The 130,661-nt window shown below is 51.7% G+C and overlaps 5 protein-coding genes and 1 long non-coding RNA gene across 9 annotated transcripts; 4 read left to right on the top strand and 2 right to left on the bottom strand.

Annotated features, from left to right (window-relative positions):
- Positions 1-9,068: 9,068 nt before the first annotated feature.
- LOC114807907 lies at positions 9,069-29,511 on the bottom strand. The gene is made up of 2 exons (XR_003755923.2): positions 29,427-29,511; positions 9,069-10,665 (listed from the first exon to the last, which is right to left on the bottom strand). It is a non-coding gene; the product is annotated as an uncharacterized LOC114807907 (long non-coding RNA).
- Positions 29,512-29,570: 59 nt separating this feature from the next.
- On the top strand, positions 29,571-55,308 carry MED6 (mediator complex subunit 6). 3 transcript variants are annotated; one of them, XM_029070861.2, is made up of 8 exons: positions 29,571-29,650; positions 33,032-33,191; positions 34,967-35,058; positions 45,518-45,600; positions 48,117-48,225; positions 52,735-52,850; positions 53,600-53,627; positions 54,837-55,308. In XM_029070861.2, exons 1-8 carry the CDS (start codon positions 29,629-29,631, stop codon positions 54,965-54,967), a joined length of 741 nt encoding a protein of 246 aa, XP_028926694.1. In that variant the 5' UTR covers positions 29,571-29,628; the 3' UTR covers positions 54,968-55,308. The 3 variants fall into 3 exon arrangements, with proteins under 3 accessions (XP_028926694.1, XP_028926705.1, XP_028926702.1); XM_029070869.2 differs by lacking the exon at positions 29,571-29,650 and adding an exon at positions 31,091-31,126; XM_029070872.2 differs by lacking the exons at positions 52,735-52,850; positions 53,600-53,627.
- Positions 55,309-65,085: 9,777 nt separating this feature from the next.
- LOC114807995 (disintegrin and metalloproteinase domain-containing protein 21-like) lies at positions 65,086-68,008 on the top strand. Its single transcript, XM_029055172.2, has one exon. The coding sequence runs from the start codon at positions 65,278-65,280 to the stop codon at positions 67,495-67,497; it is 2,220 nt and encodes a 739-aa protein (XP_028911005.1). The 5' UTR covers positions 65,086-65,277; the 3' UTR covers positions 67,498-68,008.
- A 4,965-nt stretch (positions 68,009-72,973) lies between these two features.
- Positions 72,974-79,241, bottom strand: LOC114809196 (disintegrin and metalloproteinase domain-containing protein 20-like). Its single transcript, XM_029058515.1, has 4 exons — positions 79,217-79,241; positions 76,619-77,040; positions 74,969-76,507; positions 72,974-73,003 (listed from the first exon to the last, which is right to left on the bottom strand). Exons 1-4 carry the CDS (start codon positions 79,239-79,241, stop codon positions 72,974-72,976), a joined length of 2,016 nt encoding a protein of 671 aa, XP_028914348.1.
- Positions 79,242-79,395: 154 nt separating this feature from the next.
- On the top strand, positions 79,396-81,985 carry LOC100085871 (disintegrin and metalloproteinase domain-containing protein 20-like). The gene has a single exon (XM_029052146.2). It carries the CDS (start codon positions 79,489-79,491, stop codon positions 81,664-81,666), a length of 2,178 nt encoding a protein of 725 aa, XP_028907979.1. The 5' UTR covers positions 79,396-79,488; the 3' UTR covers positions 81,667-81,985.
- An 8,157-nt stretch (positions 81,986-90,142) lies between these two features.
- LOC100083057 (synaptojanin 2 binding protein) lies at positions 90,143-122,472 on the top strand. 2 transcript variants are annotated; one of them, XM_029076449.2, is made up of 4 exons: positions 90,143-90,282; positions 113,989-114,125; positions 116,891-116,986; positions 119,535-122,472. In XM_029076449.2, exons 1-4 carry the CDS (start codon positions 90,219-90,221, stop codon positions 119,667-119,669), a joined length of 432 nt encoding a protein of 143 aa, XP_028932282.1. In that variant the 5' UTR covers positions 90,143-90,218; the 3' UTR covers positions 119,670-122,472. The 2 variants fall into 2 exon arrangements, with proteins under 2 accessions (XP_028932282.1, XP_028932273.1); XM_029076440.2 differs by having other exon boundaries at positions 90,149-90,282; positions 119,529-122,472.
- The last annotated feature ends 8,189 nt before the right edge of the window (positions 122,473-130,661 follow it).

The raw sequence follows: 130,661 nt of genomic DNA, 5'->3' as shown, positions 1-130,661 counted from the left end.
TAAGACACTGCCTGACACAGAGTAAGCACTTAACACAGACCAGAAGTATTTTTACCATTACTGGTTTGTACTCTCCCAGTGGCTTATGGACATATCTGTCATTTTATTGCCATTTATTAAAGTTGGTCTCCCCCTCTAGACTGTCAATTTATTGCAGGCAGGAAATTGGTTATATTGCCATAGTGTACTCTTCCAAGCGCTTAGGGAAGCACTTAGTGTTCAGGATGTCCACCTGACGGACTACTTTGCACAGAATGAAACACTAAATGAAGACAATCGACCGCACGAGTGATGTTGTAACGGGAGCGGAAGGAGGCTGAAAGAGCTCGGGCCTGAGAGTCAGAGGCCATGGAGACTAATCCCTGCTCGGCCACACGTCTGCTGCGTGCCCTTGGGCAAGTCACTGCCCTTCTCTACGCCTGACTTTTCTTACCTCTACCATGAGAATTAGGACGGTAAGTCCCATGTGGACCAGGGACTGTGTCCATCTGATTACCTTGGGTCTACTCCGGCGATTAGAATAGTGCCTAGCATATAGTAAGTGTGTGACAAAAACCACAGTGCTTCTAATTATTCTCTCTTGCCTTGGGCAGCCCCTCCAGAACAGGTGTATCCAGCCATTCGGAGCCAGGAACAGGGTTTGAGTGCGGTCACGCAGACATCCCAGGATCCACAGATGGAAAGGGGGGGGGAGGGGAGGAGGTATTGGCTTCCTTCTCGCACCCCAGTGCCACTTTTGCACCATCCCTCCTCCCCCTTCCCTTTCCTTCCCCTCCTTTGAAGCCCATATCATCCTCCTCTACCACTGCCTCCAGATTCTTGTAGCTGTCATCTACCGTCCCCCTAGTTCCATCTCCAACTTCTTTAACCATTTTGAACCCTTTCTCACCCTCCTTCTCTCTTTTGGCATGCCCACTTGGATCCTAGCAGACTTCAACATCCACCCGGATGTAGCCGGTGACTCCTCTGCCTCCCGCCCTCTATCACTCCTTGACTCCGCCAACCTCCTGCTCCACTCCACCTCGCCCACTCCCCAGCTCAGTCAGACCCTCGATCTCATCATCTCTCACCGCTGCACCATCTCCACCCTCATTGACTCAGAAATCCCTCTCTCTCACTATAACCTTCTCACCTGCCTCCTCTGTCACACTCCCGCTCCCCATAGATCTGTATCACTCCCCCACAGAGACCTCCGCTCTCTCGACCCCATCCATCTCTCTCAGCGCATCACACCCCACCTCGCCTCCCTATCCACTCTACCCACCCTGTATGACCCAATAGATGCTTTCAACTCCATCCTCTCTACTCACCTCAACTCACTTGCTCCCCTAACCCTTCGTCGCTTTTGCCCCACTAACCCACGGCTCTGGATCACCGCTACCGTCCCCCTCCTTCACTCTGGGTATCATCCACATAGAGATGATGGTTGAAGCTGTGGGAGAGAATTAGTTTACCGAGGGAATGAATGTAATTGGAGAATAAAGACCGAGAACTGACCCTTGAGAAACGCCTACAGTTAGGGGATGGGAAGGGGAGGAGGATCCCGTGAAGGAGACCAAGAATGAATGGCCAGAGAGGTAAGAGGAGAACCGGGAGAGGATGGAGTCCGTGAAGCCAGGGTTGGATAACCCTGGATAGAGCCCCCTTTCCCTCTGCTCCTCCTCCCCTCCGCATTCCCCCTTCCCCCACCCTCTGCTCTTCACCCTTCCCTGTGCACTGTGCCTATTTGTATATATTATTTATTACTCTATTTATTTTGTGTATGATGTGTATATACCTTTGATTCTATTTATCTTGATGATATTTATGCCAGGCTACTTGTTTTGTTTTGTTCTGTTTTGTTTTGCTGTCTCCCCTGTTTAGACCGTGAACCCGTTATTGAGCAGGGATTGTCTCTATCTGTTGCATAATTGTACATTTCAAGCGCTCAGTACAGTGCTGTGCACATAGTAAGCGCTCAATAAATACGGTTGAATGAATGAATAACGGGTTGCAGAGAAGATGGTCGACAGCGTACACGGCTGCAGAGAGGTGGAGGAGGATTAGGATAAAGTAGGAGCCATTGGATTTGGCCAGAAGGAGGTCATCTGTGACCTTCGAGAGGACAGTTTTGGTGGAGCGGAAGGGATGGAAGCCCGAATGGAAGGGTTCCGGGAGAGAATCAAAGGAGAGAAATTCAAGGCAGCGCATGTAAATGACTCGTTCTAGGAGTTTGGAAAGGAAGGGTTGGAGAGAGATGGGACAATAGCTGGAGGGGGCCGTGGGGTGAAGGGAGGGCTTTTTTAGCCTGGGAGAGACGTGGGCTGTTTGAAGGCAGAGAGGAAGAAGTCATTGGAGAGTGAGTGGTTGAAGATGAAAGTTAAAGCAGGGATGAGGGAAGGGGTGAGAGTTTCTGTAAGGTGAGAGGGAATGGGGTCTGAAGCACAGGTGAAGGGGGTGGCACTGGAGACGAGGGAGGAGATCTCCTCTGAAGACACTGCTGGGAAGGATGGGAAAGTAGAGGAGTGGGTGGAGAGCGGGGCGGGGGGGGGGGGGGGATGGAGAAGGTGGAGGGGTGACTTTGAAGAGCTCAGACCTTTGAGATGTGGATGCAGTCCAGCCCATTCCTGGACTTGCCCCACCACTGAGCACTGAGAGTTTGAACTGTGGACCACGTTGTCATTAGTAAGTCTTTTTGGTGGATGTGTGTGTGACAGAGAATCTTGGGGTTAGCTTTGGGGGAGGAATAGTGAAGAGGAGACTGCCACTCTTGGTCCAGAGGCTGGTTCTGCAAACTGGATTTGGGGTCTGTTCAGGGCACTGATTTTCTCTGATTTGACGGTGAGAGTGGAAATCTGGGACCTTTACTTCTGTAGGTGGGTCAAACCTCCTTGGGCTCACTATCCTGGCTATAGGGCAGTACACATCCTCAGTCCCTGAAAAAGGGACCCTTCTGGGGCTGCTAGCGGTGGCTCCTGGGGATAGTCCACTGTCAGGAGCAGGGTAGGGTGGTAGCCCTATGTCCACCCCAATCCTCTCTGAGAAGGAGAGTTGTGAGGCCTCCAAAGGGAGATCAAATTCACTAGGATTCGGGTGGGGAAAAACAGAGCGAGAAGGCTTTATACATAGACATTGAAGTGGGCCATATGCCAGGTATGCCAAGTGTGCCAGGCCCTGGAGAATGAGCCCCTCCGAGACTAAGACCTGGGGTTCTGAGTAAGAGGACAGATAAATGATAATAGGGTGGTGTGTGGTAGTCGTTAAGCTGTCGTAGTGTGTCAAACACCTCGCTTCTCCTGATATTAGGGTCAGTGTTTGGGTGTCAGGATCGGAAGAGCTGGGCCAAAAAAAAAACTAGTTGTCGGAAATCTCCTACTGTTCTTTCTCCAGGCGTGACTCGACATTCTCCCAGAGATGGAAGTATCTGGTGACAGATGAGGACCTCGGAGAGCACGATAGGAAAACACGTCTCCTTGGGCTCGCTGTCTTAAAGGGGCAGGTACCTCAACCCCAGATGGGTTTCAGACAGGAGCTATGGAGAAGCTTCAGTACCACCAAGGATGCTCCAGGCTCCCTGAGCCCTGCATCCAGAAGAGGCTTCATTATTATTATTACTGTTATGGTATTTGTTAAGCACTTACTCTATGCCAGGGACTGGTCTAAGTGCTGGGATAGATACAAGGTAATCAGGTTGTCCCATGTGGGGCTCACAGTCTTAATCCCCATTTTACAGATGAGGTCACTGAAGCCCTGGGAAGTGAAGTGATTTTCTCCAGGTCACACAGCAGACCACTGGTGGAGGTGGGATTAGAAGTCATGACCTTCTCACTCCCAGGCCCATGCTTTCTCTACTAGGTCATGCTGCTTCTCTGTTGCACTGAGGGAAGATTTCGGTGTTTAGGAAAGCACTCTGGAAAAATCACCCAAATGTAAATGACCCACGAGACAAGCCCGAGGATGTCCGTGAGGAAATCTGTTTCCGGAATCAATTCCAACCTTTGCTGACGTGCTACCTTGCCTTTTAACTGGTACATTAGCTGCCCTCACAACCATCGGTGGAGCGGCCTGACCACTCTGGATCACCTCCCCAAAGGTAATCTTCAGGAAAGTGGCCAGAGAGTCTGCTGCTTGCCCTGCACTGGTCTGGGCTGAAATACCAAGGAATAGGTCAGAGGTCGCAGGCAGGGCAGGGAGAACGCAGGTCTGAAAATAAAATTCCTGGATTCCATTACCAGGCCTGCCACTGTACCCTGCATCCAGAGGGCCAAAAATACCACTCACCTAGCATACGATGGTTTTCATTATTATTACTAGAATTTGTGAAATAAACTCTGTTTTGAGTTCAACGGGAAGGGGTACATAAAAATAGGTCGCAATATTATCGGCCCGCTGAATGAGGTGTTTGGGACAACCATGCTGTATTTGAACTGAGCAGAACTGTCTTTTTTAACCCACTCCATGCTCCTCCAGGAACTACAGACAATCAAACAGACTAATTAGCCATCTCAGTTATTGATCCAAGGCAAGTATCTCCATGCAAACTTTACAATTCTTACCTTTTTAGGGTATTGGGCAATTTCTTACTAGGTACCAGGCACTACACTATGCACTGGAGATAATCAGGATCATACAAGATAATCAGGCTAGACACAGACCATGTCCGCTATAGGGACATCTTAATCCCCATTTTTTCCAGTGAGGTCACTGAGGCAGATATCAGTCAGATAAGGTCACACAGCAGATAGATGATGGAGTCAGAATTAGAACTCAAGTCATTCATTCATTCATTCAATAGTATTTATTGAGTGCTTACTATGTGCAGAGCACTGTACTAAGCGCTTGGAATGAACAAGTCGGCAACAGATAGAGACAGTCCCTGCCCTTTGACGGGCTTACAGTCTAATCAGGGGAGACAGACAGACAAGAACAATGGCAATAAATAGAGTCAAGGGGAAGAACATCTCATAAAAACAATGGCAACTAAATAGAATCAAGGCGATGTACAATTCATTAACAAAATAAATAGGGTAACGAAAATATATACAGTTGAGCGGACAAGTACAGTGCCGTGGGGATGGGAAGGGAGAGGTGGAGGAGCAGAGGGAAATGGGGGGAAAAGAGGGTTAAGCTGCGGAGAGGTGAAGGGGGGGCGGTAGAGGGAGTAGAGGGAGAAGGGGAGCTCAGTCTGGGAAGGCCTCTTGGAGGAGGTGAGTTTTAAATAGGGTTTTGAAGAGGGGAAGAGAATTAGTTTGGCGGAGGTGAGGAGGGAGGGCATTCCAGGACCGCGGGAGAACGTGGCCCGGGGGTCGACAGCGGGATAGGCGAGACCAAGAGACGGTGAGGAGGTGGACGGCAGAGGAGCGGAGCGTGCGGGGTGGGAGGTAGAAAGAGAGAAGGGAGGAGAGGAAGGGGCAAGGTGATGGAGAGCCTTGAAGCCTAGAGTGAGGAGTTTTTGTTTGGAGCGGAGGTTGATAGGCAACCACTGGAGTTGTTTAAGAAGGGGAGTGACATGCCCAGATCGTTTCTGCAGGAAGATGAGCCGGGCAGCGGAGTGAAGAATAGACTGGAGCGGGGCGAGAGAGGAGGAAGGGAGGTCAGAGAAAAGGCCGACACAGTAGCCTAGCCAGGATATAACAAGGGCCTATAGCAGTAAGGTAGCCGTCTGGGTGGAGAGGAAAGGGCGGATCTTGGCGATATTGTAAAGGTGAAACCGGCAGGTCTTGGTAATGGATAGGATGTGTGGGGTCCTTCTAACTCCCAGGCCCAGGTTCTATCCACAGGCCAGGCTGCTTTTCATTTACCTTTGATCTCTCCCAGCCCAACGCAGGTCCAACAGGCTCCCACAGGGAACATCACCTCCGTGTCTTCCCATGCCTTAGCCAGAACCTTGCCAAGTGAATGGTTTGAGGTGATAGTGTTTTAAAAGACATTTAACTTACTCCCTTTCCCCACCCTAGTCTCAGCAAAGTTATCTTATTCTAGAAGTGTCATTGGTTTTATCCATAAAACCATATTGAAAAAACAAAAATAAATATAACTTCTGAGGATGAACAGTCTGCCAATATACGAAGCTCCTTCTCCCGTTTCAGAGCCCTACTGAAAGCTCACCTCCCCCAGGAGGCTTCCCAAATAGAGCCCCCCCTTTTCCTCTGCTCCTCCTCCCCTCCCCATCGCTACTACTTCCTCCCTCTGCTCTATGGCCCCACCCTGCCCCACAGTGCTTGTGTATATAGGTACATGTTTCTTATTCTATTAATTTTATTAAGGATGTGTATAGATCTATAATTCTATTTACATTGATGCCATTGATGTCTACCCACTTGCTTGGTTTTGTTTTGTTGTCTATCTCCCCCCTTCTAGATGATGATCCCATTGGGTAGGGCTTGTTTCTTCATGTTGCCAAACTGTATTTTCCAAATTCTTAGTACAGTGTTCTGTACACAGTAAGTGCTCAGTAAAGACGATTGAATGAATGAATGAATGAATGAATGAATGAATGAATGAATGAATGAATGAGCTCCTTCCCATCCCCCTGTTTCATTCTGCAAGCTCCTCGTGATTAGGGAACATGTCGGCCAACTCTTACACTGAACTCTCCCAAGCACTCAGTACAGTGCTCTCTGCACAAAGTAAGCACTCGATAAACAGTCGTTTCCTTGATTCTGCTGTGCTCTTAGGAAAAGGGCTCATTCGATGAGCATGTCGTTGCCCAAAATAAAACTAAGGCTTTATTTATATTGCATCTAGCCTCATGTTACATGAGAAACACTTGTGAACATTTTCTTGATCTCCCGTAGGGTTTATCAGCCAAACGAATGGGTCTGGTCACAACAGATTCCAACCTGACAAGAAGAGGTCTGGTCTACTGGATAGAAGAAGGGCTTGGGGATCATGAGGGCCGGGATTCTAATCCTGCCTCTGCCACTTGTCTGTTGTGTAACCTTGGGCAAGGGGCTTGTCTTCTCTGTGCCTCATCTGTAAAATGAGAGCTCACCTCCTCCAGGAGGCCTTCCCAGACTGAGTCCCCCTTTCCCTCTGCTCCCCCTCTCCTCCCCGCCACCCTCTGCTCTTCCTCCTTCCCCTCCCCTCAGCACTGTGTTCATTTGTATATGTCATTTATTACCCTATTTATTTTGTTAATAAGGTATATATCGCCTTGATTCTATTCATCTTAATGATGTTGTCTTGTTTTTGTTTTGTTCTGTTTTGCTTTGCTGTTTGTCTCCCCTGTTTAAACTGTGGCCCATCATTGGGCAGGGATTGTCTCTATCTGTTGCCGAATGGTACATTCCAAGTGTTTAGTACAGTGCTCAGCACATAGTAAGCACGCAATAAATACTATTGAATGAATTGAATGAATGACTGAATCGGTCAGTCATTACACCCGGGGGAACAGGGATTGAGCCCAATCCGATAAACTGGTACCTACCCCGGCGCTGAGGACAGCTCCTGGCACCCGGTAAGCACTTTACAAAAAAATTTAAAAAAACCCAGTTAAAAGTGGGTTTCTCCTTCAAACCATAATCAGTGGCAGTTATTGAGCCAATACTTTATGCAGAGTCCTGCACTAGGCACCTGGGAGAGTACAATAGGGCTGGTAGGCATTCCCAATACGAAAGTGGCCTTTTTACCTTCAACTTGAGGTGCCTGGCTTGTCAGGCCACCAGCTTCTATCGATCACTTAGAAAACAAGTGCAGACAGAGTCCGTTTCCCGGTAGGGATGGCCACCTCCACCATGAAATGGGGCTCCGCAATTCCTCCAGTCTAAAAGCACTCTTTCCCCCCTTACTGAGCTACATCCAGTCCAACGCGCCAGTCATTCTCAAATGGACTAGTTGCAGCCCGCTCCTCCCTCTACTCCATAAGCAGTAACACTCGATGCTATTGGAAAGGAGAGGTGGAAAGGGGCAATTCAACCATTTCCAAGGACTCTGGACTTCCCCAAAGATAAAGGTGTCACATTCTGAGACACACCCACCCTCCTTCCCCTTCTCCATTCAAGTACTGGCCTCATCCTGGAGTTTGTCAGGATAGATGACCCGAGGTCGTGACAAGGGACGTCTCCGGCAGCCATGGCAGCAGTGGGGAATCTTTGGTCTCTCTCATCTTTTTCCTTCCTTTTCTTTTCCCTCTTCTTTCTCCCTCTCCCCCCCCCACGCTCTTTTCCACTACCCCCTGTCCCAACACCCCCCACACACCATCCAGGTCTATTTGGCTGGGTCAGACCTGGAAAGAAGCCCCACAAATTACAGATTGGGATAAGATGACCAAGGGAGAAATCTGACTGGCTATTTCTTTCCAAAGAGACATCTCTTTGGCCTTGATGACCATCGCCTTGCAATAGGGGCACTGTTAATTCCATTCCTGGACCTGCTCCACCTTCTAGAGATTTAAAAGTGGTCCATTTGCCACCACAAAGGGAAGACTTTGGGGAGTGAAAATAATGTTGTTAGCTTTGAGGGGAACGATCTGGTGGCAGAAGCTGTCACAGTTGGTAGAGAGGCTGGTTCTGGAACCTGGAACTAGGGCACTGGTTTTGTCTCATTTGGTGTAGGGGCTGAGAAGACCCAGGGCCCTTAATTCTATAGACGGGTCAAACCTCCCTGGGCCCACAGTCCTTGCTGCAGACAGACCCTGCTCATCTTTAGCCTCTGCAGAAGGGACCCTTCAGGGCTTGCCAGTGCTAGTTCCTGAAGGGAATCACAAAGCAGGAGCAGGAAAGGGCATTAATTCACCCACCCCATTTCTCTGAAAAGTAGAGTTACGTGCACTCCCATCTGAGACCAAGTCAGCAGGCGTTTGGGTAGGGAGCAGATCCGTAGTGCTAGAAATTGAACTGTGCAGTTGTGCTGGACCTCCAGGTCCTGGAGTTGAGCCCTTCCTGGATTAAGAGCTGGAGTTTCTAGGAGGGGGATAGACCAATATTAATAGGGTAGAGTGTTGTAGTCAGTTTAGTGTGGTCGTGTGTACGTACACCTCACCTCTCCTGATACTAGTTAGGGCTTGGGTGTTGAGGAGGGAAAGGGTGTTTGAAGAAAATAGAAACTAGGTTGCCTGAAATCTTCTGTTCTCTCTGCAGATAAGACACAATTTATTATCCTGGAGACCAAAGAATTTGGCAATGGACGAAGACATAGGAAAGCAGGATCGGGGGAATTGGGCCCCTCAGGCTCACTTATCCTCGTGTGCCTTCCAAGGACAGGTTCCTCAAACCCCAGTGGGTTTCAGGCAGGATGTGTGGAAGAGCTCCAATTACTCCTCACTTCCATCAGAGCTTCTCTGCCCTGTACCCAGAAGCGGCTTCATGGGTGTGAATCTCCAGGCTCTTTTTTCTCCTCTCCTGCCCTGCCCCCCCACCCCAAAACACACACACAATTCCCATTTCCACACTTTTGCTGGCTCATACACGAAAGGCGCCCTACAAAACCCAGTTTAGGGTAGATTGACCAAGGAAGGAATCTGACTGCCTATTTCTCTCCTAACTGATGCTGCTCAACATATTGCTGTGACCTTGAGGACTATCTCCTGACAGGGTAGGCACAATCAACCCCATTCATGGTCTTGCCCGACTACTGACTGATTGAACTGTAGTCCAACTGTCCACAGTTGTGGTCCAAGAACAACTGTGGTTCTTTCTGTTGCCAACAGAAAGAAAAGGCTTTTTATTTATTTGGAATGGGGGTGGGAGGGTGGCGGGGGGGGGGGGGGTGTGTGCATGCGCGTGTGCATTTGATAAAGAGAGAGAGTAATGGGATGACCTTTGGGGCAGAAATAGTGAAGTGGAGGATACCATTCTTGGCACCAAGCCTGGTTCTGGAATCAGGGGCTAGGGCTCTGTTCAGGGAACTGTCTCTGCCTGACTCAACTGGGGGACCTGGGGACCTTAATTCTACAGATGGGTCAAACCTCCCTGTGCCCACGGTCTTGTCTGGAGGGTCATCCTGCGTATCTTCAGCCCCTGGAGAAGGGACCTGTCTGGGCCTGCCAGTAATAGCTTCTGAGTGTCTAGTGTGAGAGTCAGGCGAGAAGACTGTCAGTGTCGACTGTCTCCCTCTCTTTTCTCTCTCTCTCTCTCTGAAAAGCAGAGTTCTGAGATTGAGTTGTCATAGATGCAGTTAGGGAGCTTGGAAGGCAGACGTACTCGGAACTGAATTCTGTCCAGTCCACACTCAAGTTGGATCTCCAGGCCCAGCCTACAAGACCTTCATGGACTAACAGATTTTGAGATTGTCGCAGGGAGTGTTTACGTGTTAGCAGGCGAGAGGGATGCCTTCATATTAAGTGTGAAGGTCTGTCTGTATACCTCACCTCTCCTGGTGTGGGGGTTATCGTATGGGAGGAGGGGGAAAAGCGTCCATAAAATAAACCACCCCCCTAAAAAAAAGGAAGGTGGTCTGCAACTGTTCAAGCCTTCTCTTTCTTCACCTTTGAGACTCATGATTCTCCTGGAGATATTAGAGTTTAGATGTGGTCCTCTGCTGTCGATAGAGGGCACGGTGAGAAACCCAGAAGTCTGGGAACGCTAATCCAGGGATGCCTTCCGAGGTTTCCGACTTGGATCCGGCAGGACCAGCAGAGGAGCTCCAGCGATTACCCCCACTTCCGTGGGACTAATGCTCTGAACTGTGTTCCCCAAGGAGGTCTTGAAGGTGAGTCTCCCGATCCCGTCCCGGCGTCTTTGTGACCTGGAAGGAAGCACGGCAGCTTCAAGTCCTAGTGATGGATAGGTGGGGGTGGGATAATAATCATAATCATCATGGTGGTATTCGTTAAGTGCTAACTAGGTGCAAGCCACTGTACTAAGCACTGGGGTGAATAGGTGAATATGAGCACATTCGTTGGGCACGGTCCCTGTCGGGCTGTCTTCAGCCCCATTTTGCAGAGATGGGAACTGAGGCACAGAAAAGTAAAGTAATAATAATAGTACTGTTGGCATTTGTTAAGCACTTACTATGTGCCCAGCAGCGTGGCTCAGTGGAAAGAGCACGGGCTTTGGAGTCAGGGTTCATGAGTTCGAATCCCAGCTCTGCCACTTGTTGGCTGTGTGACTGTGGGCAAGTCACTTAACTTCTCTGTGCCTCAGTTCCCTCATCTGTAAAATGGGGATTAAGACTGTGAGCCCCACGTGGGACAACCTGATTCCCCTATGTCTACCCCAGCGCTTAGAACAGTGCTCGGCACATAGTAAGCACTTAACAAATACCAACATCACTGTTCTAAGCGCTGGGATAGATACATGGTAAACAGGTTGTTCCCCCATGGGGCTCACGGTCTTCATCCCCATTTTACAGATGAGGTCACAGAGACATCGAGAAGTTAAGTGACTTGTCCAAAGTCACACAGCTGACAAGTGGTGGAGCCGGGATTAGAACCCACGACCTCTGACTCCTACACCCGTGCTCTTTCCACTAAGCCACTCTGCTTCACAGCAGACAATTGGCCGAGCTGGGATTCAAACCCAGGACTTCTGAGTCCCAAACTCGTGCTTTTTCCACTAGGCCACGCTGCTTCTCCAACTCAAGTGAGAGCTACTCTCTTGACCCAGTCTTTTTTCTTAAAAAGAAAAGTGAAACCAAACAGGTGTCAAAATGTTGCTCTAAAAAATAAATATTAGGTTTTAAATTTCTGGACCCTGATCCGAGATTTTTATCCTGAAGGCTTTTCTTAGTAAAATCTTGCCCGTTTTAATGGAGAACATGAATGAAGACTATAAACTTTGCACGATATCCATTCCTTGCTACCTCCTTATCTTTTATTGAAATTCGCAGGAAGAGCTACTAGATAACAAAGCATTTTAAACCCTCATTAAGTAGGAGTCCTAGTTATAGGACTATTTTCTCTTTGCTGCTGTGAATCTTTAGGAGCTGGGAGAGGTCCTATTACAACATCACCTCCCAAACCTAAACAAAAGAAAAAGGGATGACCAAGGGGAGGCTCTGACTAGCTATGACTTACTCTACAGAGGCTGCCCAATCCATTTAGAGAAGCAGCATGGCTTGGTTGCTGGGGAATTAGATCTTCCTCAAATAATTGGATCAGACCATGCCCCTCATCTTCACTGGCCTCGAACAGGGTGGTCGGATCAAAGGAGCGGTCCGTCGCGGCCCCCCTGAAAATGTCTTGGGAGCATCACGCAGGGGACGGTGGCCAGAGGGGAGAGCATATCGGTAGCCACGGGTCTGCCGCCGGCAGGCTCCCTGGAGATACGGGGCAAGAGTTTGGGTCTTTTCAGGCGCGGGACCCACTGTGGTCCATCCTCAAACCATGGTCTGTAGTCTGAGAGTGGGAGGACATGGCCGAATCGATCAATCAATCAGAGGTCTAGAACTACTGTCTGCCATGAGTGGCGCTGCGTACTGAGTGCTTGGGAACATATAATGATAATAATCATGATAATGATAATAATTATGGTATTTGTTACGCACTTATTATGTGCCAGGCACTGTATTTAGCACTGGGGTGGACACAAGCAAATTGGGTTGGGCACAGTCCCTATCCCCCATGAGGCTCACAGTCTTGATCCCCATTTTACAGATGAGGGAACTGAGACATAGAGAAGTTAAGTGACTCACTCGAGGTCACACAACAGACAAGTGGCGGAGCCAGGATTGGAGCCAATGACCTTCTGTACATCTCCGCCCCAATGTCGACCCCACAGAAGTTTTGCACGTATCTATAAATCACATCATATAAATGATTCATTCATTCATATTCATGCCTATCTCCCAGATGACTGAGTAGAAGATGGGGGAAGGGAAGACCCCACAGCTTTGTGTTTGTTTGTTTCTTAAGCACTTATTACATGCCAGGCACCGTACTTAGTGCTGAGGAAGATACAAGCTAATTGGGTTGGATACAGGCCCTGGCCCAACTGGGACTCACAGACTTAATTCTCATTTTACAGAAGACGAAACGGAGGCACAGAAGAGTGAAGGGACTGGCCTAAGGTCATACAGCAGATAAGTGGTGGAACTGGGAATAGAACCCAGGTCCTCTGACTCCCAGAACCGAGCTCCTTCCACTAGACCATGCTGCTTCTCTGCATCTTTCATCCAACCCAGAGCTTTGGAGGGTGCTTGGAACATAGTAAGTGCTTAAATATTCTAAATAGTTAGTACAGTGTTCTGCACAGAGTAAGGACTCAGTAAATAGCATTGATCGATCGATCGATTGATTGAATGATCTGGAATTCTGGCCTGGATCCATTTTTGCTAATGACCCCATGCTTAAAGGCAGTGAGAAGATAAACAGCGCAGCCAAACAGAAAGAGCCATGGCCTAACAAATATCATTAAAATGATAATTTAAATTAAAAATAAAAAAGGGTCAGGTGGCAAGAAAAATGAGAACAGCACCGTCGCTGATCAATCCCCAATGGAATGGCCAAATCCGACTTCCCGGATAATAATTACAACCACTGTGGTATTTAAGAGCTTATTATGCACCAGACACTGTACTAACCAATGGGGTAGACACAAGATAATTTGGGGGGACATAGTTCCTGTCCCACACTGGAATCACAGTCTTAATCCCCATTTTACAAATGAGGAAACTGAGGCACAGAGATTATCGGAGAAGGGAAAGTCAGGGGTGTTGGATGGTCCCTGCCGGCTCACTGGGGGAGAGTCGGGGATAGGGAGGGGAAAGGCAGGAGTGTTAGATGCTCCATGCTGAGTCACGGGGGGAGACTCAAGGACGGGGAGGGGAAAGTCAGAGTGTTGGTTGGTCCATGCTGGGTCACTGGGGGAGAGTCAGGGACGAGGAGGGCAGAGATACGGAGAAGCAGCGTGGCTCAGTGGAAAGAGCTCGGGCTTTGGAGTCAGGGCTCATGAGTTCGAATCCCAGCTCTGCCACTTGTCGGCTGTGTGACTGTGGGCAAGTCACTTCACTTCTCTGTGCCTCAGTTCCCTCATCTGGAAAATGGGGATTAAGACTGTGAGCCCCACGTGGGACAACCTGATTCCCCAATGTCTACCCCAGCGCTTAGAACAGTGCTCGGCACATAGTAAGTGCTTAACAAATACCAACATTATTATACGGGGGTTGGATGGTCACACTGTCGGGCAAGGGGCGGTGTGACCATCTGGTTTGGGGTTACTGTTCAAGGTTTTGCCGGGAAAGAAGACCAACTACCAGTGGCCTGAAAGGGCTTCTGCTCCTCAGCCCCACCAACAGGGCCAAGACCCGGGCTGAGCAGAATTAGTCAGTTAGCCAGTCAAACCTATCTACTGGGTGCTTACTGTGTGCAGAGCACGGTACTATGCACTTGGGAGAATACGATATCACAGTATAACAGACACATTACCCGATCACAGTGAGCTTACAGTCTAGTGGGGGAGATAGCCCTGATATGAAGAAATACGTTACAGACATGGGAGTAAGTGCTGGTGGGCTGTAGGGAGGAATGCACGAAGGGAGCTAGTCAGGGTGACACAGAAGGGAGTGGGAGAAGAGGAAATGAGGGTTTAGTCAGGGAAGGCCTCTTGGAGATGTGCCTTCAATAAGGCTTTGAAGGGGGGTAGAATCATTGTCTGTCAGATATGAGGAGGGAGGCGTTCCAGGCCAGGGACGGGAGGTGGGTGAGAGGTCTGCAGGAGATGGACATGATCGAGGTAAAGTGAGAAGGCATTAATTAGATGAAGCGTGTGGGCTGGGTTGTCGTAGATGAGTAGCGAAGTGAGGTATGAAGGCGGAAAGGAATTGAGTGCTTTAATGCCCATGATGAGGAGTTACTGTTTGATGCGGAGGGATCACCTCCTCCAAGAGGCGTTCCCAGACTGAGCTCCTCTTCCCCCTCTACTCCCTCTGCCATCCCCCCTTTACGTCTCCGCAGCTAAAACCTCATTTTCCCCTTTTCCCTCTGCTCCTCCACCTCTCCCTTCCCATCCCCACAGCACTGTACTTGTCCGCTCAACTGTATATATTTTCGTTACCCTATTTATTTTGTTAATGAATTGTACATCGCCTTGATTCTATTTAGTTGCCATTGTTTTTACGAGATGTTCTTCCCCTTGACGCTGTTTAGTGCCATTGTTCTTGTCTGTCCGTCTCCCCCGATTAGACTGTAAGCCCGTCAAATGGCAGGGACTGTCTCTATCTGTTGCCGACTTGTTCATCCCAAGTGCTTAGTACAGTGCTCTGCACATAGTAAGTGCTCAATAAATACTATTGAATGAATGAATGAATGCGGAGGTGGATGGGCACCCACTGGAGTTTCTTGAGGAGTGGGGAAACACATCCTGGATGTTTCTGTAGAAAAATGATGTGGGCAGCAAAGTGAAGTATGGACTGAGTGGGGAGAGACACTGCAGACAGGGGTGTAAGTAGGGTTGATCCATCTGTAGAATTAGGGGCCCCGGGGGCTTCTCTGTCCCACAGTTATGTCAGACAGAACCAGTTCCCTGCACAGAGTCCCTGTCCCCATTTCTGGTACCAGTCCCTGAACTTGGTATGGCAGCCCCTCCTTATTCTCTCCTCCAGAGATGAACTTTTAAACATGCAAATTCATAAACAAACATATTCTCCAGCCATAAACAACACCTTCCCTTAGAGGTGGTCGCCCAGGTCTTGGCTCCATCCCTCCACGAGGACTAGAGTTGGGAAATCTACTGCTCTGTATCCACGCTGTAGAAATGGAAGAAGGACACACTCCCATAGAAGGTACCATTATTAGACATGGAGGGCATCCCCGCTCGCAGACAGGGATGTGCAGGGCCCCAGGTCTGCTCGGTAGGTCAACCAAAGTCAGCTCACTGCACAGACCCTCAGTTCCTGAGTCCAGAACCAGCCCCTTCTTCATTACTCTCCCCAAAGCTAACCCCCTCTTTTACGCAGGCACACGTGCACACGTGTACACACACACAAACACACACACATACCTCCACCACCACCGCTATCACCTTTCCTTTGAGTAGGGTTTTTAGTGGTGGGGTGCATTTGAGAATTGACCCCTCTGCCCAAGTGCAGGGAAACAGTCCTCAGGGCTGGGGAGTTGGGATGAGCTGCATCTGCAGGAGGAGCAACAGTCAGTCTGGTTCTGCCCTTGGTCATCCGGCCCCAACCTGCACATTGCTGGAGGATGAGGCCTGTGGGGGTTTTCCTCTCTGACCTTAGAGCCAACTGAACTCAGAACTAGGGGATCTTGGGAGTCACCGGGAAAGCCTCCTCTGGAAATGGGGAAGAGAATCCTTGGCCTCATGGGAGTGAGGCGGCACTGGAGCTTCTCCACTGGCCCCAATCGACGGAAAGTAGAACTGGGTAACTTGGATTAGAGATACTGAGGGTCCAGGTTCCCCCATCCTGCCCTCTGTCAACAGATGAGGACCACATCTGCTGCCAGGAAATAACAGTGCTCACAGCTGGAGAGGGAGTGGTACGGGGTGGTAGAAAACTGACTCGCGTTAAATTATGGATTGTAAAGAATTAATTCATATTCACAGCTGTCTCCATCCCTCTATACAAAGAGAGATAGACATTTATGGCATAGCGGATAGAACGGGGACTGGGATTCAGCGGGTCATGGGTTCTAATTGTCTGGCTCAACCACTTGTCTGCTGGGTGACCTTGGGCAAGTCACTTCACTTCTCGGGGCCCCAGTTACCTCTTCCATAAAATGGGGATTGAGACTGCGAGCCCATGTGAGAAAGGGACTGTGTCCAACCCGATTACCCTGTATCCACCCCAGCACTTACTTAGTTACAGTACCTGGCACATAGTAAGCGCTTAACAAATACCACAGTTATCATCACCCAGAAAAGTGGAGCTAAGCAGACTGCTATACTCTGCCCTACGAATACTTGCTCACCCCACGCTCCTCGGATCCCCAAGGGAGGCTCATTTCACAGGGACTGGAAGTCCAGAACTGCAGACCCAATAGACCTGTTTCTAGTACAAAACCTACCTTCTGCTCTCCCACCTGCACCCCTGGTGACTTGATCACAGGAGCCCACACAACTCTGCCTCTCAAAGACAATATGGACTGGAAACACTAGTCTACACTTGTTGCCCTCACACAGACCACCAGAAGCCACCACGATCTGTCATAAAGCTTCTTTGGCTGGTAAGGGTTCATTCCTTTGTGGCCCGGCAGACAGGGGCAGGGACAGGGATGTTGGACCTTTCAACAGAATTAAGAGCCCTGGGTCTTCTCGATGCTGCAGTCAAGTCGAACAGAACCTGTGCCCTGCATAGAGTCCCAGCCCCTGACCTGGGTGTGGCAGGCCCTTCCTGACTATTCTCCCCTTTAAGGTAAGTCTCTTATGCATCTATGCACAGATATAGTGGGGTTTATTGGAAAGAGCACAGGCTTGGGAGTCAGAGATGTGGGTTCTAATCCCACCTCTGCCACTTGCCTGTTGTGTGACCTTGGGCAAGCCACTTAACTTCTCAGTGCCACAGTTCCTTCACCTGTAAAATGGGATTAAAACTGTGAGCCCCACATGGGACAACCTGATTACCTGGTATCTACCGCAGCACTTAGAACAGTGCTTGGCACATAGTACATGCTTAAAAAATACCATAATTATTATTAGACACATGCACAGGTGCATGCGCACACACACACACAAACACACACACATACACCCTCTCTTTTGGAGGACTGTGCCACCCATGGCTCCATCTTGACAGCAGGGCATGTCTGGGCATTGACCTCTGTCCACATTAGAAGGATGAGCCTCAAGGATGGACAGATGCATTGAGCAGTTTTTCTCAAATGACTAGTGCTTAGATTCTCCCCTCAGCCATCCACCCCTGAGCTGTGTGCTACCAAGGGCTTGTGGCTTTAGGGCTTCGAGCAGACTGGACTTGCAATTGTGGGGGAGGGGGTCCTCAGGACTTACTCAGGCCTACTTTGAGGATGGGCTGAAGAACCTTGGTCTCATAGGAGTGAAACTGCTTCAGAACATTCTCACCTGTTCTGCCGTCGACCCCTGGCCCACATCCTTCCTCCAGCATGGAATGCCCTCCCTCCCCTCATCCGCCAAACTAGCTCACTTTCCCCCTGAAAGCCCTACTGAAAGCTCACCTCCTCCGGGAGACCTCCCCAGACTGAGCCCCCTTTTTCCTCTGCACTTGCTCCCCTCCCTATCACCCCGACTCCCTCCCTCTGCTCTACCCCCCTCACCGAAGCACCTGTGTCTATATGTACATATTTATTATTCTGTTTATTTTATTAGTGATGTGTATAAATCTAGAATTCTATTTATTTCTATTGATGCCATTGATGCCTCTTTGTTTTGTTTTGTTGTCTCCCCGCTTCTAGGCTGTGAGCCCATTGTTCATTCATTCATTCAATAGTATTTATTGAGCGCTTACTATCTTCAGAGCACTGTACTAAGCGCTTGGAATGAACAAGTCGGCAACAGATACAGTCCATGCCGTTTGACGGGCTTACAGTCTAATCAGGGGAGACAGACAGACGAGAACAATGGCAATAAATAGAGTCGAGGGGAAGACCATCTCGTAAAAACAATGGCAACTAAATAGAATCGAGGCGATGTACATTTCATTAACAAAATAAATACGGTAATGAAAATATATACAGTTGAGCAGACGAGTACAGTGCTGAGGGGATGGGAAGGGAGAGGGGGAGGAGCAGAGGGAAATGGGGGGAAAAGAGGGTTAAGCTGCGGAGAGGTGAAGGGGGGGTGGTAGAGGGAGAAGAGGAGCTCAGTCTGGGAAGGCCTCTTGGAGGAGGTGAGTTTTAAGTAGGGTTTTGAAGAGGGGAAGAGAATCAGTTTGGCGGAGGTGAGGAGGGAGGGCGTTCCAGGACCGCGGGAGGACGTGGCCCAGGGGTCGACGGCGGAATAGGCGAGACCAAGAGACGGTGAGGAGGTGGACGGCAGAGGAGCGGAGCGTGCGGGGTGGGAGGTAGAAAGAGAGAAGGGAGGAGAGGAAGGGGCAAGGTGATGGAGAGCCTTGAAGCCTAGAGTGAGGAGTTTTTGTTTGGAGCGGAGGTTGATAGGCAACCACTGGAGTTGTTTAAGAAGGGGAGTGACATGCCCAGATCGTTTCTGCAGGAAGATGAGCCGGGCAGCGGAGTGAAGAATAGACTGGAGTGGGGCAAGAGAGGAGGAAGGGAGATCGGAGAGAAGGCTGACACAGTAGTCTAGCCGGGATATAACGAGAGCCCGTAGCAGTAAGGTAGCCGTCTGGGTGGAGAGGAAAGGGCGGATCTCGGCGATATTGTAAAGGTGAAACCGCCAGGTCTCGGTAACGGATAGGATGTGTGGGGTGAATGAGAGAGATGAGTCAAGGATGACACCGAGATTGCGGGCCCGAGAGATGGGAAGGATGGTCGTGCCATCCACGGTGATAGTGAGGTCTGGGAGAGGACCGGGTTTGGGAGGGAAGATGAGGAGCTCAGTCTTGCTCATGTTGAGTTTTAGGTGGCGGGCCGACATCCAGGTGGAGATGTCCTGGAGGCAGGAGGAGATGCAAGCCCGAAGGGAGGGGGAGAGGACGGGGCGGAGATGTAGATCTGCGTGTCATCTGCGTAGAGATGGTAGTCAAAGCCGTGAGAGCGGATGAGTTCACCGAGGGAGTGAGTGTAAATGGAGAACAGAAGAGGGCCAAGAACTGACCCTTGAGGAACTCCAACGGTTAAAGGATGGGAGGGGGAGGAGGCGCCGGCGAAGGAGACCGAGAATGACCGGCCAGAGAGGTAAGAGGAGAACCTGGAGAGGACGGAATCCGTGAAGCCAAGGTGAGATAAGGTATGGAGGAGGAGGGGATGGTCGACAGTGTCAAAGGCAGCAGAGAGGTCAAGGAGGATTAGAATGGAGTAGGAGCCATTGGATTTGACTAGAAGGAGGTCACGGGTGACCTTAGAGAGAGCAGTCTCGGTAGAGTGGAGGGGACGGAAGCCAGACTGGAGGGGGTCCAGGAGAGAATGGGAGTTAAGGAATTCTAAGCAGCGACTGTAAATGACTTGTTCTAGGATTTTGGAAAGGAAGGGTAGTAGGGAGATAGGGCGACAACTGGAGGGTGAAGTGGGGTCAAGAGCGGGTTTTTTTAGGATGGGGGAGACGTGGGCATGGTTGAAGGCAGAGGGGAAGGAGCCATTGGAGATTGAGTGGTTAAAAATAGAAGTTGGGTAGGGATTGTCTCTGTTGCCAAATTGTACTTTCCAAGCACTTAGTACAGTGCTCTGCATACAGTAAACTCTCAATAAATATGACTGAATGAATGACTGAATGAAAAGTGGCACTGGAGCTTTTCCTCTGATTCCTAGCCCATGGACATGTCAAGCTCTGGACCCTGGTCTTCAGGCACCTGAAATAGCGATCTTGAGTGTCTGATGGGGACCGGATCTGTTGCAAGGAAAACCAGTGCTCAAAACTGGGTGGGGAGCGGGGAGGCAGGAAGGCAGAGAAAGGGGGAGAAGCACAGACTATCTGATTTTACCAACACTTTTGACCACTCTCCCCACCCCCTCCCCAACATGGTTAAGCGGACACCCAGACACCTGCAGCTGACTGCCACACTCTGCCCTACAGACACTGGCCCATCCTCTCCTCAGATGCCCAGAAGGGGCTTGCTCTCCAGAGACTGGAGGTCCAGAACTACTCCTTGTATAAAATACAATTTCTAGTAAAGAAAACCTGTGGCTTCCACCTCCCACCTGTGCCCCTAATTCTGTTACTCCAGGAACTCCAGTACCCCCTAGTCCGTAAACTTGTTGTGGACAGGGAATGTTTCTGTCACACTGTAGTCCCCCAAGTGCTTCGTATCAAACTCCACAGACGTTAAGCGATGCATCAACCCAACTGATGGATTAAAGGCGCAGAACTGCACAGTGGATAGAGTGCAGTTTCTAATACCATGCCTGTCTTCTGTCTTCCCACCCCACACTCCTGTTAATTTGGGGAGATGTGGGATGGCCTAATAATAATAATGTTGGTATTTGTTAAGTGCTTACTATGTGCAGGGCACTGTTCTAAGCGCTGGGGTAGATGCAGGGTCTTCAGATTGTCCCACATGAGGCTCACAGTCTTAATCCCCATTTTCCAGATGAGGGAACTGAGGCACAGAGAAGTGAAGTGACTTGCCCACAGTCACACAGCTGGCAAGTGGCAAAGCTGCGATGGGAAGAGCACAAATCTGGAAGTCAGAGGGCATGGATTCTAATCTTGCCTCCGCCACATATCTGCTGTGTGAACTTGGGCAGGTCACTTCACTTCTCTGAGCCGCAATTCCTTCATCTGTAAAATGGTGATTATGACTGTGAATCCCTGTGGGTCGGGGCCTGCGTCCGACCCGATGACCTTGTATCTACCCCAGCGCAAAAAACGGTGTTTGGCAGATAGCGAGTGCTTAACAAATACCACCATTACTATTATTATTCTTATTTCAGAGAAGACGGAAGTGAGGCTCAGAGAAGTGAAATGACTTGGTCACGGAACAGAGAAGTGTCAGGGCCTGGCTAAGAAGGCAGGCCCTTCTAACCCACAGGAGCGAGTTCTACCCACTAGGCGGCGCTGCTTCTCGCCCAGAGCTTGCTTCTGGGAGGCCGCGCCTCTCTATCGCCCCCTGGTGGCGCTTTGCTCTTCCAACGCCGGCTTTACTCCCTGGGCCTCCATCTCCTCCTTCTGACCTCTGACTCCTTTCCCAAGTTCTTCCCCTGATCTGGAACTACCTCTCCCTCCCTCCACACATGCCAGACCTCCATTACTCCCCTCTCCCACACATTAAGGTCGCAATTCCGCCAAGAAGCCTTCTCCGATTAAACACTCTTTCACCCCCCGGGGCTCCTTCTCCCTTCTGCATCATCTACACCCTGGGGACTATGAACTCTGAATGTTCGCTGTTGGCCCTCTGGCATATATGTACATATCTGTAAATGATGCACTCTGTGTACAGAACTGTGGTGGGTGGGTGTAAGCACCTAAGGAGAAGTTGGGACAAGAGAATGAGGTGAAAGTCAACTGGTAATTATTCATCTTTTACCGTGTGCAGAGCACCGCAGGATGTGCTGGGAGAGTCGGATACCGAGTTGATTGAGCTGACAAGAACCTGACCGTCAAACTCTCCAACCCCTTAAGAAGACAGACAACTTGAGCAAAAGGTTTCCGAAAGCCCATCGGATCGTTAACGAAGACCGGGTTTTCAATGTGGCCGAGGGTTTGAGAACCTCAGCCGTGGAGCGGGGGATCGATTGACAGTGGGGGACAATGCCATGATAAGGGGGGAGGCTGAGGCAGGGAGCGACACGGCATCACGTGAACCATCGCACAACCTTAGCCTCTACAAATGTTGCAGAAATCTCAGGTGGAGTCCAAAGCAACGTGTGGATTGAACCAAAAACTCACTGAGAACAGAAGATTCCTTCTGGTCACTTTAGGAATATTTTTCAAAGTAAAGAGGTCTTTGCAGAGACAGTCATGAATTCAAGCGTTCACTGTATGAAGGTCCTTCCAGTGAAGATAGAATATGGTCTTTCTTAAGACATTAATGGTGTGAATAGGAAAAAGCACTTACTATGTGGAGAGCACTGTTCTGAGTACGAGGAAGGACTACACAGGTGGAAATGACCTCATTCCAATCGAAACATTGGTTAATAATTGGCAAGTCCACCAATGATAATAACGTTGGTATTTGTTAAGCGCTTACTATGTGCAGAGCACTGTTCTAAGCGCTGGGGTAGACATAGGGGAATCAGGTTGTCCCACGTGGGGCTCACAGTTAATCCCCATTTTACAGATGAGGTAACTGAGGCACAGAGAAGTTAAGTGACTTGCCCACAGACACCCAGCTGACAAGTGGCAGAGCTGGGAGTCGAACTCATGACCTCTGACTCCGAAGCCCAGGCTCTTTTCCACTGAGCCACGCAATGATGTCACTTTGGTTGCATTTGCTAGTCATGAGCCAGTGTTTTGATGGGAAATAAGAGAACGACTTGCCATTGTTTTTACAAGATGTTCTTCCCCTCGGCTCTATTTATTGCCATTGTTCTTGTCTGTCCGTCTCCCCCGATTAGACTGTAAGCCCATCAAACGGCATGGACTGTCTCTATCTGTTGCCGACTTGTTCATTCCAAGTGCTTAGTACAGTGCTCTGCACATAGTAAGCGCTCAATAAATACTATTGAATAAATGAATAACCCTTCTCTGGAAAATGGGGGTTAGGACTGGGAGACCTATGTGGGACAGAGACTGTGGCTAACCTGATTACCCTGTCTCTACCCTACCACTTAGTGTACTGCACGCACTGGTCTGCTGTGTTACCTTGGGCAAGCCATTTCACTTCTCTGCACCTCAGCCCCCTCATCTGTAAAACGGCAATTAAGACCAAGACAGCCGTGTGGGACAGGGACGGTGTCCAACCTGTTCAGCTTATAGCTACCCCAGGGTTTCATACAGTGCCTTGCACACAGTAACCACTTAACAAATACCATTAAAAAAAAAAAAACCCTTTGCTGCTGCTGCTGCCTCTCCTCCACCTCCTCCTCCTAACACTCATTTCCGGTGCTCACGACTCTTGTTGAGACAACAGAAGCACAAACCCTGGTGAGCTTTTGGTGTTGGCAGCAATTGGGAATTTGTGGCACTTGCTCTTAGAGTTAGTGAGCCAGGGAGTGTCTGCAGGAGAAAATCCATTAGTCGTTTCTACTGAGAACTCAGTGTGTGCAGAGCACGATCCAAAGAGTTGGGGAGAGGTCAATATAAGCAGAGTTGGTAGACATATTTCCTGCCCATAATGACTTTACGGTCTCTAGTGGGGTAGACATAAATATGGATAAATTGCAGATACGGACGCAAGTGCTGTGGGGCCAAGGGGTCAATAAAGGGTGTGCAGAGCCACACACAGAAGGGAGTGGAAGAAGAGGATATGGGGGTGGAGGAATGGGGGTGTAGTGGGATGAATCTTTGGTCCAGGCCTTATTACCAAGCAATCCATCCATGAGGCCAACAGGAGGATGGAAACAAACCCAGTGGTAACTTGCGGACATATTGTCTGCGGGTTGCTATATTGACCGCAGGTGACCTCCTGCCCTCAAGGAGCTTACGATCCAGCGGGAGAGGCCAACCCTCCAGTAATGTACAAATGGGAGCTGGAGAGCTAGGAACCCAGGAGCAGCTGTCTGGGTCATATCTGCATATCGGATCTCCTGGGAACAGGCAGGGAAGAAGTGGCAGCCACGGAGGAAGTCGGGCCTGTCAAAGGCCAGAGAACACATTTTGGATTTTACTCCGCCGGTTTGAGCCCAGTACCACGTAGACGGGAGCTGCCTGAGCTCTCCAACTTTCTCTGGATAAGGCTTTCTATTTTAAAAAATAGCATTTGTTAAGCATTTACTATGTGCCAGGCCGTCCCGCGCCCTGGGTTAGATACATCTGGTCCATTGGGTAGGAGACACTTCAAGTCCCACATGAGGATCACAGTCTTTAATCCCCATTTCACAGGTGAGGTAACCGAGGCACATAAAAGTGACTTGCCCAAGGTCACACAGCAGACAAGTGACATGCCAGCGTCAGAACCAAAGTCATCTGACTCCCAGATCCATGCTCTCTACATGAGATTAGAGGTGCAGGCCCAACTGTTCTGCAGAGCCCCAAGCCAGTGCTTTTCAGAAAGTCCCCGCTTCACTCCCCCCACCCACCCCACCACTAGCCCTTCCCCTTTATGCTGACGTGATCTCAGCTAGGATCCCATTCAACTCGGTCATGAGCCCATCACGGGGAGATTATCTCCCCCATTAGTTTCAACTGCTCAACATATGAGCCACTCAGATAGCAAGAGAAATGAGAACAGAACCTCTGCTGATCAGTCCCCTACAGAATGGTCAAATCCGACTTCCGGATAATAATAAAAATAATTGTGGTGACTGTTTAGTGCTTACTATGTGCCAGAAACTGCCCTAACTGCTGGGGTAGGTACAAGATAATTGTGTTGGACACAGTCCCTGTTCCATGCTGGGCTCACAGTCAATCTCCATTGTACAAATTTGGAAACTGAGGCAAAGAGATTAATGGAGAAGGGAAAGTCAGGGGTGTTGGTCGGTCCCTGCCGGGTCACTGGGGGAGAGTCAGGGATGGAGAGGGGAGAGGCAGGGTGTGGGATGCTCCATTCTGAATCACAGGGGGAGAGTCTCCAATCTGGCTTCCGCCAACTTCACACCACTAAAAACGCCCTCTCAGAGATTCATTCATTCATTCAATAGTATTTATTGAGCACTTACTATGTGCAGAGCACTATACTAAGCGCTTGGAATGTACAATTAGGCAGCAGATAGAGACAATCCCTGCCCAATAACGGGCCCAAAGATCACCAATGACCTTCTTCATGCCAAATCCAATGGCTCCTATGCCATCCTAGTCATCTTTGAACCCTCAGCTGCCTTTGACACTGTCAACCATCCCCTTTGCCTCCCTTTCCATGTCCCCTCTGCCTCCCTGCCCTAGTAACCCTCTGCCTCCCTGTCCTGGTCCCCATGCCTCCCAGCCCTGGTCCCCCTCTAACTCCCGGGCCCTGGTGCCCCTCTGACTCGCAGGTATGGTCACCCTCTGCCTCCTGGCTCTGGCCCCCATCTGCCTCCTGGCCCTGGACCCCCTCTCCTCCAGGCCCTGGTCCCCCTCTGCCTCCCGGCCCAGGTACCCCTCTGCCTCCCGTGCCTGATTCCCCTCTACCTCCAAGCCCTCATCCCCCTCTCCCTCCCGGCACTGGGTCTCCTCTATCTTCTGGCTCTGGTCCCCCTCTTCCTCCAGGACCTGGTGCCCCTCTACCTCTGGGCCCTAGTACCCCTCTACCTCCCGGACCTGGTACCCCTATGCCTCCCAGTCCTGGTCCCCCTATACCTCCTGGACCTGGTCCCCCACCAAACTTTCAGCCCCGGTCCCCCTCTCACTCCAGCCCTGGGACCCTTCTAACTCCCTGCCCTGCTCCCCCTCTGCCCCACCCCGGCCCTGGTCCCTCTGTCTCCCGGTCCTGGTCCCCCTCTGCCTCACGTGTCTGGTTGGCCTCTGCCTCCTGGCCCTGGTCCCCTTCTTCTGCCCGGCCCTGGTCCCCTCTGCCTCCCTGACCTGGTCACCCTCTCCATCCTGGCCAAGGTACCCCTCTTCCCCCCAGGCCCTGGTCCCCCTCTGCCTTCCTGCCTTGGGATCCCCCTCTTCCTCCCTGCTCTGGTCACTCTCTGCCCCCTGGCCTTGGTCCCCCTCTGCCTCCCAGCCCCGCTCCTCCTCCTCCTCTTGGCCCTGGTCCTCTTCTAACTCCCGACCCTGGTCTCCCTCTACCACCCTGCCCTGGTTCCCCTTTACGTCCTGGCCATTGCCCCCCCCCCAACCTTCTGGCCCTGGTCCCCCTCTCCCTCCAGCTCCGGGTCCCCTCTACCTCCCTGCTTTGGTCCCTCTCTTCCGTCTGGCCCTGGTCGCTCTCTGCCTCCCGGCTCTTGTGCCCCGGTTCTTCCCAGCCCTTGTCCCCCTGGACCTCCCAGCCCTGGTCCCCCTCTGCCTCCCGTCCTTGGTCTCCCTCTACCTCCCAGTCATGGGTCCCTCTACATGTCCAAGCTAGTCCCCCTCTGCCTCCCGGCCATGGTCCCCCTCTTTCTTCTGGCCCTGATCCCCCTCTGCTTTCTGGCCCTGGTCCCCTCTGCCTGCCCATTTTAGTCCCCCTCTGCCTCCCAGCCCAGATCCCCCTCTTCCTCCCAGCCCTGGTCCCCCTATGCCACACGGCCCCGTCTCCCTCTATCTCATGGCCCAGATATCCCTCTGCCTCCTGGCCCTGGTCCCACTTGCATCCCGGCCCTGGTGCCCCTCTGCCTCACGTGTCTGGTCGGTCTCTGCTTCCCGGCCCTGGTCCCCCTCTACATCCTGGCCCTGGTGCCCCTCTGCCTCCCTGCCCTTGTCCCCCCCAACCTCCTTGCCATGGTTCCCGTCTCCCTCCTGGTCCTGGGTCCCCTATATCTGCCATCCCTGGTCCCCCTCTACTTCCCTGCCCGGATCTCCCTCTTCCACCCAGCCCTGGTGCCCCTCTGCCTCCCGGCCCTGTTCTCCCTCTGCCTCTTGGCCCTGGTCACCCTCTGCCTCCAGTCCTTGGTCCCCCTATACTTCCTGGTCCTGGATCCCCTCTACCTCCCAGCGCAGGTCCCCTCTCCCTCCCGGCCTTGGGTCTCCTCTATCTCAGGCCTTGGTCCCCCTCTAATTCCCGGCCCTGGTACCCCTCTGCCTCCCGGCCCTGGTCCCCCTCTGCCTCCCTGCCCTGGTCCCCCTCTACCCCCCGGCCCTGGTCCCCCTCTTCCTCCCGGCCCAGGTACACCTCTGCCCCCCTGCACTGGTCCCCCCACCACATGGTCCTGGTGCTCCTTCTGCCTCCCGACGCTGATCCCCCTCTGTCTCCCTGTCCCTCGTCCCCCTGTGCTTCCCAGGCCAGGGTCCCCTCTGTATCCCAGCCCTGGTCCCCCTCTACCTCCAGGCCCTCGTCCCCCTCTACTTCCCAGCCCCCCATTCCTGGTCCCCCTACACCACCTGGACCTGGTCCCTCCTGACTTTCTGGCCCTAGTCCCCCTCTCCCTCCAGCCCTGGGACTCTTCTAACTCCCTGCCCCGGTCCCCCTCTGCCTCCTGGCCCTTATCCCCCTCTGCCCCCTAGCCCTGATACACCTCTGCCTCCCAGCCCAGGTCTGTCTCCTGGCCCAGGTACCCCTCTGCCTCCCAGCCCTGATCACCCACTGCCTGGACCCTCTTACCCTCCTGGCCCTGATCCCTCTCTTCCGCCCAGCCCTGGTCCCCCTCTGCCTTCCTGCCCTGGTCACTCTCTGCTTCCCTGCTCTGGTATCCCTTTGCCTCCCGGTCCTGGTCCTCCTTTACCTCATGGCCCTGGTCTCCCTCTCCCTCTGGCCCTGGGTCCCCTCTAATAATAATAATAATGTTGGTATTTGTTAAGCGCTTACTATGTGCCGAGCACTGTTCTAAGCGCTGGGGTAGACATAGGGGAATCAGGTTGTCCCACGTGGGGCTCACAGTCTTCATCCCCATTTTACAGATGAGGGAACTGAGGCGCAGAGAAGTGAAGTGACTTGCCCACAGTCACACAGCCGACAAGTGGCAGAGCTGGGATTCGAACTCATGAGCCCTGACTCCAAAGCCCGTGCTCTTTCCACTGAGCCACGCTGCTTCTCCGTGCCCTGGTCCCTCTCTTCCGCCCGGCCCTGATCCCCCTCTTCTGCCCGGCCTTGATCCTCCTCTACCTCCCAGCCCTGGTCCCTCTCTCCACCCGACCTAGGGTGCCCTCTACCTTCCGGCCCCAGTCCCCCTATTCCTCTATGACCCCCATGGGGGGACAGGGGCTGTGTCCAACCTGATTACATTCTACCCCAGTGTTCAGTTCAGTGCCTGGCACACAGTAAATGCTTAACAAGTGGTTAGCACAGTGCCTGGCAATATGGTAAGAGCTTAATAGACGGTTAGCACAATGCCTGGCATATGGTAAGCGCTTAGTAGGCAGTTAGCACAACGCCTGGTACATGGTAAGTGCTTAACAGGCGGTTAGCACAGTGCCTGGTACATGGTAAGCGCTCAACAATTAATTAAGCAATCAGCACAATGCCTGGCACATGGTAAGCGCTTAATAGGTGGTTAGCACAGTGCCTGGCACATGGTATGCGCTTAACAAGTGGTCAGTACAATGCCTGGCACATGGTAAGGCATAACAGGTGGTTAGTACAGTGCCTGGTCCATGATAAGCACTTAACCTGGTCCATGGTAAGCACTTAAGCAGTCAGCACAATGCCTGGTACATGGTAAGCGCTTAACAGGCGGTTAGCACAGTGCCTGGCACATGGTAAGTGCTTAACAAGCGGTCAGTACAATGCCTGGCACATGGTAAGCACTTAACAAGCCATCAGCACAATGCCTGGCATATGGTAGGTGCTTAACAGGCGGTTAGTTAGCACAATGCCTGGTACATGGTAAGCACTTAACAAGCCGTCAACACGTCTGGCATATGATAGGCGCTTAGGCGGTTAGCACAGTGCCTGGCCCATGGTAAGCGCTTAACAAGTGGTCAGCACAATGCCTGGCACATAGTAGGTGCTTAACAGGGGGTTAGTTAGCATAATGCCTGGCATATGGGAAGCGCTTAAGAGGTGGTGAGCAGAACGCCTGGTACATGGTAAGCGCTTAACAAGCGGTCAGCACAACGCCTGGTACATGGTAAGCGCTTAACAGGCGGTCAGCACAGTGCCTGGCACATGGTAGGCGCTTAACAGGGGGTTAGTTAGCACAATGCCTGGCATATGGGAAGCACTTAAGAGGTGGTGAGCATAACGCCTGGTACATGGTAAGCGCTTAACAAGCGGTCAGCACAGTGCCTGGCACATGGTAAGTGCTTAACAGGCGGTCAGTACAACGCCTGGTACAAGGTAAGCGCTTAACAGGCGGTCAGCACAGTGCCTGGCACATGGTAAGCGCTTAACGGGGAACGTTTCCTCTAATTCTGATGCGCTGTACTCACCCAAGCGCTCAGTACAGTGCTGTGCCCGTAGTAAGGGCTCCACAAGTAGGCCAGACTGTTTGGCAAACCTGGGGGAAATGCTCCATGGCGGTTTTTTTTTTTAAAAAAAGATGGTTCTGATCGTCACTTCCGGTCCGCGGCTTCGCGCTGGTGCCGGAAGTGACGTAGGAGGTCCGCGGGCGGAGGCGGAGGCGGAGGTGCCATGGCGGCCGTTGACATCCGAGGTAGCGGGGGGTCGGGGGCACTCGGGGCCCGGCGGGGGGTCGGTGGGGAGGCCGCTCTGAGGGTCCCGAGGGGCGGAGGAGGGGTCGCCCGCGCGCAGCCTGTAGCAGAGGGTTCTGCGTTCGGCCACCGCTCACCGAGGCCCGTCGATTGGGCAGCCGGTCCTTGGCGGAGTCAGGCCTCGGGGCGGCCCCACTGGGGCCAACCGGCCCATCCACCAGGGCTGTTTAACCAGCTCCTGCTGGGGGCAGGGCGCTTTTGTTAATGAGATGTACATCACCTTGAATCTATTCATTACTATTGTTTTAATGAGATGTTCGTCCCCTTGATTCTATTTATTGCCATTGTTCTTGTCTGTGTCTCCCCCGAGTAGAGTGTGAGCCCGTCCAAGGGCAGGGACTGTCTCTATCTGTTGCCGATTTGTCCATTCCAAGCGCTTAGTCCAGGGCTCTGCACATAGTAAGCGCTCAATAAATACTATTCAGTGAATGAATGACTGTCTCTATCTGTTACCGATTTGTACATTCCAAGCGTGTAGTCCAGGGCTCTGCACATAGTAAGCGCTCAGTAAATACTATTGAATGAATGAATGAATGGACTAAGCACTTGGGAGAGGACAGTTTAACAGAGTCGGTAGGCATCACCCCTGCCCACAACGAGCTTGCGGTCTAGAGGGGGAGATCGACGTTAATAATAATAATGGTGTTTGTTAAGCGCTTACTGTGTGCGAAGCACTCTTTCGAGCGCTGGGGGAAGACAAGGATAATAATGATGATGGTATTTGTTAAGCGCTTACTATGTGCGAAGCACTCTTCCGAGCGCTGGAGGGACACAAGGATAATAATATTAGTATCTGTTAAGCGCTTACTATGTGCAGAGCACTGTTCTAAGCACTGGGGTAGATACAGGATCATCAGGTTGTCCCACATGAGGCTCACAATCCTCATTCCCATTTTACAGATAAGGAAACTGAGGAATAGAGAAGTAAAGTGACTTGCCCACAGTCACACAGCTGACAGGTGGCAGATCAGGATTCGAACCCATGACCTCTGTCTCCCAAGCCCGTGCTCTTTCCACCGAGCCATGGATGATAATGATGATGGTATTTGTTAAGCGCTTGCTATGTGCGAAGTACTCTTCTGAGCGCTCGGGAGAGACAAGGTGAGATCAGGTTGTCCCACGTGGGGCTCACATCTCAATCCCCACTTTAATCATCATAATGTTAATATTTGCTAAGCGCTATGTGCCAAGCACTCTTCTGAGCGCTGGGGTAGATACAGGGTCAGCAGGTTGGCCCAAGGGAGGCTCACAGTCATCATCCCCATTGTACAGATGAGGTAACTGAGGCACCGAGAAGTGAAGTGACTTGCCCAAAGTCACACAGCTGACAGGTGGCGGAGCCTGCATTAGAGCCCATGACCTCTGACTCCTAAGCCCAGGCTTTTTCCACTGAGCTGCGCTCCTTCTCGACAGATGAGGTAACTGAGTCACAGAGAAGTAACTTGACTACAGCTGACAAGTGGCAGAGCTGGGATTCGAACCCATGACCTCTGACTCCTAAGCCCGGGCTTTTTCCACTGAGCTGCGCTCCTTCTCGACAGATGAGGTAACTGAGTCACAGAGAAGTAACTTGACTACAGCTGACAAGTGGCAGAGCTGGGATTTGAACCTATGACCTCTGACTCCCAAGCCCAGGCACTTTCCACTGAGCCACGCTCCTTCTCATAAATGAAGGATACGTATGTGAGGTCTGTGGGGCTGATGGAGGGGTGAAGAAAAGGGTGGAAATCCAAGTGCAAGGGCAAAGCAGAAGGAGAAGAGGAAAGGAGGGCTTAGTTGGGGAAGCCCTCTTGGAGGAGGTGTGCTTTCAAAAAGACTTTGAAGATGGGGGAGAGTGACTGACAGATATGAAGAGGGAGGGCATTCCAGGTCAGAGGCAAGACATGGACCAGAGGTCACTGGCCAGGTAGGCGAGATCGAGGTACAGTGAGTAAATTGACCATAGAAGAGCGAAGTGTGCAGGCTGGATTGTAGTAGGAGAGTAACGAGGTGAGGTAGGAGGAGGCAAGGTGTAGATGTAGATTTGTGTGTCATCTGCATAGAGATGATAGTTGAAGCCGTGGGAGCGAATGAGTTCACCAAGGGAGTAAGTGTAGATGGAGAACAGAAGAGGGCCAAGAACTGACCCTTGAGGAACCCCTACAGTTAGAGGACGGGAGGGGGAGGAGGAACCCGCGAAGGAGATCGAGAATGAACCGCCAGAAAGATAAGAGGAGAACCAGGAGGGGACGGAAGCCATGAAGCCAAAGTGAGATAAGATGTAGAGGAGAAGGGGATGGTCTACAGTGTCAAAGGCAGCTGAGAGGTCGAGGAGGATTAGGATAGAGTAGGAGCCATTGGATTTGGCAAGATAAGTTAAAAGAGGCCTTAGTCGGGGAAGGCCTCTAGGAGATGTGCCTTCAATAAGGCTTTGAAGCTGGGGCAAGAGTGATGGTCAGCTATGACCAAGGCAGGACATGGGCAAGAAGTTGGTGGTGAGATAGATGAGATTGAGGTACAGTGAGAAGGTTGGCATTAGAGGAACAAAGTGTACCTTCTGGCTTGAAGTAGGAGAGCAGCGAAGTGAAGTAAGAGGGGGCAAGGGGATCGAGTGCCTTAAAGCCGATGGTGAGGAGTTTCTCTTTGATGCGGAGGTGGATGGGCAACCACTGGAGGTTCTTGAGGGATGGGGAGACATGTCCCAAATGTTTTTGTAGGGAAATGATCCAGGAGGCCTAGTGAAGTATGGACTGGAGTGGGGAGAGACAGGAGGCAGGGAGGTCAGCAAGGAGGTTGATACAGTAATCCAGGCGGGATAGAATAAGTGCTTGGATTAACAATGTAGCAGTTTGGATGGAGAGGAAAAGGCGGATTTTAGCCTTGTCATGGAGGTCAAATTAAGCACTTGGGAGAGGACAATTCAACAGGGTTAGCAGAAATGGCCCTTGCCTACCACCAGTGTACAGTCTAGAAACGAGTTTACAGTCTAGAGATCTGGCAGGATCCTATGTTGTCTATCAATCAGTGCTATTTACTGAGCGCTTACTATATGCAGAGCACTGTAGAAAGTGCTGGGGAATGTACAAGAGAGTAAGCAGACACGTTCCCTGTGGGAATGACTGAGTGCCTCTGTGCTCACCCTTGTCCGATGCCCAGCCCAGACACCAGGGCCATCGCTTCCTAGACTCCGATGTGCCAGCTCTGGCTACGTCCCGGCATTCCGGCCAGCGTCCGGGTAATAGGAGAGCTTGCTCTACCAGCCTACCGGGGTTTTCGTTCCGCATGTCGTCGTAGCTAATTTGGCTTCGATTTCAGTCCCCTCTCACATTCCCGTCTTCCCCCAGATAACCTGCTGGGAATTTCCTGGGTGGACAGCTCCTGGATCCCCATCCTGAACAGCGGGAGCGTACTGGACTACTTTTCGGAACGAAGCAACCCTTTCTACGACCGGATGTGTAACAATGAAGTGGTCAAAATGCAGAGGCTCACTTTAGAGCATCTGAAGTAAGGAACTGGAAGATCCCGGGGGCACTGCCAACGGGAGGGGTCACTTAGGGGTGGAGGCTCTTGAAATTGGACCGCTCAGGATGTCAGCATCTTCATTATAATAATGATTACAGTCTTCGGGAAGCACTTGATATGGGCCAAGCCCTGTATGAGACGCTGGGGTGGATCAGGTCCTACATGGAGTTCACAGTGGGAGAACAAGTAACCATAATAATGCCAATGGTATCTGTTAAGTGTTTACTATGTGTCAAGCACTGTGGATACAAGCTAATCAGGTTGGAGCTAATCAGCTCACAGTATTGAATCCCCATTTGGCAGAGGAGGGAACTGAGGCCAAGAGAATAATAATAATAATTATGGTATTTGTTAAGCACTTTCTGTGTGCCAAGCACTGTTCTAAGCGCTGGGGTACATGCAAGGTAATCAGTTTGTCCCATGGGGGGGGGGTCATGGTTTTAATCCCCATTTTACAGATGAGGGAACTGAGGCACAGAGAAGTTAATAGGCTTGCCCAAGGTCTCACAGCAGATAAGTGGTGGAGCTGGGATTAGAACGCATGTCCTCTGAGTCCCAGGCCTGGGCTCTGTCTACTAGACCAAGCTTCTTCTCTTACTAGACAGGCAGATTTTAAATCCGAGCCCTGCCAGGCTGAGACTGAGGTGCTCTTCCAGTTTACGAGGTTTCAGGCTGCCACTTGAACAAAGCCAAGAGAAGGAAAGAATGTGGCCTAGCGGAAAGAACTTGGGGCTGGAAGTCGGAAGGACCTGGGTTCTAATCCTAGCTCTGCCCCTTGTCCGCTGCGTGACCTTGGGCAAGCCACGTCACTTCTCTGGGCCTCAGTGCCTTCATCAGTATAAAACGGATTCTCCTTCCTATTTAGACTGTGAGCTCCATGTGAGACAGTACTTAATGTCCAGCCCTGTGTACCTCAGTGCTCAGACTGGTGCTTGACACAGTGTTTAATAAGCAACGTGGCCTAGTGGGGAGAGCCCGGCCTTGGAAGTCAGAAGGACCTGGGTTCTAATTTTGGCTCTGCCACTTGTCTGCTGTGGGACCTCGAGCAAGTCACTTCACCTCTGTAAAATGAAGATTAAGACTGTGAGCCCCACGTTTGACAGGGACTGTGTCCAGCCTGGCTAGCGTTTATCCACCCTAGTGTTTAGTACAGTGTCTGGCACATAGTAAGCCCTTAGCAAATACCACTAAAAAAAAAAGGCTGATTAGCTTGAATGTACTCATCTGTAAAATGAGGATGAAGACTGTGGGCCCCATGTGAAACATGGATTGTGTCCAACCTGATTACCTCATATCTACCCCAGTGCTTAGAACAGTGCCTGGCAAATAGTAAATGCTTGACAAATACCATAAAAGCAGTGCTTAACAAATACCATAAAAAAATTTTTAAAGTCCGTTCCGAATCAAGAAGCAGGACAGAAAGGACGGTCTCTGTTATGAGGTAGAACACATTCCAGTGCTTTGGGGTTAGTGGGCCACGTGGAGGTTAGACCTTTATTATTCTCAGAGGGAGGAAAGGTCTTCACCTCTCAAGGTCCAAGACAAAAGACTTATGTCCTAAGAATAAACAGTTCCTACTGTTCATATAGGGTGCTTTATCTGACTCCTAATGCTTCCTGGTTTATCGGATGGGACGTGGGGAGGCAAAGAGAACCGAAAATGCGCCCTCGTTAGGAAGGAGGCTATTTAGTGATTATTCGCCCAACCAGAGAGCTTCATCTCAACGCTCTAATTTTTTTTCTTTTTTTATTTTCCAGCCAGATGGTTGGAGTTGAGTACATCCTTTTGCATGCTCAGGAACCCATTCTTTTCATCATCCGGAAGCAGCAACGACAGTCCTCCTCTCAAGGTAAAGTGGACCAGCCACTTCTCCCTTCCAATCAATCAGTCAGTGGTATTTATCGAGCGCTTACTATGTGCAGAGAAGTGGTTTAAACGTTTGGAAGAGTACAACAGAATTAGCAGATAGGTTCCCTGCTCAAGAAAGCACCGTGGCCTTGTGGAAAGAGCCTGGGCCTGGGACGCAGAAGGATCTGGGTTCTAATCCCGGCTCTGCTGATTGCTTGCTGTGTGATCTTGGGTAAGTCACTTCACTTTCCTGGGCCTCACTTCTCTTGTTCTCCCTGATACTTAGACTGAGAGCCCCATGCGGGGCGGGGACGGGGTTCCACCTAATTGACTTGTATCTCCCCCGGCACTTAGAACAGTGACACAGAGTAAGCACATAACAAATATGGAAAGAGCCCGGGCTTGGGAGTTAGAGGTCGTGGGTTCTAATCCCTCCTGTGCCACTTATCAGCTGTGTGACTTTGGGCAATCACTTAATTTCTCTGGACCTCAGTTACCTCATCTGTAAAATGGGGATTAAGATTGTTAGCTCCACGTGGGACAACCTGATAAACTTGTATCTAGCCCAGCGCTTAGAACAGTGCTTGGCACATAGTCGGCGCTTAACAAATACCATCATTATCATTATAATTATTAAATACCACGAAATTGAAAAAAGGGACGGGGGCAGGGGGCATTCATTCCAGGTCATAGAATTACCTGCGTGGTGTCATCATCCGTGACCAGCCAGCCAGCAGAGTGTTTAATCTTCCTCGTGGTTGAAAAAGAAGAGGACAGGTAGCCTTCTTGTCATATTTTTAATATTTTACTCTCCCAAGCACTTAGAGTGGTACGCACTCAATACATACCATCGATTCATTGATCTTTTTCTATAAGCTTGTGCTGGTAAATGCCTGGGTAGGTTCTAATGATCTCCCACTCCTGGAAGCTCCTTGTTGGCAGGGAACATGGCTACCAACTCCGTTATATTGGACTTTCCTAGCCGCTTAGCACGGGGCTGTGCACATGGTAAGCATTCAGTGACTACCATCAGTTGAATGGAATTTGGGCCCAAGGAGGTGCTCCCTTTGAAAAATAGCAGAGGTTGCCCTTCTGTGGCCACAAGTTAACAGTACAGGGCAAGTAGTTCATTCAGTAATATTTATTGAGCACTTACTATGTGCAGAGCACGGTAATAAAAATAATAATGTTGGTATTTGTTAAGCGCTTACTATGTGCCGAGCACTGTTCTAAGCGCTGGGGTAGACACAGGGGAATCAGGTTGTCCCACGTGGGGCTCACAGTCTTAATCCCCATTTTACAGATGAGGAAACTGAGGCACCGAGAAGTTAAGTGACTTGCCCAAAGTCACACAGCTGACAAGTGGCCGAGCCGGGATTCGAACCCATGACCTCTGACTCCAAAGCCCGTGCTCTTTCCACTGAGCCACACTGCTTCACGAACTAAACCCTTGGGAAAGTACAATACAACAGTAAACAGTGACACAAGCTTAGAGTCTGGGGGGCGGGAACAGACATCAATACAAATAAATAAATGACAGATCTAGACATAAGTGCTGTAGGGCTGGGCGGGGGGAAGAGCAAAGGGAGCAAGTCAGGGTGATGCAGAAGGCAGTGGGCAATGAGGATATAATCCCTGTCCCCCTTGGGACTCACAGTCTAAGTAAGAGGAGGAGCAGGTGTAAATAGCTTCAGCATTATGACAAACCCTCAGAGAATCCTGTAAACACGGCAATCCTCAAAGTGTTTACATTTAGGCTGGTCATTCATTCAGTCGTATTTATTGAGCGCTTACCTTGTGCAGAGTACTGTAGTAAGTGCTCAGGAGAGTACGATACAACAATAAACTAACACATTCCCTGCCCACAGTGAGCTAACAGTCTAGAGGTGGGGAAACAAACATTAATAGAGAAAAAAATGACAGATATGTACACAAGTGACATGGGGCTGGGGGTGGGGAGAACAAAGGGAGCCAATCAGGGCAATGCAGAAGGGAGTGGGTGAAGAGGAAATAGGGGGCTTAGTCAGGGAAGGCCTCCTGGAGAAGATATAGCTTCAAAAAGTCTTGGTGGGGGAAGTAACTGTCGGAATTGAGGAGAGAGGGTGTTACAGGCCAGTGGCAGGTTGTAGGCCAGGGTCAGCAGCAAGACAGGCGAGATGGAGGTACAGTGAGAAGGTTAGCACCAGAGGAGCAAAGGCTGGCCTGTAGTCGGAGAGCAGCTAGGTAAGGAAGGAGGGGGCAAGGTGGTGGACTGCGTAAAGCCAATGATGAGTTCTTGTTGGATGTGGAGGTGGATGGGCAACCACTGGAGTGTTTTGACAAGTGTGGTGACATGTCCTGAACGTTTTTAGAGAAAAATGATCCGCAGCTGAGTGAAGTATGGACTGGAGTGGGAAGAGGCAAGGAGGTTGGGAGCTCAGCAAGGAGTTTGATGCAGTAATCCTGGAGGGATAGGATGAGTGATTGTATTAACGTGGTAGCGGTTTGGATGAGAGGAAAGGGCGGATTTTAGCGATGTTGTGAAGCTGGGACCGACGGGATTTTGTGACGGATTGAATGAGAGAGAGGAGTCAAGGATAATGCCAAGGTTATGGGCTTGTGAGATGGGAAGGGTGGTGGTGCCTTCTACAGTGACGGGAAAGTCAGGGGAAGGCAGGGCTTGATTGGGAAGGTAAGGAGCTCTATTTTGGACATATTAAGTATGAGGTGACGGGAGCACATCCAAGTACAGATATCTTGAAGGCAGGGGAAGATGCGAGACTGGAGAGAGGGAGAGAGATCAGGGCTGGAGATGTAGATTCAGGTATCATCGGCATAGAGGTGGTAGTTGAAGCCGTGGAAGCGAATGAGTTCTCCAAGGGAGTGGGTAAAGATGGAGTATAGAAGGGGACCAAGAACTGAACCTTGAGGAACCCCCACAGTTAGGGGATGGGAGGCAGAGGAGGAGCTCACAAATGAGACTGAGAATGAACGGCCCGAGAGATGAGGAGAACCAGGAGAGGACAGAGTCAGTGAAGGCAAGATTGGATAACGTTTCCAGGAGACGGGGGTGGTTCACAGCGTCAGAGGCAGCTGAGAGGTTAAGGAGGATTAGGATGGAGTAAAGACCGTTGGATTTGGCAAGAAGGAGATCCCCCGTGACCTTTGAGAGGGCGGTTTCTGTGGAGTGAAGAGGACAGAAGCCAGATTGGAGGGGGTCAAGGAGAGAACTGGAGGAGAGGAATTTGAGACAGCGAGTTTAGACAACTCTCAAGGAGTTTGGAGAGGAATGGTAGGAGGGAGATGGAGCCATAACTGGAGGGAGCCATGGGGTCAAGGGAGGGTTTTTTTAGACTAGGGGAGACACGGGCATGTTTGAAAGTTGTGAGGAAGAAGCCATTGGAGACCCAACGGTTGACGAGTTAGGGAGGGAAGAAGGGAGGAGGGTGAGAGTTTTATAAGGTGCCCAGATATGGAGTCCTATGTGGAGGGGGTGGCTTTTGAGAGGAGGCAGGTGATCTCCTCTAGAGATACCGCTGGGAAGGATGGGAGAGTTGAAGAGCGGGTAGGAGGTGGGGAGGAACTGAAGAGGGTAGGGGGAGATTTTAGGGCGCTAACACCTGATGGTGTCAATTTTCTTAATAAAGTAGGTGGCCAGCTCACTGAGGGCAAGGGAGAGGGAAGACGGGATAGGGGGCCCGAGAAGGGAGTTAAACAGTAGTAGCAGTCAGTCAGTTGTATTTATTGAGTGCTTTCTGTGTGCTGAGCACTGTCCTGAGCCCTTGGGAGAGTATAACAGACCCATTCCCTGCCCACAGTGAGCTTACAGTCTAGAAGGGAAGACAGACAATATAAATGAATAAAATTTCTGAGTAGCATTAGCAATAGAAGTGAACAAGATTGACTAAGTGCTTGCAGTGGGCCAGAAACTATACTAGGCCCCAGGGCAAGGTACGAGGCTGTGGACTCGGACACGCCTGCTAGCCCAAAGCGGAGCACAATGTAAACCCCGGGGAATGCGGAGTCAGACACCGAGGGTAAAGAAGGGACGGGAAAATTCGGCGAGAATAACCGGGGAACAAGAAGGAAAGTAGCAGCATAGTCTATCTGGGTAATTGGATTCTCAGCTGCTCAGGCTCTGGCCCCAGCCCATGCTTCAGAAGGGCGGGGGGGCTAGGGGGCTGTCCTGGTAGTCAGGTGGCACCCCACCCTTTTTTTTTCATGGTATTTGTTAAGCGCTTACTGTGTCCTAGCCACTGTTGTAAGCAGTGGGGTAGATATGAGCTAATCAGTTTGTCCCTCTTAGGGCTCACAGTTGTCATCCCCATTTTACAGATAAGGTAACTGAGGCACAGAGAAAGTGAAGTGACCTACCCCAGGTCACACAACAGGCAAATGGCGGGGCTGGGATTAGCACCCAGGTCCTTCAGACTCCCAGGCCATGCTCTGTCCAGGCCACACTGCTTCTCTGATGTATTTATTGAGCCCTTACTCTGTGCAGAGTTCTGAATAATAATAATGGTATCTGTTATTCATTCATTCATTCAATAGTATTTATTGAGCGCTTACTATGTGCAGAGCACTGTACTAAGCGCTTGGAATGAACAAGTCGGCAACAGATAGAGACAGTCCCTGCCGTTTGACGGGCTTACGGTCTAATCGGGGGAGACGGATTAGACGGACGGACAAGAACAATGGCAATAAATAGAGTCAAGGGGAAGAACATCTCGTAAAACAATGGCAACTAAATAGAATCAAGGCAATGTACAATTCATTAACAAAATAAATAGGGTAATGGAAATATATGCAGTTGAGCAGGTGAGTACAGTGCTGAGGGGATGGGAAGGGAGAGGGGGAGGAGCAGAGGGAAAGGGGGAAAAGAGGGTTTAGCTGCGGAGAGGTGAAGGGGGGGTGGTAGAGGGAGAAGGGAGCTCAGTCTGGGAAGGCCTCTTGGAGGAGGTGAGTTTTAAGTAGGGTTTTGAAGAGGGGAAGAGAATCAGTTTGGCGGAGGTGAGGAGGGAGGGCGTTCCGGGACCGCGGGAGGACGTGGCCCAGGGGTCGATGGCGGGATAGGCGAGACCGAGGGACGGTGAGGAGGTGGGCGGCAGAGGAGCGGAGCATGCGGGGTGGGCGGTAGAAAGAGAGAAGGGAGGAGAGGTAGGAAGGGGCAAGGTGATGTAGAGCCTCAAAGCCTAGAGTGAGGAGTTTTTGTTTGGAGCGGAGGTTGATAGGCAACCACTGAAGTTGTTTAAGAAGGGGAGTGACATGCCCAGATCGTTTCTGCAGGAAGATGAGCCGGGCAGCGGAGTGAAGAATAGACCGGGGCGAGAGAGGAGGAAGGGAGGTCAGAGAGAAGGCTGACACAGTAGTCTAGAGCCTGTAGCAGTAAGGTAGCCGTTTGGGTGGAGAGGAAAGGGCGGATCTTGGCGATATTGTAAAGGTGAAACCGACAGGTCTTGGTAACGGATAGGATGTGTGGGGTGAACGAGAGAGACGAGTCAAGGATGACACCGAGATTGCGGGCCTGAGAGACGGGAAGGATGGTCGTGCCATCCACGGTGATAGGGAGGTCTGGGAGAGGACCGGGTTTGGGAGGGAAGATGAGGAGCTCAGTCTTGCTCATGTTGAGTTTTAGGTGGCGGGCCGACATCCAGGTGGAGACGTCCCGGAGGCAGGAGGAGATGCGAGCCTGAAGGGAGGGGGAGAGGACAGGGGCGGAGATGTAGATCTGCGTGTCATCTGCGTAGAGATGGTAGTCAAAGCCGTGAGAGCGAATCAGTTCACCGAGGGAGTGAGTGTAAATGGAGAACAGAAGAGGGCCAAGAACTGATCCTTGAGGAACTCCAACAGGTAAAGGATGGGAGGGGGAGGAGGCGCCAGCGAAGGAGACCGAGAATGACCGGCCAGAGAGGTAAGAGGAGAACCAGGAGAGGACGGAATCCGTGAAGCCAAGGTGAGATAAGGTATGGAGGAGGAGGGGATGGTCGACAGTGTCAAAGGAAGTGCTTACTATGTGCCAAGCACTGTTCTAAGCACTGTGGGGGGATACAAGGTAATCAGGTTGTCCCATGTGGGGCTCACAGTCTTAATCCCCATTTTCCAGATGAGGTAACAGAGTCACAGAGAGGTGAAGTGGCTTGCCCAAAGTCACAGAGCTGACAAGCAATGGAGCTGAGATTAGAGCCCATGACCTCTGACTCCCAGGCCTGGGCTCTTTCCACTGAGCCATGCTGCTAAGAGCTTGGGAGAGTACAGTGCAACAAATTGACAGACATGTTCCCTACCCCAACAGCGAGTTTGCCATCTAGAGGAGGAGGGAGACGGATATTGATATAAATGCAAATATAAATTGGTCCCTAAATTTTTTTATATGGTATTTGTTAAGCTCCTACTCTGTGGCAGGTACTATTCTAGGCACGGGTAGATTCAAGCTAATCAGGTAGGACACAGTCCCACAAGGGGCTCCCAGTTTTAATCTCTCTTTTACAAGTGAGCGCACTGAAGCCCAGAGAAGTTAAGTGACTTGCCCAAAGTCACACAGCAGGCATGTGGCAGAGCCCAGATTAGAACCCAGGTCCTTCTGACTCCCAGGCCTGGGCTCCAGGCCATAAGACATCATTTTTGCTCTTTCTAACTCATGGCAGCAGCTGGGTCAAGGAGAACTGGGCCGTTCTGGGCAAAACTCCAACCTCAGTCAGTGAGAATCATCAGAATAATTGTATTTAAGCACTTACTCTGTGCCAAGCATCGTGCACAGCACTGGGCATATAAAATACAATCAGATCAGACCCAGTCCCTGTCCCACACAGGATTTAGAGTCTAAGGGGGATGCAGAACAGGAATTTACAAATGAGAAAACAGCCTAGAGAAGTAGAAGCAGCATGGCCCAGTGGAGAGAGCCGGGCCTGGGAGACGGAAGGACCTGGGTTCTAATACCGGATCCGCCACTTGTCTGCTGTCCGACCTTGGGCCAATCATATGACTTTCCTGACTTCCCTGGGCCTCAGTTACCTCATCTGTAAAATGGGGACTATGGCTGTGAGCCCCATGAGGGGTAGGGACTGTGAACAACCTGATTGGCTTGTATCTACCCCAGTGCTTAGAACAGTGGTTGATACAGAGTAAGCACTTAACAAATGCCATTATTATTGTTATTATTATTATTATTATTTAGTGACTTGCCCAAGGTCACACAACAGACAGGTGACATCTGGAACCCGGAAGGCACATCCCTCCCCATTCCGCTCGGACTTTCTGAATACTCCTATTGGCTTTTCCATTTGCTTTTTAAACAGCAGGGTGGGGAGTGAAATGAAAGGCAAAAAGTGGGTTCTGTGAACAACTCAGCCACCTTAGCAGGTGGGCCGGCTTTATTCCCCACTCCAGTCGGTTTTCCCGGAACAAGACTAGAGGAGTTCTCACGTTCACCTCTGGCTACCCCTACAGCGGAGCTCACTGTTCGAGCCGAAAAGGGAGGCAGAGCGGAAGCCATTTTATGTTCTAGTGAAGTCCAAAGGTGAACGGGCCCGGCGAAGTCCTCTCCGAGGAAGAGGGAGAAAACCGGTCTCCAAGACTCCTTTACTTTGTCGTCCAGAAAGACGTAAAAGAAAAGGAAAACTTCTAAGTTTTATTAAGACACTGTTCTTTGCTCACTGTAGGGAATCCAAGGAAACTTCCCGCCTCTAGAGCAAACTGTGTTTTGAGTACTTTGAAGCAACCCATCGTAAGCTAATGAATAAAGAGTGCTAATCACAGAATCTGACGGTCTTTCTGTCAAACAATCAGTGGTATTAATCGAACACTTACTACGCGCAGAGCATTGTGTTTGGGAAAGCCGAATACAGCAGAATCAGCAGGCCTGTTTCTGCCCATAGTGACATTACAGTTGAGAGAGGGAGGCAGACTTTAATATGAATAAGTAATTTAGAGTACATAACTTAAAGATATGAACGTAAGTGCTGTGGGGTTGGGGGAGATATCAAATATCCAAGACGATGCAGAAGGGAAAGGGAGTTGAGGAGAAGAGGGCTGAATCGGGGAAGGCCTCTTGGAAGAGATGTGAACTTAATAAGGCTTTGAAGGCTGAGAGGGTGGTGGGCTGGCATATGTGGAGTGGGGGAGTCCTGAGCCAGAGGGAGGACGTGGGAAAGCGGTCTGTGGTGAGATAGACGGGAACTGGACACAGTGAGGAGCTGAATGTGTAGGCTGCGCTGTAGGAGGATTTTCTGATTTTTGAACATTCTTTTCACTTTGTCCTCTAAAAAGCGTTTTCTTTCTTACTTAGACTGCGAGCCCTCTGAGGGACAGGGACTGAGTCCGACTTGATTATCTCTTATCTACCCCAGTGCTTAGAGCAGTGCATGACACATAGTAAGCGCTTAACAAATGCCTTCATCATCGTTATTCCTTTCCTAATGTCACTTGCATCCCCCAAGCCTCTTTTCCCCAGTTTCCATTCCGTCTGGCTAGAGAAGCTGTTACCTCTTTCCGCGTGGAAGTCAGAAAGGTACAAGTGGACTTTTACTTTTTTGCTGAAAAGGTCCCAGAATCCAAAATTTCTCAATCTGAGCTTGGCTGCACCTCAAGACCTGGGAGAACTCAATCAGAACTCATCAGTGGTATTTGTTGAGCGTTTACTGTGTGCACTGCACTGTGCTAAACGCTTGGGAGAGTACAAGATAACGGAGCAGAGTGGTCTAGTGGATAGATCAAGGGCCAAGAAGTGAAAAGGACCCAGGTTCTAATGCCGGGTCCACCTCTTGTCTGCTCTGTGACCTTGGCCAAGTCCCCTCACTTCTCTGGGGCTCAGTTCCATCAACTGGCAAATGGGGATGAAGACTATGAGTCCTCTGTGGGACAGGGACTGTGTCCAACCTGATTAACTTCTATCTAACTCTGCCTAGCACGTAGTAAACACTTAAAAAATAAACCACACACACAAAGTTGGTAGACGTGTTCCCTGCCCACAGTGAGCTGACCGTCTAAAGGAATCAATAAAATCTGGGTTCTGTGTGGTGGCCTCGAGACAGTTTCTTAGATACTTTCTCGGTTCATTTTCTGAGTTCCTGTTGTACACCTTTCACTCCCCCCAGCCACCTTCGATTCTTGCATTTTGAAAAGAGTCCTGGATCATTCATTCACTCATTTATTGAACGCTTACTATGTGCAGAGCACTGTACTAAGCGCTTGGGAGAGCACAGTATAACAGTACAACAGTCACATTCCCTGCCCATGGCGAGCTTACAGTCTAAAGGGGGGGAAGACAGACATCAATACAAAAGAATAAATGACAGATAAGGTCATAAGTTCAGTGGGGCTGGGAGAGAGGAAGAACAAAGGATCAAAAAATGCGTCCCGTGACTTTGCATTTTTATGTTTACCATTTGAGCTCGAAAGGTGAAAGTTCATTTTTTTTTAGATCTAGCAGAGGAATTCCTGACCTTGTGACACAAAAACTGAATATCTAATACCCCGCCCTCCACAGCCTTGCGTATTTTAAAATCCAAAGCCCAAAACAAACCCTGTCCTTATTTTCAACTCTCAGCCTTGTTTGCTCTGGTCTGGCACAGCTTAGTTTTTATTCTTGTTATTGATCAGTCAATCAGTGGTACTTCTTGAGTGCTTACTCTGTGGGACCTGGCTTCACCTTGCACAACCTAGTTTTTAATTATTGTTATCTGTCGATCAATCGGTGGTAGTTATTGAGCACTTACAGCAAGCGGAGCACTACTGAGTACTTGGGAGCGTTGAGTACAACAGAGTTGTTAGACATGTTCCCTGCCTGAGAGTCAGAAGTTCTAATCCCAGCTCCACTATTTCAATGAATCAGTGGTATTTTTTAAGCATTTACCATGTTCAGACCACCGAACTAAGCGCTTGGGAGAATACAGTATAGCAGAATTAGCAAAAATGTTCTCTACCCATAATGAGCTTACTTGTCTGCTGCGCGATCTTGGGCAAGTGGCTTTACTTCTCCGTGCCTCAGTTCCCTCATCTGTCAAATGGAGATGAAGACTGTGAGCCCCATGTGGGACATGGACTGTGTCCAACCTGATGAGCTTGTCAACCCCAGTGCTTAGCGCAGTGCCTGGCACATAGTAAGCGCTTAACAAATACCAGTCAAAAACAAAAACCAAGCTTACAGTGTAGAGCACTGATGCCATTCTTCTGCGGGGAAACAAGTATTCTGAGTAGCTGGGGTGGAGGGGTGGTTCTGGAGTCAGAAGGTCACGGGTTCCAAACCCGGCTCTGCCACTTGTCTGCTGTGTGACCTTGGACAAGTCACTTCACTTCTCTGAGCCTCCGTTCCTTCATCTGTAAAGTGGGGTTGGAGACTGTGACCCCTTGGGGGACAGGGACTGCATCCAACCCGATTTGCTTGTATCCACCCCAGCGCTTAGTGCAGGGCTTGTCACGTAGAGAACATTGAACAAATACCATCCATTATTATTATTATTGACTGACCTGTTTTTTCCTTTCAGTCATCCCTCTGGCCGATTACTACATCATAGCAGGGGTGATCTATCAGGCACCGGACCTGGGTTCCGTCATCAATTCAAGAGTGGTAAGTGTTTGCCGTGCCAGACCAGAATGAGTATTGCGAGCTGCCATTGCTCTCGTCTTCCTCAGGCTGTCTTGGGGGTGGTGACGCTGGTGGTGGTCGGGGGCGGGGGGAGGAGGATTAAGCTCTTACCATGTGCACAATGCTGTACCGAGTGCTGCTGGTGCTGGTGACGCTGGTGGTGGTCGGGGGGAGGGGGGAGGAGGATTAAGCTCTGACCGTGTGCACAACGCTGTACCGAGTGCTGCTGGGAAAGAATGCACAGGTGGAGATTAGACACTGTCCCTGTCTCTCAAGCCGGGGTTCACGATCCCGAAAGGGGGAAAGGGAGCCGGTGATGGGCACAAAAAGGGAAGTGAAACAAGACACGAGGACAACGTTAAGACAGCAGAGAAGCAGTGTGGCCTAGTGGAATAATAATAATTTTAGTATATGTTAAGTGCTTACTGTGTGTCAGACACTGTTCTAAGTGCTGAAGTAGATACAGGGTAATCAGGTTGTCCCCCATGGGACTCATAGTCTTCATCCCCGTTTGACAGATGAGGTAAGAGAGGCACAGAGAAGTTAAGTGATTTACCCCAGGTCACACAGCAGATAAGTGGCGAAACCAGGATTAGAACCCAGGTCCTCTGATTTCCGAGCCCATGCTCTTGCCACTAGGCCATGCTGCCTGTGGAAAGAGCACGAGCCTGGGAGTCCGAGGACCTGGGTTCTCATCCCAGATCTAGTTCCTGCCCGCTGAGTGACTTTAGGCAAGGCAGTCAGGCGTATTTATGGAGCACTTACTGTGTGCAGAGCCCTGTACTAAACGCTTGGGAGAGAACAGTATAGCAGTACAACAGACACGTTCCCTGACACACTGTTCAAAGTCATTGAACTTTACTGTGTCTCAGGTTCCTCCTCTGTAAAATGGGGTTTCAGTGCCCGCTCCCCGGGAATCTGTCCACTTATTGTTATACCGTTCTCTTCCAAGCGCTTACTACAGTGCTCTGCGCACAGTAAGCGCTCAATAAATACGACTGAATGAATACTCAAACTGTGAGCCCAGGGCGGGACAGGGAGCGTGTCCAAACCTGATTATTCTGGATCTACCGTGGAGCTCGGTACGGTGCTCGGCTCCCACAAGCGCCCAGCAAACAACAAGATTACCATTAAAGACAAAAAGGAAGTTGGGCGGGGGGCGGTGGCCCCGTACGTCTGCAGCCTCTCTCTGCCCGCCAGGGAGGGGCAGGGCAGGATGGGGGGCCTTTGGGGATGGGGTGGAGACCCCAGGGCAGCAGTGGGGCGGGATTCCTGTTTGGTCAAGACCTGCACCAGGGTGTTCCACTGGGAGAGCTACTGCATCGTCCTCCTCGCTAACCCTTTGGCCTAGTGGGTAGATCCCGGCCCTGGGAGTCAGAGGGACCTGGGTTCTATTCCCAGTTCTGCCACTTGCCTGCTGGTTGACCTCGGGCAAGTCCCCTCACTTCTCCGCGGCTCAGTTCCCTCATCTGGAAAAAGGGCTTAAAGACTGTGAGCCCTATGTGGGACAGGGACTGTGGCCAACCTGATTATCTTGCATCTGCCCCGGTGCTTAGAACAGTGCCTGGCACGTAGTAAACGCTTAGCAAATACCCCATTTATTATTATCGGCCTCCTCGCTGACCTCCCTGCCTGCTGTCTCTCCCCCTCCGCCGCCTGCATGATTTTTTAAAGAAAACCTCGGCCTGTAGTTTCCTACTCAAGAACCTCCAGTTGTTGCCCATCCACCTCCGCATCAAACGGAAACTCCTCACCGTCAGCTTTAAAGCAGTCGATCCCCTCGCCCCCTCCCACCTCACCTCGCTCCTCTCCTACTCCAACCCAGCCCGCGTGCTTCGCTCCTCTAATGCCAACCTTCTCAATGTACCTCCATCTCGTCTGTATCGCCACTGACCCCTTGCCCGGGCGGCCTGGTACGCCCACCCTCTTCCTACCTGACAACCCACCATTCTCCCCACCTTCAAAGACTTGATAAAATTCCATCTCCTCCAAGAGGCCTTCCCGGACTAAGGCCTCATTTCCCCTCTCCCTTCTCCTTTTGTGTTACATGAGCGGTTGGATCTGTACCCTCTGAGCACTAGATATCCACCCTACCTTTAGCCCCACAACCCTTGTGTCCAAATCCAAAATTCATTTCAGCATCAGTCTCCCCATCTAGACTAGAATGCTCCTTGTTGGCAGGGAACATGTCTACCGACTCTGTTATACTCTGCCGAGTACAGTACTGGGCACACAGTAAGCGCTCATGTATCATCGACCTGTGGATCGATTGAGAGTCGCATCGTTGGTGGATGCATAAGCCCTGCTCTGTTGTATCGTCCTCTCCCGAGCGCTTAGCCCGGTGCTCTGCTCCCAGTAAGCGCCCAATAAATACCATTGATTGCTGCATTGAACGGTAACTGAGCGGGTTCCCGTGACTTTAGAGGATGGGCTGTTTTTGTCCTTTGAGCCCGTCTCCGGAAAACCCAAAGCCCCATTCTCCCCAACTGTCTTTCCAGCTCACAGCGGTGCACGGGATCCAGTCGGCTTTCGACGAGGCGATGTCGTACTGCCGTTACCACCCTTCCAAAGGGTACTGGTGGCACTTCAGAGATCAGGAAGAACAAGGTAGGACGGCCGGGGCCTAAGCGAGGGTGCTGGGCTCCCGCCAACTGGGAAATCACGGCTTCTGGACACGGGGAGCTGACTGCTTGTCCACGCTCTAATTCGAGCGAGAGGGAAGGTCCGTGGCCTAGGTTCAGAGGCGGCGTGGGGGGCACAGGTGGAGGTGTGTGTGAGTGTGTGAGAGAGAGAAAAAGAAAAGAAAGCAGCATGGCCTGGTGAGTAGAACGTAATAATAATGATATTTGTTAAGGCTTACTATGTGCAAAGCACTGTTCTAAGCACTGGGGGGATACAAGGTGGTCAGGTTGTCCCACGTAGGGCTCACAATCTTCATCCTCATTTTACAGATGAGGTAACTGAGGCACAAAGAAGTCAAGTGACTTGCCCAAAGTCATACAGCTGACAAGTGGCGGATCCGGGATTAGAACCCATGACCTCTGACTCCCAAGCCCGGGCTCTTTCCACTGAGCCACGCTGCTTCCCTAAAATATGGGCCTGGGAGTCAGAAAGTCGTGGGTTCCAATCCCAGCTCTGCCACTTGTCTGCTCCGTGACCTTGGGCGAGTCATTTCATTTCTCCGGGCCTCAGTTACCTCATCTAAAATGGGAATGAAGAGTGGGAGCCCCACGTGGGACAAGGAACGTGTCCAGCCTGATTAGCTTGAATCCACTCCAGCGCCTCCGTCCAGTGCCTGGCATTTAGTAAGCACCTAACAAACGCCATGAAGAAAAGAAGCAATGGGTGGAATCACTTTACTTCTGCCCGCCATGGCCCCAAAGAACCTCTAGGTCTGCGAGAGAGACACACACACAAACACACATATACAATGTCTGTCTCTCCCTCTAGACTGTAGGCTCATAGTGGGTAGGGAATGTGCCTATTTTATATTGTACTCTCCCAAGTGCTTAGTGCTTAGTGCAGTCCTGTGCACACAGTAAGCACTCAGTAAATGCGACTGAATGAATGAATGAACGCAGACACACAGACAACTCCCCCAACCCCAGCATTGGCAGGCTCAGGGGATGTTCAGGCCAACACAGACCATAGTTCAGTGTCTTTCTCCTCTTTGCACCCCCCAGCCCTGGTCTGAGAAGTGGTCAGAGCCTTCAACAGCCAAGTCATGTTGGTCAGTGGCCCTTAGGTCTAAATAATTGGCCATCCCCTTCCCTCCACCCCACCCCCGTCAGCTGGACTTCTTCAGTCTGGTGAGCTGGAGCCTTTTGATCCGCATCGCTACACTATGGAGTCTCTTGGGCTATAGATGTTTTTGCCCAGAAGTGTGGCGTTAATGCCAAAGAGAAAATTGGGAGCACCGGGGTCCCGTCCCAGCACTGGCCCAGGCCTGCTGGGTCACCCTGAACCTCAGTTTCCTCACCTGTCAAATGGAGGCAAGATACCTGCCCCATCCACTGCATGAGCCCAGGGCAGGGCGGAGGCTACCCAATCTGATCATCTTATCTTCACACCAGCATTTAGCACAACACTGAGGCCCATGGGAAGCACTCGATAAATGTCGTTGTTATTCCCTGGGATTATCCCAACCTGGAAAACCACTTTTGGGGGGCAGACCCCAACTCATGAGACAAAGGGAAAGAGGACAGAGGAAAGATAGGTTCAACCTGAGAACAACCTGAGACTTCCCAAGTCATCCTTAGAGAAGCAGCGTTGCCTAGTGGGTAAGCGTGGACCTGAGCGTCAGAGACCTGGGTTCTGATCCCAGCCCTGCCCCTTGTCTGCGGTGGGACCTTGGGCAAGTCATCTCACTTCTCTGGGCTTCAGTTTCCTCAGCTGCAAAATGAGGATACGTCTGTGCCCCACATGGGATAGGAACTGTGTCCAAACCAATGGGCTAATTTCCAGCCCCGTACAATGCCTGGCACAGAGTAAGCACTTAATAAATAGCACAATTATTATTATTACTCTTCTCCCATCTTCCGTGGAATGAGAGAGCCTCCCATTTAGGGCCAAGTGTCCCTCATGATATGCCATTTCCTGTCCCTCCAGCCTCCTGAACCACTTTCTCTCCTCCAGAACCAGCTCTAGTGGGGGGCAGTCAGTCTTTTTCCCCTCTCAGGTGCACCTCACCTGGGGTCCCTGCTTCTAAGGAGCCTCACCCCGGAAGCTTCTCTCCCTTTCTCTCCAGGCAACCCACACCCTTTCCCGGACTAGCTCTCTCCACTCCCATGAGTACCGCCTCGAAGGGGCCGTCCCGAAGGAGCACCTGCCCCTATAACAGTAATTACAGTACTTGTTAAGTGCTTACTATGTTTTAAGCACTGGGGTAGATACAAGTTAATCTGGTTAAACACAGCTCCTGTCCCACATAGGGCTCACACTCATCATCCTCATTTTACAAATGAGGTAACTGAGGCCAAGAGAAGGGAAATGACTTGCCCAAGGTCACACAGCAGATGAGTGGTGGAGCCAGGGTTAGGAGCCAGGGTTAGAACCCAGGTCCTTCTGACTCTCAGGCCCCGGGCTCTAACCACTAGGCCACACTGCTTCCCCAGTTAGGACATTATAGGATGTACAGGACATATATATACGTATGGGGCATAGGACGGCCGCCTTGGCGGGCTGTCCATGAAGGACCACCGCCCACTGAGAGATGGACCCCACCCATTCTTGTGGCTCCTGCCTGATGACCCTGCTCCTCGTCCAAACCCATCTGCCATGGAAAACTTACTGATTTCTTTTAATGGCTGTCTCCCCCTTCTGGACTGCAAGCAGGGAACTTGTCTGCTAATTCTGTTGGATTCTCCTCTGCCAAGCACTTAGTGTTTGGCACACAGTAAACCCTCAATAAAGTATGTATTTGTTAAGCACTCACACTGTGCCAAGTACTGTTCTAAGCACTGGGGTAACTAAAAGAAGTCAGGTTGTCCCACAGGGGCTCAGAGTCTTAATCCCCATTTTACAGATGAGGTAAGTGGGGCACAGAGAGGTTAAGTGGCTTGCCCAAAGTCACGCAGCTGACAAGTGGCGGAGCCTGGATTGGAACCCACAACCCCTGATTCCCAAGCCCGGGCTCTTGCCACTAAGCCACACTGCTTCTCAATAATGCCACTGATTGATTGGTTGAAAACTGCCCTCAAACCACCCGATCAGCTGTAGCTGCCTCAGAGCCCTCCTTCAATTTGTAACAGTTGACTTTTCATCAGTCGGTGATATTTATTGAACGCTGGCTCTGTACAGAGCACTGGAGTAAGTGCTGGGGAGAGTACAAGAGAGAAGAGCGGGCCTCAGGGTCGGAGGAACTGGGCTCTCATCCCAGTTCTGCCACTTGTCCGCTGTTTGGTTTTGGGCAAGCCCTCTTCTTTGCACCTCAGTTCCCTCATCTACACAATGGGGATTCAATACCTGTCCTTCCTCCTACTCAGACCGTGAGCCTCATCATAGGACTTGATTATCTGCTATCCGCCCCAGAGCTTAACATAGCGGATGGCACCTAGTAAGCGTGTGACAGATGCGGTTACCGTTATAATTAGTATCGTTACTACTACAGTAGAGTTGGTAGACTTGATCGCTGCCCACGAGGAGCGAACCCCGAATAATTGCTCTGCCTGGGAAATGGGCAGCCTCCATTGAAAAATGCTTGGCACATAGTAAGCACTTAACAGATACCATCATCACCATTATCATTTGGCTGCCGTAAAAGAAGGTGGGATTTAGGAGCTTGTCAAGGGGAGAAGGACCAGAGAAGAGATGGGGTGACTCGATCCGACAGCCTCTCTCGATTTACATTCTAGTTTTGTTTTTTTAATGACGTTTGTTGCCCTTCCTATACATTAAGCACTGTGCTAAGCGTTGGGGTAGATAGCAGACAATTAGGTGGGAGACTGCCCTTGCCCCTCATTGGGGTAAGAACAGCTAGTACTGTCCTAGACCACTGGGACCTGGTGACTTCCATTAGCAGATTTTGATGGCACGAAACCCTAACGAACATGTCTGCCTATGAGCCCCATTGACCATCCCTGACTACAACCTCTCTGTCCTATCGCGAATCATTACATTCATTTCTGCATCCCCGTCGGAACCAATTTCTAACCAGGATCAAATTGACAGAGTCACCTGCTTTCCGAAAGGTTTGTCGAGATCGTTTAGGCAGTCCTGCCTCTCCCGGAGTGTTAGTTTTGTAGTTCTTTGCAGGAGGGAAGGGAAGGAGGCCGGGGATAAGAACTCTGTCTCCCAAGTAATTGCTCTGCTTGGGAAATGGGCAGCCTCCACTGAACAGTGCTTGGCACATAGTAAGCGCTTAACAAATACCATCGTTATTATTTGGCTGTCGTAAAAGATGAGGTACAGGAGCCTGTCGAGCAGAGAAGGGCCAGAGAAGATGGGGTGATTCAATCCGAAACCCTCTCTCGATTTGCAAGTTCAGTCAATCAGTGGTATTTATTGAGCACTCACCTTGGGCGTTTGTGGGGGAGGGCAACAGAACCCAGTCGTGAGACACGTTCCGTGCCCACAACAAGCTTCCATTGTTTCTCGGATGCTGTCCGTGCCTCCCAGATAAAGCCAAGCCCAAAGCCAAGAGGAAGGAAGAACCCAGCTCCATCTTTCAGAGGCAACGTGTGGATGCTTTGCTTCTAGACCTGAGGCAGAAATTTCCACCCCGATATGTACAGGTACAGGGGTCCGTCCCCTCATTGGGGGAGGTAGGGATGGGGGGGTCATGGATTCTGAAAGCTGAGGGTCTCGAGGCTGGAGGATTTGGCCCTGTCTGACATGGAAACGATTGCAGAGATAAGGAAAGGTTCTTGGATCAAAGGGGATCGGGATAGGTTTGGAGAAGAAGCAGGATTTCTAAAGCCCCTCGGATTGTAGAGAATAATAATAATGATAATAATTGTGGTGTTAAAGTGGTGACCATGTGTCAGACACTCTTCTAAGCTGGGGTGGATACAAGAAGCAATGGGGAATAACAGTAGAAGTAATCATAATGTGGATTAAGTGCTTATTCTGTGCAGAGCACTGTACTGAGCTATGGCTCTGGGTGTTGGGGAATGAATCGGGGCGGGATTTGAGCGTGGGCCATGGTACAGACTGTCTGATGGGGTGAGGGAGGGAAAAGGAGGATAGTGGGAGAGGTGGAAGGCAGGTACAGCTAGAGTGTTGGCTTGAGCTGGAGACAGCAAGTTGAGGGGAATACCAGGGACTTGGTTTTACATTCATCTTTTGAAATCTTGAAATTTGATGTTTAGTGGAATAAAAAGAAAAATTCACTCCTGCTCTCCAAATTCTACTTTCTTAGTCCCCCGAATCAGTACCCGAATGATGGTTTTCAGCCAAGAAGGTGGCAATGGTTCCCGTTTGTAGCAACTTAAAAAATGGGTGGAGCATTTTACTCACCTGCCTCTTCCCGTTTGTATTACAGCAAAAGTTGGGAGAAAAGCCCATCCCAGGTATGGTTCATCGCCCGTGTTGAACGCGATCGAATGTGAAGCTCTTTATCGGGATCGTAAAGTAGATCTGTGGGATTGAATATAGTGTCGGCGCACACTGTGAGAATCCCTCTAGCCAGCTTGAACACAAAGGGCTAGGAAGGGGGCAGGGATTTGGGACGCAGGGGAGAGGGATCTGAGAGGGCGCAGGCTTCAGACAGCTAACAGGCCAGACGGCCCCTCTGCTTCAATTTCCCCTGGAGATAGCCAGGACCTACTAAACTGTGGGCGGGGACAGAATCTGGAATGTTCAACTGAGCGGTGATACAGCGTCTGTCGAAAAACTACCCCTACTCGACATTGGTGCTTGTTAAGCGCTTACTGTATGCCAAGCGCCAGCCTGATCTCTGGGGTAGGTAGAAGTTAATCGGGTTGGACACAGTCCCTGTCCCCCGTGGGGCTCACAGTCTTAATCTCCATTTTATAGAGGAAGGAATCGAGGACAAGGGAAGTGAAGTGACTTGCCTATAAGGTCACACAGCAGACACGGCAGAGCCGGGATTAGAACCCAGGCCCGTCTGCCTCCCGGATTCGGGCTCTAACCACGAAGCAAACGAAGCTCGTGTCAAATGGGATTCCTTGCCATCAGTCAAAGGGAGCAGGGTGTAGAGTCGTCCCTGCCGTAAATCAGGCAGTGATATTTATTAAGCACTTCCTGTGTGCAGAGCACTGTACTAAGGACTTGGGAAAGGACAATAGAAGATCAGAGAAGGAGTATGTAGGATCATCCCTGATGTAAATCAGGATTATGTCAGATCTTAGTGTTTTGGGGGGGTGCTCGGCAGGGGGAGGGAAGGGGGTGTTTGTTTTATTTTTTTCTGAATCATCTAAAACGGAGCCTTGGTGAGTCCCCAGCTCACGATGAATCTCACTCCCAGAAATGGCTTAGTGGATAGAGCCTGGGCCCTGGAGTCAGAAGGACCTGGGTTCTAATCCCGGCCCTACCACCTGTCTGCTGTGTGATCTTGGGCAAGTCGCTTCATCTTGCTGGGCCCCGGTTCTCTCATCTGTAAAATGGGGATGAAGACCGTGAGCCCCACGCAGGACAGAGATTGTGTCTCACCTGATGACCTTGTATCTACCCCAGCGTGTAGAATGGTGCTTAGCTCATAGTAAGCACTTAGCAAGTACCCTAATAGTAATTGTCACTATTACGATTATTCTGGTCAGTGGAGCAGACCAAGAAGGAACCGGAACCCGCGCCCGAAACGCTGAAACCCGAGGAGAAGGAGACCCCCAAAAGTGCCCAGCAGACGGCAGGCCCCAAAGGACCTCCGGAGAAAAGGCTGCGGCTGCAGTGAGGCTGAGCGAGCGGTGGGCAGTGGACCGCCTCTCTCAGAGGTCCCGCCAGAGCCCCAGCACCCCTCCGCCCCTCCTCGTCATCTCCGTGAGGAATCGGAGCGGGAAACCCTCAGAACTGAGACCACCGCAGGGAGGAAAAGGACCCTTTTCCGTTCGGCTTTTCTATACTACAGTTTCTCGTTGGTCCCCCGGGCCCGCTTCTTCCCCCTCCCATTCTCCCCCGCGCCCCCCAGACTCTCCCAGGAAACTGCTGGGCCGGGTGGGGGATTTGTAAGTGTCTGAGTGTGTGCGTGCGTGGGCGGGTGAGTGAGTGAAAATAAATGCAGGAATTTTTATATCATGCTGTGGTTTGGTCCAGTTTTTTATTCCATTTCCTTTAATCAGTGGTATTTCTTGAGCGCTTACCGGGTGCAGAGCATTCTTTCAGTCATGTTTATTGAGCGCTTACTGGGTGCAGAGCATTCATTCGTGCAGCCGTATTTATTGAGTGTTTACTGGATGCAGAGCATTCATTCAGTCATTTATTGAGCATTTACTCCATGCAGAGCATTCATTCATTGTTTCAGTCGTATTTATTGAACACATTCATTCAAGCGTATTTATTGAGCGCTTACTGGGTGCAGAGCATTCATTCAGTCATTTATTGAGCACTTACTGGGTGCAGAGCATTCATTCAATCGTCTTTCTTGAGCACTTCCAGGGTGCGGAGCACTGTATTAAGCGCTTGAGAGAGGCCAATACAGTATAGCAATAGAACATTCCCTGCCCACAGGCTCCTCCCAGGCGTTTCTTGGAAACCCCTTTATGTTCTCCCCTCTCCCCAGCCCCACAACACTTATCCCCATATCTGTCATTTACTTATTTGTATTGATGTGTCCCACCCCCCAGACTTGTAAGCTTGTTGTGGGCAGAGAACGTGTCTGTTTATTGTTGTATCGCACTCTCCCAAGCACTTAGTATAGTGCTCTGCACACTGTAAGCGCTCAATAAATTCGATGGAATGAATGACTAGGAGAATGTGGCACAGTAGAAGGGCAAGGAGAGATGGAAGAAAAGCAAAAGAGGAAGAAAAAATGGGGAGGGCAAGGCACAGCCATTCCCCAACTGCCCACCTCCCTGGGCCTGGCACCGGGACACGGGCACACGGCTTCCCTGTCCTGACTCCGGACGGCTTGGGAAGGGGAAGAGTTATCCCGAAGCAGATTTCGGCAGGCCCTCCTCCTTCTGACAAGCAGTTTGACTGATGGCAGAGCTCTCCTTTGCCTTCAGTGCAGAGCTCTCTTGGATCGTCCCCTCGCAGCTCTGGAATCTGAATCAGTCAGTGGTGTTTATTGAACGCTTACTGAGAGAGAACGATATTAACAGACATTCCCTGCCCGCAAAGAGCTCACAGCCTACCGCTAATAATAATTATAATAATTATGGTATTTGCTAAGTGCTTATTATGTACCAGAGAAGCAGTGTGGCTTAGCGGAAATAGCATGGGCTTGGGAGTCAGAGGTCGTCGGTTCGAATTCTGACTCCACCACTTGTCAGCTATATGACTTGGTTAACTTCTCTGTGCCTCAGTTACCTTATCTGGAAAACGGGAGTTAAGACTGTGAGCCCCACCTGGGACAAACTAGTAGCCTTGTATCTCACTGAGCACTTAGAACAGTGCTTGGCACATCGTAAGCGCTTAACAAATACCATCGTTATCCTCTCTCCATAATCACTCTTACCAGGCACTGTACTAAGCACGGGGATGGATCGGGATGGACCCAATCCCTTTCCCAAGTGGGGCTCACGGTCTCAATCCTCATTTTACAGGTGAAGGAACTGAGGCCCAGAGAAATGAAGTGACTTGCCCAAGATCACATAGGGGAGCCGGGATTAGAACCCGGGTCCTTCTGACTCCCAGACCTGTGTTCTGTCCACTATGCCATGCTGTGGGCCGGGGGTGTGTCTGCTTATTGTTTTATTGGACTCACCCAAGCGCTTAGTTCAGTGCTCTGCACACAGTAAGTGCTCAGTAAATACCACTGATTGGTTGAACAGTCTTGGGAGGCATGAGCTGTAGGTGGAGAAGACTTTCCCAAGCCAGTCTGGTAGATGGCACTAGAGCATGGCATAAGGAAGCAATTCTAGAGCACGAAGAATGCCCAAGAGGCAGGTGGGCACCTGTGCCCCTCTGTGGTGGGCAAGGTCCTGGGATCCGATGACCCACGTCTCCTGAAACTTTCTAAGCTAAACTCAATTTGCTCCTATCCACCCCAGCGCTCAGTACAGTGCCTGGCACATAGTAAACACCAAATACCATAATTATTATTAGTAGGAGTTTAAATTAGCCCAATCAGGAGAAGCAGCGAGGCCTAGCAGAGCCCACGCTTAGGAATCTGAAGGACCTGGTTTCTGATCCTGGTTCTGCCACTTCTCTGCTGTGTGACCTTGGGTAAGTCACATCACTTCTCTGGGCCTCAGGTCCCTCATCTGTAAATTGGGGATTCGACACCCGATCTCCCTCTCCCTTTGACTGAGTCTCAGGTGAAACAGGGCCTGGATCCTATCTGATCATATTGTATCGCCCCTTCTACAGTCTAGAAGGGGAGACAGACATTAATATGACTAAATAAGTCACTTATAATCCATAAAAGTACGAGAAATGGGCATTGCAAGAGCCTGAACCTTTGCAAAACTAAGTCCAAGTAATCTATAAATATGAACTTCATCCTTAAAGGCCAAATGGAATGTAGAGGGAGTGATGGAAATTACCGATAATTACCGATTATCCATCTTTACTGGATGGCTAAGCTCTAGCAGAGGGTATTCGGTAACAGGAGTGCTGTTGGAAACTTTGCATTCCTTACACATTCAGATGGTAAAGGGGAGTCAGGAGGTTGTGGGTTCTAATCCCAGCTCTGCCACTTGACTGCTGTGTGACCCTGGACAAGTCACTTGACTACTCTGGGCCTCATTCCCCTCATTTGCAAAATGGGAATTCACTGCCTGTTCTCCCTTCTACTTGAACTGCAAGCCCCTTGGGGGACCTGATGATTCATTCATTCATTCAGTTGTATTTACTGAGTGCCTGCTGTGTGCAGGGCATTGTACTAAGCGCTTAGATACAAATCATGATCCTGTATCTACCCCAGCGGTTACAGGGCTTGACACAGTGAACACTTAACAAATCCCACTTGTCCCCTAGACTGTAAGCTCATCCTCCTGTAAAATCGTTGTGGGCAGAGAATGTGACTATTTATTGTTGTATTGTACTCTCCCAAGCGTTTAGTACAGTGCCCTGCATGTAGTAAGCCTTCAGTAAATACATTTAAATGAAAATACCACAATTATGATTGGAAATGATGGCAGATTTTATTGCTCCTGCGCCCTCATTCAGCCTCAGGCTGGAATGTGAGCAAGGACAGTAAAGCACAGAATGCCTCTCACCCCTCTGTCCTTACCGGTTCATTATATGTCATGGACCATTTCGCCTTTTCAAGATGCTCCCAAGATTGCATAAAAATGACAGTTTATCCTCAAGATGGCTAAACTGTAACTAGTTGGTCAAGTTTCTTTTGGAGATTTTACCCCATTTCTGGGTTCAATAGAGCTGAAAACCCCTGATGGTATTGCCGTTTTTCTCCTAAGAGAGCCTGAGTGTGTTGGAATTCCTCTAGACTGTCCGTTCCTTGTGGGCAGGGAATGTGTCTCCCAACTCAGTTCTATTGGACTCTCCAAAATGCTTAGTACAGTGCTCTTGCACGGTGAGGTCTCAAACAAAATAAATAGAGAAGCAGTGTGGCCTAATGGATAGGACATTGTCCTGGGCGTCCATCCGTCAGTGGTATTTATTAAGCGCTTACTATGTGCAGACCACTGAACTAAGGGCTCGGGAGAGTACAACAGAACAATTATTTTTTATGGTACTTGTTAAGCACTTACTATGTGCCGAGCACTGTTCTAGAAAAGCGCTGGGGTAGATACGAGCTAATCGGGGCAGATGGAGTCAGGAGGACCTGGTTCTAATTCCGGTTCCTTCACTCGTCTGAAGTGTGACCTCGGGCAAGTCACCTCACTTCTCCGTGCCTCAATTACCTCATCTATAAAAGGGAGATTAGGATGTTGAGCCCCACGTGGAACATGCCCTATGGCCAACTTGATTGATTTGTATCTACCCAGGGCTTGGCACAGAGTAAACGCATAACAAGTACCATTTAAAAAATAAATACCACTGATGGAATGAATTCCTGATTACTTCTTTATGGCATCTGTTAAGCACTTCCTGAGTCCCAGGCACTGTTCTAAGTGCTGCGGTAGATACAAGGTCATCAGGTTGAACACAGTCCCTGTCCCCCATGGGGCTCACAGTCTTCATCCCCATTTTACAGACGAGGGAACTGAGGCTCCGAGAAGTGAAGTGACTTGCCCACGTTCACCCAGCGGACAAGTTGCAGAGCTGGGATTAGAACCCAGGTCCTTTTGACTCCCAGGCCCGGGCTCTGTCCACTAGGCCATGCTGCTTCTCTGGAAAAAAGGAGGTCAGAGATAAGAGTTGCAAACCTTCCAAGCAATTTGCTTTTCATTTCAAAAGCAATTTCTCAGGCTTCTAACAAACACATGCTTTGAAAATCTATCATCGTCATACATTCTTGCATTTAGATTTCAGGAACATATAATTTGTTTGAAATACTGGTCATTTATATATGTATGCCATACCCAGTGACTCTCTTACTAATATGGTCGTTGTTTGAAGATTACTCATGAGACAAGACACCAAATAAACACAGGTGGAGTACTTTCATTTTTCTTAACAGATTAAACATCTGCAATTATACTCGCCTACATAACCCAGAGGCTCTGGATTTTTTGGAAAAACAGTGGAATAATAATGGCATAAAATAAAATAATGGAATAAAAATAAATGGATGCTTTCATCATTACTGAAATTGCAACTTCCAGATCAGGGAGTATTGATTCTCTACTAGCAACTTGGTTCAATTTCTGGAAAAAAAGCGCAAAAAATAAAATTCAATCCAATTTGAAATTATGGTGGCCATTTACATGGAAAATTTCATTTCAAACTTGGTATTATCAGTCCTGACCCAAAAACTAACTCTCTTCCCCTCTTCAAAGCCCTACTGAGAGCTCACCTCCTCCAAGAGGCCTTCCCAGACTGAGCTCCCCCCTTCTCCCTCTGCTCCCCTCCACCGTCTGCTCCTCCTCCTTCCCCCTTCACCTCCCCTCAGATGATTAGATTGTAAGCCCGTTAAAGGGCAAGGACTGTCTCTATCTGTTACTGATTTGTACATTCCAAGCTCTTAGTACAGCACACATAGTAAGTGCTCAATAAATACTATTGAATGAATGAATGAGCCCCCTTCCCCTCTGCTCCCCTTCCCCTCCGGTCCCCACCCCAGCCTCTGCTCCTCCCCCTCCCTCTTCCCCTCCCTTCAGCACTGTGCTCATTTGTATATATTATTTATTACCCGATGTATTCTATTAATGAGATGTACATCCCCTTGATTCTATTTATCATGATAATGTTGTCTTGTTTTTGTTTTGTTCTGTTCTGCTTTTCTGTCTGTCTCCCCAGTTAGACTGTGAGCCCGTCACTGGGCAGGGATTGTCTCTATCTGTTGCCAAATTGTACATTCCAAGCGCTTAGTACAGTGCTCTGCACATAGTAAGCGCTCAATAAATACTATTGAATGACCTTGCGGTATCAATCAATCGGTCATATTTATTGAGCCCTTGGAAGACTACAGTATAACAGAGTTGGTAGACACATTCCCCGCTCACAACGAGCTAACAGTCTAGAGGGAGTTTACAGTCTAAATACGCAGGTCCTCAATTGACCAAAGAAATCAAAATTTTTCTTCTGCCCTTATAAAAATGGCTCCGTTAGCAGGACAATGCCTTCAGGGGAAGCAGCATGGCCTAGCAGAAAGAGCACAGGCCTGGGCGTCAGAGGTTCTGGGTTCTAATCCAGCCTCAGCCACCTGTCTGCCATGTGACCTTGAGCAAGTCACTTAACTTCTCTGGTCCTGTTTCCTCATCTATAAAATCAGTCATATTTATTGAGCGCTTACTGTACTAAGAGCTTTGGAGAGTACAACATTACAATATAAGAGTTGGTAGACACATCCCCTGCCCAGAACAAGTTTACAGTCTAGAGGGGGAGACAGACATTAATAGAAATGCATAAATTATGATATGGATGTAAGTGCTGTGGGGCTGAGGGAAGAGTGAGTAAAGGGAGCAGATCCGAATGCAAAGGGGATGCAGACAGGAGTGAGAAAAAAGGAGAGGAGGGCTTAGTCAGGGAAGCCCTCTTGGAGGAAATGTGTTTTCAGTAACGCACTGAAGGTGGGTGGAGTGATCATCTGTGAATGTGGAGAGGGGAGGGCTTTTCCAGGCCAGAGGCGGGACGTGGGCAGTGAGAGAGATGAGACTGAGATACAGTGAGGAGGTTGGCATTAGAGGAACAAAATGTACGGGCTGGGTTGTAGTAGGAGAGTAGTAAGGTGAGGTAGGAAGGGGCAAGATGATAGACTGCTTTAAAGGCGGTAATAAGGAGTTTCTGTTTGATGTTCTCAGAACGATGCTCAGCAGTTAGAATGGTACTCGGCACATGGTAAGGGCTTAACAAATACCATTATTAATATTATTATTATTATGTGGTGGTGAATGGGCATCCACTGGAGGTTCTTGAGGAGTGGGTTAAACATGGCTTGAACGTTTCTGTAGAAAAACGATCCGGGCAGCAGAGCGAAGTATGAACCAGAGTGGAGAGTCAGCCATTCAGTCAGTAGTATTTATTGAGCACTTACTGTGTGCAGAACACTGTACTAAGCGCTTGAGAGTGTCCAGTTCAACGATAGAGCAGATACATTCCCAGCCCACCACAAGCTATACCAGTTAAAAGATTCTGGCAAAGTTCACCATGGGTAGAATCATCTAACCAAAGAAGAATTCAGTCAACTGTTTATGAAAGGATTAAAGGAGTATAATAAAAGACAGGTCAGTGTTACTGGGGTGGCTGCCTAGGGGTTTGAAGAGGGCTCTTATGATCATAGTAATGGTATTTTTTCACCATCTACTATGTGCCGAGCACTCTGGTGATCAGATGGTCAGACACAGACCCTGTCCAGCACAGAACTCTCAGTCTAAGGTGCAGGGGAGAAGAAGAAGTGAATCCTCTTTTTATAGATAAGGAAACTGAGGCATAGAGAAATTAATTTAGTGTATAAGATCCTTGAGGTGGAGATTTTGCCTAGCAACTCTAGCGTGTTGTTAGAGAAGCAGCATGACGTAGTGGATAGAGCACGAGCCTGGGAGTCAGAAGGTCATGGGTTCTAATCCCAGTTCTACTACATGTTTGCTGTGTGACCTTGGGCAAGTCACTTTGCTTCCTCGTGCTCAGTAGGGCATTGAAGAGGGGAAGAGAGTTAGTTTGGCGGATGTGAGGAGGGAGGGCATTCCAGGTCAGAGGTAGGATGTGGGCCAGGGGTTGATGGCGGGATAGGCATGAACAGGGGACAGTGAGGAGGTGAGTGGCAGAGGAGAGGAGTGTAGGGGGTGGGCAGTAGAAAGAGCGAAGGGAGGTGAGGTAGGAGGGGCAAACTGATGGAGAGCTTTGAAGCCAAGAGTGAGGAGTTTTTGTTTCGTGTGAAAGTTGATAGGCAACCACTGGAGGTTTTTAAGAAGGAGAGTAACATGCCCAGAGCGTTCTGTGGGAAGATGATCCGGGCAGCGGAATGAAGAATAGATTGGAGTGGGGAGAGACAAGAAGAAGGGAGATCAGAGAGAAGGCTGACACAATCCCAGCTCTGCCACTTGTCAGCTGTGTGACTGTGGGCAAGTCACTTAACTTCTCTGCAGCGTGGCTCAGTGGAAAGAGCCCGGGCTTAGGAGTCAGAGATCATGGGTTCGAATCCCAGCTCTGCCGCTTGTCAACTGTGTGACTTTGGGCAAGTCACTTCACTTCTCTTTGCCTCAGTTCCCGCATCTGTAAAATGGGCATGAAGACTGTGAGCCCCACGTGGGACAACCTGATCACCTTGTATCCCCCCAGCACTTAGAACAGTGCTTGGCACATAGTAAGCGCTTAACAAATACCACCATTATTATTATTATTATTCTCTGTGCCTCAGTCACCTCATCTGTAAAATGGGGATTAAGACTGTGAGCCCCACGTGGGACAATCTGATCCCCTTGTGTCTACCCCAGTGCTTAGAACAGTGCTGTGCACATAGTAAGCGCTTAACAAATGCCAACATTATTATTATTATTATTACATTATTATGAGAGCCTGTACCAACATGATAGCTGTTTGGATGGAGAGGAAAGGGCAGATATTGGCGATGATGTAAAGGTGAGACCAGCAGGCGTTGGTAATGGATTGGTTGTGTGGGGTGAATGAGAGAGCTGAGTCAAGGATGACACCAGGATTGCGGGCTTGAGAGACGGGAAGGATGGTCATCCCGTCCACAGTGACAGGGAAGTCAGGGAGAGGACAGGATTTGGGAGGAAGATGAGGAGCTCAGTTTTGGACACGTTGAGTTTTAGGTGACAGGCAGACAGCCAGGGTGGGACGTCCTGGAGGCAGGAGGAGATACAAGCCTGGAGGGAGAAGGAGAGAACTGGGGAGGAGATGTCCATTTGGGTGTCATCTGCATAGAGATGATAGTCAAAGCCATGGGAGCGAATGAGTTCACCAAGGGAGTGAGTATAGATGGAGAACAGAAGAGGGCGAAGAACTGACCCTTGAGGAACTCCAAGAGTTAGAGGATGGGAGGGGGAGGAGAAGCCCGCAAAGAAGATCCAGAATGAACGGCCAGAGAGATAAAAGGAGAACTGGGAGAGGATGGAAGCTGTTAAGCCAAGGTGAGATAAGGTGTGGAGGGAAAGGGGATGGTCCACAGTGTCAGAGGCAGCTGAGTGGTCAAGGAGGATTAGGATAGAGTAGGAGCCATTGGATTTGGCAAGAAGGAGGTCATGGGTGACCTTTGAGAGAGAGCAGTCTTGGTGGAGCCGGGGGACGGAAGCCAGATTGAAGGGGGTCCGGGAGAGAGATGGAGTGGAGGAATTCAAGGCAACGCGTGTAGACAACTCGATCTAGGAGTTTGGAACGGAAGGGTAGGAGGAAGATAGGGTGATCATTGGAAGGGGGAGTGGGGTCGAGAGAGGGGTTTTTTTAGGATGGGGGAGACATGGGCCTGTTTGAAGGCAGAGGGGAGGAAGCCACTAGAGAGTGAGGAGGTTGGCAGAATCAAGGAGTGATAGCAGGCGGGCAGCAGAAGAGTCACCGGGATTCTCATCTATTTAAAAAAGAGAGAGAGAGAACAAAAGAAGCAGTGTGGCCTAGGGAAAAAAAAAACAGGACCAAGAATAGGAAGACCTTGGTTCTAATCCTGACTCTGCCATTTGTCTGCAGTGTGACTTGGGCAAGTCACTTCATTTGTCTGTGCCTCAGTTACCTCATCTGAAAAACGGGGATTAAGAGAGTGAGCTCCATATGGGCTATGGAAAATATCCAAACTGATTATCGTGTATCTTCTCCATTCCTTCCTTCCTTCCTTCCTTCCTTCCTTCCTTCCTTCCTTCCTTCCTTCCTTCCTTCCTTCCTTCCTTCCTTCCTTCCTTCCTTCCTTCCTTCCTTCCTTCCTTCCTTCCTTCCTTCCTTCCTTCCTTCCTTTGTGTTTCTTAAGGGCTTATTGTGTGCAGAGAACTGTAGGCGCTTGGGAAAGTTCGGAACAACAATAAACAGTGACATTCCCTGCCCACAATAAGTTTACAGTCTAGAAGCAGGGATACAGACATCAATACAGATCAATAAGATGACAGATATGGACCTACGTGCTGTGGGGCTGAGAGGGGAGAAGGGCAAAGGGAGCGAGTCAGGGTGACGCAGAAAGGAGTGGGAGATGAGGAAAAGTAGGGCTTAGTCTGGGAAGGCCTCTTGGAGGAGATGGGCCTTCAGTGAGGCTTTGAAGGAGGGGCCCAGTCTAGGCCCCGCCCCCACAGGCTCCGCCCCTCCTCCAGGCCCCGCCCACCTCCCCTCCGGGGAGGAGCCTCCCGGGGGGTGCGAGGCCACCGAGAGAGGCAGTTGGAGGCGGGAGGGGGCCATCGAGGGGAGGAGCGGTTGAGGGGAGGAGCCGTCGAGGGGGAGGAGCCGTCGAAGAGGAAGAGCCCAGGGCCTTGGAGTGTCGTCTTCGTCGTCGTCCCCCCGCCCACGCTATCCCCACCTCCCAGCTTTGGTGCCCCCCCAGCGGCGCCCCCTATTGGCGGTGCGGAACCCGGCCGTTGGTGGGGTGGGCTGTGGGCCTCCATGGGGGCGGCTGGGGTCCCGGGCCACCTCCTCCTGCGGGCCTTCCTCGTCCTGCTGGGGCTCCGCCAACTGCCCCCGTCCCTCCACCTCCGGCGCTCGGAGGAGGCGGCGGTGGTGGTGGTGCCCCAGAGGGTGACTCCCCGAGGCCGGGCCGGGCCGGCCGAAATGCCCGGGGCGCTCTCCTACGTCCTGCCCCTGGACGGCCAGAGCCGCCTGCTCCGCCTGCACCCCAAGAAGCTGCTGCTGGCCCCCCGCCTGCCCGTCTTCACCTACACCGACGGCGGGGCCCTGGCCGTGGACCAGCCCTTCGTCCCCGACGACTGCTACTACCACGGCTACGTCGAGGGGACCCCGGAATCCCTGGTGGCCCTCAGCACCTGCTCGGGGGGCCTGCGGGGGATGTTGCAGGTGGGCCCGCTGGTCTACGAGATCGAGCCCCTCCCGGCCTCCAGGACCTTCGAGCACTTGGTCTCCCGGTCGGGGGCCGGGGAGCCATCCCCGATGAAGTGCGGCCTGACGGACGACCTCCTGAGCAGCCTGCGCTTCCCCGGCCCGCAGGCGGGCAACGTGACTCCGCGACAGGGCCCCATGGACGGCTGGTGGACCCACAGCCGCTTCCTGGAGCTGGCCGTGGTGGTGGACCACCGCCGCTTCGTCTACTCGCGGCGGAACGAGACGAAGGTGCGGGAGGACGTGGTCAATGTGGTCAACGTGGTGGACTCCCTGTACCAGCTGCTCAACCTGAAGGTCTCACTGGTGGGCATCGAGATCTGGACGCAGCGGAACCTGGTGGACACGGACGCCAGCATCTACGAGGTGCTCAAGGACTTCAGCCTGTGGAAGCTGGACAGCCTGTCCGGCCGCCTGCCTCACGACTGTGCCCACCTCCTCGTCGGCCGCAGGTTCGCCGGCGTGGTGGGCCTGGCCTTCGTCGGCGGCATCTGCGACCCCCGGGCCAGCTCCGCCGTGGACGCGTTCGTCCGGGACCGGCTGCTCCCGGCGGCCCGCACGGTGGCCCACGAGCTGGGCCACAACCTGGGCATGGCCCATGACTTCGGCTCCTGTTCCTGCCGCCGCAAGCTGTGCGTCATGCACGCCTTCCTCTCCGACGCCAACGTCTTCAGCAACTGCAGCTACCGCAATTACTTCTCCACCATCACCCAGCGGGGTCTCTGCCTGGTCAACGCCCCGCCGGCTGAGGCCGTCTTCCGGCTGGAGCGCTGCGGGAACCGGGTGGTGGAGCGCGGGGAAGAGTGCGACTGCGGGCCCCCCGGCGACTGCAAGTGGGACCTCTGCTGCAGGACCGACTGCCGGCTGAGGGCCGGGGCGGTCTGCGCCTCGGGGCCCTGCTGCAGCGACTGCAGGATCGCCCCGGCCGGGAAGCTCTGCCGTCCGCAGAGCGGCGAGTGCGACCTCCCCGAGTGGTGCGACGGTGCCTCGGCCGGCTGCCCGGAGGACGTGTTCAAGCAGGACGGGACCCCGTGCGGCCAGGACGCCCGCTGCTACCGGAAGTGGTGCGGCGACCGGGACGGCCAGTGCCGGGCCCTCTTTGGGCCGGAGGCCCGCGGTGGGCCGCGGGCCTGCTACGAGGAGGTGAACGTCCGTGGGGACCGCTTCGGCCACTGCGGCCTCTGGAACTGGCTCTACCACAAGTGCCAGGGGGACGACGTCCTGTGCGGGAGGGTCCAGTGCCGGGACGTCCAGCGGCTCCCGGCGCTGGCTGACCACACCACCGTGGTCCAGACAGCCCTGGACGGCGTCACATGCTGGGGCACCGACTACCACGTGGGGATGGGCATCCCCGACGTTGGGGACGTCAAGGACGGCACCGCCTGTGGGCCGGGCGGGATCTGCGTCGGGCGGCGCTGCGTCGGCCTGGCCACCCTGCGCTACGACTGTGAGGCCGAGAGGTGCCACTCCCGGGGGGTGTGCAACAGCAAGAGGAACTGCCACTGCCATTTTGGCTGGGCCCCGCCCCACTGCGCCACCCGGGGCTTCGGCGGGAGCATCGACAGCGGCCCCGCTGCCCCGGACCGCCTGCTGCCCACCATCTGCTTCATCCTTTACACACTGGCCGTCTTCGCCCTCTTCTTCCTCGGGACGGTGTTTCACCCGTCCCTCGGGGCGCTGCTCAGACCCCGGCCGGGCCGGGGCGAGCGCAGGAAGGAGGCCGGACGGTCTGGCTGGAGAAGCTATCTGAGGAGGATGGTTCACCTCTAGGCGGTAGCTGGGTGGTCCGGAGATAGGCCCCAAGGCCGGCAGGACGTGATGGGGGGATTTTCCATCTCGCCCCAGATGAGGCGTGAGCGAGCCGGAGGGATCGGCGGCCTTCTTTTCGAAGAACGCCCCCTCACCCCACCCTGGCCCCAATCTCCTCCTCCACTGGCGGAGCTGAAGATTCGGGTCCCGAGCCGACAGGCCGATGGGGCTCTGGCCAAGATCTCCTCCTGGTGCCCTTCTTTCTCCTTGGCAGCTGGGGATGGAGAGCAGGAGGGACCCGCCTCGGGCCAAGACGGCTCCCCGCCCTGACTCCTCGCACGCCGTCAGGAGCCAAAGGACGGCGGCGGCTTTTCTCCGTCCGGCCTGGATAGGCCAGGACTCTTCTGAGAAGTCGCTGTCTTGGACTCACCCTCTCCCCCCTGCCACCGAGAGACCGTTAAATGCCACTCATAGCTCACGGGGCTGTCGCGATCGTTCCGTTTGAATAAAACTCAATATTTTAAAAATTCGACATAGGCCTCCACCATCGATGAGGGGACGGGAGAGGAAAAAGGAGATGAATGGACAGAACAGTCACTCAATCATTGCAGGGCACACTACTAAGCGCTAGGGAGAGGATGGGGCACCAGAGTTGGTAGGTATGTTCCCTGCCCGTGACGAGCTCTCGGTCTAGAGGCAGATGAGTGGACTGCCAAGAGCTGAGGGTCATATTTCTATTCTTCCAGGATCCGTGATATGAGAAGGCCTCATTGTTACCGGATCCAGCAGAGAAAACTGAAAGGGAATTAATAATCACCACCGTGGCATACGTTAAGCGCTTGCTATGTCCCAGGCCCAGTATTAAGCGCTGGGGTAGACACGAGTGAATAGGGTTGGACACAGTCCCTGTCCCCCGTGAGGCTCACGCGCTCAGTCCCCATTTTACAGATGAGGTAACCGAGGCACAGGGAACGAAGTGACTCGCCCAAGGTCACGCAAGTGGAAGAGGCAGGGTTAGAACCCATGACCTTCTGACTCTGGGGCCTGTGCTCTATCCTGTACACTGTGCTGCTTCTTATGGAAACCTCATTGAAACTCACTGGCTTAAACCAAAAAAGAGAAATACTGATAATAATAATGATTGTGGTATTTGTTAAGCGCTTACTATGTGCCGGGCACTGTACTAAGCGCCGGGGTGGATACCAGGAAATCGGGTTGGACATGATCCCTGTCCCATGTGGCGCTCATGGTCTCAATCCCCCATTTTACAGATGAGGTAAATGAGGTCCGGAAAAGTGAAGTGACTGGCCCCAGGTCACACAGGCAAGCCATGGAGGTGGAATTAGAACCCATGACCTTCTGACTCCCAGGCCCGGGCTCTATTCACCCCACCATGCTGCTTCCCATGAAGTAGACCATCACGATGACTGACCCCTCTCCATGGAAAGCCAGTTGATCAATCAATCAACCAATCATTTATTGAGCACTTACCGTGTGCAGAGCCCTGTACTAATATAACAGCACTGGTAGACAAGTTCCCTGCACATAAGGAGCTTATAGTCTAGAGGGGGAGATGGACATTAAAATAAATTACAGATATATACATTTCTATATATTTCTATATGTAAGTCCCATGGGGCTGAGGGGCGTGTGAGTAAGAGGTACCAGTTCCAGTAAAAGGGCACTGCAGGAGGGAGAGGGAAGAGGGGGAAAGAAGACTTAGTTGGGGAAGGCCTGTTGGAGGAGATGGGATTTTTAACAAGGTTTTGAAGGAGGGGAGAGAGCATTCCAGGCCAGCGGCGGGACGTGGGTGAGAGGTCAGAGGCGAGATAGAGGAGATGGAGGTACAGTGAGTAGGTTGGCATTAGAGGAGCGAAGTGTGTGGGCTGGGTGTGTCGTAGGAGAGCGGTGAGGCGAGGTAGGAAGGGGGCAAGATGAGGGGTTGCTTTAAAGCCATGGTGAAGAGTTCCTGTTTGAGGCAGAGGTGGACGGGCAACCACTCGAGGTGCTTGAGGAGTGGGAAAACGTAGCCTGAATTTTTGTTGTTGTTGTTAGAAAAAAGATCTGGGCAGCAGAGTGAAGTATGGGACTGGAGTAGGGAGAAACAGGAGGGAGAGAGGTCAGCAAAGCGGCTGATGCAGTAGTCAAGGCGGGATAGTACGAGGGATTGATTAATGTGGTGGCAGATTGGATGGATTAAGGAAAGGGCGGATTTTAGGGATGTTGTGAAGGCAGAACCGCCAGTATTTGGTGAGAGAATATGGGTAAAAGTGCAGTAAATTCTCATAACTGTGGTTTCTCCAACTTTTCAATGAATAGGTAAATGAATATCTCGTTGCCAGTTATGGCAACTGAATTCGAAAAGGTAGCTCTCCCTCACCCTTTCTGTTTCAAAGATGAGGAGCGTCATCTGGCACCCACGGAAGTCAGGAGAGTCACATATGCCCAGTCTTCCACATGGTGTGGAAAATCTTTCCGTTGTACTAAGAATCTCTCATTCAATCAATGGTATTTTTTGCACACAAATTCTCCCCAACCCCATATTAGGAGCCCTATAATAATTATGGTATTTGTTAAGCGCTTACTATGTCCAAAGCACTGTTCTAAGAGCTGGGATTGATACAAGGTAATCAGGTTGTCCTACATGGGGCTCACAGTCTTAATCCCCATTTTACAGATGAGGTAACTCAGGCACAGAGAAGTGAAGTGACTTGCCCAAAGCCACACAGCTGACAAATGTGGGACAGGGACTGAGTCTGATCTGACCGAATTGTATCTACCCCAGCCCTTAGAATGGTTCTTGGGACATTCATTCATTCATTCATTCACATTTATTGAGCACTTACTGTGTGCAAAACACCATACCAAGCGCTTGGGAGAATATGACCTAAGAATAAACAGACACATTCCCTGCCCACAATGAGCTTACAGTCTAGAGGGGGAGACAGACATTAATAATAATAAAATTAATAATGATGGTATTTGTTAAGCGCTTACTAGGTGACAAGCACTGTTCTATGCACTGGGGTAGATACAAGGTTATCAGGTGGTCCCACGGGGGGCTCACAGTCTTCATCCCCATTTTACAGATGAGGGAACTGAGGCACCGAGAAGTTAAGTGTCTTGCCCAAAGTCACACAGCAGACAAGTGGCGGAGTGGGCATATGACCTCTGACTCCCAAACCCGTGCTATTTCCACTAAGCCACGCTGCTTCTAATATATTGCTAATATGAATCGATCGATCCCAGATAAATTACAGATAGGTACATGAGAGTAGAGATATGTACATAAGTGCCTCAGTTCCCTCATCTGCAAAACGGGGATTCAAAGCTGTTCTTCTTCCTACTTACCCTGTGACAGGCTGTGGGACCTGACCGTCTTGTAGCGATTTCAGGACTTAGTATAATCTTCCAACTTCTTTAACCATTTGATCCCTTTCTCGCATCCCTTTCTCCTTCTCCTTGCCTACATTGATCCTTGGGGACTTCGATATCCACATAGATATTCCTGATGAACCCGCTGCTGCCCGCCTTCGCTCCCTCCTCAACTCCGCTGATCTCCTGCTCCACCCACCCCACCCGCCCTCACCAACTTGGACACACACTCAATCTCATCATCTCTAATCGCTGCACATCTCTAGCCTCACCAACTCTGAAATCCCACCGCTCTGACCACAACCGTCTCACCTGCCTCCTCTCCCACACGCCTCCTCCCCGTAAATCTGTGTTATGCCCCCACAAAGACCTCCAATCTCTCAACCCCATCCAACTCTCTCTAACCCATCAAGCTCCGCTTAGCCTCTATACCCCATCTACCCCCTCTTGATGACCAAATAGACATTCTCAACACCACCCTCTCTACTGAACTCAACTAAGGGATAGCTCCCCTATCCCTTCGCCGCTCTCTTACCGCTAACCGACAGCCCTGGATCACCTACATGATCCGCTTCCTTCAATCTCACGCCGAGCCGCAGAACGCTGCAGGCAGAAATCTAAATAACGGGCCGTCTTTGTCCACTTCAAGTTTATCCTTACATGTTTTAACTGTCCTCTCCTCTGCCTAGCAGAACTATTTCTCTCCCCTTATTGACACCCGTGCCCATTGCCCTCGCCAATTGTTCCAGACTTTTAACTCCCTCCTCAGGCCCCCTGCCCCTCCACCTCCCTCGTCCTTTGCCCCCAATGAGCTGGCCATCTGCTTTATTAAGAAAATTGACACCATCAGGTGTGAGCTCCCTAAAACCTCCCCTGCTCCTCCTCAGTCCCTCCCCATTCCGGCCCCCTCTTCAGCTCTCCTATCCATCCCAGGAGTATCTTCAGAGGAGATCTCCTGCCTCTCTCAAACACCACCCACCACCACCTGTGCATCAGACTCCATTCCTTCACACCTCATCAAAACGCTTGTCCCCTCCCTTCTATCCTCCCTAACTGCCATCTTCCACTGTTCACTTTCCAATGATTTCCTCCCCGCTGCTTGCAAGCATGCCTATATTTCCCCTATCCTAAAAAAAAAAACCCCTCCGTTGACCCCACGGCTCCCTCTAGGTATCGCTATCTCCTTCCCACCCTTCCTCTCCAAAAATCCTCGAGTGAGCCGTCTACACCCGCTGCCTCGAGTTCCTCTCCTCCAATTCTCTCCTTAACTCTCCCTCCAATCTGGCTTCCATCCCCTTCACTCCACAGAAATCGCCCTCTCAAAGGACACCGATGATCTCCATCTTGCTGAGTCCAACGGCCTCTACTCCATCCTAATTCTCCTCGACCTCTTGGCTGCCTTCGACACTGTAGACTGTCCCCTTCTCCTAGACACGTTATCCAACCTTGGCTTCACTGACTCTGTCCTCTCCTGCTTCTCCTCTTACCTTTCTGGCCATTCATTCTCAGTCTCCTTCGCAGGCTCCTCCTCTGCCTCGCACCCCCTACCTGTATGTGTGGGGGGGTGGATCCCTCAAGGTTCAGTTCTGGGTCCCCTTCTATTCTCCGTCTACACTCACTCCTTCAGAGAACTCATTGGCTCCCAGGGCTTCAACTACCATCCCTGTGCGGATGAAACCCAAATCTTCATCTCCTTCCCTGCTCTCTCTCCCTCCCTCCGGACTCACATCTCCTCCTGCCTTCAAGACATCTCTACTTGGATGTCCTCCTGTCACCTCAAACTTAAAACGTCCAAAACAGAGATCCTTACCTTCCCACCCAATCCCTGTCCTCTCCTGGACTTTCCCATCACTGTAGATGGCACTTCCATCCTACCATCCTTCCCATCTCACAAGCCCGTAACCTCGGCGTTATCCTTGACTCCTCTCTCTCATTGAACCCACAGATTCAATCCGTCACCAAATCCTGTCAGCCCCACCTTCACAATATCGCTAAAATCCGTCCTTTCCTCTCCATCCAAACTACTACCACATTAATGCAAGCACTTATCCTATCCCGCTTGGATTATTGCATCAGCCACCTTGCTGACCTCCCTGCCTCCCATCTCTCCTCACTCCAGGCCTTACTCCATTCTGCTGCTCCAATCGTTTTCCTTCAAACACATTTAGGCCATACTTCCCCACTCCTCAAGAAACTCCAGTGGTTGCTCATCCACCTCCGCATCAAACAAAAACTCCTCCCCATTGCCTTTAAAGCGCCTAATCACTTGCCCCCTCCTACCTCACCTCGCTGCTCTCCTACTTCATATTCCAGCCCGCACACTTCATTCCTCTAATGCCAGCCTTCTCACCGTACCTCCATCTCGTCTGTCTCACCGCTGACTTCTCGCCCACAACTTGCCACTGGCCTGGAATGCCCTCCCTCCTCATATCAGATAATCACTCTCCCCTACTTCAAAACCTTATTGAAGGCACATCTCCTCCAAGAAACCTTCCCTGACTAAGCTCTCCTCTCCTCTTCTCCCAATCCTTTCTGCGTCTCTCTTACTTGCTCCTTCATTCATCCTCCCTCCCATTCTCACAGCACTGAGAGAATAAATAACTGAAATTTATTAACTTATTTATTTATTTGTATTAACATCTGTCTCCCCTTCTAGACTCGTTGTGGGCAGGGCATGTGTCTGTTGTTACATTGTCCTCACCCAAGCACTTAGTACAGTGCTTTGCTCACAGTAAGCATTCAATAAATAGGATTGAATGAATGAATGAAAGGTTGGACACCGTCCCCGTCCCGCATGAGGCTCATGGTCTCAACTCCCGTTTTACCGAGGAGGTCAGGGTCACTGAGGTGCAGAGAAGTGAAGTGCCTTGCCTAAGGTCACAGAGCAGAAAAGTGGCGGAGTCAGGATTAGAACTCATGACCTTCTGACTCCCAGGCCCAGGCTCCATCCACTGCGCCACGCTGCTTCTTGAGAGGCTGGTTACAAGCTGGGCCCTTGTGACCCCAGAGACGGTCAACGACCTCTCCCCAAATGATCGACGCACCCCAATCTCACCACGAGGGGCCCCAGACCGCCTCGCCCAGAGACGGAGATGTCCAAAAATCTAAGAATAATGATGGTGATACTGATGGTGTTCGTTAAGCGCTTACTGGGAGACAAGCATCGTTCTAAGTGCTGGGGTAGATCCCAACTAAATCAGGTGGGCAAAGGACCCTGTCCCACACAGGGCTTCCAGACTTGATCCCCATCTTCCAGGTGAAGGTCCTGAGTCCCAGGGAAGCGAAGTGACAATCCCGAGGTCACGCAGCAGACAAGTGGCAGAGCTGGGACGAGAACCCAGGTCCTTCTGACTCAAAGGCCCGGGCCCCAGCCACCAGACCACGCCGCTGATTTTGAAAGAAGAGGGGTAAAGAGAGAGGGAATAATAACAATAGTAACACTAATGCTAACGGTAGTTGTAAAGCGCTTCCTGGGTGCCGAGCACCGTTCCGAGAGCTGGGGTAGATCCAGGTCAATCAGGTTGGGCACAGTCCCTGTCCCCCCTGGGGCTCACGCTCTTCATCCCCCTTTAGGGATGAGGGAGCTGAGGCCCAGAGAAGCTAAGCGACTTGACAGAGGTCAACCGGCAGACCCGTGGGGGAGCTGGGAGGAGAACCCGGGTCCTTCCGACTCCCGAGCCTGTGCTCCATCTGCTCAGGGGGGAAGGGGCTGGGGGGTGGGGCGGGTTCTCTATGACCTCAACGGTACCGGGCCCACTGAGGATCCAAAAGGAAAAACGATCTTCTACCCGATCGGAGGAAGTTTGATTTTTTATTATCATTTCACCACCTGGCAAGAGCCAGGCGAAACCCCCAACCCCAATGGAGCCCGGCTCGGACGAGCGTCGCGGTGTCTCCGGGGGCGGCGGGGGGAGGGACGCCCCTGGGTTCGGGGTCGGGGTCGGGGTCGGGGTTGGGCCTCCGGGACGGGTTTCACCTCGGGAACGGGGTCACGGTCGGGTCCCGGCTCCTGCCGGGGCTCGCCTGTGCGTCTTCTGAAGGGCAGGAGCCTCTTCGTCCCCTTGGAGAAGATGAAGAAGAGCAGCGAGAGGAGGAGGAGGAGGCAGAGCAGGATGACGCCGAGGACGATCAGGGTGTCGGTAAAGGAGAAGACCTTGGGCGAGGGCCCGCTGTCAACGCTGCCCCCGTAGCCCTTCTCGATGCAGAATGGGGGCGACCAGCCGTAGAGGCAGTGGCAGTGGCCCCGGTTGTTGCAGATCCCGTTGAAGTTGCACTTCTCCTCTCGGCAGTCGTACCGGAGCACGGAGTAGCTGACGCAGCGGTGGTCGAAGCAGATCCGGCCGGGCCCGCAGACGGAGCCGTTCTGGACAGCGCCGACGTCGGGCCGCTCCACACCCGTGTGGTGGTCGATCCCAAAGCACAGGATCCCGTCGACGGCGGTCTGCACCACGGTGGCGTGGCGCTCCAGCGGGGGGATCCTCCGCACATCGGTGCACTGGAGCCGGCCGCAGAGCACGTGGGCCTCCTCACACCGGTGGTAGGCCTCCTGGCTGTGGCCGCAGTTGCCGAATCGGTCCCCGACGGAGTTGACGTCCCTGTAGCAGCTGGGCGGGGCGTCCCGGGCCTCGGACCCGAAGAGGTCGCGGCAGCGGTGCAGGCGGTCGCGGCAGAAGCTCTCGAAGCAGAAGGCCGTCTCGGAGCAGGGCGTCCCGTCCTGCATGTAGACGTCCTCCTGGCACCAGTGCGAGGTGCCGTTGCAGTACTCGGGGAGGTCGCAGGCGTCGACGGGCGGGCGGCAGAGCTTGCCCGAGGAGGCCACCCGGCAGTCCTCGCAACAGGGGCCGTAAGCGCACTCGGCCTCAGGGCGGAGGCGGCAGCCCTCCCCGCAGCAGGGGTCCCGCTGGCACTCCTCGGCCGACCCGCAGTCGCAGGCCTCGTCCTCCTCCACCACGCCGTTGCCGCACTGCTGCGGGGCGACGACCAGGCGGGCGTCGGGCGGGTGCAGGACGCACCGCGTCTGGGGCTGGGAGGTCAGGTCCACGTACCTGGCGTAGCTGCAGTTGCTGAAGGCGTTGGCCGGGGCGGGGAAGGCATCCATGATGCACTTGGCCTGGGGGCAGAGGCAGGAGGGCAGGTCGTGGAGCATCCCAAAGTTGTGGCCCAGCTCGTGGGCCACCGTGATGGAGAACTCCATCAGCCGGTCGTCGAAGAAGGCGTCGATGCCGGCCGACAGCATCCGGTCGCACACGGTGCCGACGAAGGCCTTGCCCAGGAAGAGCCCATACTCGTGCTTGACGAAGAGGTGGGCGACGTCGTGCGGCAGGCGCCCGTACAGGTACCGGTTCTTCCACTCGGCGAAGGCCAGGAGCAGCTGCTCGATGCCCGTGGCCACGTCCAGCTGGTTGCGGTCGGTCCAGATCTCCAGGCCCGTCAGGTAGATGAAGGCCCCCAGGGGCCGGTACAGGGAGTCCATCATGTTGACCACCTGCAGGACCTCCTGCAGCACGCGGCTCTTGTTGCGCTCGACGTGCCGGTAGCGCAGGTGGTCGACCACCACGGCGAACTCCACGTGCCGGCTGTGCGTCCACCAGCCGTCGGCCGGGCCGGACCGGGGCCGCGGGCCCTCCGGGCGGTCGGCCCGCCGGGGCGGCTCGTCCTCGGACAGGCCGCAGCGCCAGCGCGGGGTCCCCCCCCGCCCCTTCCCGCCCCCGGCCGCCCCCTCCCCGTCCCCGTCCTCCCCGTCCCCTTCCTCCTCCTCCTCCTCCACGCGGGACACCACGTGCTCGAAGCGGGACGAGGCCGGGAGGGGTTCGATCTCGTAGACCAGCGGGCCCACCTGCAGCATCCCCCGCAGGCCCCCCGAGCAGGTGCTGAGGGCCACCAGGGAATCCGGGGTCCCCTCGACGTAGCCGTGGTAGTAGCAGTCGTCGGGGACGAAGGGCTGGTCCCGCACCAGGGCCCCGCCGTCGGTGTAGGTGAAGACGGGCAGGCGGGGGGCCAGCAGCAGCTTCTTGGGCCGCAGGTGGATCAGGCGGCTCTGACCGTCCAGGTAGAGGTGGTAGGAGAGGCGGCCGGGCAGGTGGGCGCCCTGGCCGCGGGGGATGACCCGGCGGGGCACCACCACCTCGGAGGAGGCCAGCCGCCAGCCGGCCCGGGGCTCCCGCGGCGGGACGGCCGGGGGCGGTGACCCTTGTCCGGTCCCCGGCCCCGGGACCAGCAGGACCAGCAGCAGGAGCAGCAGCAGCAGCAGCAGAGAGGCCGCGCCCCCCATGCCGGCCCCGCCCGGGAGCGGGAGGAGGAGAAGGAGGAGGAGGGAGGAGGAGGAGGAGGAGGAGGAGGAGGAGGAGGAGGAGGAGGAGGAGGAGGAGAGGGAGGGCGAGGCCCGGCGGGGAGGGCGGGACCCGACAGCGCCGCCCCCGCGGCCGTTGCTCCGGCCACGCAAGCGCGCACAGGGTGTGGGGGGAGCGGTTGGGAGGGGCGGGGCCGGAGGGGAGGGGGAGATGGGACCTTCACTGTGGGACACTATATTCATTCAATAGTATCTATTGAGCGCTTACTATGTGCAGAGCACTGCACTAAGCGCTTGGAGTCGGCAACAGAGACAGTCCCTGCCCACCGACGGGTTTACAGTCTAATCGGGGGAGACAGACGGACAAAAACAATAGCAGTAAATAGAATCGAGGGGATGAACATCTTATTAAAACAAAGCAATAAATAGAATCAAGGTTCCCCATCTCCCTGCCCCGGCCAGGGTCGTGGGACATTGTGCTGCCCCCCGGAGCCCTGGGATATTGTGCTCCCCAGCCCCCTGGGCTGTGGGAAATTGAGGTCCCCAGCTCCCCACCCCTCACCCGGGCCGTGGGACATTACATTCATTCAATCGTATTTATTGAGCGCTTACTATGTGCAGAGCACTGGACTAAGCGCTTAGAATGTACAATTCGGCAACAGATAGAGACAACCCTGGCCACTGAAGGGTTTACAGTCTAATCGGGGAGACAGACAAAAACAACAGCAATAAATAGAATCAAGGGGATGTACATCTCATTAACAAAATAAATAGGGTAATAAAATATATACACTCCTTACATGTGTGTATATATACACACTTACTCTGTGCCAGGCACTGAAATATGCACTGGGGCAGATAAAAGCTCATCAGCAACAGTCCCACATGGGCTCACTGTCTTAATCCCCTTTTTACAGATGAGATAGCTGCATCACAAAGAGGTTAAATGATTCGTTATTGCTCGTTAATTGTTCTCAGTGCTGTCACCTCACTGACTTCACCATGTCCTTCCACCCCACCTCCCATCTGCCCCTCCCAATCCTCACCTTCCCCTTCCCCTCTCCCTCCCAGTTCTTTCCGGCACTTTCCTCTGCCTCTTCCCCTCCTCCCCACCCCCTCCCTAGAATCCCACTTTACCAGCGCCATCCCTCACCCCTCTCCCCTTGTGCTCTCCCCCACCGAACCACCCCCTTTCCCTTTCCTCTTCCCCACTCACCCCCCATCCCAGTTCTCCTGTCCCATCGCCACCCCTCATCCCCCTCTCCCCGCCCGGGTCCCTGCCATCTCATTCCCGTCCATACCCTCCCCTCTCTCCGCTCCCTTCTCCCTCCCTCCTCCGCCCCCACAGCTGCTGCCAAGTGTGGCCTATGGAACCCCCACTCCATTATAGGTAGGCTCCCTTTCATTCTTGACCTTTTCCTTTTCCCGCTCTCGCCTCCTCCTCGCCCTTACGGAGACCTGGCTCACCCCTGAGGACACGGTTTCTTCTGCTGCTCTCTCCAGCGGAGGCCTCTCCTTCTCCCACTCCCCCAGGCTCACCGGGAAAGGAGGAGGCGTCGGCTTCCTTCTCGCATGCCATTGCCGCTTCCGCATTATTTCCCCTTCCCCCTTTCACCTCCACTCAGCTAAGCCCCCTTTCCCTCTGCTCCTCCTCCTCTCCCTTCCCCTCCCCTCAGCACTGTGCTCATTTGTATGTTTTTTATTACCCTATTTATTTTGTGAATGAGGTGTACACCCCCTTGATTCTATTTATTGTGATTATGTGGTCTTGTTTTTGTCATCTGTCTCCCCCGATTAGACTGTAAGCCCATCAATGGGCAGGGATTGTCTCTATCTGTTGCCGAATTGTATATTCCAAGAGCTTAGTACAGTGAACTGCACAAAATAAGCGGGAAGGGAAATGACTTGGCCAAGGACTCCCAAGTGGAGGCACGTGGCGGAGGGGGCTGAGGACCCAGGGCTGCTTCCGCCTTCCAGGCCCGGGCTCTCACCACTCATCAGAATAATGATAACAGTGCTTAAGCGCTTCCTTTGTGGAGGGCACTGTACTGAGCACTCTGGGAGACTGTAGGCGACCGCTCCGCGATTTAGTTTGCTCCATCGCGGGTCACACGGTTTGTTCTCTCGACGACTCCTAAAGCTCGCGCCCGCCCCAGACCCCGCCCCCGACCTGTCCGCCTTGTGATGATTGGCTGCAACGAGTGGCTGAGGGGGCGGGGCCTTCGAGGGGGCGGAGCCGTTAAGGGGAGGGGGTGTGGGGTGGAGGGGGCCGTCGAGGGTCGGCGCCCTCAGCCGGGGCAGCTGCGGCCCTCCGGACCGGCCCGGACGGGGCCAGGCTGGGGGCCTCCATGGGGTCGGCGGGGGTCCTGGGCCGCCTCCTCCTGCGGGCCCTCCTTTTGCTGCTGGGCCTCCGCCAGCTGCCCCCGTCCCTCCACCTCCGGCGTTCGGAGGAGACGGCGGTGGTGGTGGTGCCCCAGAGGGTGACACCCCGAGGCCGGGCCGGGGCGGCCGACGTGCCCGGGGCGCTCTCCTACGTCCTGCCCCTGGACGGCCAGAGCCGCCTGCTCCGCCTGCGCCCCAAGAAGCTGCTGCTGGCCCCCCGCCTGCCCGTCTTCACCTACACCGATGGCGGGGCCCTGGTGCGGGACCAGCCCTTCGTCCCCGACGACTGCTACTACCATGGCTACGTCGAGGGGACCCCGGAGTCCCTGGTGGCCCTCAGCACCTGCTCGGGGGGCCTGCGGGGGATGCTGCGGGTGGGCCCGCTGGTCTACGAGATCGAGCCCCTCCCGGCCTCATCTGGCTTCGAGCACGTAGTGTCCCGTGCGGGGGACGGGGAGGGGGAGGCGGGCCCGGGGCCCCCCGGCCAGCGGTGCGGGTTGACGGGGGAGGAGATGCGACGGCAGATCTCAGAGATCGGGGGGCCGGTCGCCCCGCCGGGCCCCCCGGAGCCGCCCGACGCCCGGTGGTGGACGCACGGCCGCTTCCTGGAGCTGGCCGTGGTGGTGGACAACACGCGCTTCGACCTGTCCGGCAGGAACCAGACCCGAGTGCTGAAGCAAGTCCTGGATGTCCTCAACCTGGTGGACACCCTCTACCGGCTGCTGGATGTGCGCGTCTATCTGGTCGGCCTGGAGATCTGGACAGACGGCAACCGTGTCGACGTGACGCGTGGCATCGGGAAGGTCCTCGCCGACTTCAACGCCTGGCAGCGGACGCACCTGCTGCCGCGGTTCTCCTACGACTCCGCCCACCTGATCGTCAACCAGCCCTACGGCATCACCCTGGGCCTGGCCTACGTGAAGACCATCTGCGACAACCGCTACGCCTCCGCCGTCCAGTCCTTCTTCGACTACCGCCTGCTTAAGCTGGCCGTCGTCTTTGCCCACGAGCAGGGCCACATCTTTGGGATGACCCACGACACGGCCGGCTGCGTCTGCGAGCGGGAGAAGTGCATCATGAACGAGTTCAACGCGGACACGGATGTCTTCAGCAACTGCAGCTACGGGGAGTTCGTCGAAGCGACGAGCAAGCAGGGCCGGTGCCTGACCGACGTCCCCAGGCCCGCCGAGCTCGTCACCATCGAGCGGTGCGGGAACCGGGTGGTGGAAGGCGGGGAGGAGTGCGACTGCGGGACGGTCGGGGAATGCCGGGAGGATCCCTGCTGTCAGTTCAACTGCCGGCTGCGGCCCGGGACCACCTGCGCCGCCGGGGGATGCTGCGAGAGCTGCCAGATCCTCCCGCCGGGGCGGCTCTGCCGCCCGCGGGCCGGCGACTGCGACCTGCCCGAGTTCTGCGACGGCGTTTCGGCCCGCTGCCCCGCCGACGCCTACATGCTGGACGGCACCCCGTGCCAGGAGGACTCCCTGTGTTTCGAGAACATCTGCCACGGCCGCGACAGGCAGTGCCGGAACATCTTCGGCCCGGGGGCCAGGAGCGCCTCGCCGGGTTGCTTCCGGGCAGTGAACAGGGAGGGCGATCGGTTCGGCAACTGCGGGATGGAGAAGGGCGGCTACCTCAAGTGCGCCGAGGACCACGCCCTCTGCGGGAGGGTCCAGTGCGAAGACGTCCGGGAGATCCCCCTTTTGGAGGAGCACACCACCGTCGTCCAGACGTCCTGGAACGGCACCATCTGCTGGGGGACCGATTACCACTCGGGGCTGAACATCGTTGATGTCGGACACGTGCGGGACGGGACCATGTGCGGTCCCCGGCAGATGTGCCTGGCCAGGAAGTGCGTCGACATCTCTGCCTCCTTGAGACACGACTGTGACCCGGCCACGTGTCACGGGAGAGGGGTGTGCAACAACTACCAGCACTGCCATTGTATATACGGCTGGGGGCCCCCCCTCTGCGACGTCCGAGGTTTCGGTGGCAGCGTCGACAGCGGGCCCGCCCCGGCCCGGCCCCGGAATGATTTCTTCATCCTGCTCATCATCCTCTGCCTCTCTCTCCTCTTCCTCGTCTCCGTGGTTTTACTGTGCGTGAGGTTCAGACCCTGGTGCATGGCTAGGCTGATCCACTAGCTCCCGCCGAAAGAAAGAAGACGCCCCCCCGGGCCGAACCCTCTCACGGTCAGACCGTCCCAAGCAAGCCTTCGTTCGAAGAGGGGGGCAGACCCTCCAGGGCTTGAACGGCTGGGGTGTTTTCAGGCACCCGGACGTCCCCCCGCCCCCACCGAGAGCTGGGCTTCGCAGGTAGAGATTGAGTGTATAAATGTCATCGCGTTGTTCAGGTGGCTTTTTTTTTAAAAAAAAAAGAAACCAAAAGAAACCCCTGTGAGAGCAAATTTACTTTCTCCGATCCACCATAAATGCAAATAAAAGTTGTGTCGCCTTGAATGAATTCCATCCTCCTGCATTTGACATCTCTCTGCCCGCGCTGGAGGGGATGGCTGGTCGGCACTCGGGCCCGAAAACCGGCCCGGAGAGATTTGCCCTCTGGATCCGCCACGCTCCCTGGCCCGTCCGGAAAATGACACGATAATCCACCAATAAGCAGTGCTCTGATCGATCTGGAGCATTGGAGTCATTCGTTACGCACGCGTGGCCTGTGGAACAGCGGATGGATCCACTGGGCCCTCGCTCCCTCGGGTTAAACTTTGCGGTGCTGACAGTCCGTAGCCTTAAGAGCATCAATAGCTTTACTGTTTCCCGCCCCCCGCCCATTCCCGGGCACTCCGGCGGTGGGCGATGAGTGGAGTGGGAGGGTGAGTCTCTCTGTGGCTCTTCCTAGCTTTCTGCAGCCGGATCCGGCCTCTCAGCAGACACTTGGAATTCCCGCCATTCGACGAGGCGGCCCGCCTGCCTGCTAAGAGCTGGAGCGTCAGCTGTCTGCTTCTTGAGCTGTGGGAGCCTTGGTCGTTTCTTGAGAGGAAAAGGCCGCGTCAGTGAGAGGCCGGCGATCCGCAGATCTCTTCGCTAGCTCTGCCCTCTGTGCCACTCGGTCCGGGGTACCGGAACGCCGGGATGGCAGACCTAGGGAAATTCTGGGGAGGTCAGGCCACTGAGAAGCAGCATTGGCCTAGGGGATAGAGCCCGGGCCTGGAAGTCAGACAGGCCTGGCTTCTAATATCGGCTCCGCCATTTGTCTTTTGGATGACGCTGGGCAAGTCGCTTGTCTTCTCTGTACCTCGGCCCCCTCATCTATAATATGGGGATTAAGACTGCTCTCTGATGATCTCGTCATATCTGCCCCCAGCGCTTAGAACAGTGCCTGGCACCTAGTAAGTGCTTAACAAATACTATAATTTTATTATTATTATTATTACCTTTGAACATGACCAGACTTTCAACAATGGCCCAAATCCCCCAAATAGCCATTTCTTCCCCCGGCCTCCTGACCATTGCAAATAGCCAGGCTCTGGAAGCAAACGGCAGAGATCTAGTTGTTTGCCGAGAGGCCGGGCCGAAAGCAGTCGGAGAGAAGCGGCATGGCCTGGTGGATAGAACCCGGGCCTGGGAGTCACAAGGATCTGGATTCTAATCCTTACTCTGCCTCTCGTCTGCCGTGTGACTTTGGGCAAATCACTAATTTCTCTGTGCCTCACTTCCTTCATCTGTAAAATGGGGATTAAGACAGTGAGCTCGGTATAAGCCGGGGACTGTGTCCAACCCGATCACTTTGTCTCTACCCCAGCGCTTAGAACGGTGCCTGGCACTTAGTAAGCGCTTAACAAATACCATTATTTCAGTGCTTCTTGAGTTTAATCCTTGAGTGCTTAATCTAGCTCTGCCCCGTGTCTCCTGCGTGACCTTGGGTGAGTCACTTCATGTCTCTTTGCCTCAGTTTCCTCAGCTGTAAAATGGAGATTAAGATTGTGAGCCCCATGCAGACAGGGACTGTGTCCCACCTGATTAGCTTGTATCTATCCAAGCGCTTAATACAGTGCCTGGCACAAAGTAAGCACTTAAAATAAAAAAATAAAACAAAAATTTACCCACGTGCCCTGAGACTGAAGTGCTGTGAGGTCCAACTAGACTCTCCTCTTCCTGTCGACGGTTGGTTTTGTGGACAATTGGGTGGTCGTGCCTGAAGAGGAGATGGTTGCTTCTCAACAAAATTGATCTTTAGATACCTTGTTTTCCACCTGTTGTTATACAATCTAAGAAATGTTCTCCATTCTCTGAGGTGCTGTTCCTCTCCTTGGAATCTCTGTTTCCAGAGAAGCTTCCTCTCTGAAAAGAAACTTCAGCATTTATCCAGATTCTGCTTGGGTTACCCTTTGAAGAACAAGGAGAAGGAAGTAATGCCCTCTTCTAAGCGAAGAATGCGGGGGAGACCCGTTCCCTTCTCTCCTGTATTAAGCCTGTCCATTGCGGACAATAGTCCGGAATTTATTTCCCAGCTGCTCTTTAGTAATGCTGCTTCCGGGACTGAGAGGGCTTAGAATGTCCATATTAAGGAAGCGGGGCCCTCTACTCCCAAATGCTTTGTACAGTGCTCTGCACACAGTAAACGCGATAAAAATTGATTGATTGATTGATTGATTGATTGATCGACTGTTCTTTGACCTCAGCCAAGTCGGTTCACGACTCCAAGCTTCAGTTTCCTCATTGGTAAAATGGGGACTAAGGCTGTGAGCCCCAGGTGGGACAAGGACTGTGTCCAACCTGATTGGCTTGGATCTACCCCAGTGCTTAGTACAGTGCCTGGCATGTAGTAAGCACTTAACAAATACCGGTAAGAAAAGAAAAATGCTGGCTTTGACACAGCACAACTCAGACTACATGGGGGTGCTAAAGTCCTGATGTCATCGCAAAGCTCGTGGGGGGCAGAGAGAGGGTCTACCAACTCTGCTGTATTGTCCTCTCCCAAGTGCTTAGTACCGTGCTCTGCACACCATAAGGGCTCCATAAATACCATCGATTGAAATACGATGGATTGATCAGTTGGAGCTCCTGGTCCCTCTCTGTTGACCCTTCTCCGGGGTAGGGTAGTCTCGCTTAGGTCCAGGTATGAAGGAGTCTGCCTGGGTTTCAGAACCTTAATAATGATAATAATAATAATAATATTAATTGTGGTATTTGTTAAGCATTCACTATGTGCCAAACACTGTACTAAGCCCTGGGGTAGATACAAGGTAAAAGTCCCTGTCCCACCTAAGCCTCACGGTCTTAATCTCCATTTTACAGATGAGGTGAGTGAGGCCCAGAGAAGTAAAGTGACTCACCCAAGTTCACACAGCAGAACAGTAGTGGAGTCAGGATTAGAACCCAGGTCCTTCTGACTCCCAGGCCCCGGACTCTATCCACTAGACCACGCTGCTTCTTGCCTGGTACAGTAGTTGCAAGCATTGTACACCAAGGCGGCGTGGCTTGGTGGAAAGAGCACAGACCTGGGAGTCAGAGGACCCAGGTTCTAATTCCACCTAAGCCAAATTGCTTGCTGTGAGACCTTGGGCAAGACACTTCACTTTTCTGTGCCTTAGCTTCCCCAACTGCAAAATGGGGGTTCAGTCATCCTCCTTCCTACATAGACCCTGAGCCCCATGTCGGACAGGGATGGGACGGCGTCCGACTGATTAACCCCAGCACTTAGAACCGTGCTGACGCTGTTCCCCACAGCACCTCCGTCCATATCCGAACTTTACGTATGTATATGAATGCCATCCCCCTCTAGACTGTGAACTCGTTGTGGGCAGAGAACGTATATACCAACTCTGCTATATTGTAATAATAGTAATAATAATGATGGCATTTAAGCGCTTACTATGTGCTGAGCACTGCTCTAAGTTAAGCGCTGGGGTAGATACAAGGTGATCAGGTTGTCCCATGTGGGGCTCACAGTCTTAATCCCCATTTTACAGATGAGGTCACTGAGGCACCGAGAAGTTAAGTGACTTGCCCAAAGTCACATGGCTGACAAGTGGTGGAGCCGGGATTAGAACCTATGATCTCTCCCAAGCATTTAGTACTCTGTCTACAGTAAGTGCACAATAAATATGTGTGATTGATTGACCGAGGCATAGAAGGCACTTAACAAATATAATAATGCCTTCCTAAACAGTACAGTGCTCTGCACCCAGTAAGCATTTGACAAATGCCACTGCTTGCTTGCTTGATTCTGCTCTTTAAATCCTCCCCAGACCTCTGCCCAAGACCAGGCATTTGTTCCAGGTATCCCACACGAGGCAATTTGTTCCCGAGTGCCCAGCTATGACAAGGGGACGGATAGGGTCACCTGAAAATCGGGGTCCAAGGGGTCTATGGGAGAGACCATCTGACTGATTCTGACTCATTATCTTCAATGAGAAAGGGAATGCAAATGGACTCTGTTTTAGGGAGAACAGGCTGATTTTTTTTAATGGTATTTATTAAGCACTTACTAGGTGCCATGCACTGCACTAAGCCACAGGGTTGGATACAGTAATAATAATGTTGGCATTTGTTAAGCGCTTACTATGTGCAGAGCACTGTTTTAAGTGCTGGGGTAGACACAAGGGAATCAGGTTGTCCCACGTGGGGCTCACAGTCTTAATCCCCATTTTACAGATGAGGTAACTGAGGCACAGAGAAGTTAAGTGACTTGCCAGGTCCCTCATGGGGCTCATAGCCTTAATCTCCATTTCACGGATTTTATGGATTTTACGGATGAGGGACTGAGGTACGGAGAAGTGAAGTGCCCTGCCCAAGGTCACACAGCTCTAAAGTGGTGGAGCCGGTATTAGAACCCAGGCCCCGGGCTCTATCCACTAGGCCATGCTGCTTCTCATTCATTTGAGAATGAATATGATTTTCTGGATAATGAAAGCTCTGTGTTAGAGGAGAACATTTCAATAACATGTTCTGTTTCTTCAATGGTATTTTTCAGTGGTGTTTATTAAGCGCTTACTATGCGCCAGGCACTGTACTAAGTGCTGCGGTAGATGCAGTCTTGTCAAATGGAACACAGTCCATCTCCCACATGGGGCTCACCATCTTAGTCCTCATTTTACAGATGAGGTCACTTAGGCACAGAGAAGAGAAGTGATTTACCCAAGGTCACACAGCAGACCTGGGATTAGAACCCAGGTCCTCTGATTCCCCAGCCCATGCTCCTTCCACTGGCAACGCTGGTTCTCAGAGAAGGGAGGATGGCCCTGTGGCTCCAAAGAGCCTTAGTTTGCTTTGAAGCCCGAGGCTACCTGTCCCCGCGATCTATTTGACAGACTGTTTAGTTCATTGTTTACTTTCTTCTCTCTCACTGTATGGTTAGTCAGGGAGCTGTCTCGGTAATACAATTCTGTAGCAGTATTTAGCTCGGGGCTACCAGAATAGCCTTTCTTTCGGTTACATAGTCATTCAATCAATCAATATTTATTGAATGCTTACTGTGTGCAGAGCACTCTACTAAGTGGTTGTCTATCCTCGCTATTGGCTTTAAGGCTCTCCATCGCATTGCCCTCTCCTACCTCTCTCACTTCTCTCCTTCTACAACCCAGCCCTCCCACTTTGTCCCTCTGGTGCTGACCTTCTCACTGGGCCTCCTTCTCGCCCGTCTCGCCCCCGACCCCTTAGCCCACGTCCTGCCTCTGGCCTGGAATGCCCTCCCTCCTCCAATCCGACTGTCACCCTCCCCTTCCAAGCCTTATTGAAGGCCCATCTCCTCCAAGAGGCCTTCCCGGACTGAGTCCCACTTTTTCTCATCTCCCACTCCCTTCTGCGGCACTCTGACTTGCTCTCTTTGCTCTCCTTCTCCTCTTTCCTCTCCTCCCCACCTTTCGCAGCCCCACAGCAATTATGTATGTATCTGTAATTTTATTTATTTGTATTGATGTCTGTCTCCCCCTCTCTAGACTGTGAGTTTGTTGTAGGCGGGGAATGTCACTGTTTATTGTTGTACTCTACTTTCCCAAGCACTTAGTACAGTACTCTGCACACACTAAGCACTTAATAAATACAAATGAATGAATAAATGTTTGGGAGAGTACAGTGCAACAATAAAAAGACACAGTCCCTGTCCACAGCAAACTTACAGTCTGGGGGTGGGGAGTGGGAGAGGGGTGGAGACAGACACGAATACAAATAAATAAAATTACAGCTATGTACATAAGTGTTATACTTCATATACATAGTGCTATACTTCACTCTGCTGCTCGGATCATTTTTCTAATTTTTCGAAAGTCAACATCGGCCCACTCCTCGAGAACCTCCAGTGGTTGCTCATCCACTTTGGCATCAAACAGAAACTCCTTACTGTCGCTTTGCAATCAGCTCGCGCCCTTTTATATTACCTCGCTGATCTACTCCGACCCAGCCCACACGCTTTACTCCTCGAGCGCCATTTTGCTAAGGGTACCTTGATCTCATCTATCTCGCCGCTGACCCTTTGCCCATGTCCTTCTTCTGATCCAAACCCCTCCAAATACGACAGACCATCACTTTCCCCACCTTCAAAGCCTTGTTAAAATCATTTCTCCTCTAAGAGGCCTTTCCTAATTAAGCCCTCTTTTCCCCTACGCCCTCTCCCTTCTGTTTCACCCACACATCTTTTAGGCAATTGATATTCAGGCCTCCCTCAGTCCCACAGCACTTGTGCCCATATCCCTAATTTATTTATTTATAGTAATGTCTTTCTTTCCCTTTAGACTATAAACTCCTTGTGGGCAGGGAACGTGTCTACCGACTCTTTTGTACTGTACTCTGCCAGGCGCTCAGTACAGTGTTCTGCCTACATTCATTGACTCAATAGTATTTATTGAGCGCTTACTATGTGCAAAGCACTGTACTAAGTGCTTGGAATGTACAATTTGGCAACAGATAGAGACAATCCCTGCCCAATGACGGGCTCACAGTCTAATCGGGGGAGACAGACAGCAAGGGTCAGCATTCAAGAAATACCATTGCTTGATGGAGGGATGAAGTGTTATATTTCTCCTCCTTCTTTACCCTCTCTCATCTACTTCAAATGAATCCATGGGAAGTTACTGATGGCCAACTGTGTACTGAGCATTGTCCTAAGTGCTTGGGAAAGGAAGATGCAATAGAGTTGGTAGATGTAATCCCCAGCCCACAAGGAAATTACAATCTACTCTTCCTTTTTCTCCTCTCCCTCTTTTCCATTCATTCTTTTTCACTTCTTTCCCTCGTCCCCTCTTTTCTTTCCTTTTCCTCTTTTGTTCATCTCCTCTCTTTTCTTCCCTGTGACTCCCCTCTTTTTTACCTCCCTAACTTCTCCCTTTTGTCAAATCTCTCTTTCCTCATTCCTCATAGAATAATAAACACATTCCCTGCCCACAACAAGCTTACAGTCTGGGAGGCAGGAGATAGATAGACATTGAGAAGCAGAGAGGCTCAGTGGAAAGAGCCTGAGCTTGGGAGTCAGAGGTCATGGGTTCAAATCCCTGCTCTGCCACTTGTCAGCTGTGTGACTGTGGGCCAGTCACTTCACTTCTCTGTGCCTCAGTTACCTCATCTGTTAAATGGGGATTAAGACTGTGAGCCTCACGTGGGACAGCCTGATGACCCTGTATCTACCCCAGTGCTTAGAACAGTGCTCTGCACATAGTAAGCGCTTAACCAATACCAACATTTCTATATATGATTTATTTCTCTATTCATTTTATTAATGACGTGTATATATCTACGATTCTATTTATCTATTTTGATGGTATCGATGCCTGTCAACTTGTCTGTCTCCCCCTTTTAGACTGTGAGCCCGTAGTTGGGCAGAGATTATCTCTATCCGTTGCCGAATTGTACATTCCAAGCGCTCAGTACAGTGCTCTGCACACGGTAAGCACTCAATCAATACAATTAAAGGAATGAATGAACAAAGGGAACAAGTCAGGGCGACACAGAAGGGAGTGGGAGAAGAGGAAAGGGGGGGCTCAGTCAGGGAAGGCCTCTTGGAGGCACACAACAAGCACTTAACCAATACCATAAAAAAAAAAAAATAGGGAATGTCTTGTACCAGGCCGACCTTCCATTTCCCTGGCCCAGGGCGTGTGCGTTTCATTCATTTTTTAAATTAATTTACTTAGTTTGACCGCCTTCAGCTCAAGAAAGTTATGAAGACAATAATTATTTTTCTGACACTTATTAAGCGTTCGCCATCTGCTAAGCAGATACAGTCCCTGCTCCTCCCGGGGCTCCCGAGCTACCTTATTCCCATTGCACAGATGAGGCCACGGAGCCTCAGAGAGGTGACCCGACTTGCTCAAGGTCTCACTGCAGGCCAGTGGTCGAACCTGGGAGCGGAGGACCTGGGTCCCACTTCCGGCTCTTCCACTTGTCTGCTGTGTGTCCTCAGGCGAGTCACTTCACTTCTCTGGGCCTCAAATGGGGATGAAGACGGGGAGCCCCAAGGGGACACGGACCGTAAGCAACGTCGTTAGCTGGCATCCACGCCAGCGCTCAGCGCCCCCATGGTCCCGCCTCTCCTGCGCTCCGGGCGGGCGAGGACTACAACTCCCAGAATGCACGGGCGGCTCCCCTCTCCCCCTTCCGTCCGGCCAGCGGGGCGGCCAGGAGAGGACTACAACTCCCAGAATGCAGCGGGGCCCTCCTTCTCCCTTGCCCGCGGCCTCTTCCGCTCGCCGGGAGCCGGTCCTTGCCAGGCGCTCGGTGGGGCGGCGGGGCGGCGGGGCGGCGGCAGCATGAATGGCCGAGTGGACTACCTGCTGACGGAAGAGGAGATCCACCTCACCCGGGGGCCCGCAGGTCCGCGGCGGGGGAAGGGTGGGATGGAGCGTGGAGGATGGAAGGGGAGGGGGACGGGGAGGGGGGCGGGGAGGGGGGCGGCGGGCTCCTCTCTCGTCTCTCTCCTGTCTCTCCCCGCCCCTGCAGAGGTCACATCCATCCCTGCTGCCCCCCTTTATCCTCCTTTACTTAATAATAACGATGCTCTCCGGCCCTTCGCTCAGTCGCATTTTATCGAGCGCTGACCGGGTGCAGAGCACTGTGCCGAGCGCTTGGAGCGTACACTTCGGCTACAGAGATGAGCCCTACTCAACGACGGGCTTGTTAAAGGCTTACTAATGCCCGTCCAAGGGCAGGGACCGTCTCTGTTACCGATTTGTACAATCCAAGCGCTTAGTACAGTGCTCTGCGCATAGTAAGCGCCCAATAAATACTATTGAATGAATAATAATAATAACGTTGGTATTTATTAAGCGCTTACTACGTGCAGAGCACCGATCTAAGCGCTGGGGGAGATTCAGGGTCATCAGGTTGTCCCACGTGAGGCTCCCAGTTAATCCCCATTTTCCAGATGAGGGAACTGAGGCACGGAGAAGTGACTCGCCCACGGTCACACAGCTGACCAGCGGCAGAATCGGAATTCGCACCCATGACCTCCGACTCCCAAGCCCGGCTCTTTCCACTAAGCCACTAGGTGCCGAGCCCTCTCCTCGGCGCTGGGGGAGGTACAAGGTCATGGGGTTGACCCACCTGGGGCTCACGGCCTTCGTCCCCATTTGACAGATGAAGGAACTGAGGCCCAGGGAAGTGAAGCGGCTTGCCCAAGGTCACACGGCAGATAAGCGGCGGGGGCGGAATTAGAACCCACGTCCTCTGACTCCCAAGCCCGTGCCCTTTCCACGAAGCCCCGCTCTTCTCTATTTATTTCATTATCTGATACGATCTGTTCAGTGCCAACAATGTGCCAGCCACTCGACTGAGTGCCGGACTATAGAATCATAATAATAACTCCGGTATTTGTTCAGTGCCTACTATGTGCCAGGCACTGTGCTAAGCGCCAGGGTGGATACTGGCAAATGGGGTTGGACACAGCCCCCGTCCCGCGTGGGGCTCACAGTCTCAACCCCCGTTTTACAGAGGAGGGAACTGAGGCTCAGAGAAGTGAAGCGGCTTGCCCAAGGTCACCCGGCAGACAAGGGGCGGAGCCGGGATTGGAACCCAGGACCTTCTGACCGCCAGGCCCGGGCTCCGTCCACTAGGCCATGCTCCATTCAAGGGTGGACGCTCAGTCCTTGTCCCTCGTGGAGCTCACCGTCTTAATCCCCACTGTACAGATGCGGGAACTGAGGCCGGAGAACTTTTTTTATGGCATTTGTTAAGCGCTCAGCAGGTGCCAGGCACCGTACCAAACTTGGGCAGATCCAAGCTAATCAGGTAGGACACAGTCCATGTCCCACGTGGGGCTCAAAGTCTTCATCCCCATTTTACAAGTGAGGGAATTTAGGCCCAGAAAACTTTTTTGTGTGGCTTTTATTAAGGGCTTGCCATTTGCCAGGCACCGTACTAAGCACTGGGGTAGATATGAGGTAATCAAGTTGGATGTGGTCCCTGTCCGTGGCATAGTGGATAGAGCTTGGATCTTGGAGTCAGAAGGTCATGGGTTCTAATCCAGTCCACCCTTGTCTGCTGTGTGACCCTGGGTGAGTCACTTAACTCCTACCTGCCTCAGTGGGTTCACGCTCTTAATCTCCATTTTATAGATGACTGAGGAAAAGAGAGTTTCTTTTTCCACAGTCTTCCAGCACTCTGCAGGCATTCTATTAGTCACTGGAGTAGATACAAGATAATCAGGTTGGGCATAGTCTCTATCCCAAGTGGGGCTCACAGAGGTTTACTGAGCGCTTACTGTGTGCAGAGCACTGGCCCAAGCGCTTGGGAATACAACAGACGTATTCCCTGCCCACCGCCAGTTTACCGAATGGCCGAACCTTTTTCTATTATTATTTTTTGTTGTTTTTGAAATCACCAGTCACCCTTGGAGTTAGAGGTTCGGATATCATCTGTCCTCTGGAAATATAATAATAATAATAGTGATAATTAGGGTATTAAGCACTTCTTTTGGGCCAAGCACTGTTGTAAGCACCGGGGTAGATACAAGGTAATCAGTTTTCCCACATGCGGCTCACAGTCTTAATCCCTATTTTACAGAGGAGGTGACTGAGAAGCGAAACGACTTGCCCAAGGTCACAGCAGACAAGGGGCGGAGCCGGGATTAGAACCCGCGTCCTCCGATTCCCAAGCCCGTGTCCTTGCCACTAGGCCACGCTGCTGCTCACGCAGTAAGGGCTCAGATAACAGTGATTGATCAGATTGTCTCCTACCTCCTTTCCTTTAGGCCCTCACTTCATTTTCTCCTGCAGTGGGGAAAGCAAACAGACAAAAATAAAGATTGTGGACGGGGTTACCCAAGGATCAGAGCGTGGGTTGTGTCCTTGAAAACACGGCCCGTGTCGGAAGACAGAACCGGTTTCCAGCCTTACCCTGGTTAGGTATATGCCCTTCTCCTCCCTGTAATTTAGTTCCCGTCTCCCCCGCTACACCGTAAACTCCTTGAAGTGAAATGTACTCTCCCAAGTGTTTAGTACAGGGCTCCACAGATGGGGTGAATACTCCGGTTGCTGGTGAGGGTATGATTTCATCATTTTAATTTTTTCCAGTTGAAAGAAATGTGTGGCTGTGTTTTGTGTACTTTCCTTACCTCACCGTTTGGGCTCATGGAGAGATTCTGGCACCTTTCTCAGTGGACGTGACGCTGAATTTTTTTCTGAGCGTGCATGCGTGTTCTCCTCTGTGGTCAGCAAACCTGCAGAGAAGCAGCACAGCGTAGTGGCTCGAGCATGGGTCTGGGAGTTAGAAGGTCACGGGTTCTAATCTAGGCTCCGTCCCTTGTCTGTTGGGTGACCTTGGGCAAGTCACTTCACTTCTCCGCACCTCCGTTCCCTCATCTATAAAATGGGGATTGAGACTGTGAGCCCCAGGTGGGACAGGGACTGTGTCCAACTCTATTGCCTTGAATGCACCCCAGCACTTAGTATGGTGCCTGGCTCGTAGTAAGCGCTTAACAAATATCATTATTATTATTATTATTATTAATGGGGAATCCCCTGATCATTCTGTGCCATCTCATTTTGGCTGGTCCAGTAAATCTGGAATTAGATGGGGAAAGGGCGGGAAGGAGATAGTGGAGATATAGAAATCAGGTGATAGAAGCCTTAATTGGGCTTTTTTTTGTGGTATTTGTTAAATGCTTAGTATGTGCCAGGCACCGTACTAAGCACTGGGCTAGATACAGGCTAATCAGAGACACAGCGTGGCTTAGTGGAAAGAGCACGGGCTTGGAAGTCAGAGGACCTGGGTTCTAATCCTGGCTCCGCCAGCTGTCTGCTGTGTGATCTTGGGCAAGCCACGCCACTTCTCTGTGCCTCAGTTACCTCACCCGTAAAATGGGGATTGAGACCGTGAGCCCCACGGGGGATATCTGATTACCTTGTATCTACCCCAGCGCTTAGACCAGTGCTCGGCACAGAGTAAGCACTTAACAAATACCATCGTTATTATTATTGTTATTATTATTAATCGGGTCGGAGCCAGTCGCTATCCCAACTGGGGCTTACAGTCGCAATCCCCCTTTTCCAGATGAGGGAATGGAGGCCCTGAGAAGCGAAGTGACTTTCCCAGGCCAGGAGACAGATGGCAGAACTGGGATTAGGACCCAGAGTGTCCTGACTCCCAGGCCTTGCTCTATCCACTAGGCCACGCTGCTTCCCTGTGCCTTCTGTTCTCATCACACCTGCCGGAAGTTAAAACAATGATAAAAAGGGTCCCTGGGGCCCTAGTGGCGTGGGGGCTTTGGCTACACGAATAAAAGACCACTCATATAAATATATATATATGGGTGGTTTTTTTATGGTACTTGTTGAGTGCTTACTATGTGTCAAGCACTGGTCTAAACGCTGGGGTAGATATGGGCTGATCAAGTAAGACACAGCCCCTCTCCCATATGAGGCTCCCATTGTAAGTAGGAGGGAGAACAGCTGGCGAACCCCCATTCTGCAGCAGAGGAAACCGAGCACAGAGAAGTTAAATGACTTTCCAAGGTCCCACGGCAGGTAAATGGCGGAGTCGGGATTAGAACCCGGATTGTCGTGGCCCGTGCTCTTATCCGCCAGGCTACGCCGCTTACTCATTTCAGTCTCCTCAGAAGCTGGCTACTTTCATCCGTACCATTCAAGTGACGGGGCCCCGCAGAACGACTCAGGTTCCAAATTAAATTTGGTAGGAGATAAATGGCGTTACTCCATGGTAATCGGACCCTAGTCGCGGAACGAGTGACGGCGGGCAGGAGAGTCTCCCCTCCCTCCATCCAGCTTCGTTCCAACAGCTTCAACCTTGTTCTAGGTCACTTGAGTTAAGACAGGCTCCAAGGGAACATGAGTGAATAATTTAACTTTTGATGGTTTCACCTGAGGGATTTTTTTTGTTGTTCTTCTCAGAAATTTTCTAGTGCGCTTAAGTGCATCTGCTCCCAGGCGTTTCCCGTATTATCTCGCAATGATTGACTGATTGTGTGACCTGAAGAATTTACAACCTGGAAAAGGGCACCGAGTCGGGGATTGGGTCTCACCCGATTAGCTTGTATCTACCCCAGAGCTCGGAACCGCGCTCGGCACATAGTAAGCGCTTAACCAGTACCATGACTCTAATAATTATTAATAAAAAGGGCAGGGTGACATGGGAACTTCTTTGGGGATGGGTTCCCAAGGGAACATGGGTAGACTAACAGTCCCATTTTTAGCTTCTTTATTTTCTCTTTGACGGTAAAACAGTCTTGCCTAAACTTTAGCCACTATCTGGATCTTTGATCAAATAATAATAACCGTGGTATTTGTTCGGCACTTAAGCGCTGGGGTAGAGACAAGAGAACCAGAAGGGAGCGCAGATATTACATTCCCCGTTTTGCAGACGAGGAGTGTAAGCCCAGAGTGGTGAAGCGACTTCCCCGAGGTCACCCAGCAGGTAACGGCGGCGTTGGGATTAGAACCCAGGTCGTCCGACTCCCAGACCCGGGCTCTTTCCACTAGGCCATGCTGCTTCATGCCAACACCCTTCTCCTTGCAGCGGGAGACCAGCGTGGCAGTTCATCCTTTTCCCCCATTTTTCCTTTTCATTTGGAAGGGAGGGCGAAATTTCCGTGTCAGATGGATCTAACTGCATTATTGCAGGAAGCCGGTCATGGAGTAGCCAAAGAGGGGTGAGGCCGGGTCTAGAATGGGAAGGGGTCTGGCCTAGAGGAGAGAGCCCGGGGCCTGGAGATCAGAAGGACCTGGGTTCTAAACTCGGCTCCGGCACGTCTGCTGTGTGACCTTGGGCAAGGCACTTTACCTCTCTGGGCCACAGTTCTCTCCACTGTAAAATAGGGATTCGATCCCTGTTCTCCCTCCTACTTAGACTGGGCGCCCCCTGTGGGGACTGTATCCAACCCGATCACAAATCTCCCCCAGTGCTTAGAACAGTGCTTGGCACTTAGTGCATGCTTAACAGATACCAATCTTATTAGCTAGGATTTTTCTTGATCGAATCACTAGCCTATTTGGCTATCTACTATTTCATACGGCACCTCCTCCTTGGTACCTAAATCAGTGTCTTTTGCTTTGAAAAAGGTAGTCACTCATGCCTTGACGAACAATGGCGGCTTTTGCTAAGTGCCCACCGTAGGCCAAGCACTGTACTAAGCGCTGGTGAAGGTACAGGGTAATCTTGTCGGAGATGGTCTCTTTCCCACGTGGGGCTCGCACCCCAAGCAGGAGGACGGGCGGGTATTGAATCCCTGTTTGGCGGACGAGGGAATCAAGGCCCAGAAGAAGTAAAGTGACTCGCCCAGCGTCACGCAGCGGGCAAGTGGCAGAGCCAGGATTAGAACCCAGGCCCGACTAGGCCGGGGCTTGCCTGAAGGAACTGTGAAAGGGCACCGATTCTGAATATTTGGCCAAGAGGGCGGGAGGAAAAATAGGTCGTAGCAGTGTTTGTTGGAGCTGATACCCTTCTGATGGGAAACCTCATGAAAAGATTCTGTGGCTTGTTAGCAGTAGATCTCGGGCCTCCCCACTGTCACGCTTGGCGGACCGAAACTTAAACCCCAGCTGCCTGCCGGGAAGTCACCGGGACGATGATAATGTTGGCGTTTGTTCAGCGCTCACCACCTGCCAAACGCTGTTCTGAGCGTTGGGGTAGACACCGGGTAATCAGGTCAGGCACAGCTCCCGTCCCATAAGGGGCTCTCAGTCTTCATCCCCCTTTTCTGGATGAGGGAACTGAGGCTCGCAGTAGTGAAGTGACTTGCCCGAGGTCACGTGGCAGCCGGGTGGCAGGGCCGGAATTAGAATCCACGTCCTCTGATGTGTAGACGTGGGCTCTTTCCACTAGGCCACGAACCCCTGACATCTGATCTGTCTGCCTCTGCTGGTGCCGCTGGCTCAGGCCGGGGGCTCGGAACCCCTGCTCTCTGCCAGCCCAGCGGCTGGCCTTACTGTCGACCTCGATGCAGCCTTGGGCAGGGTTGAAGCTATGGTGGCAAGAGCCGGGGGCTTTAAGGACTTTAAGGTGGGCAGAATGGAAAAGTGGGGGATCTCCTCCCTGCTTGTTGGCTTCGGTTCCGGGCCAGGGAAATTTGTCTCATTTGAAGCAATGCGGTCTAATGGGTAGAGCCTAGGCCCGAAAGGCGGAGGGACCTGGGTTCTCATCCCGGCTCCACCGCTTGTCTGCTGGGATACCTTGGGGAGGTCACTTTGTTTCTTCTGGGCCTCGGTTACCTCATCTGGAAAATGGGATTAATTAAGGCTGTGAACCCCATATGGGACAGGGACTGTGTCCAACTGGATTAACTGGTATCTACCCCAGTGCTTAGTACAGTGCCTGGCACATTGAAAACACAACAAATTCCATTAAAAAAAAAAAAAGAAAGATTTCCAAGCAAGAAGATTTGAGTTTCTAGCCCAGAGTTGTAAGAGACAGGATAATCTTGCAAACACTGGATACTGGACAATGCAGGCTCGGCGTGACACCTAAGAAAGGAAGCATTTTGCAGATGAAATGAACAGAACTGAGATGGTCAGGGCTGTTTTCCCAGGGCTCAGGATCTGGGTTCTAATCCCAGCTCCACCACTGGTTAGCTGTGTCACCTTGGGAAAGTTGCTTCACTTCTCTGGGCCTCAGTTCCCTCATCTGAAAAAGGGGGATTAAGACTGTGAGCCCCATGTGAGACAGGGACTGTGTCCAGCCTGGGTGCCTGGTATCTACCCCAATGCTTAGTACAGTGCCTGACACTTAGTAAGCTTTTAACAAATACCATTTTTTGTTGTTTATTTTTTTTTAAAGAAAACCCTCCAAGGGGGATGGTCCCAACCAATCCCTGCCTTCTCCCCTGCACTTTCCGTAACTTTCCTTCTCAGCTAATACCGCCAAGGGGATAAAAATAACCCTGGCTGGGTCATGAGGGGAACCCGTATTTGGAGTCGGTATGTGTTTGTGCTCTGGGGAGGTGACAGAGTTGCCCGTTGGCCCGGGCTGGGGTGGGGTGGACTCCATGCTTGGCAGAAGTGCCCTACCCATTGGGCCACACTGCTTCAGTTTCTTTCCTTCCCACCTTCTGTTTTCTCCAACTCATTAGTCCTTTCTTACCTGAAGGTGCCTATCTAAACTTTCAGCTGACTGCGGGCCGGGACCGTGCCTTCCAACTCTGTGGGATTGGACTGTCCCAAGTGCTTAGTACAGTGCTCTGCGCACAATAAGCCCTCACTGATTGATTTCTGTTAATGTCCGTCTCCCCCTCTAGAGCGTCAGGTCACTGTAGGGAGGGAGCGGGGTTACCAACTCTCCTCGCCCGACAGTAAGTGCTCAGTAAATACCGTTGATTGATTGATGCTGGGTGTGTGTGTCAGGAGGTGTGTTGAGCTTCAGTTTTTTGGGATTTTTTGTGGTATTAAGCACTTAATATGTTCCAGGCACTGTACTAAGCGCTGGGGTAGATACAGGCTAATCAGGTTGGTTACAGTCCCTGTCCCGATCCCCATTTTACAGATGAGGTCCCTGAGGCCCAGAGAAGTGTAGCGACTTGCCCGAGGTCCCCCAACAAACAAGCGGTGGAGCCGGAACTAGAACCCAGGTCCTTTTGACTCCCAGGCCCGGGCTCTATCAGCTGGGCCACACTGCCTCAGTTTCCTTTCTTCCCACCATTTGGACCCATATCTTGTCCATCCCTGAGGATTCTCTGAGTCAGACATCACCCCGACTTTCCTGGTCCCGTCCCTGGGGATAAAAGCCCCCCAAGGGGGCTGTGGGGTAGGGGGCAGGCGGGGATGCTGAGCGCCTCTCTTGGCTTGTCTGCTGTGACCTTGGGCAAGTCTCTTCACTCCTCTGGACCTCAGTTACCTCATCTTTAAAATGGGGTTTAAAACTGGGAACCCAGTCTGTGACAGGAACTGTGTCCAACCGATTATCTTGTCTCTACCCCAGTGCTTAGAATAGTGCCTGGCACGTAGTAAGTGCGTAACAAACACCATCATTTTCAATTATGATTATTATTATCGACATTATTATCGGCGGTAATAATCAGTCCACTCTTCGGGTCTGACCCAATAGGTCCTCCACTCTTAGGGGCACTGCAGGTCATGGGTTCTAATCGCGCTCTGCCGCTAGTCAGCTGGGTGACCTTGGGCAAGTCACTTAACTTCTGTGCCTCAGTTACCTCATCTGTCAAATGGGGATTAAAACTGTGAGCCCCACGTGGGACAAACTGATCACCTTGTATCCCCCAGTGCTTAGAACAGTGCTTTGCACATAGTAAGCGCTTAACAAATACCACAATTTATTTATTATCGGCATTATTATCAACAGTAATAATCAGTCCACTCTTCAGGTCTGACCCGATAGGTCCTCCACTCTTAGGGGCACTGCCCACGATGGGTATGGAAGGGGTGGGGATGGGGGGAGGGAGCAGAGAATGTCGTGAATGGGGTCACCGCTGGTTAAGATAACCCCTGCGATCAGGAACCCCCCAGTCACCCGTCAGGGGAGCGACTTTCTAAGCTCGTTGCGGGCAGAGGAGGTGTCTGTTTCTTGTTGTGCCGTACTCTCCCAAGTGCTTTAGTACAGTCCTCTGCACGCAGTAAGCGCTCAGTAGATAGGATCAAATGAATGACTCTGGCCAGCAAAGTTTGGCGTTGGACCTTCTGTCCTGTCAAGCTGTGAACGCCTCCATAACCATGGGAGCCAGGGCCAGGGGGGAAAGGAAGAGCCCACGAGAAGCAGTGTGGTGTAGCGGACAGAGCCTGGGCCTGGGAGTCAGAGGAGCTGGGTTCTCGTCCCGCCTCCTCCACCTGTCTGCTGGGCGACTTCGGACAAGTCCCTTCACTTCCCTGGGCCTCTGTCCCCTCATCTGCAGAATGGAGATTAAACCTGAGAGCCCCGCATTGGCACAGGGACCGTGTCCAACCTGATTAAGCTTCTATCAACCCCGGCGCTTAGTATAGTGCCTGGCCCATAGGAAGCACTCAATAAATGCCCTAAAACCCCCCAGCTCACCTCCCCCTAATGCCTTAAATGCCCCATCTCCTCCACAGTCTACGTAGGAGGGAGAACAGGGATCGAATCCCCATTTTACAGTGGAGGGAACTGAGGCACAGAGAAGTAAAGTGACTTGCCCAAGGTCACACAGCAGACAAGTGGCAGAGCCAGGATTTGAGCCTGTGACCTTCTGACTCCCTGGCCCGTGCTCTATACACAAGACAAGCTAAATGAACACTATTATTGTTGTTATTAGGAGGTGAGCCCTGGGTGTGGGAGGGAGCTTGTGGAAGGGCTGAACTAGGAAAAATGGAGTGGAGTTATTTCTGACAAATTCACTCAAGTCGAGGTCTGAACTTTTAAACCTTTAAAAAAAAAAAGGCATTGCTGCCCAGCTCAAGAGGAACTGTGCCATCTTTCTCATATTCTTGCCCCTTTGCACTCTTTCCCTAAAGGAGCTGGAAGTTCTTGTCTCCTCAGGAACTATTACCTGACCAAAGGGACCCAAGCCGGTGGAGATCCTATCTTCTTATCGTACTAGTTTATCTTCCCCTTCTTCATTGTTCTCGGCTAGGAGAAGAAGCCAAACACCCCCCTGCTCACCATATTATATTTGTACTAGACCTGTGGGCCTTGGGAAGGTCATGAGGCGGGGTGGGGGTGGGGGGAATCAAATTCCTTCTGATTGCTTAGGAAAACTTGTTAGGAAGTGGGAGTATTTCTAATGAGTTTAAGACATCTATCCGTCCTAATTGGCGTGGGTGGTCATAGGCTCTAGTAGCAGAAAAGCTCTCTTGACATTCAACTAGCAGCTGAGAAGAGGCGGGGCCTAGCAGAAAAGAGCACGGGCCTGGGAGTCAGAAGATCTGGGTTCTAATTCTGGCTCCACCACCTGTCTGCAAGTCACTTAATTCTCTGTGTCTCAGTTGCCTCATCTGTGAAATGGGGATCGAGACTGAGCCCCACATGGGAGAAGGACCTGATCAGCTTGTATCTACTGCAGCGCATAGTACAGTGCCTGGCACACAGTAAGCGCTTAACAAATACCGTTCAAAATCAAAAGAAAACCCAAAAAGCATGTTAACCTGCGTCGGCAGGCCTGTCAGGCAAGCATAACATCTTTTTGGTACATTCTGATAGCAGGGAGTCTTTTTTTAGCTGGGAATGGGCCTCTTATGGGAATTTCTTCCCTTGGGAGAGCGTGGCCTAGGGGCTAGAGCCCGGACCTGGGAGTCAGAGGACATGGGTTCTAATCCCGGCTTCATGTGTCTGCTTTGTGACCTTGGCCAAGTCACTTCACTTCTCCATGCCTCCATTCCCTCACCTGTAAAATGGGGAAGAAGAGTGTGAGGCCCATCTGGGACAAGGACTGGTTCCAACCTGATTAGCGTGTATTTACTCCAGTGCTTTCAATAGTATTTATAGTATTTATTGAGCACTTACTATGTGCAGAGCACTGTACTAAGCGCTTGGGATGAACAAGTCGGCAACAGATAGAGACAGTCCCTGCCGTTTGACGGGCTTACGGTCTAATCAGGGGAGATGGACAGACAAGAACAATGGCAATAAATAGAGTCGAGGGGAAGAACATCTCGTAAAAACAATGGCAACTAAATAGAATCGAGGCGATGTACAATTCATGAACAAAATAAATAGGGTAACGAAAATATATACAGTTGAGCGGGCAAGTACAGTGCTGTGGGGATGGGAAGGGAGAGGTGGAGGAGCAGAGGGAAAAGGGGAAAAAGGGGGTTTAGCTGCGGAGAGGTAAAGGGGGGGTGGCAGAGGGAGAAGAGGAGCTCAGTCTGGGAAGGCCTCTTGGAGGAGGTGAGTTTTAAGTAGGGTTTTGAAGAGGGGAAGAGAATCAGTTTGGCGGAGGTGAGGAGGGAGGGCGTTCCAGGACCGCAGGAGGACGTGGCCCGGGGGTCGACGGCGGGATAGGTGAGACCGAGAGACGGTGAGGAGGTGGGCGGCAGAGGAGCGGAGCGTGCGGGGTGGGAGGTAGAAAGAGAGAAGGGAGGAGAGGTAGGAAGGGGCAAGGTGATGTAGAGCCTTGAAGCCTAGAGTGAGGAGTTTTTGTTTGGAGCGGAGGTCGATAGGCAACCACTGGAGGTGTTTAAGAAGGGGAGTGACATGCCCAGAGTGTTTCTGCAGGAAGATGAGCCGGGCAGCAGAGTGAAGAATAGACCGGAGCGGGGCGAGAGAGGAGGAAGGGAGGTCAGAGAGAAGGCTGACACAGTAGTCTAGCCGGGATATAACGAGAGCCCGTAACAGTAAGGTAGCCGTTTGGGTGGAGAGGAAAGGGCGGATCTTGGCGATATTGTAGAGGTGAAACCGGCAGATCTTGGTAACGGATAGGATGTGTGGGGTGAATGAGAGAGACGAGTCAAGGATGACACCGAGATCGCGGGCCCGAGAGACGGGAAGGACGGTTGTGCCATCCACGGTGATAGGGAAGTCTGGGAGAGGACCGGGTTTGGGAGGGAAGATGAGGAGCTCAGTCTTGCTCATGTTGAGTTTTAGGTGGCGGGCCGACATCCAGGTGGAGACGTCCTGGAGGCAGGAGGAGATGCGAGCCTGAAGGGAGGGGAAGAGGACGGGGCGGAGATGTAGATCTGCGTGTCATCTGCGTAGAGATGGTAGTCAAAGCCGTGAGAGCGAATGAGTTCACCGAGGGAGTGAGTGTAAATGGAGAACAGAAGAGGGCCAAGAACTGACCCTTGAGGAGCTCCAACAGTTAAAGGATGGGAGGGGGAGGAGGCTCCAGCGAAGGAGACCGAGAATGACCGGCCAGAGAGGTAAGAAGAGAACCAGGAGAGGACAGAGTCCGTGAAGCCAAGGTGAGATAAGATATGAGGAGGAGGGGATGGTCGACAGTGTCAAAGGCAGCAGAGAGGTCAAGGAGGATTAGAATGGAGTAGGAGCCATTGGATTTGTCAAGAAGGAGGTCATGGGTGACCTTAGAGAGAGCAGTCTCGGTAGAGTGGAGGGGACGGAAGCCAGATTGGAGGGGGTCCAGGAGAGAATGGGAGTTAAGGAATTCCAAGCATCGATTGTAGACGACCCGTTCTAGGATTTTGGAAAGGACGAGTAGTAGGGAGATAGGGCGATAACTGGAGGGGGAAGTGGGGTCAAGAGCGGGTTTTTTTAGGATGGGGGAGACGTGGGCATGTTTGAAGGCAGAGGGGAAGGAGCCATTGGAGATTGAGTGGTTAAAAATAGAAGTTAAGGAAGGGAGGAGGGCAGGGGCGATGGTTTTAAGAAGGTGAGAGGGAATGGGGTCCGAGGCGCAGGTGGAGGGGGTGGCACTCGCGAGGAGGGAGGAGATCTCCTCTGAGGATACTGCAGGGAAGGATGGGAAAGTAGGGGAGAGGGTCGGTGGGGGGGAGGGGAGAGGCGGAGGGGTGACTTTGGGGAGCTCAGACCCGATCATGTTGATTTTCGTGAGGAAATAGGTGGCCAGATCATTGGGGGTGAGAGATGGGGGAGGGGGAGGAACAGGGGGCCTAAGGAGAGAGTTAAAGGTCCGGAACAATCGGCGGGGGTGACGGGCATGGGTGTCGATGAGGGAGGAGAAGAAGTTTTGCCTGGCGGAGGAGAGGGCAGAGTTAAGGCAGGAAAGGATAAATTTGAAGTGTGTGAGGTCGGCTCGGTGCTTGGACTTTCGCCAGCAGTGCTCAGCAGCTCGAGCATAGGAGCGTAGGAGGCGGACGGAGGAGGTGATCCAGGGCTGTGGGTTAGTGGAGCGAGAGCGGCGGAGGGAAAGGGGGGCGAGAGAGTCGAGATGAGTAGAGAGGGTGGAGTTGAGAGCGGAGACCTGATCGTGGAGAGTGGGAAGAGAGGACAGGGCGGCAAGGTGAGGAGAGATGCTATTGGAAAGACGGATGGGATCGAGAGAGCGGAGGTCTCTGTGGGGCAGTAGCGAAGATTTGCAGGGGGAGGGAGTGTGAGAGATGAGGCAGGTGAGAAGGTTATGGTCAGAGAGAGGGATTTCAGAGTCGGTGAGGGAAGAGATAGCGCAGCGGTAGGAGATGACGAGATCGAGGGTGTGACCGAGTCGGTGAGTGGGCGCGGTACGGTGGAGGAGGAGGTCGGCAGAGTCGAGGAGGGATAGCGGGCGGGCGGCAGAGGAGTCGTCGGGTACGTCCATATGGATGTTGAAGTCTCCAAGGATCAGAGTGGGCAGAGAGAAGGAGAGAAGGAAGGTGAGAAAGGGGTCAAGGTGGTTGAAGAAGTCGGAGGTGGGACCGGGAGGGCGGTAGATGACAGCGACAAGTAACTGGAGGGGGTGGTAGAGGCGAATGATATGGGCTTCGAAGGAGGGGAAGGAGAGGGAGGGGGGAGGAGGGATAGTGCGGAAGCGGCAACGGGGCGAGAGGAGGAAGCCGACGCCTCCTCCCTTACCGGTGAGTCTGGTGGAGTGGGAGAAGGAGAGGCCGCCGCCGGAGAGAGCGGCGGCAGAGACCGTGTCTTCGGGAGAGAGCCAAGTTTCCGAAAGGGCGAGGAGGAGGAGAGAGCGAGAGAGGAAAAGGTCATGGACGAAAGGTAGCTTACCTGTAATAGAGCGGGGGTTCCAGAGGCCACACTTGAAAGTGGCTGTGGGTGCAAAGGGGGGAGGGGGGAAGGGCGGGGGAGGGGAGGGTTTGGATGGGAAGGAGGTGGCGGGGCCCTGGATGGGGAGAGGGGGATGAGGGGTAGCGGTGGGACAAGAGGACTGGGATGGGGCGTGGGTGGGGAAGAGAAGAGGGGAGGGGGTGAGGAGGGGGAGGGGACAGTGCTTAGAGCAGTGCTTGGCACATGGTAAGCCCTTAACAAATACCAGTTATCATCATGAAAGAAGCGAGTGCATCTCAGAATAGCAAATCATGTTCCAAAGCCTGGGACATAGGGTCATCTTGGCCTCCTCTGTTCAGCCAACTCAAGGCCAGGGAGTGGAGAGTCAGTCAGTCAATCCTATTTATTGAGCGTTTACTTTGTGCAGAGCACTGTACTAAACTCTTAGAAGAGGACTATATAACAGACACATTGCCTGCCCACAACAGGCTTACAGTCTAGAGGAGGAGACAGGCATCAATATAAATAAATTACAGATATATACATAAGTGCCGTGGGTCTGGGAAGGAGGGATGAATAAAGGGAGCAAATCAGGGCGACGCAGAAGGGAGTTGGAGAAGAGGACAGGAGGGCGTAGTCGGGGAAGGCTTCTTGGAGGAAATGGGCCTGAAATAAGACCTCTAAGTGAGGAAGGGGAATACAGGATCAGTCATCTGTCTTTGTTTTTGTTTTTTATGGTACTTGTTAAGCGCTTATTGTGTGCCAGGCACTGTTCTAAGTGCTGGGGTAGATCCAAGCTAATCAGGTTGGACACAGTCTTAATCCCCATTTTACCAATGAGGGAATTGAGGCCCAGAGAAGTGACTTGCCCAGAGTCACATAGACTGCTACTTAAACTGTGAGCCCCATGTGGGACAGGAATTGTGTCTACCTTAGAGTGTAGATCAGTGCTTGACACAGAGTAAGTGCTTAACAAATACCATAAAAGAGAAAAAGGGTGGTGGGGGTGGGGATTAGAACCCCGGTCCTTCTGACTCCCGGGCCCGAGCTCTGTCCATGAAGCCGCACCGCTTCCCCTCGATGTAGGCCGGAGGGTCACGTTAATGAGCCAGGTTCCTGGGGGGTTAACCCAGGATGGATCCTGGCTTTACCAAGTTCTTCACCTTGACCTCAGTTCAATCCATCGATTCCCTTTCCGGAGCGGTCACCGTCTTATTTGTTCAGCGCTCATTCGGCACTCTCCAGAGAGGTGTCCCCGTTTTTGAAATGGGGCTAATACCCCCGGTCCCCCGGCCCGGCGGTTGGTACGGTGTTGCTTGGACCCATTGGTGCTGAATTGTACTTTCCAAGTGCTTGGTACAGTGCCCTGCACCCAGTAAGCACTCAATAAGTACGATCATGTGAATTAATCAAGTGTTGCCCTGGTAGGAAGGAACTTGGAAAGTTTCACCTTTTTAGTCCACCCTTTTTGATCAGTCGGTCAGTGGGTATTTATTGAGCGCTTACTGTGTGCAGAGCACTTTACTGAGCGCTTGGGAGAGCCCGACATAGTTGGTAGACAGTTCCTGCCCACAGTGAGCTTACCCTCCAGAATAAGAGACAATATATTATGGATGTGGACATAATCAGTGATATTTATGGAGCGCTTACTACGTGCAAAGCACTAGGGAGAGTAGAGTATAACAGAATTAGCAGATATGTCCCCTGCCTGTTTTAGTGCTGTGGGGCTGAGGGGAGGGGCCAGTAAATAGTGCAACTCCAAGTACAAAATGAATCCTTGCTGCTCGGTCTCTAATCTTTGAGGACAATCCCATAGCTGGTTCCAGCTGGAACTCCCCGCTCACCCCCTGCTTGTTTTAACCACCTTGATTAAGCTCCAGTCCTATTTTGTTTGTATCGGGGAAGGCAGAACTTTGACATTGAGGGAAGGTTGAATTCAGTTCTTCCACTAAATAACCAAGATTGAATAGAGAATGAGAGAGAGAGTGTGTGTGTGTGTGTGTGTGTGTATTTTTTGGAGGGGGCAGGGGTAGAATTGTGGGCCACGGTTTATGGCAACATTTGACAGATGCTAATGGCATCAAGAGGATAAAGAGGATGGAAAGCAGTGTGGCATAGTGGATAGAGCACGGGCCCTGAGAGTCAGAAGGCCAAGGATTCTAATCCCAGCTCCACCTCTTGTCTGCTGTGTGACCTTGGGCAAGTCACTTCATTTCCCTGGGCCTCAGTTCTCTCATCTCTACAATGGGGATTGAGACTGTGAGCCCCACAAGGGACAGGGACTCTGTCCAACTCGATTTTCTTGTATCCACCCAGAGCATGGTACCCTGCCCAGTACATAGTAAGCACTTAACAAATACCAGTATTATTATTATTATTATTATTATTAAGGACCTGGGTTCTAATCCCAACTCTGCCACTTGTCTGCTTGAGTCAATCACATCACTTCTCTGCGCCTCAGTTCCCTCATCTGTACAATGGGGATTCAGACGGTGAGCCCCTTGTGGGACATGGACCGTATCCAACCCGATTAGCTTGTATCTACCCCAGCACTTAGTACAATGCCGGGCACATTAATGAACACTTAACAAATATCTTTTTTTTTTAAAAAAAGATGCCCAGCCAGTAGTTACTGTGCTGTTCTGGGACCTTCTCCTGCAAAGCCCTCTTTTCTCCCATTCGCCCTCCCTTCTGTGTCATCGGTGGGAGGAAATAATAATAATTATGGTATTTATTAAGCATTCACTATGTGCCAGACACTGGTGCTGTGAACCGGAGGGGGCCTCATCCCCATCTTCGGCCTTTTTGGAAATTTCTGGGATCCATCGCCCTGGGGGACAGTGTGAGTGGCCATAGTGCTCAACACGGGGCATACTTGGGCCTCCTCCTTCTGGCTTGGCTCATCCCAGCTGACTGACGGATCATTTCTCAGTGTGCAGGGAAAACATCAACAGCTGGTATTTTTTGAGCGCCTAATGTGTGCAGAGGAGTGTAATGAGCTCTCAAGAGAGTACAAGAGTTGGCAGGCTGGATCCCTGCCTTCAAGCAGCACGGCGTCGTGGATGGACCCCGGATCTGGGAGTCAAAAGGTCGCTCTGATCCCGGCTCTGCCGCTTGTCTGATGTGAGACCTTGGGCAAGTCACTTCTCTGGGCCTTGGCTACTCATCTGTAAAATGAGGATTAAGACTGTGAGCCCCGCGTGGGACAGGGACTGTCTCCAACCCGATTTGGTTGTCTCCACCCCCAGCGTTGAGTACTTTGCTTGGCACATAGTAAGCACTTAACATTAAACTTAAAATAATTATCATTATTATTATTAGACAGCCCAAGCGCATCTACATAGGACCTTAAGCCTCTCCCTTCTACCTCCCGCTTTCACATTCCGGGTCTCAACGCAGAAGCTTATTCCAGGGTTGTCGTGGTGCTTTTTCCACCAGTGTTAGAGGATTCACTCCTGAACTTGGCTGTGTCCCCTGGCTCCCTCGACCGATTCCCATCCGCCTCCTTTGGATCGTAACCCCCTGACCGGCCACCTCTCTGAGAAGCAGAGTAGTCTGGTGGAGAGAACTTGGGCCTGTCATTCATTCGGTCGCTGAGCGCTTACCGTGTGCAAAGCACCGTATTGAGCACTGGAAGCATGGCATGGGTGGTCAGAAGGACCTGAGTTCTAATCCTGACTCCTCCGCTTGTCTTCTGGGTGACCTTGGGCAAGTTGCCTCACTTCTCTATACCTCATTTCCCTCATCTGGAAAATGAGGATTAAGGTTGTGAGCCCCATGGGGGGAAGGGACTGTGTGCAACCCGATTAGCCTGTATCCACCCTAGCGCTTAGTACAGTGCCTAGCACATAGTAAGTGTTTAACGGATACTGTAATTATTATTATTATCGATGTTACCACCACCTGAATTTGGTCCTCACCAATCACCATGACCCATCTCAGGTTACCACAGCCCCTCGTCCAGAAACTCTCCCAACCCTTGACACCCAAGTACAGGGGGACAACTCTGCTCTCCCCTTGACATTTAACTCCATTTCCCCCTCAACCCTCCATCGTTTCAACGCCCCCGACTCTGGGTCTGCCCCACCTCCCACATATACCTTGTCCTCCCCTTTAAGCCGCTGAATGCAGCTGAGGGGACAGGGGGTGGACTTTTGTCACTTCAGATCCTTTTTCTCCTGTTCAAATTCACATCTCTTAGCAACTCTTTACTCCTCCCTCACTGACCCCCATGTCCCCTTTCCACAGCCCAATCAATCAATCAATCATTCATTCATGCAGTCATATTTATTGGCCTTTGCAGTGTGCAGAGCACTGTACTAAGCGCTTGGGAGAGTACAATTCAAGAATAAATAGACACATTCCCTGCCCACGATGAGCTTACAGTCTTACCGAACATTTAACTCTCTCCTAAATTCCCCCCCCACCATCGTCCGAAGACTATTTTGTTGGCAAAACAGAAACCCATCTGATAGGAACTTTCCACAGACTGTGTCTCAGCTTCTCCTTGCTCAGTGGCCCTGTCTTTATTATTAATAATATTAATGATAATGATTGTGATATTAAGCATGCACTGTACTGAACACTGGGCCAGTTCCAAGATTATTGAGTTGACCGCAGTCCCCGTCCCGCGTAGGGCCCACAGTCTTCATCCCCACTTTACAGATGAAATAAAAGGCACAGAGAAGTGAAATGACTTGCCCAAGGTCAGTTGGCAGGCCCGTGGCAGAGGCGGAATTAGAACCCAGGTCCTCTGATTCGCAGGTCCAGGCTTTTTCCATTAGGCTACACCGCTTCTCTCCTCCATCTTCCCAACTGTCTCTGAAGTGGAGATCTCCCACTCTCTCTTTCAATAGTATTTATTGAGCGCTTACTATGTGCAGAGCACTGTACTAAGCACTTGGGATGAACAAGTCGGCAACAGATAGAGACAGTCCCTGCCGTTTGACAGGCTTACAGTCTAATCGGGGGAGACGGACAGACAAGAACAATGGCAATAAACAGCGTCGAGGGGAAGAACATCTCGTAAAAACAATGGCAACTAAATAGAATCAAGGCGATGTACAATTCATTAACAAAATAAATAGGGTAACGAAAATATGTACAGTTGAGCGGACGAGTACAGTGCTGTGGGGATGGGAAGGGAGAGGTGGAGGAGCAGCGGGAAAAGGGGAAAATGAGGCTTTAGCTGCGGAGAGGTAAAGGGGGGATGGCAGAGGGAGTAGAGGGGGAAGAGGAGCTCAGTCTGGGAACGCCTCTTGGAGGAGGTGATTTTTAAGTAGGGTTTTGAAGAGGGAAAGAGAATCGGTTTGGCGGAGGTGAGGAGGGAGGGCGTTCCAGGACCGCGGGAGGACGTGACCCAGGGGTCGACGGCGGGATAGGCGAGACCGAGGGACGGTGAGGAGGTGGGCGGCAGAGGAGCGGAGCGTGCGGGGTGGGCGGTAGAAAGAGAGAAGGGAGGAGAGGTAGGAAGGGGCAAGGTGACGGAGAGCCTCGAAGCCTAGAGTGAGGAGTTTTTGTTTGGAGCGGAGGTCGATAGGCAACCACTGGAGTTGTTTAAGAAGGGGAGTGACATGCCCAGATCGTTTATGCAGGAAGATGAGCCGGGCAGCGGAGTGAAGAATAGACCGGAGCGGGGCGAGAGAGGAGGAAGGGAGGTCAGAGAGAAGGCTGACACAGTAGTCTAGCTGGGATATAACGAGAGCCCGTAACAGTAAGGTAGCTGTTTGGGTGGAGAGGAAAGGGCGGATCTTGGCGATATTGTAGAGGTGAAACCGGCAGGTCTTGGTAACGGATAGGATGTGTGGGGTGAACGAGAGGGACGAGTCAAGGATGACACCGAGATTGCGGGCCTGAGAGACGGGAAGGATGGTCGTGCCATCCACAGTGATAGAGAAGTCTGGGAGAGGACCGGGTTTGGGAGGGAAGATGAGGAGCTCAGTCTTGCTCATGTTGAGTTTTAGGTGGCGGGCCGACATCCAGGTGGAGACGTCCTGGAGGCAGAAGGAGATGCGAGCCTGAAGGGAGGGGGAGAGGGCAGGGGCGGAGATGTAGACTGCGGGAGTCTCTTCAGCTCTTCAGCTCTACCCTCCCCACTATTGCCTCTGACCCCATTCCCTCTTATCTTAGTCAAACATTTGCTGTCACTGGCCTCCCATCTCTTCACCCTCTCTCTCCCCCTCGCTCTCTCAAATCAATCAATATCCGGTATCAATTGAGCACATACCAGGTGTAGAGCACTGTATAGAGCGCTTGGGAGAGTACAGCCCAACGGAGTTGGTAGGCATGTTCCCTGCCCACAAAGAGCTTGCAGTCTAGAGGATTAAAAATAGGACCGCTCAGCTGCCTTTTTTAATGGTATTTGTTAAGCGCTTACTATGGGTCCAGCACTGTCCTAAGCGCTGGGCTGTATACGAGTGAATTAAGGCAGACACAGTCCCCATCCCACTTGGGGCTCACAGTGTAAGTAGGAAGGAGCAAGGTACTGGATCCCCATTTTACAGTTGAGGCACAGAGAAGTGACTCGCCCAAGGTCACCCAGCAAGAAAATGACCAAACAGCTGGCAGTGGCAGGATTAGATGCCTGGTCCTCTGCCTCCCAGGCCTGGGCTCTCTCCCCTAGGCCGTGCATGCCGTCTCAGCTCTTCTCTCCCTGTCTTTCCTTGCCCTCCCCCGTTCATCCGCTCGAGTCTCCTCCCCCCGGCTCTGCCCACGTCCAACCCGTAGCTCACGTTACTTCTGGGGCCTGGAATTCCCTTGCCATGGAAGCCTGCCAGGCCTCAGCCTTGAAAAAAGCATAGTGTAGTGGATAGAGCGCGGGCCTGGGAATCAGGAGGTCGTGGGTTCTAATCCCAGCTCTGCCGCTTTCCTGCTGCGTGACCTCGAGCAAGTCACTTCACCTCTCTGGGCCTCAGTTCCCTCATCTGTAAAATGGGGATTGAGTCTGTGAGCCCCACGTGGGACAGGGACGTTTGCTTGTATCCACCCCAGCGCTTAGTACAGTGCCTGGCACATTGTAAGTGCTTAACAAATAAACAGTTATGATTATTATTATTATTAACCCCCCCCAAATCCCCAACTCCTCCACTATACATTCCCCGACTAATTAACGGATCCCTGATTCTTACCAATCCTTTCAGTTTCGTCTTTAGCCCTTGTGCATATTTGTTTGAACATTCGGTTTGTTTTGTTGTGATTCCACTATTTGTGACTATCAAACGATCGAGCAGCGTGGCCTAGTGGATAGAACACAGGCCTGGGAGTTAGAAGGACCTAGGTTCTAATCCCGGCTCCGCCGCTTGTCTGCTGTGTGACCTTGGAGAAGTCACTTCACTTTTCTGGGCCTCAGTTTCCTCATCTGAACAACGAGGATGAAGACTCTCAGCCCCATGTGGGACCTGGACTGTGTCCCAACGTGATGAGCTTGGAAAGAACAATTCAATAATAAAGAGAGACAATCTCTTTCCACAGAAAGCTTACACTCTAGAGGGGAATATCAATATTACTGGTTGTGCCCTGTGTTCTCAGCACTTCAGAGAGTACAGGAGAATTAGAAGGCATGATCCCTACCCTCAAGGAGCTTACAGTTTGACGTCTGTTTCTGTATCGGTCTGTCCCCTTAGAGTGTGTGTTCCTTCTCGTACTTCCCAAGAGCTCAGTACAGTCTTTATTAAAATTCCATGACTCCTATTACTGCTCTCCATGGGTCTCCATCAGCTCACCCCATCTCATCTATTGTCTCTCTTCATCCACTCGGTTCCTCCTCAGTTTCCCTTCCAACTATATGTTGCTCATAATCAGTCAACGGTATCGTTCTGGGCAGGGAACATACCCGCTGATTCTGATGTATGGGACTCTCCCAAGCGTTTAGTAAGCGCTCAATAAATATGATTGAGCTCTTACTATGTGCAGAGCACTGCACTAAGCCCTTGGGAGAGTACAGTAGAGTTGGTAGAAACATTCCCTGCCCACGAGAGTTTACAGCCTTCACTCTCCCACCCTTTGCTCTCACTATTCCCTTATCTTGGAGCTCATGTTCAAAACCCTTCTTGAATTTCATCTCCTTCGTGAAGCCTTCCCCAGTCAATTCACATCAATCTGACCCTCCGTTGTTGTTTTTTTCTTTAAAAAAAAGAAAATGGGATTTAAGTGCTTATTACCTGCTCAGTACAGTTCTAAGCACTGCTAGAGATTAATCAGGTTGGACACTGGGGAGGAAGGAGGAGAAGGGAGGAGGATTTAATCCCTGTTTTGTAGTTGAGGTCCCTGAGGCCCAGAGAAGTGAAGCGACTTGTCCAAGGTCACCCAGCAGACTGTTCACGGAGCCAGGATTAGAACTCAGGTTCTCTGACATTCACTCATTCGTAGTTATTGAGTGCTTTCTGTGTGCAGAGCACTGTACTAACTTCTTGGGATAGTACAGTGCAACAGTAAGGAGACACACTCCCTTTCCGCTAGAACACACTGCTCCTCACCTACCCCAAGTACTTTTGTATTTAGTTCCTGGCCTCAGCATTTGTGTGCACACATTTTTTTATTTGTTTATGTGTGTGTATATTGAACGTTCAGTCATTTGGCTAGTTCATGCCCATATATTTGTCCTCTTTTCTAACACCTCAGTTGTTATTTGTAATTGGTTTTTATCTGCCTCGCTGCAAAATTCTAAGCTCCTTGAAAGAGAAAGATGATTCTTACTGTAGATCTAGTCTCCCAAGTGCCTGATTGAGTACTTTGCACCCTATAAAATAATGATAATAATGATATCAATCCCCATGGATGGATTGAAGCAATATTTCCTGCTGCATTTGTAGTTTGGCTTGTGACCTGATCTGGGAAACTAGCCAGAGTGGCCTGGACTTTGGGTCAAACACTTTCCTCCCTAATGACGCCTTTTCTCTCTGCTTTTCTCTGGCAAACATTTTACTCCTCAGTGGTGTGACATTTTTCCTGCTATTTGAGTACTTCCTATGAGCCAGGCACTGCACTATGCACTGGGGTAGATACAAGCTAATGGGGTTGGGCACAGTCCCTGTATCATGTGGGGCTCATGGTCTTAATCCCCATTTTACAGATGAGGGAACTGAGGCCCAGAGAAATGAAGTGGCTTGCCCATGGTCACACAGCAGACAAGTGGCAGAGCCGGGATGAGATCTCAGGTCCTTCTAACTCCCAGGCCACTAGGCCACGTTGCTTCTCTCTCTGTTGTTTTGTGTGTCAAACACCTTTGTCCCTAATGGAATGACACTCTCTCCTCTTCTCTCCCCTTCTCCCATTCTCTCCTTCTTTCCTACTTCCCTTCTCTCCTCTTCTTCTCTCTCTCACTCCTCCTTCTCTCCTTCTCTCCCTCTCTCCTTTTTCTTTACTTCTCTCCCTATCTTCTTTTTCTCTCTTTCTCTCCTCTTCTCTCCTCCCCTTCTCTACTTCTGTACTTTCTCTCCTCTTCTTCTTCTCTCCTGCTCCACTTCTCTCCTCCTCCTCTCCTTCTCTCCCCTCCTTCTCTCCTCCTCCTGTCCCCTCCTCTTCCCCCCTCCTGCTCTCTGTGTGCTTTTTCAGGGCTGGGATTCAACATCGTCGGCGGGACAGACCAGCAGTTCATGCCCAGCGACAGCGGTATCTTCGTCAGCCGGATCAAAGAGAATGGGGCTGCGGCCCTTGACGGGCGGCTCCAGGAGGGTGACAAGGTCCTAGCGGTGAGAACCTAGGCCGGCGGAGCTCCCTTGGGGACCGGTGGGGGCCCTCCACCCAAACCCCTATCCCGCCCTGCCCAACCCAAGACCCTTCTTGGAAAATTCGCTTCCTGGCCAACTTGGTCAGCGATTGCCATTCAGGTCCCAGCACCAAGCCGGTGCTCACCTTCGTAACCTCGATGGTGGCTTTAGTGGGAGGGTTCCCAGTTTGCCCCTTTGGGGGTAAGAGTCCTTATCTTTGTGTGTGTGTGTATGGTATTTGTTAAGCACTTATTACGTGACAGCCACTGTGTAAAGTGCTGGGACAGAAGCAGGGTCATCAGATTGGACACAGTCCCTGTCCCAGGAGGGGCTCACAGTCTCCACCCCCATTTTACAGATGAGGTCCCTGAGGCACAGAAAAGTGAAGTGACTTGCCTACGGTCACACAGCAGACAAGCGGCAGAGCTGAGATGAGAACCCAGGTCTTTCTGACTCCCAGGCCTGTGCTCTGGCCTCTAGGCCACACTGTATCTGATGTAACCTCATTATGGGCAGGGACCGTGTCTGCTAATTCTGTTATTTTGTACTCCTCCAAGTGCTTAGTACAGTACAGTGCTCTGCACATAGTAAGCGCTCAATATATACGATTGATTGAACTATTGATTTCAAAGCTCTTTCTGGCCTGGCCTGTGTTTCTTGGGCTGCCTGACCCATCTTAATTTTCACCTGATGCTGAAGAAAGCCTTCCTTCCCGGTATGCCCTAGGTGTTAGATGAGTGACTTGAAACCTATTTGGGGGAAATGAAGTCTTAGTTCATTTGGTAATTCCAGCTGTCACTTCCCTCAGCCACAGAACCTGGAAAATAGTCAGCTGGGGGGAGGGAGGGCAAGACCTTCCAGTCATGTCACGGGGAAGATTAACGAGACGTTTGTCAAATACCCTGACCTCCTCGACGTTCCATGGGGTGCTTTAATCAATCAGTGGTATTTATGGAGTGCCTACTTAGAAACAGCAGCTTTGGCCTAGTGGATGGAGCATGGGGCTGGGAGTCAGAAGGACCCGGGTTCTAGTCCCGGCTCCACCGCTTGTCCGCTGTGTGACCTTGGGCAAGTCACCTCACTTCTCTGGGCCCCAGTTACCTCATCTGGAAAATGGGGATTAAGATTGTGAGCCCCATGTGGGACAGAGACCGTGCCCAACCTGATTTGCTTGAACAGAGTAAGCGCTTAACAATTACCACAATTACTATTACTATTACTGTGTGCAGAGTAATAGTACTAGGGAGAGTACAATATATCAGAGTTGGTAGACGTATTCCCTGCCAACAACGAGCTTACAGTCCAGAGGAGAGCATAGTGAGACCCCTGAATTGGAATGTCTTTGTTTCAGAGAAGAACACAGTATAGAGTATAGAGTTGGATGAGGCAATCTGCTCATTATGCTTGGGGTATGGATTGGGGGTGTTTAAAAGCGGGACCTAATTATCGAGCTTTTTAAAAAAAAAATTTACCTGTACGATAATAATAATTATGGCATCTGTTAAGCGCTTACTCTGTGCCAGGCACTTTCCTAAGCGCTAGGGTGGATATAAGCAAATCGGGTTGGGTACAGTCCCTGTCCCCTGTGGGGCTCACAGTCTTAATCCCCATTTTACCGATGAGGGAAAGGAGGCCCAGTGAAGTGACTTGCCCAAGGTCACACAGCAGATGTAGCAGAACCGGGATTAGAACCCAGGTCCTTCTGACTCCCGGGCCCGTGCTCTCTCCACTAAGCCACGCTGGTCCGTAAGAGAACGGACCAGAAAAATTAGACCCTCATCTGTCCCCAAGGCTCTATGCCTCCATTCTGTGGCATACAACTTGGCCGCCATTCATTCATTCAGTCGTATTTATTGAGCGCTTACCATGTTCAGAGCACTGTACTAAGAGCTTGGAAAGTACAATTTGGCAACAGATTTGGTACCAATCTCGAGCAGCCTCATAGGTCCCCATTTTCCTCTCATTTGATTTTATGCAATCTTAATTTGAGGCCTGGGTTCTCGAAAGTTCCTTCTAGATGAGAAGCAGTGTGGCTAAGTGGAAAGAGCACGGGCTTGGGAGTCGCAGGTCGTGGGTTCTAATCCCGACTCTGCCATTTGTCAGCTGTGTGACTTTGGGCAAGTCACTGAACTCGTCTCTGCCTCAGTTACCACGTCTGTGAAATGGGGATTAAGACTATCTCACATGGGACAACCTGATTACCTTGTGTCTACCCCAGTGCTTAGAACAGTGCTTGGCACATAGTAAGCCCTTCACAAATACCATCATTATGATAGAGCCGGGGCCTGGGAGCCCTAAGGACCTGGTTTCTAATTCCAGCTCTGCCCCTCGTCTGCTGTGTGACTTTGGGCAAGTCACTTCAGTTCGTCTGGGCCTCAGTTCCCTCATCTGTATAATGGGGGTGAAGACTGGAAGCCCCACGTGGGACAGTTTGGACAGGTTGGACCCTGTCCAACCCGATTGGCTTGCGTCTACCCCAGTGCTGCTTAGTGCAGTGCCTGGCACATAGTAGGCGCTTACCAAATACCACCATTATTAAAACCTTTCCACTCAGAACTTTTTTTTTTTACGGTATTTGTTATACGTGTTTACCATGTGCCAGGCTCTGTACTAAGCGCTGGGGTCTATACAAGCAAATGGGGTTGGTTTTGCAGACAGGGGACGGTCACGAGCTCAGAGCTGCGTCTCCACGAGGCAGGCTGGGGATTCGTTAGCTAATCGGATGGCTGTTCCTGGGTTCCTTGCAGGTGAATGGCAAAGACTTGAAGAATTTGTTGCACCAGGATGCCGTGGACCTGTTTCGAAATGCCGGTTACGCCGTGTCCCTCAAAGTGCAGCGCAAGGTGGGTAGCGTCATACCCGCTTCCGGCCCCTCGGCCCCAAACTCTCCGTTCTGCGGTTTCCCGAATCCCGTGTTAGCCCACTGCCTGGCTTAATCCGAAACTGCTCGCACCCCCTCTCGGGTGGAGGATTCTCTGGCTCTTTGTTAGCTGGAGAAGCAGCACGGCCTAGTGGAAAGAGCCCAGGCCTGGGAGTCAGAGGACCTGGGTTCTAATGCCGGTTCCTCCACTGGTCTGGTGGGTGACCTTGGGCAAGTCACTTCTCAGTGCCTGTTGGCTCATCTGTCAGATGGGGATTAAAACGGTGAACGTCCTGTGGGACATGGACCGTATCCAACCTGATTAGCTTGTATCTACTCAGCACTTAGTACAGTGCCTGGCACATAGTAAGCGCTAACAAGTGCCATTTAAAAAAAAAATAGGGAGAAGAACTCGGTAGCTTCATGATCGTCTTTAGGGTGAATCGTATCTTCGGAGTTCTCGCCCAAGAGGTCACTTAGATGATTCCTCTCCTAAAGGAATTGACCTAACAGCGAAAAAGCAGATGTTTCTGTGGGAAGAGGACACGTTAAACTCGGTGTCTCTCCACATGAAGTGTCTGAGTGATGAATCACTGGGTGTGGTGGCGTGAGTAGAGCTATTTTCGGAGCGCTTACTGCGTGCAGAGATCTGCACAGTATTCTAGGAGCTTGGGAGAGTACAGTATAACGATCTAGTAGACACATTCCCTCCCCACTGTGAGCTTCTGGTCTAGATGGAGGACTTAGCGTTAGGGGCGCCTCACGTTCTCTGGCCCAGGCATCCGCATTGCCCAAAGGTAGCCTCCTAGAAGGTAGTGACCTCTCTGGATTCCGGGGCTGGACTCCGGCCAGCCTTAGGGCCCATTGGCCCAGTGCCGAATTGTACATTCCAAGCACTTAGCACAGTGCTCTGTACATAGTAAGCGCTCAATAAATACTATTGAATGAATGAATGAATGATCCCCTCCTTCTCTGGGGTGGGGCACCTTTCACATCACCAGACTTCTTCTCCCACCCCAGACGGAATCATCCCCTCCCTTCTTCCTCCTCTTCCTTAGCCCAGGTTGGCCAAAGCGTCGTCCCCACCCCCCGATCAATCAGTCAAACGATGGTGTTGATTGAGCGCTTACTGTGTACAGAGCCCTGGACTAAGCGCTTCGAAAAATATGTGGCCTAGTGGTTAGAGCGCGGGCCTGCAATCAGAAGGACCTGGGTTTTCATCCCGGCTCTGCCACTTGTCTGCAGCGTGACCCTGGACAAGTCATTTCACTTTTTGGGGCCTCATTTTCTTTGCGTGTCAAATGGGGATGAAGTGTGTGAGCCCCTTGTGGGACAGGGACTGTATCCAACCTGATTTGGCTATATTGATCCCAGCGCTTAGTACAGTGCCTGTCATCTAATAAGCACTTAACAAATACACCGTTATTATTATTACAGTACACAGAGTTGGTAGATAAGTAAGCTTCTTGTGGGCAGGGACTGTGTCTGTCTGTTATTGTATTCTCCCAAGCGCTTATTACAGTGCTGTAGTACACAGTAAGCACTCAGTAAATACAGTTGAATGAATGAGTTTCTTACCCACAAGGAGTGCGGCTTAATGGATAGAGCACAGACCTGGATGCCCGAAGGGCCAGCAGATGATCTGCTTGGGTGATCTTGGACAAGTCATTTTACTTCTCCGTGCCTCCATTCCCTGATCTTTAAAATGGGCATTAAGACTGGGAGCCCCATGTGGGACAGGGACCGTATTCCCCCCCAGGCCCGTAGTATATAGCGCTTAACAAGTACCACTATAAATACCGTGATCCAGGGGAAGGCAGACATTAAAACTGATTAGGGATAGAGGAAACAATAGAGTATAAGGATGTTCACGTTAAGTATTAAGTACAAGATCTGGCCGACCCATTTCCTCAGAAGAGTAACCCGTGGAGGCCAATGAACCTGACACTGCCGCCTCTCCCCAATGAGAAGCTCACCCTGTGGGCCACTAGGCCATGCTAGTGGATAGAGCACGGGCCTGGGAGTCGGGGGACCTGGGTTCTAATCCCGAATCCGTCACTTGTCTTCGGTGTGACCTCGGGCAAGTCACTTCACTGCTCTGGGCCTTGATTACCTCACCTGTATAATGGGGATGAAGACTGAGCTCCATGTGGGACAGAGACTGTGTCCAACCTGATTACCTCATAGCTACCCCAGTGCTTAGCACAGCGCTTGACACAGCGTAAGCGCATCACAAATAGCAACAGTAAGGAAGCTGAAAGAGTAATCAGAGGCGGGGTAGGTTACCTGCTTGGATCAAGGTGGGAGCAGTTTGGATGGAGAGGGAAGGGTGGTGTTTAGTGACGTTGTGACGGTCGAACTGAGAGGATTTGGTGACAGATGGAACTTGCGGGTTGAAAGGGAGGAGTCGAGGACAAGGCCACGGTTACGGTTTTGGGTGAGTCAGAAGGGATGGTGGGGCCGGGATCCCGGGGCGCTGTTAGGGCGGTCCTGACTTGCGTGTCTCCCCCCGCCCCCCTTCCCAGTTACAGGTTCAGAATGGCCCCGTGAATCACCGAGGGGACGGGGACCCCCGTGGCCTCCCCCTGGCCGCAGTGCTGGTGCCAGTGCTCGCCCTCGCCGCCATCGCCGCTTGGGCCTTCGTCAGGTCCCGACAGCGACTGTGACCGGAAGCCCGTGCCTCTCGAACTCCGCACCCAACCCCAGGTCCCTGCCCCCCCACCCCCATGCCGCTGTGGCTGGCGACCGCCGTGGGATCCGAAGAGAGAGAGAGACCCCAACCCGGATCGGACCGGGGTCGGGCAGGGCCGACGGGCAGGCGTGGGAGCCGCCACCGGGCCCGCTGACCGGAGAACGGGCCTGGTTGGGCGGGAGATAAAGTGGCCGCACTCATGGGGCGAGTCCTTCCGCCACCCTCTTCCTCTCCCCTGCCCCCTCTATCCTCCGCCCCGGAAGTTGACGTCCTTCCTGTCACCTGCAGGGCTGCCGGGCTTGGGCCACGAGGTCGGGGGGGCGAGGGCCGGATGGCCAGTTGAATCTTTTCCATTGTAGTGCTCTTATTTGGGAACCCCATGGGGGTCCTCATCTCATCTCTTTCCCATCTGTCCCACCGACCCACGAGCCCGCAGCGAACAAAGGAGAGGGGGCTGGGTGGGGCCGTTTTATCGCTTTAGAGAATAACAGACACCGCGGAGAGAATTAAAAAAACGAGAAGGCCGCCCGGGTTTCTCAGGCCGCTGGTTTCCACCGTAGCCATCTTCCATCCGAGGGAGCCGTGGAAGGGGGCCCATCCTGAGGCACCGGGGAGCCGGAGGCGAGGAAGAAACACAAAGAATTGTCAGGGAAAACACTTCTCCCCAGGACCTGGATGATTGGGTCTCATCTCTTTCCGGTTGTCCGGAGAAGAAAGCTTGTGCCAAAGACAGAAATGAGCTGGGGCGGGGGCAGGGATCAGGAGCGAACAAACGTGTCCCATTGTGAGATCGGAGTGGCTATTTTGGTAGGTCGGGTCCCCACCGGAGAGGCCCGTGTTTCAAGTAGGGGAATTGTGTTGGATGTGTGTCGGTCCCTTTTTAGGGAGGCCAGAGGGGAGAAGAGAGAGTTTGGGACCTGCTGTCCTGGGAAGACCCTCAATTTGGGCAACCTATAGAGTCCTGTTTGGCTTTCCTCACCCAGAGAGATGAGAAGTGACTAGGAAAGACCAGGAATAATCTATGCTGCTGCAGGCTTCAAGAGCGGAGCTATCAGCACCCTCCCAGAAGAGGCAAGAAACTCCTTTTGCACTGTGTCAGAAAAGGAAGGGGGCCGAGACAACAGGCAGGGAGGTTCGGGCCCCCAAGCCTGCTTAATGCTTGAAGGTTTTTATAAATTTTTGCAGGGCAGTTGAGGGAAAGGGGATCCGGAGGACCAGAGGGTAAGGATAAAGAGAGGCAATCCAGGAGAAGTAGTTCCGGTTGGGATCTTGGGCCCGTTCTGGTTTAGGAGATGGGACCTTAAAGGCCAAACTGTCCAGCAACCCTCTTTCCCTTTTTCTCCGCCCTTCCTCGAGCACACCGCCAGTCAGTGAGCAGGTCATCCATGACCCGGAAAGCTACTATTCCCAGGTTATGAGCGGAAGCAGATTTTAACCAAATGGAAAGGGAACTCCTCACCTGCCGCCGTATCAGCACCCCGTCCTTCCTTTGGCTTGGGGCCCCATGAGGTTTCCCAGAATCCTCTGGAACCTCAGCTTGTTGTGAGCCAAAGAATGGGGGTGCAGTTTGAAGATTTTCTTTTCTATTCAAATACAAAGGAAACACATTAATTGCGTATTTGTGATATCCCAGGAGTCTACTACAATATAGATGTGTCCTAAGAAGAAACTTCTCCCCGTCCCCTTTTTGGCATCTGGCTTTCCTTCCGCTACACTGCTTAGTAGGCTTATCCGGTAGGGGTGTCAGAGGAGATGGGGGAAGGAGGAGAAGAGGGTCAGCGGGGCTCATTGCTCCTCTCGGAAAAGTGAACTCCGACAGGAGCCACTTTGCTACGCTGAGAGTCAGATGGCATCGTCGAAGGTCAAGCCTGTCTGCTTGCATATTAAATAAGGATTCCAAGAATAAGGGCCTAATACATCAGCACCAAAAGCTTCATTAGGGTTTTCCTCAGAGCTCTTTGATCACCTCGTTAAAAGCCAGTGCCATCAGCGTGGACAATATCGGGTAGTTGTCAACATTGGAAGGAATGAAGGGGCATCGCACAGCTTGGCTCTGCAATCCTTCAAGGAAACATGACGAAGAATGTGAAATCTTTGGGATGGAGCTGTGCTCCCCAAAGAGACTTAAGACCTTAACGTATAAGAGCCTGTTTGCCTCTGGCGATGAAGGTTGCCTTTTAATTTCACAAAAAAGTCCACTAACCAAAAAGCCAAAGACCTCTCGATGGGTTTTCCGTATGTGAACAGTTGAGAAGGCGTGGGTGTCTTGATGCCCGTTTATGAAATCAAGGTAGACCTGAGAATCCATTGAGGATTCTTTCGGTCCATCAGCATGCATACGTTCTTTGTATTAAGAGGCTTTTCCTCTTAGGATCCCACCGTTGGTCCAAAGATGAGTAAGTTATTTCGACTTGGAGCGCCCTTCATTGAGCTGAGAATCCAGTTGAACTCTTTCCTGGCTCGTATGTCACCACCGGCGAAACCTGAGCCCGGACCGGCAGTTCTGCCATCGTGGGAGGTGGAGGAGTTCATTCCGAAGCTCTGCGGTTCATTCAGGAATTGGGACTTGTAACCGAGACAGCAGGTGGGCCCGAGAGCCAGGGGATGGGCAATGAATCAGTCCATCCCAAGTATTTATTGAGTGCCTACTGTTTGCAGATAATTATCCCGAATCTGATCACCTTCCAACTTATAAACTGTAACCCTCTCCTTTCAGTACCTCTTGTTTATTGTTGCTCATCAGTTTGTGAAGAGAGAAAAGTAAATCGTTTTGCCTATGTCGTCTCTCGGAAATGTTCTAACGGGCCTTGGGTGGTCTCCTAGCGGAAATGGTTGTGATGTCAAAAACACCGGGTTCTCGGTCATTCCGTTTCTGGGTTTCGTGGTCTCTCCTGGAAGAACTTTACCTGGAATTGCGGCGAAGATGCTAATTTGCCTCTCCGCCCCCGGCCTCGTTGCCGCGAGCGGTCGAGAGGTGGTCGATGGAGTTCCACAATCAGAGAAGGGGTTGGAGCCTAGGATGGGCCCCCGCTGCCTGGCACAGTTCCCCGGGGGCCTCTCTTTCATGAAGCCACAGGAGCAGCGGCAGGTAAGATTGGGTTGGGCGGCCGAATAATGATTGTTGATCGCTGTCGAATTTTATCAAGCATTTACTATGTAGGCATAATATCAGGTCCCACGTGAGGCTCACAGTCCAAGTAGGGGGAACAAGTATCTGCTCCCCATTTTACAGATAAAATAACTGAGGCATAGCAAAACGACTTGCCCAAGGTCACACAGTGGCAGAGCTGGGGTTAGAATTAAAAGTTAACCAGAAGGCGGATTCAGCTGGTCCAGTGCTCTTAACAATATATCAGAACACCAATTTACATAAGCGGAGGCAGCTCAAAGGAAAAAAATCCAGGGTCCAGTCTTTGGTAGTAATAGTAGTGAGGATAGTATTTAAGTGCTTATTATGTGTCAAGCACTGTTCTAAGCGCCGGGGTAGTCGCAAGCTACTCAGGTGGGACACAGTTCCTGTCCCACATGGAGCTAACGGTCTTAATCCCCATTTTACAGATGAGGTACCTGAGACACAGAGAAGTGACTTGCCCAAGGTTGTACAGCAGACGAGTGGCGGAGCCAGGATTAGAACCCAGGTCCTCCTGACTCCCAGTCCCGTGCTCCATCCACCAGGCCTCGCACGGGATCTCGTTGGCCGCATTTAGCTGCTAGTGGTTTGGGGGGAGTTGGGTTCTCGTTTCAGTTGTAGGGGGCTCTGGAGTGATGCAAGTCTTCCAGCATTTCTCGATTCCACAACAAAGGGATAGTGAAATAGGGCCATGAAAAGTTACCTTCCAAGATAACATTCAAATTATGTAGTGCGATCAGTTGATTTTAGAGTGAATGTAAGGTGGCGGCTGGGGTTTCTAGCTACTGCTACTGAAAAAACACAGGCTTGGGAGTCAGGGCTCTAATCCCGGCACTGCCGCTTGCCAGCCGTGTGACCTTGGGTAAGACACTTAAACTTGCCTGTGCCTCCGTCTCCTCAGGTGTAAAATGAGGATGAAATACCTGTTCTCCCTCTTATAAAATAAGCACATAGGAAGCGCCCCAATTATAATGTTGGGGTGCAATATTGTCTGAGGCATTGCTTTACTGTACTCTTACAAGGCTTCCTCTGCCCTATTTTTTAGGGTATGTAGGTGCTTATGTGCCAGACACTGTTCTAAGCACCGGGATAGATACCACAGGTTGGACACAGTCCCTGTCCCACGTGCGGCTCAAAGTCTTCACTCCCGTCTTAGAGAGGAGGGAACTGAGGCCCGGAGAAGTGAAGCGACTTGGCCAAGGTCACACAGTAGGCAAGTGGCGGAGCCAGGATTAGAAACTAGGTCTTTCTGCCTCCCAGGGATGTGCTCCAACCACTAGGCCATGCTGCTTCTCGCTCCTGGTGTCCCAGGAAGGAAAGGTGTGGGGGGAGGGAGGTTTGTGGGAGCGGCAGGAGAGAAGGATGGAGGTGTGGGCGGGGGAGGGCGTGGAGCAAGAAAGCAAGTGGGGTGGGTGGGGGAGGACGTGGTTGTGTCTGTGTTTGAGGGGGAGGTTGCCCTCTTTGGGTCTTGCTACCTGATTGCTTGCAGCTTCTGAATGTTGTAAAAGATGTGGAGTTGCCCTGGAATTGATCCCCTTAACATGTTGCTGGCCAGAGAGAGCATTTCCAGCCCTCCCAGATGTCCAAATCAAGCAGAGAACAGCCCAACCGAAGGGAGAAGCGAAGAGCAGGTAGTGAGCTACCTCACCTCAAAGGTGTCTTCTGGCCACAAACAACCCGAACCCCTTCTATTCTCCATCTACACCCACTCCCTTGGAGAACTCATTCACTCTCATGACTTCATCTACCACTTCTGTGCGGATGATTCCCAAATCTCCATCTCCAGTCCTGATCTGTCTCCCTCTCTGCAGGCTCGCATTTCCTCCTGCCTTCAGGACATCTCTACTTGGTTGTTCCACCTTCGCCTCAAACTTGACATGTCCAAAACAGAACTCCTCATCTCTCCGCCCCTGAAAATAAACCTGTCCTCCTCCGGATTTTCCCATCACTATAGATAGTACCACCATCCTTCCTGATGTTATCCTCGACTCCTCTCGTTCATCTCACACGTACAATCTATTACTGAATCCTGTCGGATCAACCTTCACCACATCGCTGAAATGCACCCTTTCCTCTACCTTCCAAACGGTTACCACGTTAATCCAACCACTTATCCTATCCCACCTTTATTACTGTATCAGCCTCCTTGCTGACCTCCCTGCCTCCTGCTTCTCCCCACTCCAGTCCACCCCGTAGGTTCAGCCTTTACTGTGTTGCTAAAATCCACCCTTACCTCTCCATTCAAACTTCTTCCATGCTGATCCAAGCATTTTATCCCATCCTCCCTGTACTACTTCATCTGCCTCCTCGCTGACCTGCCGGCCTCCCGTCTCCCTGCTCCAGTCCGTACTTCACTCGGCTGGACAGATCATTTATCAAGAAAATGTTCAGCCCATGCTTCCCATTCCTTAAGAACTTCCGATGGCTGCCCACCAACTTGTACATCAAACAGAAACTTCGGTTTTAAAACATGCAATCACCTGCCTCACCTAGTTCTCCTAGTACAACCCAACTGGCACACTCCGCTCTTCAAGTGGCAGCTTACTCACTGTGCCCCAATCTTGTCTATCTGCCAGCCACTTTCCCTTGTCCTCCCTCTGGCCTGGAACTCCCTCCCCTTTCGTAGATGCCAGTCCTCCTTTCTCTCCACTTTCAAAGCATTACTAAAGTCACATCTCCTCCAAGAGGCCTTCCCGGATTAAGCCCTCTTTTCCTCGGTGCCCTCTCCCTTCTGCATCATCTGTTCACTTGGATCTGTGGCCTTTAGGCATTTGATATTCGCCCCAACCCCGCAGCACTTAATGGACATATCTTTAAATTGTTATAATTTATTTATAAATGTCTGTCTCCCCTTCTAGATTGTAAACTCAATGTGGGCAGGGAGCATCTCTGCTAATTCTGTTGTATTATACTCTCCCAAGTGCTTAGTAAAGTGTTGTGCACATAGTAAGTGCTCAATACCATTGACTGATTGATGCTTATCTGCAACTCAAATCATATTTCTACAAAAACATTCAGTCCGTTTCCCTACTCATGAACCTCCAGTGGTTGTCCATCTACCTCTGCGTCAAACAAAAACTCACCATCAACTTTAAAAACTCTCCATCACGTTGCCCCCCCCACCTCACCTCTCTACTCCTTCTCCAGCCCAGCTCACACATTCCTCTCCTCTAGCGCCAAGGCAGCTTACTCGCTGTGCCCTGATCTCTATCGACCCCTTTCCCGCATCCTCCCCCTAACCTGGAACCCCCTACCCCCCACAAGGACATCAGACCACCACTCTCTCCACCTTCAAAGCCTTATTAAGGTCACATCCCCTCCAAGAGGCCTTCCCTGATTAAGCCCTTGTCCCCCCAGCTCCCTCCCCCTTCTTTGTCATCTATTCGTGGCCTTTGGATATTTAATATTCACCCCAACCCCACGGTACTTAGGTATCTTTAATTTATATATTATAAATCATTCATATTGACACCTGTCTCCCCCCAAGGCTGTAAGGTCATCAAGGGCAGGGAACGTGTCTGCTAATTTTATTGTTGTACTGTTCCAAGTGCTTAGTACAGTGCTCTGCACATAGTAAGTGCTCAATAAATACCATTGATGGATTGACACATGTTGGGGGGTTGCATTATAGCAATGGTTGTTATTACCATCAGGGGAAGGGGGAAGAAAAAAATGGGTGGGCAAAGGAAAGGAGACGGGAGGTTAGGGGATGGACGGGAGAGAAATGCAAAGCTTGGGGAGGGAAGGAAAGAAATGGAGGCAGTGTGGTATAGTGGAAAGAGCCCAGGACTGAGGGGCAGAGGACCTGCCATTTGCCTGCTGTGAGGCCTTGGGCCAGTACCTTCACTTCTCTGTGCTTCATTTCTCTCTGTAAAATGGGGACTCAATCCCTCTTCTCCCTCCAGCTTAGATCGTGAGCCCCACGTGGGACAGAGACTGTCTGAACTGATAATCTGTAATTTATGTATTTATCTACTTATCTATATTAATGTCTGTCTCCCCCTCTGGACTGTGAGCTCGTAGTGTGCAGAAATGTGTCCGCCTGTTATATTTACTCTCCCAAGCACTTAATGCAGTGCTCTGCATTCATTCATTCAGTCGTATTTATTGAGTGCTTATCGTGTGCAAAGCACTGAAGTAGGCACTTGGGAGAGGACAATATAAAAACAGACACATTCCCTGCCCACGATGAGCTCACCGTCTAGAGGGGGAGACAGACATTACTATAAATAAATAAATAAATTACAGATATATACATGCGCACTGTGATATATACATTTGTGAGATAACTGAACTGCACACAGTAAGCGCTCAATAAGTACAATTGATTGAATGAATGCGTATTCTTCTCTCTACCCTAGTGCTTGGCAAGTGCTTAGCATTTATTAGCACTGTAAGCCAGGACCTGGATCCTTCCTACCCAGCCCCAAAAGGGGTGCTAAGCCTGTGGAAACTTCTAAGCTGGGCAAGGATTTCCCTCTGGCATAAGGGTTTTTTTATTTGCTTTCATTTTTTATGGTATTTGTTAAGCGCTTACTATGTGCCAAGCCCCATTCTAAGCGCTGGGGGAGATACAAGTTTAACAGATCAGATCCCCTGCCCTACATGGATCTCACAATCTAAGTAGGAGGCAGAGCAGGTCTTGAATCCCCATTTTATGGTTGAGGAAACTGAAGCACAGAAGTTAAGTGACTTGTCCAAGATCACATAGCAAGCAAACAGCAGAGATGGGATGAGAACCCAGGTCCTCTGCCTCCCAGGCATGGGCTCTTTCCACTAGGCCTTGCTGCTTCTCAACTCCCTCCCTAAGTGTGATCCAAATGGCTCTGGGTGGACGGCGTGATGTGAGGAAAGCTGTCTCTGCCCTTCTGGGCTTTGGTGCCCAGCTGGTGGACAATCCTGGGAGGGCTGCCCATAGCTGATGAGAGTTGGGCAAGGGGATGGGGCTGTCTGCTTCTGAATCCCCCTTCCCGCCCTCCCTGACTTCTAGCTGTGCTGGAATGGACAAAGTTCAGTAGCCCCACCCCGGCTCTGCTGGGATTTTTTTTTCGGGTCATTCAATGTTGTTTAATTTCTTTTAATGGTATTTGTTAAACTCTTACTATATGTCAGGCACTGTACCAAGTTCTGGGATAGATACAAGTGTGGCCTAGTGAAAAGAGCCGGGCCTGGGAGTCAGAAAGATCTGGATTCTAATCCTGGCTCTGCCACATGTCTGCTGTGTGACCTTGGGTAAGTCGCTTCACTTCTCTGGGTCTCAGTGACCTCATCTATAAAATGAGGATTAAGACTGTGAGCCCCCTGTGGGACAGGGACTGTGTCCGACCTGATTAGCTTGTATCTACCCCAGGGCTTAGAACAGTGCTTGGTGTACACAGTGCTTAAAAATACCACCATTATTATTATCATTAGGTTGGACACATATGGGGCTCCTAGTCTTAATCCCCATTTTACAGAAGAAGGTGCTGAGGCCCAGAGAGGTGAGGTGACCTGTCCGTGGTCACACAGCTGACAACTGGCAGAATCAGAATTAGAACCCAGGTCTTTCCGACTCCCAGGCCCAGGCTCTAGCCACTAGGCCACGCTGCTCTCACGTTTGCAGTGTCATGGGCTGAAAGCGGCCCATGCATTCTGGGATATTCAGAGAGGGCATCTCCCTGCAACCCGAGGCCCTGAAAACCGACACTAAATACCTCTCCTCCACCCCGGCAACTCCTTGCCTCCAGGGCCACATACAATGTCAGGGTGAGCCAGATAGCTGTGGTATTTGTTAGGCGCTTACTATGTGTCAACCACTTTACTAAGTGCTGTGGGAGATCCAAGATAGGATTCCAGGTCCTTCTGACTCCCAGGCCCGTGCTCCATCCACTAGGCTACACTCCAGACATCAAGAAAAATTCCTGATCATCGACTTTAAGGTACTCGCTCAAAGTCTTAGTACAGTACCCTGCACACAGCGCGTGCTCAATAGATATGATAGATCGACTGCTTGGCTTTCTCTCCCCTACTTATCCTTTCTTTTCCCCAACTATACACCAGCTCACACCCTATTTGGTATCTATTAAGCGCTTACTATGTGCCGGGCTCTGTACGAAGCGCTGGGATAGATACAAGCTAATCAGGCTGGTCACGGTCCCCGTCCCACATGGAGCTCACAGCCTCAATCCCCATTTCACAGTTGAGGTAACTGAGGCCCAGAGAAGTGAAGGGACTCGCCGAAGGTCACCCGGCAGATGGATGGCAGAGCTGGAACTATAACCCAGGTCCTCTGACTCCTAGGCCTGGGCTCTAGCCATTAGGCCACCCTGCTTTGTTCTTCTAGAGCTAACAATCACTGTGCCTCATTCTTGTCTCTCCCCAAATGTTGTGCGAGTGGAAGTAGTGGTTTTTAGTCCCAGGGGAAAACAGGGGCTTGTAATTTATTCATCAGTAGCCTTCTCCCTTCCAGCTCTGAGCCCGTGTTGGGGGAATAACAATAGTAATGATTGTAGTATTTGTTAAGCACTTATTTTGCGCCAGGCACTGTACTAAGCACTGCAGTGGCTATAAGCAAATTGGGTTGAACTCGGTCTCTGTCCCACATGGGGCTCAAACTCTTAATCTCCATTTTTCAGGTGAGGGAACTGAGGCACAGAAAAGTTAAGTGATTTACCCAGGGTCACAGCCCTGACCTGTTGTAGCTTTGTGATCCCAGACTGGCCTCCTTCAGATCCTTCTCCTCCACCAGGGTGACTCGCCTGAGAGACACAGCCATGGATGGGATTTCACCCTGGATCCTGTCGTTCTCTTTCCCCAGCAGCCGACTCCTCGAATGGAAGAACGGGACTCTCTTGTCAGATTGCCAGGAGGCTCTAGGGAGTTTGTGTCCATTAAGTGCTTTTGAGCTGTTGCACAAGAGGAGAATTTCATGAGGTGCAAAATGGATTTAATTCCTAGGTAGGAAATCACATCGACTCTAGTAGCCAGAATTCAGCCAAGGTTGCTTTTCTGGGTGCCTGGACCGTAAAATCATTTCCTCCTGCATCTTCTCTTGACTGTGACCACAGATGCCTGAAAATCTCCTCCTATTCCCCTTGGTAGGGAAAGAATTTATCATGCAAGGGAGGACCCCCTGGTGTGCACTTCAGTAAGGGGCTGCCATTTTGACTCCCGTAACTTCCGCTTCGAGTAACGCGTCTAGCAACCACCATCTTAGTTTCTCTTCCAGGAGCCCACTCCCAGCTGTAAAGTATCAGTGTGGCCTAGTGGGAAGAGCCCGGGAATGGGAGCCGCAGGACCTGGGTTCTCATCCCAGCCCTGCCATTTGCCTGCTGGGCGACCGTGGGCAGGTCACTTGACTTGTCTGCCTCATTCCCCTCTTCTGTAAAATGGGGATTCAATACCTGTTCTTCCTCCCGCTCAGACTGCGAGGCTCATGTGGGGCAGGGACTGTGTCTGGCCTGATTAACTTGTATCTTACCCCAGCACTCAGTTCAGTGCTAGGTACAAAGGAAGCTCTGAACAGAAACCTTGAACATGGGTACATGCTACATGCGTCTCTGTAATTCATTTATTTATATTAATACCCGTATACCCCTCTACACTGTAATCTTACTGTGGAGAACGAACATGTCTACCAACTCTGATATATTGTATTCTCCCAAGCGTTTAGTACAGTACACTGCACACATTAAGTGCTCAGTAAAGACTGCTGATTGATTTATTACCACCCTCACTATTATTGAGTGAGAAACATTTGTTTAGGACCTCCACCTCTTCTGGACGATGTTTAAGTACAGAGTGTGAGACTGTTTAAGTAACTGGCAATGAATCAGTCAGTCAATCAGTGGTATTTAC

Source organism: Ornithorhynchus anatinus, chromosome 1 (assembly GCF_004115215.2).
Source record: "Ornithorhynchus anatinus isolate Pmale09 chromosome 1, mOrnAna1.pri.v4, whole genome shotgun sequence".
In the NCBI taxonomy this organism is placed as follows: domain Eukaryota; kingdom Metazoa; phylum Chordata; class Mammalia; order Monotremata; family Ornithorhynchidae; genus Ornithorhynchus; species Ornithorhynchus anatinus.
The sequence above is the reverse complement of the archived record's forward strand: the minus strand, read 5'-3'. Positions and strand labels throughout refer to the sequence as shown.

Bases quoted from the DNA above. Each gene is read 5' to 3' on its own strand.
- MED6 (XM_029070861.2), top strand. From the start codon at position 29,629: ATGGCGGCCGTTGACATCCGAG. The intron at 29,651-33,031 runs GTAGCGGGGGGT...GTCTTCCCCCAG, and splicing joins GGCGGCCGTTGACATCCGAG to ATAACCTGCTGGGAATTTCC. The intron at 45,601-48,116 runs GTAAGTGTTTGC...CTGTCTTTCCAG, and splicing joins CCGTCATCAATTCAAGAGTG to CTCACAGCGGTGCACGGGAT.
- LOC114807995 (XM_029055172.2), top strand. From the start codon at position 65,278: ATGGGGGCGGCTGGGGTCCCGGGCCACCTCCTCCTGCGGGCCTTCCTC.
- LOC114809196 (XM_029058515.1), bottom strand. From the start codon at position 79,241: ATGGAGCAAACTAAATCGCGGAGCG. The intron at 76,508-76,618 runs GTGGAGGAGGAG...GGCCTGTCCGAG, and splicing joins TCGAGCACGTGGTGTCCCGC to GACGAGCCGCCCCGGCGGGC. The intron at 73,004-74,968 runs GTCATCCTGCTC...ATGTGTTTGAAG, and splicing joins ACACCCTGATCGTCCTCGGC to GAAAACGATTGGAGCAGCAG.
- LOC100085871 (XM_029052146.2), top strand. From the start codon at position 79,489: ATGGGGTCGGCGGGGGTCCTGGGCCGCCTCCTCCTGCGGGCCCTCCTT.
- LOC100083057 (XM_029076440.2), top strand. From the start codon at position 90,219: ATGAATGGCCGAGTGGACTACCTGCTGACGGAAGAGGAGATCCACCTC. The intron at 90,283-113,988 runs GTCCGCGGCGGG...GTGCTTTTTCAG, and splicing joins CCTCACCCGGGGGCCCGCAG to GGCTGGGATTCAACATCGTC. The intron at 116,987-119,528 runs GTGGGTAGCGTC...CCCCCTTCCCAG, and splicing joins CCCTCAAAGTGCAGCGCAAG to TTACAGGTTCAGAATGGCCC.